The sequence below is a fragment of the Miniopterus natalensis genome, chromosome 4 (assembly GCF_054644295.1).
Source record: "Miniopterus natalensis isolate mMinNat1 chromosome 4, mMinNat1.hap1, whole genome shotgun sequence".
Taxonomy (NCBI): domain Eukaryota; kingdom Metazoa; phylum Chordata; class Mammalia; order Chiroptera; family Miniopteridae; genus Miniopterus; species Miniopterus natalensis.
In genome coordinates this window covers 63,354,368-63,496,395 of record NC_142084.1, presented here as the reverse complement: position 1 = coordinate 63,496,395, position 142,028 = coordinate 63,354,368, and the positions used below count along the sequence as shown (strand labels likewise).

Sequence of the window (142,028 nt, the reverse complement as noted above, 5' to 3'; positions counted from 1 at the left end):
CAGAGAGGAGAGGAGGAAGCACAGATTTCCTTCTTGGCTTCTGAGCTATGCTTTCCTTGGTGGAAATCCAAGGTCTGGATGAAAGTTTGAGAGAAAAGAGGTTTGCATTTTCAAAGCTTTGGACTTTCCTGGGCCTGTCCTGGAGACCTCAGACCTGGTGCCTCAGGGCCCCAGGATCACCTGGGTTGAGTGTGGACCAGACCCAGGGGTCAAGAGAAAGCCCAGGGTGGAGAGAGGGCTGTGGAATAACCGCAGTGTGGACAAAAAGGGGCCACATGCTAAACCTGACAAGCTCAGGGAAGGCCTGCATGGTGACCTTGCAAACTGCGGGACCTAAAGGATGGTCTGAAATTAAAACTTTTTAAACTAAAAGCAGCTTATGGTGGGTAGTCAAGTTGTAAGGCAGTATTTTTCCCTAACAAGGGTTAATCTTCACCTTAACTAAACCTGTCAGGTTGTCTTTGTGCATCTGAGATTATATACCCGATTAACAAACATACCTTTGCAAAACAAAGTAATTTCCCCTTTTTTGGGCCCTCAAAGCACAGAGCTGAGGCCACAAACCCCCTCATTATCGTTGTTATGGTGTTAATTGTCCACTATCCTGCACCCACCTAAGTAAAAGCAGTGAGTGTCTATTATTTTACTTTTTACCCAATCCCAGAGATTTCCCCACTTTCCTTTCTCCCACCTCCCTAATTTATCACCAATGGATTTCATGTAACCCACTTATGCCTCCTCTTTTGATTGTAACGTATAAAACAAAGTGAAAAACTGCCATTCTCTGGAGCATTATCTCAATCCGTTGAGATTCTGCTTCCCGGCATGGTGTCAACAGTTTGGTTCAAATAAACTCATAATAATTCTTTGCAGTTTTGAATGTTTCTTACCTTAACAACAGGGAGGTGATAGCAGGGAGGTGGTGACAGGCTTCAACTGTCCCACTCTTCCCAGTAGCCCATGTGAGCAAGAGAGAATAGCAAGAGTCAGAAGTGAGGGAGAAGCTGCAGAAAGCCTGTAGGTAGAAGGACCCTGGTGTCCCGACAGCTAATGAATGACCAACAGCAGTGCAGTGGGACAAGGACTCTCTGAATATACTGGCCATACTGGGAGATCCTCAAGGGCAGGATGCCTCCAGCTGTCCCCGCTCTCAGACACCACATGGCCACCTTGAACTTAGACCTGGCCCCAGGAAAAGTGAATTTATAGAATTATCTGTTGATTGAAGTTTGCTTTGTGCCACCTGGTGGAAAGAGGCTTGCATGCCTTTCCCCTGGGCTGCTGTAACAGATGACCACAAAATGGGTGGCTTAAAACAACAGAAATCTATTATTTCACATTCTGGAGGCCCAAAATCCAAAATCAAGGTGTTGGCAGGGCCAAGCTCCCTCTGAAGGCTGCAGGGAGGGGCCTTCCTGCCTCTTCCAGCTTCTAGGGGTGGCCAGCAGTCCTTGGCCTTCCTTGGCTTGTAGTCACACCATTTTAATTTCTGTGTCTGTCTTCATGTGGCCTCCCCTGTGTGACTGTCAAAATTTCTTTCTTCTTATAAGGACACCAGTCATTGGATTAGGGCCCACCCTATTTCAGCACGACCTCATTTTAACATCTGCAATAACCCATTTACAAATAAGGTTATGTTTTCAGGTTGTGCAGTGATAGGTGAAGGGAGCTGAGGTGGGTAGTGGGTTAGGACTTGAATGCATCGTTTTGGGGGACACAATTCTGGCTTCTACAAGACTCAAAAGAGAAATGAAGGAACTATTGCAACCCACTCAATCCTCCATGAAGCCTGATACCCTCATTTCTCAGAGAAGAAAACAGGCCCAGAGAGGTTACCTAATCTGCCCAAGTGTTGTTGGTGGAAGGAAAGGCACTGGGTGTTAGACCAGTGGGGGTCAAACCGGACCTAGGTTCAGCAACCTCGGTACTTGGGTTCTGGCTAGGAAAGAATTCAGAGCCAAGACCCAAACTATAAGGGAACGTTTATTTGGTAAGTCACAGGGATAGAAGAAGTAATTCCTAGAAGAAATGGGCTTAGGAAATAAGTTATAGAGGCAAAGGAAGGGGCCTTTGGAGCTTGGGAATGGTAGTGAGCCTAGGGGAAGGGGGGAAGAGCGGAAGGAGGGGAAAAGGCTTGGGCATGCTCCCAGGAGGGAGAGAGCACTGGGCCCTCCATCCTAAGGGTTTTTTTAAATCCTCATTAGAGGATATTTTTTCCATTGCTTTTCAGAGAGAGTGGAAGGGGGAGAGACACACACTCACATTGATTGCTTGCTTCCTGCATGAGCCCCGATCGGGGTCTGGGATCAAGCCTGCAACTGAGGTACGTGCCCTTGGCTGGACTTGAACCCGGGACCCTTCAGTCCGTGGGCCGACGCTCTAACCACTGAGCCAAGCTGGCTAGGGCAAATCTAAGGATTTTAAGGGTGGAGATTTTAGGGGATGTCCCAGGGGAAGATCTTAATAGAATATTCAGCAGTTTTCCAGGTGTGTCCTTTCAGGGTTGGGGTCTCCACTGATTGATTGGTTGGTGTCAGGGCAGGGAGTCATTATTCAATGTAGCTGGTCCTGAGGTCAGCCATGGGGTCGCTGGTCTGGTTTTGTTCTTTTCTGGGCCTGGGGCCAAAATATAACTGAGGCCTAGATGTTCTCCCTAGGGAGGGAAGTTCAGGGGATCCAAAGCACACAACCAGGGATTTGCTAGGGGAGGAAAGGCCACCCTGGGGGTGAGGTCCCACCCTACAATTGTCTGTTGCTACGCACCTGGGGCTTTCCACCCTGATGACCTTCTGTACCTAGCCCAGCTCTTGTCTGTCTAACTGCCTACCACACAAGGTCGCAGTTACTAAAGGCTAAGCTAGGGTTTGAACCCAGGTCATCTTGCTCCGGGATGTAGCCTTATAACCCTTACACTATAATGCTCACATCTAAATTAGAGTTCTGCCATTGAACTGCCTGCATAGTGGCATTAGGATGGACCACCACATAGACCCAAGCCTGGAAGAAGGCACATCCATTCCAGAAGAGGATGTTGGATCTCCTGGACTCGGCTCTCACTTTTGAAGAAATCCAGATGTATTAGCTGGTGTTACAGATCAAATTGCCCCCAAACTTGTTGGTCTGAAACAGTAAACCTTTATCTTCTCACAAGTTCTGGTGGGCAGGAATCTGGGGATGGCTTCGCTGGTTTAACTTTGGGTCACTGATGAGCAATGATCCAAATTCCAGCCTTTTTTTCCCCCTTTTCATAGCAAACACCTTCTGCCATCCAGAATTCAATGGAAAAATCTCTTATTAGGGAGGCCTCATCACCTTCTCATGTGCTCCTAATCCTGCTCACCACCCTGTGATATTTCTTTTATTTGATTCTTCCTTGTCTGTCCTGCTTATGCATTACTGGAAGGCCGGCTGAATGGGAGACACTTGCGTCCCTACATGTGCATTTCTTTGCGTGCTTATTTTCCTCAGATGCCTGTGTCTCAGATGGCTTCCAAGGTGGCTTCACGCCCTCCAGGGGGCCTACATACTTCTGACACTAATCCCCCTTAGGGCTGGGCGGGGTGGGCGTGCTGAGGTTGTCTTTTAACTGTCAAGCTAAGACTGTTTTAGGTCGTTGAAGGTTTCACAGCAAATTTGCAGTTGGCCAATTCCAATGGTGCCATGTGAATGAAGGCAGTGGCTTTATCCCAGTGAGACGCCTCCATGGCATGGAGAGGCTGTGGAACACCTTCTTGAGCATTGTTATTTCCCTTTATGAGATGAAGGGGGAGGGGGGAAGATAGTCTGTGCAAATTAGATGTAATCCCCTAGGCCAGCAATTATTTTTCTTGTTGTTAATCCTTACCTGAGGATATTTTTTCCATTTGCTTTTTAGAGAGAGTGGAAAGGGGGAGATGGAGGTTGGAGAGAGAGAGAGAGGAACATAGATGTAAGAGAGACTCGCCGACTGATTGCATGTGCCCAGATGGCAGCCGAGGTCAAACCTGTAACAGGTACATGCCCTTGACCGGGAATGGAAGCCACAGTCCTTCAGTTAGAGTAGGCTGATGCTCTAACCACTGAGCAACACCAGCCAGGCTAGGCCAGCGATTTGTAATTTTTTTTGTATATACCCTGATCGGGGGTCAAACTTGTAACCTTGGCATATCTGGATGATGCTCCAACCAACTCAGCTACCCAGCCAGGGCCCGGCTAGCGATTTTCAACAGGTGTGCCACAAGAATTTTTTAAAAAATATATTTCTTTATCGATTTCAGAGAGAGGAAGCGAGAGGGAGAGCGAGAAAAATCAGTGATGAGAGAGTCATTGATTGGCTGCCTCCTGTACCCCCCCTACTGGGCAGTGCACCCACAACCTGGGCATGTGCCCTGACCATCAGGAATCAAATGGTGATCTCCTGGATAATAGGTGGGTGCTCAACCGCTGAGCCATGCCGGCCGGGCATGCCATAAGAAATTTTTAAAAAAATATATCTTTATTGATTTCAGAGAGAGGAAGGGAGAGGGAGAGGGAGAGAGAGATAAAAACATCAATGATGAGAGAGTCATTGATCGGTGCCTCCTGCACGCCCCCAACTGGGAATGGAGCCTGCAGCCCAGGCATGTGGCCTGACCAGGAATTGAACCCCGATCGCCTGGATCTTAGGTCAATGCTCAACTGCTGAGCCAAGCCCGGCCGGGCAGAAATTTTTTTATTTTTTATTTATTTTTTAAATACTCACCTGTGGATATTTTTCCCCATTGCTTTTCAGAGAGAGTGGAGAGTGGAAGGGAGAGAGAAACATCAGTGTGAGAGAGACACATCGATTCCTTGCCTCCGGACCAGGGCCGGGGAATGGAGCCTGCAAATGAGGCGCCTGTGCCCTTGGCAGGAATGGAACCTGGGGACTTTCAGTCGGCGGGGGGACGCTCTAACCACTGAGCCAAACCGGCCAGGGCGGTCATGAGAATTTTTAAAACATGCAATACCAAACTAGTCAGGGGCACTGACCTTTTTTCCCTTAGGCTGTCAAAAAAATGTCAACAGCCAACACAACAATAGCTGTCCAATGTGAATGAATCAAAATTATACCTATTTTCCTGTCAGATCTGCAAAAAATATATTTTTGGGTGTGCTGCAGAATTTTCGTAATTAGTTTATGTGTGCCAAGAGATGAAAAAGGTTGAAACTTGCTGACTTGGGCTGGCTCTGAGTTGAACTTATGGTCTTTGGTACCCTCTTCTGGTGAAACTTTTTATTACAGATTTATTGAAGTATAATTACATAACGAGGTCATCCATTTTAAGCGCAGTTTGATGATTTTTAGTACGTTTGTCCAGTTGTACAACCATCACCAGAAACACGATTTTAGAAAATTCCATCGCTTCAGAAATATCCCTCTTGTCCTTTTTGAATCAGTTCTTTCCTCCCATCCCTATTTTTCTTTCTCTGTAGGTGAGCCTTTTCTAGAAATGTCATATGAATGGAATCACAAGATATGTGGCCTTCTATGCCTGACTGACTTCACTGTGAATAATTTTTTGATGTTCATGTGTGTTTTTTGCATGTGTGGGTACTACTTTTTTTTTAAAAAAACATATCTTTATTGATTTCAGAGAGAGGAAAGGAGAGGAAGATAGAAACATCAGCGATGAGAGAGTCATTGACCGGCTGCCTCCTGCACGCCCCCAACTGGGGGTCGAGCCCACAACCCAGGCATGTGCCCTGACCTGTGCCCTGACCAGGAATTGAACCTCGATCTCCTGGGTCCTAAGTCGATGCGCAACCGCTGAGCCACGCCTGGCTGGGCAGTGCTTGATGCCTTTTTATTGCCAACTAGTACTTCATTGCATTCACCTTCTGATGACATTTGGGTTGTTTCTAGTTTGGGGTGATCATGAATAAAGCTGTAATAAACATTTGTGTACAGCTCTGTGTATTGGAATTTGCTTTCATTTCTCTAGGTTAGATGCCTATGAGTTGAATCTTTAGGTATGGTACTGTATAATATGTCTATTTAGCTTTTTCAGAAGCTCCTGGGCCGTTTCCCAAAGTGGCTGCATCATCTTCTTTTCCCACCAGCAGTGTCTCCAGGACCCCAGGTGCTCCACATCCTCACAGTGGAATTACTTAAATTAGGGGATTCATGGTGGCAGTAACTAGGAACCTATTTTGGGGTTACTTTTAATTTTGATATTTATTTTTTTTAAGACTTTTTAATTTTTTTATTATTGATTTTTTAGAGAGAAGAGACACAGAGAGAAAAACACCAATTTGTTGTTCCACTTACTTATGCATTCATTGGTTGCTTCTTGTATATGCCCTGACCATATCCAGACAATGCTCTAACCAACTGAACTATCTGGTCAAGGAAATTTTGATATAATTTCAAACTTACAGAAGCAAACCAGTTTCCCCAATGTTAATATTTTGTCCCTTTTGATTTATCATTCTCTCTCTGTGTATATATGCATGTGCACATGTAAATTATGCATGCTTTTCCCCTTAAATTTGAGAGTTAATTGCATTCTGTGCCCCTTTATCCCAAGTCATTGGGTATTTCCTCAGAATATTGAGCTAGGAGGTTTTGAGAGTGACAGGTGGCCCTTTTGTGGTCATGCTTTTTCTCCACTGAAATAGTTCTTTATATATTCTGGATACGACTTTGTCAGTATATATTTTGCAAATATGTTTTCCTTGTTGTCATTTGTTTTTTTTCACAGTGGCTTTTAAAGAGCAAATATCAACAAATTTTAATGACCCACTCGATCTTTTCTTGGTGTGTATTTGTCACATTTTCTATCCTAGCAACGAAATCTTTGCCTAACCTAAGGTCACAAATAGTTTTTTCCTGTGTTTCTTCTAGATGTTTTATAGTCTTCAAGTCTATGATTAGCTCTGAATTGACTTTTGTACACTATAGTGTTATGAAATTATCAATTCTGAATAGACAGACATGTCCTGTAAGAATTTTCAATTCTCCCTAAATTGAGCCTGTTAATGCAATTTCAACCAGCTGGCCCAGCACATCCCACCTGCCACCATGCACCTGATCTTCTCCAGGTGCCTGAGATTGCAGCTCACAGCCAGAAGCTGCCCACAAAATTTTAGACCTGCCCCAGACCCAACTCATTCACCGTGGGCCAGCCCACCAGTACCACAAGCATCTTGCCTAGAAACTGGAAAAAGCTGGGGCTTGGTCCCCGGAAAGAGAGGAGTGAGAGTGGTTAGGGCAGGTTAGAGGCTTCCTGTATATGATGCCAATCAGACAGCTGTGCGGGGCTTGGGGGAGACAGCAGAAGGGACAGGCGCTTTCAGCCACTCCCATCACATTATGACATATTAAAATTTTTAGATATGCTATTTATTAATATGGTTAATTTTGGTTCCTCCCAACCAGAATCTAAACAGGATGAGGGCAAGAATTTGTCTGGTCAGCGAAGAGAACGGAGTGGGGGATATCGAAGATGCTTAATGAGAATGTATTTGAGGAATCCACACGCATTTTTCCAATGCACAAAAACAAAACACCCACAAATGTGACAATATAAACTAGGTCTCCATCCAGGACAGGATATCACTACGCATTTATAAGTAAGAAAAGCCACATGTAAGAAATGCACAAAATTTGATCCCATTTTTGGAAGAAATAAGAGATTCAAGGAAGAAACATTCCAACAGTTGGAATATTGTTTTATAGGAGTGTGTTAGCATGAAGAAAGTATTGGAGGAAATAAGCGTTTATTGCTTTTGTGGGCAGTTATTGTGTATTAGGGTGACAGGCGCTTTAGACTGGCATGGTGACCACGCCCCCAGCCTCACAGCTTGTCTCTTACCATAGCCACGCCCCAGGGCGGATCCCACATCAGCCACGCCCACAGCGCCCGCTTCTGACGGGCCCTAGAATGGAGGGTCCGGGCCTTGGGCTCATTAGGGTCCCAGCTCTGCTCAGCGATTGGAGGAGGTGGCTCGCTCCGCTTTGAGACTTCACCAATCCCAAAGCCAAGACCCCCTTCAATTTCCGCTCCCGGCAGCCCGAGGACCGGAAGCGCCGGTAAAGCTGCGGAGTGGTCACTCCCCGGTCATTCGCGCCAGATAAGACGTGCAGGTTGGCACTTCTCGGAGGGTGTGCCCCTAGTGTTGGCGCGGGCACTGTCCTACGGTGGAGGATGTCCTCTGGTCCCACCAGAGGCTGGCCGCGCGAAGGCCTAGGCGCTCAGCCGGTTGATGCCTGAGACGGGGAGAGCTGGTTGGCGGAGCGACCCCGGAGCCATGTTTGCGAGTTCATTTGCCACCCTGGCCAAGTGAACAGCCGGATCTCTCTGAGCTACAGCTTCCAAATCTGCAAAATGGGGTATCGCTTCCCCTCCAGTGGGCCGTGCGGGCCTGGGTGTGGCCCAGCCGCAGCTCTCTGGGGGTAGGAAAGTGGCGGCCCCGAGGACTTCGGGAGGTCTGGGATCCTCTGGCCTCTCTCCCCACCTCCCTCCAGGCCATCACAATCAAATTCTAAATATTGTCCAATATGTGTTAATATTCAGAACGTGACTCTCTTAAGTTGTCTTTTACAATTGATTGCCCAGTTGGTGACGTTGTGATGAGAGTGTGTGGCCTTTCTAATATTAATTCATCGATCTTCGTTAGGGTGTGTTACTGGGCTCAATTGCAGAGGCCGCTTGAGGTCGTCGAATAGTCAGCTCTCTTTCCTTACTAACAGAACCCCTGTTTTGTTCAGGGGAGTGATGTGCTCTGAGCGGCAGAAAACCAGGAGCACACAATAATGAACAAAAAGGTCGCCTCCTTCTCTTAATCGCATGCACTGACTGCCATGCCCCATGCACGGCAATGAGAGGTCAAGAGAAGTCTCCGAGGGCAGCGATAACCAGCATGTACTCCTCACCCTCTACCTTTTGCTGTCTCTCACCTCCCTTGCCTTTGATGCCTGCCTGGAATCCCCACCCAGTGCCTGAGCTGGAGAAGCCCCCTGTAGCCAGGAGGGTCACAACCACTAGCTGAAGGAAGGTCCAGGAACTCTAGCCAGTTTGGCTCAGTGGTTAGAGCGTCGGCCGTGGACTGAAGGGTCCTAGGTTCCATTCCGATTAAGGGCAGTACCTGGGTTGCAGTCTTGATCCCCGGCCCGGTCCGGGTGAATGTGGGAGACAACCAATTGATGTGTGTCTCTCACATCAATGTTTCTCTCTCTCCCCCTTCCACTCTCTGAAAAGCAATGAAAAAGATATCCTCAAGTAAGGATAAAAAAGGCCCAGGAGCTTGGGTCTGCAGTAGCACACTGAGTCAGCTGCTCCACTTCTGTGTGGGTAATTTTGAGCATCTTTATGTGAGGAAGAGAACCCTGTACTGGTTCAAGCCACTTTTTTTTTTTTTTTTTAACTTTTAACTTAAAAAATAGCTATAGTTTCACAGAGAGATCTTATGTACTCTTGCCCCAGCTTCCCCCAGTTGGTAGTACCTTGCAGAGCTTTAGTACAATGTCAAAACCAGGAGATTGAGCCCTGGCCAGTGTGGCTCAGTTGGTTGGGCATCGTCCCAGGCACAGAAAGGTTGCTGGTTAAATTCCCAGTCAGGGCACATGCCTGGGTTTTGGACTTGATCCCTAGTAGGGGATGTGCAGGAGGCAGCTGATTGACGTTTTGCTCTCACATCGATGTTTCTCCCTCTCCCTCTCTAAAAATCAATAAACTTAAAAAACCTCAAAACCGCCAACCCCCCCCCCCCAAAAAACAAACAAAACAGTAGATCAACATTGTACAATCCAAAGGTCGTATTCAGATTTTGGCAGTTTTACATGCATGCGTGTGTGTGTGTGTGTGTGTGTAGAGTGTTGTGCTATTTTAGGATGTAGATTCGTGCAACTGCCACCAAAACCTGTTCATTACCACAAAAATTCCTCCTGAAGCCACTGTTTTAAGGATGCTTGAAATCTCTGATGCATGTGATATGTGGTTATTATTTTAAAGTTAAATTTTCCATGTGGGGTTGTCATGGATGTGTATTTTCTAATAGTTGGTTTAAGAGTTTTATGTAAATCCATTAGATCAAGCTCTGAGAAAACTTGAAAAATACCCTTGGTAAAAAATTTTTCACTTCTGGAACTCTCAGTTACTCAGAGATTTGTGCCCCAATCTCCCATTTTGACTGAATTTTGTAGCTTCTCCTTTAATTTTACCTTTTTTGTTTTGTTTGTTTACAGTATTTTGAGGCAAAGTTACTAGGTGCATACAGATTTAGAAATTGTATATAGATCAACATCCAGAAGTCTTTGAAAGTATAATTTTTTGTTCAACCCATTTATTCATTCATTGGTTGCTTCCTATATGTGCCCTGACCAGAGATGGAACCTGAAACCTTGGCATATTGGGATGATGCTCTTGCCAACCGAACTACCTGGCCAGGGCAGGAAACCGTTGTTAAATTTGTTCTTCGAAACACTAATTTTATAAAAGTGATTAAAATGTTTTTGCAGATCTTAGAAAATGTTTTAATAATTATGTTCATAAGAAAAATGGTCATGATATTGGAATTTATATTTATACTCTATCCATTGCTGGAGGGTGTTTTTGAAATGAGCAGTCATAGGAGATTCTCTAGGTGTTCTGGACCAATTTAAATAGCATATTAAGAATTTTCATGTCCTTGCCCAACCGGCATGGCTCAGCGGTTGAGCATCAACCTATGAGGTTCGATTCCCAGTCAGGGCACATGCCTGGGTTTCGGGCTCAGTCCCCAGCAGGGGGCGTGCAGGAGGCAGCCGATGGATGACTCTCATCATTGATGTTTCTCTCTCTCCCCCTTTCCCTTCCTCTCTCTGAATCAACAGACATTATGTTTTTAAAAATATTTTTCAGGTCCAACCCAAATTATTGAAGCTTTTTAAGTTTTTTCTTAAACAGGTTAAAATAGGAATGCAATTACCTTAGGAATAGCACAGCCTTTTATATTTCAAAATTCTGTAGAGACGCTTAGTAAGGGATCTAAAAGACATTTCTTTGCAGTGTGAAAAGCACGCCTGACAATTCCAACATCTCACACAAGTGGCTGTGCTGAAACGTTCTGCGTGCAGTTTCGGGACACAGAGCCCCATTTCCCATGGGGGCAAAGGACCCTGGGCCCCGGGTTGCTGACCTTGGGGTTGCGGGGGAAGTAGGGGGTCTAAAGGGTCAAAAATCAAACCGGAACACGGCCCTCCCTTGCTGGAGGTGACGCCCCTATTGTTTTTGTTCTTAAAAACGGGGCACAGACCAATGGTAACTTTGTCGCCGGATGACCCTTGATCCCGCAGGTCCCCAGGCCCTCCTGTTCTGACCGGGTTCGGGACCAGGGGCGCTCCACAGAGAGACTGAGTCAGGACTTATGGTCCACGTGTAGGACTCGATGGGGGGCACGGAGCCGGGGCAGGGGCTGGACTGTCCAGTCAGAGTCATCGAGAAGAGCGCCTGGAATCCTAGTCCAGTGAGGCGCGGGGGCAGGTTTCAGAGACGCCCTGTTGGGGTGAGGGCCTCAGAGCGTCGTCGAATTAGGGCCGGAGGCGGGAGCGGGCCGCGTGGCTGTGGCTCGCTCTGACCTGCGTGGCCCGGGAGAGGACGCCTAGGAACCGTGTTGGGATGCTACTGGGAGGCGGCGAGCGCTTGGGGCCGGCCGGAGCCGAGACCCCGAGGGCGGGTCTGAAGCCTCATAATCGGCTGGAAGCGGCTGCGGGCCTGGGTTCCCGCGCACCAGCCCCAACCTCGGGGTCCCGAACCGAGTCTCCTTCCTCTGCCACGGAGTGGGGTCCTGGCGTCCTGTCGCCCCCCCCGCCCCCCGCCCCCGGGAGGTCCCACGAGTCCCAACGGGAGCATCTGCCCTCTGCCATGGGGTGAGGTCCCAGCGTCCTATCCTGCTGCGACGGGGGGGGGGGGGGGGGGGGGGCTACGGGTTCTGATAGGAGTGTTCACCCTCGGCCTAGGGGTAGGGTCCTGGCGTCCAGGAGCACGACAAGGTGGTTCACCCGAGCTGCGGACAGACAGACGCCGGTCGGCCCGGGGAGGAGCGGCGTCGGCTCGCAGCCCAAGTCTTGCGCGGAGAGCGCGGCTCAGCCGGGCCGGGCTAAATCCGAGCACAGGTCCTTCCGCCGGGGTCGCCCGTGCGACCACCGCCCGTTTCTCAGGCTCCCTGCGACTCGGACTGTGCCCAATGAGCGAAGACAGAGACGCGACCCAGAGCAAAATCGGGGGCACAGGGGCGGGGTCGAGGAACTGCCCAATCAAGACGGGAAGGGGGGGGTGTCTCAAAAACTGCCCAATCATGGCCTGGTGGTGTGACGGAGTTATGCCCAATTAGAATCCTTAGAAAGGGACAGCCTGGAGTTCCGCCCAATCACGCGTGGGTGCCTGCAGCGCTCGTCCAATCGGGGGGGGGGGGACCGTGAATTCACCGCCGGAGGCGGGCGCTCGCCTCCTGCGTTGCGGCCTCGGTCCCGCGGGGGCGCCCTCGCGGGTGTGCGCCTTCGGGCCCCGACGTCCCGTCGTGTGTCGGAGCCGCGGTGAGGGAGACGCCCTCAGGGCCCCGAGCACCGCCCCGAGATGGTGAGTGCGCCCAGCGGGCCGAGACCGGGATGCGCTGGAAGCGGCATGTGCCCCCCACTCCCCCAATCCTTCCGAGTGTCCTCTCTCGGTTGCGGGGTGGGCCCCGGCGTCTTGTCCCAGCTCCGAGTCTTTGCCGGAGCTGGAGGACTGAGGAAGGACCAGACGACAACCTTCGCGGGTGGTCAGGGGCTGGGGGCGGGGTGGCCGCGGGGTGGGAGGACCGGATCTGGACCTGACAGATAACGTCAAATCGGACTTGGTTCATAGACCTGTGCAGTAGGGACAAGGCTTGGATTTCAGAGCTGTGCCCGCGCCTCAGTCAGAAACGAGCTTTCCTTTTCTAATAAAAGAGAGGACATTTACTGTATCTGAGACATTTACTGTATCTGAGGGTGCGCAGGAAGGCGGTGTGACAGCAACCGGCCTCCCTGTGGTCGGCGCATTCTCAGCTCAGGTCAGCGGGGCCTTGTCTACATCTCAGAGCTTGTTCAGACGGGGTGGGGACAATGCCTGGGCCTGTCAGGAGGGCAGAAGGCTAGTGAAGCTTGGATAAAAGATGGGAAATTGGGATCACTTGGTCAAGTCTGTGAAATTTGAAAAATCCAAGCTTTTGTAAAGAGAGACTTTCATTCAAAAGAATTACTGCACAGGGTGAGAAGGGACCTGCACTCGAGGCAAGGGCTGTGCTGTAGGGAAAACTCTCCGACCATACCATCTGCAAATGTCTCAAGAGTTGGGCTTTCTGAGTTTTGCTTTTTTGAGAGGAACCAACAAAAGGAGGAAGGACCAGGTGTGGTTGGGATGGCAGGTCCCTGAGGCCAGTGTGTTCTCAGGAGGGGTGCCTCTGGGCTAAGGCTGAGTACAGGCCTAAGTTTAGGGGTTTGGGGTTAGGAGAGAAGATGAACCAAGGTCTGGCCAACAGCATTTGTTCTGCTTGGAGGACCAGTACAGCCAGTCATTTAGGACCCAGAGAACGGGGATGTGGGGCGTCTGCCTCTGGCTTTGTCATAGGTAAACATAGGAGACATCTGAGTCTTATCTAAGTCAGTGGTTCTTGCAATGTGCACTTTTCCAGAACAAATGGTTGGGGTGGTTCCTTTCGCCTTCCATGGTTGTTTCCAGGAGAACAGGGTGAGGAAGGATTGATTCCCCTGACACCTGTGAGCAGCCTCTTTTGGTGTCCGGCTCAGCACTAAGAGCTTTCCCTTATTCCCGCCTCAGGCTTCAGCGTATGTAAAATGACTGAATTCCTTTTGCCTCGTTTCTTCATGTTAGTGAGGGTAGTTAAGTGTCTCAGGTCTTTGTCCTGCTGACTCGTTATTCCCCCACTTAACCAGAGATGCCTCTGAGGAAAAGTGTCTCAGATACAGTAAATGTCCTCTCTTTTATTAGAATTGTGGGGAAGATGCACAGTTTCACATCTTCATGCAAGGTTGGTGGAGATATGGATTAAAAAGATTCATAAAAATCATAGTGACTCTTCCATTTAGGGTGCAGAGTTTGTGGCACTGTTTGATCCTGTCCTACTTCCTATTAATAGCTGATGTCAAAGATGAATGCAAATTTTGTGAATTGTGACTCGTGATGCTTGGTTTGGCATCATCCACAGAGGTGCTAGAGTTAAGTGTGATTTGTGCAAACTGAGTAAGACTGTGGAGGTCAGAATTAGGAAATGAACCTTTGGATTTTACTGCTGGAGGGAAATCGATGAATTTGGGAGTTAATTTGAGTCAGAACTTAATGCTTACCTCCTTGGTGAGTGTTGAGGCCCTGGAGAGGGCATTGTTCCCACAGTGAGGAGGGAGAGCAGGGTTCGTGGAAGGGAGAGAGAGAGAAACATCAATATGAGACACATCATTGGTTGCCTCCCACTTGTACCCTGACCCGGCTGGGGATTGAACCCGGGACCCTTCAGTCTGTGGGCTGAAGCTCTAACCATTGAGCAAACCAGCTAGGGCGAGCCTGGTAATGTTTTCAAGATTTATTGATTTTTGTGGTTTATTGATATTTGTGCCATGGATCAGTGCTGTATTTAGTTATTTTTTCATCCTTACCCAAGGATATGGTCTAACTGATTTTTTTGTTTGAGGTAGTTTATTTTTACTTTTTATTCTATTTTTTTTAATCTTATTTTTGTTTAAAATATTACAGATGTCCCTTTTTCTCCCCAATGACCCATTCCACCCCGTCCCATCCCCCTCCCCAGACCCCCTCCCCACCATTGTCCATGTCCTTGGGTTGTGTATATATGCATATAAATTCTTTGGTTACTCTCTCCCCCTCCACCCATCCGCTCTCCTCCATCCCTCTGACATTTGTCAGTCTCATCTATGCTTCCATGTCACTGAATCTATTCTGTTCATCACTTTATTAAGTTCTTTAGATTCCACATATAAGCGAGATCATGTGATGTTTGTCTTTCTCTGCCTGGCTTATTTCACTTAGCATAATTTTCTCCAGGTCCATCCATACTGTCCCAAAGGGTATGAGATCCTTCTTCTTTACAGCTGCATAGTATTCCATGGTGTAAATATCCCACAGCTGTTTTATCCACTCATCTACTGATGGGCACTTGGGCTGTTTCCAGATCTTAGCTATTGTAAACTCTGATTGATTTTTAGAGAGAGAGGAAGGGGGGGGAGAGAGAGAGGCAGAAACATGGATGTGAGAGAGATACATTGATTGGTTGCCTCCCACACTAGCCCCAACAGGGGACAGGGATCCAACCTACAACCCAGGTATGGACCCTTGAACGGGGAATTGAACCTGTGACCCTTTGGTGCATGGGCCGATGCTTTAACCACTGAACTACACCAGCCATGGCTAACTTTTAAGTATAAAAATACAGTCTAACTTAACGATAAAAAGTATAGTTGTTAGGTGAAATTTTTCCCATTACTTAACATGACCAATGCCATCATTATGAAGTTAGCTGAGCACCAGTTCACCTTTGGATGAGTGAGTTTTTATCACCTGAAAGTAATGTTCTTGCATTGACAAGTGGGTCCATTAAGTTATTTACTTCTTTGGATTATACAGCTTTTAACAAGCACATGGCAGATGACTATAAGTCACCTATGTTAGCACCTACCTCTTCGCTATATACAAGGTGTTCCCCCAAAATGTATACTCAACTTTGAATGCTTATAAAATTAGTATTTGTTAACATACAGTTCATTTTCAAAATTTAAAAGTATCTATAGAAATGAATAATTTTTATTGTCAATGCCTGTTTTCAAACTGATTACTGTTCTGATCCAGGCACTGCTGATAACTGGAAGCAATGGAATTGCAAACATCAAGAATCATTTCGTTTGGTATTTGTGTGCCCTCAATTTGTTGACTGTTGCCAGTTTTGTACCGTAAACTTTATCTTTTATGTATCCCCATTAAAAAAAAAATCTAGTGGCACTTTAGGATAAATTTTCTTTGTTCATAGCTTAGTCTGGCTTCACTCATTATTTCAGAGCAGTTAAATCTGAAAACGAGTGAAAATTAAGTGAGTTATCAGAGTTAGAGTGTGTACACATTTTTTTTGGGACACCCTATATATATATCACACCTGCATCCTCTTCCTGCTGCAGGGATAAATTGTCTTGCTGCTGCCAACGACTCTGCTTCTGTCTGTAAGTTTCCTTAATAAACTCTTTGTTTAATGCTGGAGTTGTCAGCCTCTTTCCTTGGTCTTGTGGCACATAGGTAATACATAATGCAGTGACATAATCCTTTATTATCATTATCAAGTAATATGTATATTATTGTATGTGCTATATGTTTATATGACTGGTGGCACAGTAAATTTGTTTACAGCAGCATCACTGCAAACACATGAGCAATGTGTCGTGCTACGATGATGGCAAAAATAGGAATTTTCCAGCTCCATTATAATCTTATGGGACCATTTTCATATATGCAGTCCATCCTTGACTGAAATGTTATTTGGCACATGACTGCACTGGTTTTGTGTTGATGTTAGTTTTTGCTTCTCTTGGTTGTGTAGACACATAGGAGTGGAATTGCTGTGTTTTGTGGTAACCATGTTCATCATTTTGAGGATCTGCCAGGCTGTCTTCCAAAGTGGCTTCACAACTTTACTTCTCACAAGCTATATATGAGGGTTCTGACTTTCTCACATCTTCACCAGCGCTTGTCTGTCTGTCTGTCTTTATAGCCATTCTAGTAGTGTGAACAGATATCTGCTTTAGTTTTGACTTGCATTTTCCTGATGACAATGTCTAGAATCTTTTATGTGCTTATTGCCATATGAATTTCTCCTTTAGAGAAATATCTACTCACATTCTTTGCCCATTATTTAATTCTATTATTTATCTTTATCTTGTTGCCTTTTTAAAAAATTGTGGTCCTATGAGTTTTTCATATGTATTTATGTGTTGTGTCAGGTATGTGATTAGCAAATCCCAGGTGCAACCCTAGTTGAAGTAGTATTGCCTTTTCTATACCTGATGTAGTTGTGGTTTTTCGTTTGTTTTTTTGAGATTTTGAGAACATATTTTTTTAAAATCTCAATTCTTAAAATAATTGTTTGCTTTTTATTTTATTGGTGTGATGTCATCCAATATTGCTCTAAAATACACATTAGGTAGTTTTTTTCTCTGTGTTAAAGTGACCTTTGACTCTATTACCATTAGATCCCTCAGTGATCCTCTTTGTGGGACCATTTTTTCTCAATTTCTGGGCACTCGGTTGTTTATTTGTAAGGCCCTGTTGATTTGAAAATTTCTTCAGGAACCAGGTTCCCCTCTTACCCAACAGGTGTACCAGGCCCCAGGCTTGGTCTGCACCTATGCCCATCACCTCATTGTGGGAGGGGTTGTGTCTCTGCCTCTGTCAGATATGAGGGGACTAGACCAGACTGCAGAACACTGTTGACTTCCAAGGTGAGAGCCGCTTAGATCAAGCAGCACTGGAAATCTCAGTGTTCATGAGTTTGACATTCTGGTTCCAGGTCTTGGAGCTGACAAATAACTTTTGAGCAAGCCAAGTATTCAATCCCACATTATCTGAATGATGATTTCATTTTCAGTCTTTAACATACTCAGAATCTGCTATGTCTCAGTAAAAGCCATTCTTTATAATTACGTGTGTATAAGTTTATATCACTTGTTCTTGTACTTTGCTTCAAGGTTCCAAGTACACTCAAGTACACTGAGTGTACTGCATTTGATTTGCTTGCTTATTGTCATTTCCCAAAAAAGCATGAGCTCAGGAGTCCTAGGAATCGAGTTCCGTTCTGGCCTCCCCCATCCTCCTGCACATGTTGGTGAAGAGGTGCCTTATTGAAATAGAATATGTGGGATGTTTCAGGACACGGTGGTCTTTGCGGATGTGGCTGTGTACTTCACTCAGGAAGAGTGGGCTTTGCTGGATGGTGCTCAGCGGAAGCTCTACAGAGAAGTGATGTTGGAGACCTTCAGGAACCTGGCCTCAGTGGGTAAGGATGGCTTTATCCCTTACTTAGTCTCTTAGGGAAAAAGTATTTCTTACAATTGTTCTTTTTTATTGGGTCCAACGAAGGGCAGTATGTTGAAAAAAAGACAGATGCAATCCAAGCCTTCATGGAACCTAACCAGAGTCAAATATCTTTTCATGATTAAAAAGTTTTATATATTAAATTGACTTTTTATTTCTCTTGAACAAAAGTCTGACGCTCCCTTACATTTATAAGTGTGAGCATAGTCTCAGGTCCACTGTGGGGCAGTGAGAACAGCTTTATGGTTTTCACCCTTGAGACAGTTACACTGTGATTAATACATATTTGACATGGTCTTGCTACAATCCACACTATACATTATCACTGGCTATGACGCCCAAGTATGGGCCCTTCTCATAGATTGTTTGTTGCCCTCCACCCTCCATCATGAGCATCTTTTCTCCAGGTGCAGGGCATCAGCTGAACACACCATCTATTTCTTAATGGCAACTGGGGACTGTAAATAAAGGCTTCATCTAGGGCCTCTGTATCTGAGAACTCCAGAGAACAACCACCCTCAGGAGGAATAGATTCTGGATAAGAGACTGATATTTGGACAAATCCATTAGAAACGACTCAATCTGTGTTTGAGAAGAGTGACATTTTACATTTACCTGGCATTCCTGTTGGATTTTTTATGCATCTTCACTCACTTGGGAAGGCTTTCTGTATCTCCTCTTATAAAGGGAGTATTTGTGTGCATGCATTTTGCCCTGTTCCTCCCTACTTTGCATTTTTTATAATATTTATCTTTATTTGGTCTTTATCATTTTTATAGTATTTCTTAGTGATCAGAAAGCCATTTTGACTTACTTTTTCTATTATTGCCAAAGTCCCAAATAGCAAAGGTCCTTAGAGTTTTTCTTTGCTTACACATTTGTTCTTCCTTATAAAATTTGCTTACATCTTTGGATCAGTATATGAAAATAAATCCATACATTGTTCTTTTTTTTATGTCAACATTTCTTTCCCAGGAGATTTAATTGAATTATGCTATCAGTTGTTACAGATTGTTTCACTCAAGTTAAAACCCGTGCATCATGTCCTGGGCAGGATACTTTGGAGAATGAAATATCCAGTGAAGGGAAAATACTAAGATTCACAAGAAATGATTCCTGGTCTGTTTTTAGAGACAACTGTACAGTTTATAACATTGCAGATCAGCACCAACCCCAAGAGAGGCATTTGAGGTGAGTGGCACAGGGGAACAAGAAATCTCAGCAGAGTGTTAGACCAACTTGAAATTAAAGAAAAAGTACGAACCTAGCTAATCAATAGTATACTCAGAGAATTTTCATGAGACACTATTTTCATTAATGTGATGTAGATATTGAATATCTGAAACAGAATTTAGATGGAAACAATGATCAGGAAACCCCTGGATGGCCCTATTTTAGCTCAGCTAGAGCAATAAGCTTGTTTCATGATGGAACAATGCAGGCAGTGTCAAAAACATACGCATGCATTGAAAATGGTAAATATGTGGTCAAAATAATCATTAGCATCAACACTAATCATTAATAAAGAAATAGCATGATCATTAATCACTAATAGTGTGCTTCTTGTTTTGAACAGAAGTCATTTTGTGGAGAATCTCTGTGAAACTAATGAACGTATTCAATGTGGAGACACCCTGAACCGGATCACAGATCTTCCTGTGCATGAGAGACATCTGACTGGAGTTAAACACTATGAATGCACTAAGTGTGGAAAAGTCTTCACAGATTGTTCTTTCCTTAACAATCAGCAAAAATCTCTCACTGGACACAAGCCTCATCAATGTGAGGAATGTGGACAAGTCTGCAGGTGTGTCTCGTGCCTAAGTTCTCAGGTGGAAATGGACCTTGTGGAGAAACCCTATCAACGTCCGGATACTGGGAGGGCATCTAAGAGATATGTGAAGAGTCTCAGTAATAAAAATTCTATTGAGTGTAAGAAATGTGGAAAAGCTTTCACTTGCCACTCATCCTTTCGGGGACATGTGAGAGGTCAGTGTGGACAGAAAATCCACGTGTGCAAAGTATGTGGGAAAGCCTTTATGTATTACTTTTACCTTACAAGACATGTGAGAACTCACACTGGAGAGAAATCCTATGAGTGTAAGGCATGTGGGAAAGCTTTCGGTAGTCTGAAATACTTTAGAAGACATGTGAGAACACACAGTGGAGTGAAACCCTATGTATGTAAGGAGTGTGGGAAGGTCTACAGGTATCTCACAAATCTGCAAGAACATGAAAGAACACACAGTGGGGAGAGACCCTACGTATGTCAGCACTGTGGGAAAACCTTTAGTCGTCACTCGTCCCTTCGAGGGCATGTGAGAACACACAGTGGAGTGAAACCCTATGAATGTCAGCAGTGTGGGAAAGCTTTCAGGTTTCCTGCAAACCTTCAAGTACATGTGAGGACACACACAGGGGAGAGACCCTGTGAATGCCAGCACTGTGGGAAAGCATTTAGATATGCTGCATCCCTACGAGTACATGTGAGGACACACACTGGGGAAAGACCCTATGAATGTCAGCAGTGTGGGAAAGCCTTCACTAGTCACTCTTATCTTCAAAAACATGTGAGAACACATAGTGGGGAGAAATCCTATGAATGTAAGGAGTGTGGGAAAGCTTTTAGGCAACTTCAACATTTTCAAGGTCACATGAGAATACACAGTGGAGTGAAACCCTATGAATGTAAAGAATGTGGGAAATCCTACAGTTTTCTCTCATCCCTTCGAATACATGTGAGAATGCACAGTGGGGAGAGACCCTTTGAGTGTCAGCAATGTGGGAAAGCCTTTAGTCGTCTCTGCTCCCTTCAAGGGCATATGAGATCACACACTGGGGTGAAACCCTATGAATGTAAGGAGTGTGGGAAAACCTTCAGGTATCCTGACAACCTGCGAGTACATGTGAGGACACATACTGGGGAGAAACCTGATGAATGTCAGCACTGTGGGAAAGCATTCAGGTATCCCACATCCCTGCGAAAACATGTGAGAACACACAGTGAAAAGAATACCTGAATGTCAGCAATGTGGGAAAGCCTTCACGTATCTTGAATATCTACAGCATATGTGAGGACACATGATGGACAGAAACTCTGAACACAAGGACTGTGGGATGCCTTCATTCTTCTTTAAAATTTTGTTTTAAATGAGAGCAAACACTGGAGAGAAACTGGATGGAAAGAATGTGGAAAAGCCATCAGATGTAGCATTTCACTTATTTTGTACATGAAAACTCAGAGCTGGACTGAAATCTTTTAATTATAAATATGGTATTGCCTTTGTAAATAGTTCATCCTTAACAATGATTTCCAGTGTTTAATTTCTTTTTCTTTTAATGTATCTTTATTGACTTCAGAGAGAGGACAGGAGAGGGAGAGAGAGAGAGAGAAGCATCAATGATGAGAGAGTCATTGAGTGGCTGCCTCCTGCATGCCCCCAACTGGAAATTGAGCCCGCAACCCAGGCATGTGCCCTGACTGGGAATTGAACCCTGATCTCCTGGATCCTAGGTTGATGCTCAACCGCTGAGCCACGCCCAGCCAGGCCAGTGTATTAATTGCTGGTTCATGTTGTTGATATGAAAACTTGAGATAATAAATATTTCTCTATGTTCCTTCATTTGTACTACACATATTATCTTGGATTTTAAATAACTGTATAGTTGTATAAAACTTGTTCATTTCCATTACAGTTACATTGGACATAGGGGTATTAAGTGGTTTTTGTTGTTTTTTTCATAATTGAGTGATTTTTGTGTCAAATTTACAGTTGGGGAAACCAAGGCTCAGAGAGACAGTGACTTGCCAAATATCATACAACAGTTAAGAGTTGCTAGGGCTTCTCTTTTTTTGTTTTTTATCCTTACTTGAGATTTTTTTCCATTGCTTTTCATAGAGATTGGAAGGGAGAGAGAAACATCAATGTGAGAGACAGATCAATTGATTGCCTCCCGCACATGCCCTGACCAGGGCCAGGGATTGAGCCTGCAACTGAGGTACATGCCCTTGGCCAGAATTGAACCTGGGACCCTTCAGTCTGCAGGCCAACGCTCTAGCCATTGAGCCAAACCAGTTCAGGCTTTTTTTTTTTTTTAATGGCAAACTTTATTTGTAAATTCTGAGTGGTAAACATCTCTCTTTTATATTTTTCTTTTTACATTCAATATTATTTTGTATTAGTTTCAGGTTTAACAACAGTGGTTAGATTAAGTGTTTGTTTTTATTTTTTATATTTTTAATGTGAAATGATATAATTTTAGATGAAAAGTGTTTTGATTCCTATTTTCCATTATGTTCCTACTATGTGACCATGATATGAGACCTCTGTTGTTTAAATTTGTTCTCTGGTCCACTGCTGCAGATACTGGAGTTTCTTGACTTGATATCTACCCTTCCTTATTATTGAAACTTATATCTTTCACATTTGCTGCTAATGGATACCACATCTGTGTTCCTCACAGAAGTCAGTAACTGTGGCAAGATTGCCTCTAATTATGTTCATAATTTGACCTTTGCTCAGCATCCTTGATCTTAATTGGAAATTGGACATGATGCCTTGAGTTACAAAAAGAGACCTCATGGTGTGATAAGAAAGCTGGTGTCTAGATGATTGCATGTATTGTGTTGTCAGCGGGTAAGGTGGGAAGCTATATCCCATCTTCCTTCTGTTTGGGTCATGAGAAGAGGAAGATGCATGATGTTTGGAAATGAAGAAGACATGGCTCTCAGATCTTCTCTACTGTCAGGAGACAGAGATGTGGGAACCTAGTGGACACATGCTTCTGACTTCTGGCCTTGCTCATCTGGAACAGCCCCAACCGAACACATGATTGATGTTTGTTTTCTCCTAGGCAACAGATTCCACAGACATTTCCAGGAGCTCCCCCATCATGGACCCTGTTTGTTTTTTGTTTTGTTTTTTAGGTTTACATAGATCCTTGCATTTTCCTATGGCTCTTTGATGTCCAGGCCACTTCTTAAGGCTATGGAACTTAGCAATCTCTCATCCTGTCACCTCCTTCATTTCCAATGCCTCTCCTAATAACATGATTTTTGTAGGAAGTATCTTGTTTCTCTACTGGTAGATCTTTTTCCTGCCTCAACCCTGGCATATCTAATGCTGGAGCCACAAATACAGGAGACTTACCTCCCAGGCTACATTGTTCAGAGGCTGCACTGACCTTGCCTTTCTTGTTTCTGGATACTTCCATGGTTGAAATAAACATTTGTGAATACATTTAACAGTTTGTGGAAGTTTTCTCTTATAGCTGAATGCTCTCTAAATAGTAAGTCCAGTGTGTTTAATTATGTTCAATTTTTATAGGTGATTACCAAGTGTTGGTTTCATTTTTTTATATGTAATTCAAACTGCGTTTTTTTCCAAATGTAGTTTTCTACATTATTTCTTAGCTATTATTTAGGTTTTCAAGTCTGTTGCATACTGGCACATATTATGTTTTATGTTTCATTGAGAGTATATGTTATAAGTTATTCTTGTCATTGTTACCATTTTTTCATATGTATTCTGGGATAATAGTACTAAATACATATAGCTTTTTAAGTTTTTTCTGTTTTTTCCTTAATTTTTATGCAGCTCCAACAGTGTGGGAGGGGAAGTGGACATATATATATCTTCCCTAGTTGTCTGTGGAGAACTTGAACAAAGTGTTCTAGGTTAGGTGAACACTTTAGTTGTAGTGGGAATGAGTTAGGAGATGGAACTTCAGTTTATAGTGCCTTGAGTAAACTCTAATTTCTAGAAATGCTCCTTCTAAATGTATGTTTTCAAATAGCTCTTAGAGGTTTAATGGAAAAATTGATACCAGAATGGAAACATATTCCAGTCTTATATCTTGTTGCTAGTAATTTTGCTGCATATCCACAGGATAATTCTTCCTATGATGGATGGTAAATGATTGATAATGCTACTGCCCAGTGATGGTTCCTTATATTATTTCCACTGGATGAAATAATGGGCCTTGCTTTTCTCTTTTCACTCAGCTCACTATTGTTCTATCAATCTTTCCTTAGAAGACAAAGCTTAGTTTGTGTCTCTGTGTCAGATGGCCTCCAGTGATACTTCTCTGGCCACGTGCATTCTGGAAGTATTGTGTTTTCACTTACCTGGCTGTGGGATCTAAGTCTCAGATGGAATGTAAGGTGAATAGTCCCTGAGGGACTTGAGAGAGGAAATGGTCAGTAAAGATACCTATGCTGCCTGGCTGGTGTGGCTCAGCGGTTGAGCATTGACCTAGGGTTCGATTCCCGGTCAGGGCACATGCCCAGGTGGCGGGCTCAATCCCCAGAAGGGGGCATGCAGCAGGCAGTCAATCAATGACTCTCTCATCATTGATGTTTCTGTCTCTCTCCCTCTTCCCTCATCTCTCTGAAATCAGTACAGATATTAAAAAAGAAAAAAAAAGAAAAAAGATACCTGTGGTCAGCCCTGGCTGATGTGGCTCAGTTGGTTGGAGCACTGTCCTGTGCACCAGAACGTGGTGGGTCCGCTTGCTGGTCAGGGCACATACCCGGGTTACAAGTTTGATCCCCAGTTGTGGCACATGTGGAGGCAACCAATCGATGTTTCTCTCTCTTTCCTTAAAATCAATGAGCATGTGCTTGGGTGAGGATTGAAAAAAAAGGAAACTATCTTGTATTAGTTTGGGATGCTGGTGACTTCTGAAAGGGCATTAGCCAGTAGGATGTGGGATAAGGGTAGCCTCACTGTTTTATATGGGTTATGATGTCACATATTTATTTTATAGTATTTTTATCAAATACATGTTTTATGCATTTTTCTGTATTTACATTTTACAGTAAAATGTTATGGTAGCAATTAATGTAATCACTGTAATACCTCATTTTAAAAAATCTATATCTCAATAGAGGGAGCAAAAGCATTTTGTATTATTCAACATTCATCCATGATCAATTTGTTGATTTAGGGATAGATGAAAACTTACAAAATTTTGTGAAGGCCCTCTTCAAAAATAATGTTTATGAAAGCCTGGTTAGTGTTGGGCCATGCACCAAAGGGTTGCGAGTTTGATTCCTTGTCACAGACTCCACCTGGGTTGTGGTTCGCTCCCCCCCCCCCCCAGGGATTCGGGCACATGCAGGAGGCAACCAGTTGATGTATCTCTCTCACATTGATGTATCTCTTTCTCCCTCTTCCCCCCCTCCCTCCTTCCCTTCCACTCTCTGAAAAGCAATGGAAAAAATATCCTCAGGTGAGGATTAACCAAAAATGTTTATGAAAGAACATATATATATATACATATATATTTAACATTTTCTTGTTCAATAAAATTACACACAAAACAAGAATATGCATTACTCCAGTCTCCTTCAGCAGCTGACTAGGCATCTGAGTCAGTGCCATAAGAAATAGGTATTAGGTTAGTAAAGGAAGAAAAAAAGTAACGTGTCTTGTTTCAGAGCTGAAATAATTGTGTCTAGAACTTCAAAAGTATAAGGGGGTAACCAGCAGAAAAAATGATGAACAGGTTTTTAGGATATCAGCTTAACATAAAAATAAAGAGAATGTAACGTAAAAATTGTAAAATTATACTGAATAACATCACAGCTGACTAAAATAAATGTAAAGATGGGGCATATTCTAACAGGGCAATGTCACCATGATGTCAATACTTAACCAATAGCTGTATCATTTTCATAAAATTCCTTTAATACTACAATCCAGTTTTTTTGGAACTTCATGATCTCCACTTCTAAATTTTATAAATAAGAACACATTCAATAATAGCCATGCTTTTCTAAGTAATGAGGTGAAGGGGCTTATCATAAGTTGATACAACATCGATAACTGTTATGTTGGTAGCATAATTATGAAAGTATAGAAGTACAATACAAGTATAATGACATAGGGATGGATCATTAGCACTTAAAATGGAAACTCAGTTACCTTAAACATCATGGCCTTTCACATTAAAATATTATCTAGGGCATGGCTGGGCATGGCTCAGTGGTTGAGCATCAACCTAGGATCCAGGAGATCGTGGTTTAATTCCTGGTCAGGACACATGCCCGGGTTGTGGGCTCGATCCCCAGCAGGGGGCATGCAGGAGGCAGCCGATCAATGACTCTCATCATTGGTGTTTCTCTCTCTCCCCACCTCTCTCTGAAATCAATAAAGACATTAAAAAAAAAAGAAAAAAAAAGAATGCAACCGGGGAACTAAATTTCCTGCACTTATCAGCATTAACTGTATCAAGGCGGATGCAAGAAACAGACCTACCAATAGGAAAACAAGATGCCTGCTACTACAGATATCATGTAATTAGCAGGTGAGAGATGAAGGGGATGACAGGATGAGAGGTCTCTAAGAGAAAAAGCCTGACAAAGAGGCCTGATGGACATCAAAGAGCTACAGGAAAATGCAAGGATCTGTGTGAACCTGAAAACCAATGAGGGTCCATGATGAGGGAACTCATGTGAAAGTCTGTGGAATCAGTTGCCTAAGAGGGAATTAACATTAAACATGTGTTCAGCTGCAACTGTCTCAGATGGGCAGAGCCAGAAATCAGAAGAAAATGCTGAAACTCAAGCCCGCTTGTTCCCAAGCACCTCTGTCTCCTGACGGTATAGAAGATCTGAGTCATGGCTTCCTCACTTCTACCTTCCAACCTCATGCATCTTCCTTAATGCGTGAACTTTAACTCAGAACCATAAACTGAAGGACTCTGGGATATAGTTTCCCATCGTATGCAAGATGACAACACATCAGTGTTGTAAAACCATCTGGACATGACTTTTTATTGTAATGCCACAAGATCTCTTAGTAACTCAATGTATCCTATTCAACTTCCAAACAATATCAAGGCCAATAAGCAGACGTAAAATTATAAACATGATCAGACAAGACTGTCCCCCCACCCCCCAAGATTTTACAGCAATTACTAATTTCTGTGAGAAACACAGATGTGGTATTCGCTGCCAACAAACAATGTCAAAGATACATGTTTCAATCATAAAGACTGAGGCAGAGAATACATATGGAGTCAGAAAATTCTAGTATGTGTAACAGTAGACCAGAAAAAAAATTTCAACAATACAGGTCTCATGTCATGATCGCATACTAGAAACACAGTAAAAGTATGTCAACTTTTCATGTAAAATTATGTCAAGTTACACATGAAAAGAATACCTAACTTGTCACCTATCAAAAAGACATTGCATTAAAAATGAGACTAATTATATATAATTTTACAATTACTTAAACAAAATATATGTAGCACAGAAGATAGGGGATATAGGAGCCTAGTCATTGAATCTTCAATCAAGAACATGAACTAGAACTGAAATAGGATCCCTATTAATGAAGAGGCACTTACGAAGGCAAGAGCATATTTATAAGTTATAAGATTACTTTCTTGCTGAGTTTCCACATACTAAATAATTAAGACACTGAGGATTTTGGCATATTCTTTCCATTCATAAGGTTTTACTTTGCAGCGTGTATTCTCACATGTTCTCAAAGGCGGGGGTGAGAACTGATCCTTTCCCACACTCCTTGTATACTAGGGTTTCTCCCCAGTGTGCATTCTTGCATGTACTCAAAGGGAGGCATGATGAGGCTTTCCCACATTCCTCTTATTCACAGGGTTTGTCTTGACTGTGCTTCCTCATGTGTCGCTGCAGTGATGATGAATAACTGAAAGCTCTCCCACACTCCTTACATTCATAGGGTTTCTCCCCAGTGTGTGTTCTCAGATGTACTCGAAGATGAGAGTGAGAACTGAAGGCTTTTCCACACTCCTTACATTCATAGGGTTTCTCCCCAGTGTGCATTCTCACATGTACTCGAAGATGGGAGTGACAACTGAAAGCTTTTCCACACTCCTTACATTCATAGGGTTTCTCCCCAGTGTGTGTTCTTACATGTTCTCGAAGGTGGGAGTGACAACTAAAAGCTTTCCCACACTCCTTACATTCATAAGGTTTCTCCCCAGTGTGCATTTTCACATGAGTTTGAAGAGATGAATAATAAATGTAGGCATTCCCACACTTCTTACATTTATAGGGTTTCTCCCCAGTGTGCATTCTTGCATGTACTTGAAGGGAGGCTTGACATCTAAAGGCTTTCCCACACTCCTTACATTCATAGGGTTTCTGTGTAGTGTGTGTTCTCTTGTGTTCTCGCATGTGGGTGGAAATCCTGAATCTTTTCCCACACTCCTTACATTCATAGGGTCTGTCCTCACTGTGTGTTCTCACATGATTTTTAAAAGAGCTTGGCTGACTGAAGGCTTTCCCACACTCCTTACATACATAGGGTTTCTCCCCACTGTGAATTCTACCATGTACTTGAAGGTTGCAGCGATAACCGAAGGCTTTCCCACATTCCTTACACACATAGGGTTTCTCTCCAGAGTGGATTCTTGCATGTTCTTGTAGGGATGACAACCGCCTGAAGGCTTTTCCACACTGCTTACATTCATAGGGTTTCTCCCCACTCTGTGTTTCCATATGTCTTTGAAAAGAGGGATAACAACTGAAAGCCTTGCCACAGTGCTTACACACAGTAGCTTTCTCTCCAGTTTGAATTCTCACATGTTTTCTCAGGGATGAGGGAAACCTGAAGACTTTGCCACACTGCTTACATTCATAGGATTTACCTCCACTGTGTGTCCTTACATTATCTTGAAGGGAAGAGGAACAACTTAAAGCTTTTCCGCATTTCTCACACTCAAAAAGAATTTTTTTACTGCTCAAGTTGTTCATGTATCTCTTAGGTACACCCCCAGTATCCTGACATTGGTAGGGTTTCTTTACAGGGTCTGTTTCCACCTGAGTACCTAGGTGTGCGACACACCTGCAGGCTTGCTGATGTTCCCCACATGGGTGAGGCTTGTGTCCAGTTTGAGATCTTTCCTGATGCTGAAGGAAAGAACATTCCAGGAAGACTTTTCCAGATGTAGTGCATTCACTGGGGTGAAGTCCAGTCAAATCTGTCTCATGCACAGAGAGATTTGTAATTCGGTTCAGTGTGTGTCCACATTGATTAGCTTCATTAGTTCCACAGAGACCCTCCTGCAAATGATTTCTGTTCAAAATATTAAATACATGATTAGAAATGAATGATAAGTGATTTCTCTATTAATAATTGGTTGGTGATGTAAATGATTATTCTGACTATATACTTGCTATTTATAATGGCTACGTTTTTTGGCAACATCTGCATTTTTACATCATGGAAAAAACTTAATGCTCTGGCTGAGGTAAAATTAAGCCAAAACTTTTAGTGTTTCTTACATCTGAAATTTCCTCATCATTGCTTCCAACCGAATTCTGTATAGATGCTAAGTATCTACATCGCATTAGAAAAATGTTGTGTGTGAAAATTCTCCCAGTACATAATTATTTGGTGAGATTATTATAGTTTTAAAAATGTAAAGTTAGTTTAACACTATGCAGATATTCCCCTTCCTCCTGTGAAAGTGCGACTCACCCAAAAGGCATCTCCTGGGTTAGACGCTGATCTCCACTGTTATTAAGCAGCTGGTTCTCACCAAAAACTGACCAAAAATCATTTCTTGTAAGTCTTACTGTTTTCTCTTCAGTGAGTATTTCATTGTCCAAAATATTCTTCTGAGAACTAGAGTCACTGGTTTTAACTTGAGTGTAACAATCTGCAATAATTGGTAAAATACTTTAATTTCATGGAAATGAAATGGTGGAATAAAGAAAACAGACAATATGTGTATTTTCATAAACTGATCCAAAATATAAATAACTTTTATACGGATGAATTTACATGCGAACAAAATACCCAAAACAAATTAAAAAAAACCAGTGGACCTCAGCTTGTGGGACTGTAGCAAAAACAGGTAAAATGTATTAAAATGGCAGCCTGTCCACTAAGAACTACTTCAAAAGAGATGGAGATTGATGTTCAGATGAATATTATTTTGAAGAATGCAGTAGAAAGGAAATGGGCAAAATGTACATGCCCAAATTCTCCCTTTACACGAGGAAGAACAGAAAGTCTACCCAAGAGGTTAAGGGTGGATGAAAAGTCCAAAAGAAAGGCCAGGTAAATGATAAATGTCATCCTTTTCAAACGGAGATTGGGTCACGTTCTGATGGACATGTCCAAATATCATTCCCTCATCTAGAATGTGTTCCTCCCACTGGTTCCTGCTCTCCTTGTGTTGGCAAAGGGGCCCTGGATGAAGCCTTTCTTCAGGATCCCGGCCACGCTGGGAGATGAAACAGTGCAGGGCCGCTGCCCTGCTTGTGCACAACTCCCCGTCAGGGAGGGTGGAGGGCAGCGCACATCCCTTGAGACGGGCTGACAGTATAATCTTCAGCGTCAGTGACATTCAGTGTGAGTTCAATGGCAGCAAAATTACCACATCAAATGTGCATTAACCACAGTGTAACTTTCTCAAGGGGAAAACAATAAAGCTGCTCTCATGGTCCCAAAGTGACACTGGAAATGATGCTCACACATAAAATTAGGGAGCCTCAGGCTTTTGATCAAGAGTAATAGATTAATACATGAAACTGTTATCGTGGAAAAGCTATTTGACTCTAGGTAAGGTCCATGAATGCTTGACCTGTGTCCTTTTTTCAACATATTTTCATTCTTTAGCCCCAATAGAAAATAAAAGTTGTAAGAAACATGGCTTCTCTAAAATCCAAGGGAAATAATGAAGTCATACTTACACACCGAGGCCAGGCTCCTGCAGGTCTCCAGCATCACATCTCTGTAGAGCTTCCTCTGAGAATGATCCAGCAAAGCCCACTCTTCTGGGGTGAAGTTCACAGCCACATCCGCAAAGACCACTGAGTTCTGAAACACCCCACAGATTCTATTTCAAAAGGTATCTCTTCACCAACGCGTGTGGGAAAACAAGGGAGGCTGACAGTAAGGGACTTCAGTTCGATTCCTGGACTCCTGAGCTCACACTCTCAGGGGAAACGACAACAGGCAAGCAAACCAAATGCAGTACATTCAGTGATGGTAAGTACTTGAAATCTGGAAGCAAAGTGCAACAACTAATATGGACCTATCCACAGACAGTTGAAAAGAATAATTTTGACTGAGATAGAGCAGATTCTGGGGTAAGCTAAAGACTAAATATGGAAATCATCATTGAGACAACATGGAAAGGGATACTTGGGTTGCTCAAAAGTTATTTCCTTGTCAGCTCCAAGACCTGGAATCAGAATGTGAGGATTTTGTGAACACTGAGATTTCCAGTGCTGCTTGACCTGAACAACTCTCACCTTGAGTGTAGACAGCGTTAAGGAGCCTGGTCTAGAGCCCTCCTATCTGACAGATGGAGACAAGACCCCTCCCAAAATGGGAGTGATATTGTGGGCACGGACACAGGCCAGGGCCCGGTGCCTGGCATATTTGTCCGGTAAGAGGTAAAAATAACTCACAAGTCCATCAACTGGTTTGGAAAAGCAAATGTGGGACATTCACACAACAGAATATTATATGGAACTAAGAGGAATGAAATACTGATTCATGCCACCAAATCAATGGCCCTTAAGGACATTACCAAGCTTCACAAAAGACCACAGATAGTATGAAATCATATGCATGATATGTAAAGAAGAAGCCCCTCTACAGAAAAAGAAAGTAGATGAATGAATTTCCAGGAACCAGACGTGGGGGTGGAGGGACTAAAGGAGGAGTGACTAACAGTAGACATAGGTTTTCTTTGGGGTGATAAAAATGGCTCAAATGGGGGGGTACAATTCTGTACATATACGAAATACTGGTGCATTTTATACTTTTAACTGGTGAACTTTATAGTTTTTTAAAAAACATTTCAATTAAAGCCATTTAAAAATAGGTTTAGAGAAACTAAAATATATGCCTTAAACTAAAGGCAATTTTATTCATAAACAACAGAACTTGGGCAAATAAACAAACTTGTGAAAAAGAAATAAAATCACAGATAATTCTTAGATTGAGCAGTTTGAGGAGATTTTACAAAGTACTTATGGGATAAGATTTTGTACACTAAATGTAAAGTGTATTGTGACGCTCCAATTTCTCTGTGGGGGACAGAATACCACACCTCCACAAAGTAATTCTCAGAACACCAAGAACTCAACTCAATTCTCACACTATTTACTGGGAGATGGTTTCAGGTGCAGCAGGTTGATGGCTCAGTCCTAAGAGGCTGCGCATCCACCCCAGCCCCACTTCAGAGGCCAGTCTCAAGCCCAAGTTGCCAGCTGTGCTTAGGACTGCCTGCCTGTAAAAGTGGAGGTTCTCACGACCCCCTCTCCTTGAATCTGATGAATCTGCTGGACAGGCTCATAGAACTCACCGCAACTCAGTACTCCCTAGACCACTGGTTTAGTGTAAAAGGTTGTAACTCAGAACAGCAGGTGGAAGCGATGCACAGGCAAGGTATGGGGGCTGGGGGTGGAGTTCCCATGCCCTCCCCTGCGCACCCCTCTCCTCACATCTGCACATGCTCACCAACCCCAGAAGCTCTCCAGACCCTCTCCTTTGGGGTTTTACGGAGGCTTCCGAATATAGCCATGATTGGTTAAATCTTGGGTCATTGATAATTTAACTCAATCTCCAGCCTCTCTCCTCTCCCTAAAAGTCAGGTGGTGGGACTGAAACTTCCAACCCTCTATCACATATTGGCTCTACTGGCAACCAGCCCCATTTTCAGGTGTTGTCTAAAAGTCACCTCATTAACATAACCAACGACACTTTTTACCTATCTCAACTCTTTGGAAATTCTAAGGGTTTTGTGAGAGTGACTCAAGAACTGTAGACCAGGTCCAAATACTTATGACAAATGTATTTTGGTCATTCAAATGACCCAATATAATTTCTTATATCACAGTATCACAGTAAACCCCAGGTCTTCTAACACAGATTTCTTACAGCAAAACAATCATAAAGTCAAAAGATACTGACACATTATCAGGATCTCACTCAGTCATTACTATCTAGTCCATCATCATATCACATGAACATGTCTCTCAGAGTGAAGGCACTGAGATTTGCAGGCTTCCATTTCATTCTGTCAGGTTCAAAAAGCAGCCGTGGTCTCAGCAGCACCCAGCCTTACACTTTTGGACACCTGCTATGACTAGGAGAGGACATCACTTCTTGCTCTGAGCCGCTTTGCAGGTATTAATGTAGTACTGGATTTCCCTCATTACCTAACCCATTTATTCATTCCTTGCCCTCAGCTCTGATATCTCCTTCTCTTTATTCATATCCAAATTCTTTCACCACTGAGGGACAATGACAAATCTGTATATGTAACTCACCATGAAACAGCACATTAAACCAGGCAATACTGGTGCTGAAACATTATACCACAGGCGGAGTCCTTACATATTTTCCTGCCTCTCTCTCTCCAGTGCCCTGGGAGGAGCAGATTCCAGGCCTGCTGGCCTTCACTAAAATATTTCTCTTGGGCAGCTGGCTTTTAAAATTCACACTCAGACAAACTCATATTAAACTAAGTGAGATGTGGTATATGTCAGGCATAGAGCATGCGTGACTGGTGAATTCTAATAATGAAGTTGGCTCCATTTTTTAATGTGACCTGTGGTCTGAATGGCAACAGGTCTCCTAGCCCGATCCTCTTCCCCACCTGGATAGAGGCTCTCCTAAAGCTCAGAACCTGCCCTGATCTCCCCAGATTGCCAACTACTTTCTTAGCTTCATGGTACACGTGGCATCACCTGACATCCAAGCCCATTTTGGGTGTGGGTCTGGGGCGGTTCCAGCCCCAAAAGGACAACCATAAATAGAAGGGAATGTGGCTCTGGGGGAGACACAAGAGTCCAGTGTGGGAACTTTTGGGAAGATAAGCTTAAGATATTTCAATGCCTAAGACATCCAATAATGTTAGAAACATCTGTCATACCAGAAAACCATGAAGCCACCCATGTGACCACTAGCAGTAGAATAAAAAAATGAAAATGTTATAGTCCCACCAGGGAACACTGCAGAGCAACAATATTTATTACCTGCCATTCCATGCAATAAAACAAAACCGAACCAAAGAAAGCTGACACACAATCGGACACACACGACGACGCTGTGTGCATTCAAAAGAAAACGTGCAGAAATAAAATACACTGACTTAGGGGTGCACACACGTACAATTCACCCAGAGAGGGGGGCTGTCTGTGGGAGTCATTTCAAGTGGGGTGTCTGGTGTGAGGGTTTTGTCCAGGACTTGGCTTCGCCATCCTTACATGTATGTTCACTCAGGTTGTGTAGGTAGCTGTGCAGTTGCTTGTGCATTTTCTACATGCACTGCCTTTTACAATTAAACACTACAAAATCAATTATAATTTGTCACAATACCACCTTAAAGGAACAATGTCACAACATCTGAATAAATGAAGAAAAATATTTATGCTAGTCCACATGCAGCCACATGAGAACCGGTAGCAGTTTAGGAATGGGTGGGAACCTGCAGAGCCTAAGGGACACATTGAACAGAAATGTTCATTAAAGAACATACAAATGATGGAAAGTAAGACTCTTTTCCCCAAAATGAGGTAAAAGAAGTAGACCCCTCACTTCATTCCTAGTAGAGATCCCATCTAGAGCCAGAGAAAACATAAGAATTATAGCAGAACAAAAGGGATTCCTGTATTCTGAGGTCAAAGTATTATTGTGGAGGATCCGCACAAAAAACAGAAGATAAGCAGATACTACAATTTTTAGTGAGCTTCCAGAAGTCAAAAGCAATATAAAAATAATACCACAATTGATTTTGTATTACTAGCAGCTGCAGTTAAAAGAAAATTTTTTAAGTAACCTAGACTATATTTGTGAACCAAAGTCACCCCAATAAATTCAATAGAAAAAAAAAGATAACCTAGACTACTAAAATGAATTCAAATGAGAACCTTCAATTTATTACAAATTTTCTTTTAGTTTTAAAGTATGTCTGTGATATAACAGGATACACACACACACACACACACACACACACACACACATATACATATATACACTGAACACTGCCCCTAAGGCACAGAGGTCCTTAGGATCCTTATAATTACCTAAGCCATAAAAGCACTAGGAGCATCTTTTGCCCCAGGAGGAAACAACACACATTTTAACACACAGGGGATGAGAAACGGTTATCCACAGGGGACAATGAATGTCCTTATTGACTTCATGTAAAATAACCAACTTGATGCAGATTTAAATAGTAGGACACTTTCAGACCAAGTTAGAGTCAAGTGTTCTCTGACTTCCCAGTACAGAGAGTTTTCTTATATAAGGAAAAACAGAGTAAGTGATAAAGGAAGAAAATGACAAACTCATTTCTATTAGCACGGACTCCATTCACCAGCACAAAATAAAGAGAGTGAAAGATAAGCCACATTCCAGAGAAAATGTGTGTAGTATCTGCACACGAGAAGATTCCTGCTCAGAATATCTAAGAAAATATTAGAAATCAATGAACATAGATAGAAATTAATAAAATGAGACCAGATGACTGAAAACTGTTTCACTGAAGATGAAACACCACAAGCTCAGAGTCAGTGGTGATTAGTAAAAACCGTATGTCACCACAAGATCCTGGGCCACACGTTAGATAAACAAAAGTTAACTTAGGTAACTTGAGTGGTGGCAATCACGCAGGGAAAAAAGGTATGGGGAGAGGGTATCAATTCATACCCTCCACCATTTCCTAGTAAATTCAACCTTATCCATAATCTACAACTCCACAATTTGTCTCTTAAGTGTACAATCTCAAGATGCAATTTCCACTTGGAGATGAAAACAAGAACGCCTGTTGTCTATTTATTGACTAGTCAAAAATACTTAAAAGAACCCAGGCCACACAGCAGTGGGATGGGTGAGTAAACTGGGTGATGGAACCTCAGGCACCAGCACCTGTGAAACAGAAGTGGGGGTGGGGCGTGAGAATCACAGAGAAGCCTCTATGTAAAAATAATGGTCTATTGATGTTAACATTCACTTGCTGGAAATTTAAGAGGCAAAAGCAAACAACACACTGCTTGGAGATGATTAAGAAATAGTAAAGATATAAAAAATAACATACTCAGAACAGCAGTCATCCTGGCAGCAGGAGCAAGATGAGACACGGCAGAAGCACATGGAAGATGGGGTAAGGCTGACAACTGCCCAGGGTCAAGCTATTCACGTAGGCAGTGAGTGTACTATTTGTATTATTATTATTAAATGTTAATGCAAAAATCAAACCAACGGTTTAGATACGGCCCCAAGGCATCCACAGTACACCTCAGGACAAGCCGCTCTAGCCCATGTGCAGTGAGTCTCCCCTTCCCAGGCTCTGTAGCTTCTCTGGGCACCAACAGCTCCTTCTGGGTGGTTCTGGGGGCTGGAGGCCACCTCTAGAGGGAGGTGCCCAGTAAGACCCCACTGCACCTCCGTTTATCTCCCATGCAGGACCAACTTTGGGAGCAGCTTGTACCCACCCAGGGGAAGCATCTGCTTCAAGCATCATGGGTCACTTAAATGAGAAAAAAACTGCTCCAGTGTGTGAATGAGACCCCACAGAACCACTGCTTTCACCTGTGTTCCAGGATAAACTGGCAGGGGGAAATTCTAGGACACTATTATGGATTTAAACAACTGGAAACTGCGTATCTCAGAAAACAAGTGCCAGTTCATTATTACTGTCATGATAACAAATTGTAAATCAACTAATCAGAACTGAAACACATGTCAGTTTCACCGGTCACACTTCCATTAATCTCTAAAGACCAGCTATTAACAGGAAGTGGGACAGGATCACAAACTCTGCACCCTGAATAGAAAAGTTACTAAAATTTTTATAAATATATATCTATATACATATTTAATCCTTACTCAAGGATATTTTTTCCACTGATTTTTTAAAGAGAGTGGAAGGGAGGGAGGGAGAATGGGCAAGAGAAATATTGATATGAGAGAGACACATGGATTGGTTGCCTTCCCCCCGAGCCCAGACCCAGACCAGGGCCAGGGATCAAACCTGCAACCCAGGTATATGCCCTTGACCGGGAATGGAATTCGAGACCCTTCAGTGAGAGGGCTGACACTCTAACCACTGAGCCACACTGGCCAGGGCTTTATGAACATTTTAATCCATATCTCTACTCACCTCACATGAAAGTGTGGAACTTTTTGCATTTCCCCAAACTAATAATGGAGGACAACATATTTTCTGTATTGAGACATATTTCCTTAGGGCATCTCCTGTTCAGCTGGGAATAACATAAATCAGCAAGACAGGCCATAGGCTTGAGATACCACCCTCACTTAGGTGAAAAAAAGAAAAGCAGACAAAAAACTTCAGTCATTTTATCTCTGTTGAACCCTGAGACTGTTATAACAGAAAGCTCTCAGTGCTCACTGAGCTGGACACCTGTGTTCTTGGAAACATTGATGGAGGTGAAAGGAAACCTTCATCCATTTGCTCTGGAACAGGACACACTGCAAGAACCCCTCCTCTCCTTGCTTACCCATGACAAAGCTGGACAGAGAAACCAACCAAATCCCCATTCTGTGTCATCATTGATTAGATGAACTGCTTATCACCACTAACCAAGCATAGCAAATGCTTGTTGGCCAGACGTGGTTCAGCTTCCCCTCTTCTGCCAGACCACTGAACTTTAACCCACCTTCACCCAGCCAGGGGAGGGCCCGTACTGAGAACACACTGACCTGAGGACCTGCCATCTCAACCACACCTGGCCTTTCCTAGTTCTGTGAACTCCTCTCTATAAAAGCAAAACTCTTTTCGTCCAGCTCTTGAGACACTTGCAGATCACCCGGACAGAGAGTTTACCCTACAGCACAGTCCTGCCCCAAATGCGACCGTCTCTTCTCTCCCACCCTTTGCAACAGCTCTTTTAAATTAAAGTCTCTCCTTAAAAAGCTTGGATTTTTCATATTCCACAGCCTTGTCCAAGTATTCCCAATTTCTCTTTAAATATATTGATTTCAGAGAGAGGAAGGGAGAGGGAGAGAGAGAGGTGAAACAGTAATGATGAGAGAGTCGTCATTGATCGGCTGCCTCCTGCACGCCTCCTATCAGGGATTGAGCCAGCAAACCGGGCCTGTGCCCTGACCGGGAATCAACTGAGATCTCCTGGATCCCAGGTCGATGCTCAACCGCTGAGTCACGCCCGGCCAGGCTTTTTCTTTTTTCTTTTTTTTTTTTTAAACAATTTCCCATTTTTGCTCAGCCTTCTGTCCTCCCCACGGTACCTCGAGTTTGGAGCCCTCCCCACACACATCCCCTTCGCCCCCACCTGAACAAGCACTGAGGTGCAGAGCAAGCCCCTGCCGCCCTCCGCTGAGAATTCGCTCAGTATGCGGAGGGGGGTCCCGCCACACCGCCGGCCTGCTCACCCTCCTCACCCAGAAAAGCACTTTTCTGTCTGATTTGAAATGCCGGCATAGCTCCACGAGAGGAGCCTCGTCCCGATCCTACAGGCTCCCCCATCAGCCCCTGTGCACCCAATCATGGTGGTCCGTCCTCCATCAGTCCCCCAACCCGGCCGCAGAGTTGGGGGAGAAACCCTGGGACCCCACATGGAGATGGGACTGAACGCCGGGAACCCAGCCGGCAGGGGAAAAAGAGACGAGGGTCGGACCCCGGGAGAGGGGCTAGGGGGAGCCAGCGGAGGGACGCGGGAGAGCATCCCCGCAGTCACTTCCAGCCGGCTGCGGCCGGTCGAACCAGCCCCTCCCGGTCTCGAACCCCAACCCCACGCACTCACCATCCCGAGGCGAAGCTCCAGGCTCCCGGGGTCCCCCTCGCAGCCCCTCCTCCCAGGCAGGTGAGACGGCGAGCCAGTCACGTGGAGCCGCGAGGGGTAGGTAGAAACAAACGCGACCGCTCGCGAGAGCGGACCACGGCAGACTACCCGGGCTGCGAATGCACCCGCCCCCTAGTCTGATTGGACGGTTCTCCAAAGCCCCGCTTTCTGATTAGTCCGTGGACTCTAAATAAACCGTGGACTCTGATTGGACAGGTCTCGGGAACGCACAGAACCCTGATTGGACGGAAGGCAAGACCACCCCGTGGACCTTTTGTGCGCAGTTTCTTAGCCCCGCCCAGTAATCGAGGTTGTACTCCAGCCCCACGCCGTCTTCCCTGACAGGTCAGTTACAGTCCCCGCGGGCCGAGTGATGCGCAGACGGGGATAAATCCTGCAGGAATGCCGATTCTGGGCGTCACTCCTTCCCTGCCACACCGTTCTTGGGGACGGTACAGGCCAGGGATTAGAAAGGTGTAGGAAAAAAACCCGCTCAGGGTGCGGCTGACCCTACCTCAACCCACAGGCCAGTGGCTCCTCCTGATTTGGGAAGTCCTGACTCAGTTTCCCCTGTGATCGCCCCGTGTCCGAAATGGAACAGGAGGAAAAAGGAGGGCCTGGTGAACTCCTGGGTCAGTGGTGGGCCAGTTGGCATGGTCACCATCAACCTGTTCCCTTAGGAATACTCTCCAGTGACCTCACCAGTGTAAGGAAGGGACCTCATTAGTTTGGACCTATCACCTTTGACATAGGGAGGCCCAGTCCTCCATCCGTGTCCCCACATTGGGGTTTAAGGTAAGCAATCCACTGCCCTTTGTGCGTAGTAGGACCCCTACCCCCGGCCTGGGCAGCACTCGGCTCAAGCACAGTCACGGATGTGAGATGTGAGAATTCTCAGGTGTGCATTTTGCTGCAAGGAAATTTGTCAGGTCAAGTTTCAGTCAGTCCCCAGAGAATTTTGAAATATAAAAGGCTGTATTTCCTTTTTCAGATTTCATAGTGACATTCCACGGCTTTGTGAATGTACAAAAACCAGTGAATTTTACACCTAAAAGTGTGGCCCTTAGGATATGTTAATTATATTTCCATTTAAAAAAAAAAAAATTTAAAGGCCAGAATAGCCATGATAACCTTACCTCATGGCCACCACCAAAATACTTTGTCTCAATGGATTTGCCTATTCTGGCTATTTTATATGATTTGAATGATACCCTATGTGGCCTTTTTTGTCTGGTTGTTTTCCCAAAGTAAAATATTAAAAATAAACAATGGAGAACTGCTTATGAAAGTATTTTTTAAGTACATTCTCTATAATTATGCTGCGTAATGCAAGTTCTTTCCTAAAGGGGTATTCAGATGATGTGGTGGATTGTATTATTGACTCAAAAATTTCAGTACCCTGTGAAACAACCTAACACTGTCTCATGGTAGGTAGCAAGATTGTAATTCTTCTCCTTTCCATTTTGAGCCATGTGACTTCCTTAAGTCAATGCTATGTGAGCAAATGTTATGAGAAAAAACCTGAAATGTGTTTGTGCATTTGGCTTCCCTTTATACCTTCCCTCCTTATCCATAATAAGGAACCTTCCCCAAGGTGCTATCAATCGAGCTTCAGCCCCAGAATGAACATACTTGGATCAGAGCCAGTTTGGCTTCCAGAATGGACCTGAAGACCCGTCACTTGGGTAACCTACCCAGGCCAACGGCCCAACCTGTGAGCATGAAATAAATGCTTATTAAAGCATGTAATAAACAAAATTGGACTCATAGTTATTTACACAGTTACAATAAATTTAAAAATTACACAATTGACAAGTTAATGCCAGGCAAAACATGCCATTTACTAAGTAGAAGTTATCTGTGCTCTGAGCGCTTCCTTTTCTGCTCTACTAGTGCTCTGGTGGGTCAGAGAAGGAAGAGAATTTACAAGACGGACAAAGGGTCAAAGGAACAGTTAGTGGGTGCTTGCATTTACTTATGCAAACAAGGCGATGTGAATTTAAATATCTGGAAACAAAACTTTATGAAATGATATGAAGATTGAGTAAATTCAAATTGAAATGGAAATTGCATTCACACTCTGCCACATAGTTTCACTTTAGTGAGCTACAGAAAAACTAACAAGACGGCATTGTGTTCACCACATTCCATTATATCCACTTCGGGGAGCCATTTTGGTGTCATCTGTTCCTTTCCTCTAACAATGATCACAGTCTAAAATATTTCATCATAGCCTGGCTGGGCGTGGCTCAGCAGTTGAGCATCAACCTAGGATCCAGGCGATCGGGGTTTGATTCCCGGTCAGGGCACATGCCCGGGTTGTGGGCTCGATCAATGACTCTCTCATCATTTGTTTCTGTCTCTCTCTATCTCCCTCTTTTCCTCTCTCTGAAATCAATAAAGATTTTTTTTTTTTTAATTTCATCATATAACAATTACCATTCAAGACCTCATCTGGTGGAATCACTGTTGGTTAGAAAACTAGAGTAAAAAAAATAAATGTATTTGGAAAGAAATTTAAATGTGAGGAAATCTGGAGAGGTCCAAATTATTGCCAGCATGTGCCATCCTGTTACTGTAGATGTAAACACTCTGAAATGTTGGAGCTCATGACAACCACTAAAAATAACTGAAGCTTTCTAACTTTTTACTATTTCATTAGAATTTAATATTAGAATAACTATGTGCATCTTAAAAGTTAAATACAAGTAAATCTGTGTGGGCTTACTATATATTTGGGTTTCAATAAACACCCTGGGGAAATAGTACAGGACTGCAATAAGACACATGGACAATCACAAACGCTCCTGCCAGGACAAAGGAACCACCACTCAAACACCTGAACTCTCCCAAACACACACACAGGGTGGCGTGACACAAACTTTATCACTGGGACATAAATGTGGGCAAACCCAGACACAGACAAACTCAAGACACACACAGATGATGTCTCCAGAGACACCGATATACCCCCAGAGACACACAGCCAGGCCACCCTACAACAGCTATCTGCTTAGGACTAACCAACACCATTTACTTATCTCTCCTCCTGGAATGGTGCTGTCACACTTCCTGAATTTGAACAGTACAAGAACCCTCTCTCCATCAGAACCACAGGAGGCGGACCTAAGCAAGTGTCAGGGGCCCAAAGTGGCCGGGATTATGACCCCTGCAGCTTTAGGATTCTTCCAGAAACATACTAATCACTTTGACCCTTTGTCTCTCTGCTCAGTGAGGGCAGCGATGGTGTCGATCTTGTTGACTAGCAGCCAACATGTCCTGCACTGGGGTCCCCTCAGCCTGCCAGTCTCCCATGTGCTAGCTCTGTCTGCCCAGAGCGGCCCCAAAGTCCTTGTGGAGATGGAGGGTGGCCACTTCAGGAACTTGGGCTACAGAGATGGCTCTTACAGGACCCGGAGGAGGACAGGAAGCTGTCCGAAGAGTGGTGGGGACCGAGCTTCCATATTTCCTTGTGCAGACTCTCCTCTGAGTCTCTGCCCTGCTGACCTACCCTGCACACTTCCACTGAGGCTGAGCTCCTAGGTATCTCCTGGGAATTTCTTAAAAGGCTAATGGGCGTCTGCGGAAACTGAGATCTCCATCTCCCACAGGCCACTGGAGTGGAGACTATGCAGAGCGCAGGGGTTAGAAGTGTGCACTGGCAGTGGCAGGGTGGCTCTGGAGACTTGGATGGGTCATGGGGAGAAAAAAAGGTTGTTGTAGAAGATGAAGTCATACTGGAGAAGTGTGGGCCCTAACCCAGTAATTACAAAAAGTATGCCATATGAAAACACAGGCATGCAACACAGAGAGAATACCGTGAAGATTAGAGTTAAGCTGCTACAAGCCAATGAACTACCAGAAGCTGGGAGAGAGATGGAAGAGATGCTTCCTTAGCACTTTCAGAGGAAGCTGATCCTGCCAACACCTTGATTTTGAACTTCAGAACTATGAGACAAAATTTTCTGTTGTCCCAAGCCACCCAGTTGATTTTCCTTGAAAATAAAATACACATTGTTTTTAAAGACACATAATTAAACTCATATGAAAGAATTGCATTTAGTTCTGTGTAACAGAAATCTCCCAAAAGCTAATAGATGAAGAAGGTATTTGTTCTCACAAAGCGCTGGGTCAGCACAAAGTCCCAAGTTGTTTTATCTTGGTACAACACTGTAGTTTTTGTGGTGGAGGCAGGATCAGAGAACCAATAAAAGTATTAAGACCAGTGTTTGCTATACAAATTGGACCTTATGAACTATGTTCACATCTAAAGAGGGTGAATCATAGCATTAGAGATCACTAACCATGAGTCTGAATTAGCGGTCTGGAGGATACCTTACAGTTTCTAGGATAATCCAAATTGTGAGTAAATTGTGAGTACCCGATCACACAAGTGTATGGATCCTTGATACTGAGCTCATGGAGATATCTGTGGAAGCCTATACCTCTGAGAATAATGGAAATAAACCACTTGTCATTTCTTTTGATGATAGTCTTGATTAGTAGAGCAAAGAAATCAGGGAAATGGGCTGAAAGCTGGTATCTAGAAGTCCCTACGCATCTTTCTATCACACTTTAAAGTGGTTCCAAAAACTTAGTAATGGCTTGTTCACTTCTGCCTTCCAAATCTCATGCCATGTTAGGCTACTGGTGAATTAGAACATGGAATCATAAAGGGAACAGATTCTGGAAAATGTAGTTCCCAACATTACCCATGTTGACATAGCAAAATCCAAAAGAACTATCTCAAACTATCTCATGGTCATATCATGTGTCTCTTATGTAAATGCCTGCTGTCCAATTCTCAATCACAAGCAAAACCAAACAGCGACGGGAAAAAGTTTAAAACAAATCACATCATTTCATAAGGCTCCTCTGGCAAAAAATAAAGACTCAATAAGAAAGGCAGAAAACATATAATGGGTGTATCAGTATCTGCCAACTAAGCCAGTAAGAAACATCCAATGACCCCTTAAAGGACATTTAAAGAAGAAATTAAAACATATATTGAACAAAATACTTACATATTGAAAATACAATTCAAATCACCTATGAGTCCACAAACTAAAGATAAAAGTTTTGTTTACTGAAATGTAAGAAAAAACACTACATGCAAATTTTCTTTACTATAGCTAAGAGTACTTGGAGAGTTATTTTTCAACTAAATGTTTATTTGCAAAAGAACTGGAAATACACTACCTATGGGTCCACTTTAATAATGAGGAACTCATAAAGGCAACACCGTATTTACAACTTTCACAAGATTTCTCTCCTGGTGTGGATTTTCTGAAGCATTGGGCATGAGTTCGCTTGCAGGACTTTCTGCGTTACACATGCAGTGTTTTTCTGCAGTGTGTGTTCTCACATGCCTACTTAAGGATGAGGAACAGCTGAAGGCTTTCCCGCACTGCTTACATTCATAAGGTTTCTCTCCAGTGTGCATTCTCATGTGTATTGGTAAAGATGATGGCCACTTGAAGACTTTCCCACATTCCTTACACTCATAAGGCTTCTCTGCAGTGTGTGTTCTTACATGCTGTTGCAAAAGTTCCGGCCAACTGAAAGCTTTCCCACATTGCTTGCATTCATAGAGTTTCTCGGCAGTGTGCCTTCTCATATGTTTTTGTAAGGATATGTGACAATAGAACACTTTCCCACATAGTTTGCATTCATACGATTTGTCTCCAGGATGCATTCTCACATGTTCTCGAAAACAAGCAGACAAATTGAAGGCTTTTCCGCATTGTTTACATTTATAGGGCTTCTCTTTAGTGTGTGTTCGCATATGTTTTCGTAAGGATATGGGCCAATTGAAAGTTTTTCCACATTGAGTGCATTCATAAGGTTTCTCTCCAGTGTGCACTCTCATATGTCCTTGAAAGGATGAGGGATGGCTGAATGCTTTCCCACATTGCTGACATTCATAGGGTTTCTCTCCACCGTGAGTCCTTTCATGCCTTCGGAATGACTGGGGGTAAATAAAGGTTTTCCCGCACTGTTTGCATTCATAGGGTTTCTCTCCAGTGTGAATCCTTTCATGCCTTCTAAAGGATTGGAGATAAATGAAGGCTTTCCCACACTGTTTACATTCATAGGGTTTCTCTCCAGTGTGTGATATCATGTGTCTTCGAAAAGCTGAGAAGTAACTGAAGGCTTCTCCACATTCCTTACATTTATGTGGTGTCTCCCCAGTGTGTGATATCATGTGTCTTCGAAAAGTTGAGGAATAGCTGAAGACTTCCCCACATTCCTTACATTTATAGGGCTTCTCTCCAGTGTGTGTTATCATGTGTCTTCGAAAAGTTGAGGAATAACTGAAGGCTTTCCCACACTCCTTACATTTATAGGGCTTCTCTCCAGTGTGCATTCTCACATGACTAGTAAGACTTGAAAAATCAATGAAGGCTTTCCCACATTGCTGACATTCATAGGTTTTCTCTGCAGTATGAATCCTTATATGCCGGTTGAGGGAAGAAGTACGAGGAAAGGTTTTTCCACATAAGTTACATGCATAGGGCCTCTCTCCTTTGTGGGTTCTCACATGCATTCTTAGGTGTGAACAACAACTGTAGGCCTGCCCACATTCCTGACACTGATATGGTTTGTGTTCAGTGTGAATAGCAATGTGACTCTTGAGGGATGAATGATGCATGAAGACTTTTGCATATGCACTGCATTCATACTGTTTTACTTCAGTAAGAGTTTTCTGGTACAGATTAAGATTTGAAATCTGACTGAAGCCTTCCCCACATTGATCATTACTTTCACAGAGTCTCTCCACCATATGGTTTCTGCTAAAAAATGAGAAACATGTATTAATAGTTTATTAATACTTAATTCTTAATATTTATTAATCTTAGGATTACATTCTTACTAATTTCAGTGAATGTGTTGTTTTCTACCCTATGTAACTAGTTTTAAAGTGGAATGAACTGAATGTATTGACCACAGCCATTATGAAAACAGTGTTTCTTAAACATGGGCTTTTCTCCTAATTCTTTTCAACTCTTTCTATCACTTATCTATGTCGCATTGAAATAAAGTGTTTTTGGGGGTGTGTTTTTTGGTGAAAATCTGTGAATAAACAAATCTGATCTAGGCTTATGTGGGTTCTTGGTTTGTTTGCTTTTTAAATTTCATAACATACTAAGATTCCTCCTGGAATGTAACTCACCTCGGATATCTCCCCTGGTTTGTGTGCTGATCTTCAAAGCTAAGTTCTTCCCATATTTTTCCTAAGATGGAAACCCAAGAATTTCTGGTGAACTTTGCTATTTTATCTTCCTGGGATATTTTATTCCCATAAATATCCTGCTGAGAAACTGACCCACTGGCCCTAAATTGAGTCTCATCATCTGCAAAGAAAGGAAACAAATCTTATAAGAAAAAAAAGGTACCTGTTAGCAAAAAAAGGCACTAAGGAGGTTAGCTGTGTCAGGACTTCATCAATAACAAATATAAGAGGTCAAAATGGTAAGCAATTTAATAAACAGTAAAATTCTCACAAAGTTACAAAAACAACCTTCACTGGGCCTCCTAAAAAGCCCTGGAACCCATATCCACTGACGACACTTTTACACACACACACACCTCAGTTTAATACATAGATTCTCATTCTCATGGAGGAACTATTAGATTCTAGCTCTATGACAGTTATGACTATGTCTTTCTTATTAATCAATGTCTTCCCTTTTCACATTCCAAATCTGGGAACAGTCTTGATATGCAAGAAATGCATGTTCTCTAAATGACTAAGTAAAGGAACAATGTCATTCTTACCCACAGAGGCTAAGTTTCTGAAGTTTTCCAGCATCACATCTCTGTAGAGCTCCTTCTGAGCAGGATCCAGCAAAGCCCACTCCTCCTGGGAGAAGTCCACAGCCACATCCTCAAAGACCACTGAGTCCTGAAACATCCAATATATGTGCAGGAGAATGGGTGAGACTCACAGGACTGAGCAATTGGACTCAATTTACAGGAAGTTCAAACAAGATTCTGTGGTCACCTAACATCTAGTCTATGACTGGTCATCAGAACCTCTTACTCCATGTGCACACTCAAGTCCTCAAGAGATTTAGAGCAGGGGTAGGGAACGTCCAGCCTGTGGGCGAAATCATTTGGCCCTGCCAAGGCCTCACCAAAGAGACGCAGTTCCAGTCATCACATAAGGGGTGAGTTAATTAAATGTTTGACCAAATATAGCAGGCTAATTTTTAAGTTGATAATTTTGTATGGCCCAATAATGATGTTATAAATATCCAAATGGCCCTTGGCAGAACAAAAGTTCCCCATCCCTGATTTAGAGCTTCACTAACATTATGAATTTACCTCTTCATTTTTACTGTGACCACACCAAGACTTATTCTTTAATCAAAGGGTTCAGATCACATTAGAGAAGTTAAAGAAATGCTATGCAAATTAAACAAATATTTGCACTTTATGACCCACCAATCCCACTTGACACAAACAACTTCAGCTCCTTCCCTACTGTGTACCACAAGGCTTTAAAAAATTAATTTTAATAATTTTATTTTTCAATTACAATTGACATACAATACTATATTAGTTTTAGAGGTACAACAGTGATTAGACATACATATAACTTATGAAGTGATAAGTACCCACCTGACAGCATACATAGTTATTACAATATTACAATTATTAATTATGTTCCCTATGTTGTACTTTATATTCCCATGACTATTTTATAACTACCAACTTGTACTTCTTAATCTCATCTCCTTTTCACCCAGCTCCCCAATCCCCTTCCCATCTGGCAACTATCAGTTTGTTCTCTGTATTTATGAGTCTGTTTGTTTTATTTTTTTTAGATTCCACATATGAGATCATATGGTATTTGTCTTTCTCTGTCTTATTTCACTTAGCATATTACCCCCTAGGTCCATCCATGTGGTCATAAATGGTACGATTTCATTATTTTTTTTATGGCCGAGTAATATTCCATTGTATATATTTGCCACATCTTTATCCATTCATCTGTTGATGGACACTTAGATTGCTTCCATATTTTGGCTATTGTAAACAAAAGCTGCAATAACATAGGTGTGCATATGTCTTTTTGAATTAGTGTTTTGGATTTCTCATAAGAGTACTCTTGCTGACCTTGAGGACAAGGTTAATAGTCCCTTTTGTTAAGGAGTTAACTAAAGTAAAAACATCCAATAGTAAACCTGCCCTTGATTAAAAAACACATAAAAGACTCACCAGTGCCTTCCTACAAAGGAAATACTTCCTCATCTCAAATTCCAGGAGAAAGCTGATTTCCCACAAATCATCCTAGAGGCTGCACTGCCAATGTCTCTCATTTTCATATCCCTCTCCCAATGGGCCCATGAGCGTGTCAGGCCAACCCCCTAAGTACAGGAAGCACTGAGCTGTGTGCTTCCTTTAAGCCCTGTTTTTTTTTGTGTGTGTGTTTTTGTTGTTTTTCTTTAAAGAATATCAACCCACTGACATCCATGAGCAGGAAACAGAGAAAATACTCAGTCAATTCTGCTGTCAGAACTTACCTATTCAACAGAGTTAACAGCGTAGTAGGACTATCCCTGTTATTGGTACAGGGAATGACAGGAGAGTCCAAAGTCAGCTGAATTGATATTAGGACAGTTACCTGTAGTGTTTCCTCTATTAAAGTCCCCTTACCCATTGTGTAGAAGAAGAGTTGACATCTCAGGCCTGAACTTTCTATCCTTGGAAACAACTAAGGCATGGCTGGCCTTGGCTGGTTTCTGGGACGTTGGACTTGGGAGGTATCACACCACCCAAACTGATATTCCTCACACTGTCCAAACTGACTGTGCAGACAACAGTGCTGATGCTGAACACCTACTTTCCTCTGGGAGTCTGGTGTTTGGAGACATGCTAAGCAGACAATGCTCACATCAACTGTCAGTAAAAATCCCGGGCACTGGGTCTAATGAGCCTCCCTGGTAGACAACATTTTATATGTTGTCATAACTCATTGCTGGGTACACTCCATGTGACTCCACTGGGAAAGGCCTCTTAATAGCTCGCCCCTGGTTTCCTGCGGCTTTCTCCCCACACGTCTTTGCCCTTTGCTGATTTGTCCATGCCCTTTTGTTATAACGAATCATAGTGAGGAATGCAACTATATGCTAGGCTGGGAGACTCCTACTAACAGGGTTTGGGGGTGGTCTTTGAGACACGAGAAGTAGATTTTCTAGAATACCTCAACCCACTGAAATATGGTGAAAGCACTGTCTGGGGAGAGGAAGGACAAAGAGGGAGGGGTGGTGGTACTCCCGTGCCTGGGTGACTACGGAGCTGTCCGTGGTATGAAAGGGCAGCTGAGCTGTTGTTTGATGGGAAGTTGATAGATATTAAAAATGACAGATCTGACTGCAGGAGGGCTGGCTCATTAGGTAGATAGGCTGCTTCTGGCCCCACTGACTACGCGGAGGAAAAAACAACAAAAAATAACAAAGGCAGCCCTGGTGGGGCCTTTGACTTTTGTTCTCTTCCCTAGCAAGAGAAAAAAACAACCCCTGAGTTCCCCAAAAGTGCTAAAAGTTTGCATTGCATCAGGAGAGAAAAAAAAGTTAAATCACTTCCCAAGGTTGGAGCAAAACTAAGGAGAAAGGGAGGAGGGAAAAACTCGGCCAGCTGGGGCGTTGCAGCCTCCTGACCCACCCTTGCATTCTGGCCAGGACCTTCCCTGGCAGCTGTTTTTTCATCCTGGTAAATGCTGAATTTATAACTAGGGCCTTGTTATGGGTTGAACTGTTTCCACCCCAAAAAGGATATGTTGAAATACTAATCCCTGGTACCTGTGAATGTGATTTTACTTGGAAAAAGGGTCTTTGCAGGTGTAATCAAGTTACAATGAGGCCATTAAAATGGGACCAAATCCAATTCGACCAGTGTCCTAATAAAGAGAGGAAAATGCCATATGTGGAACAGAGAAGCACAGGGAAAATGGCCACCTGAAGAGGGACACAGAAGTTGAAACTGTGCTGCCACAAGCAAGGAATGCCTGGGTCTCCTAGAAGCTGTGACAGACAAGGAATGTGCCCAGGACTAGGGTTCTGAGGGAGCACAGTCTTGTCAACACCTTGATTTCGGACTTCCAGCCTCCAGAACTATGAGAGAACAAAATTTTAAGCCGCCCACACTGTGGTCACTTGCTATGGCAGCCCTAAGAAATTAATACAGGGTGTGAGTGAATTTGCAATGAAAATAAAGGGGGAGGAGATATTTACTTAAAATTTTTCTTCCTGCATTTGCATGTATGATAAAAATGGGTGCAAATGGTATATCCTTATAATTTTATCAGTGCTAGTGGGATCATCCAAATCCATACAAAGAAAAAAGTGTTAGTGAGACACAACTTCTTTGCTTTTTGCCACTGGTACATGGATTGAAATTGAAACTCTAAGTATCAGAAACAAGATTAGGTGTCCACAACTGATGACTATTTGCTATGATTTTTACCTAGGTTCAAAAAAGAGAGAAACAAAATGAAAAGACAGGCAACCTCTAAATGCGAGGTAGACTTTCAGAATTTTGAGTAAAAGTTTCCTGTTTGCCTGGTCGGCTTGGCTCAGCGGTTGGGCATAGACCTATGATCGAGGGATTGTGGTTCGATTCTGGTCAGGACACATGCCTGGGTTTCGAACTCAATCCCCAGCAGGGCCATGCAGGAGGCAGCCTATCAATGACTCTCATCATTGGTGTTTCTATCTCTCTCCACCTCTCCCTTTCTCTCTCTGAAATCAATAAAAACATATTTTTTAAAAAGTTTCGTTTGCTGAAGAGATCTCACAAAAACCTATTTCTGATTATCTGTAGAGGCTGACAACTGTCTAGCAGTGGGTCAATTTGGACTCTAAGACAGACAAAACAAAAAGGGCTTAGGACAGTCTCATTTGCTATTTGCACTTGGGACACAGCTGTCTGCCCCTGCAGCGTCTCAGCTTTGCTACTGAGAAGAAAAAGCCCTAGTGTTTGATGGCATTTTGAATCCACATAGCTTGCATTTATGCTTCCTGGACTTGACTGTGAGCTAAAACCCAACAGTATCCATGATGGGCTGTTTCAGCCTCAGTACCTACTGTGCTGGCCTGAAAGCAGGGAATGTGGAAGATTTAAAACAGCTCTCTGTGAGACCCTAAACTGTGAAAACCTCATGGATGCAAGCACGTCTGGCGGGGTCACTTACAGTTGTCCACGAAGAAGGCCTTGTTCTACCCGGCCAGCTGTGGCTCAGCAGTTGAGCCAGGAGATCGTGGATTGATTCCCGGTCAGGGCACAGCCCAGGTTGCGGACTCGATCCCCAGTCAGGGGCGTGCAGCAGGCAGCCGATCAATGACGACTCTCTCATCATTGATGTCTCTATCTCTCTCTCCCCCTCTCCCTTCCTTTCTCTGAAATCAATAAAATATATTTAAAAAAAAAAAAAAAAAAAGGCCTTTGTTCTCCAATGGGACCATCTGAAATCAAGCTGCTCATTTCATAACGGTCAGCTTCCACACTGACAGATCACCTCCAGATGTCATCTGCACTAGTGAGGTGCATGAACTTCTGTCATGGATAAACAAAACTGTCTGAAACTGACCACCTCAGGCAGTCCCTTGAAACAAGGACTGGACTGAATCATTAGGTCTGCACTGGGAACTCCGAGGCCACAGTGGGGGCCTTGTTCACCTGGCTTTCTGACAAATGCATATTCTGCTTGGGGTGCCCGGACTACTGTAAACTCTGCATTTCCAGGGGACCAAGTGTGCCCTCTAGGACTGTACTTCTCAGGTGTGTCCTATCAGGACACTGTCTTATCTGTGGATAAGGCACTCCAGTGAGCTTCAATTTACTGGCCAGAGTTTGTGTTGTGTGGGAATTGATACCTGAGGCAAGGTAACAACAACAAAACAACAAAATATAGATATTTGAGGAAGAAGACCCTAACCCCACTGGCTTTCTAAGAGCTTTATGGTTAATAGGATTTACTTGAACTGGCTAAGTACAGGACACCTAAAGGGCATAACCAAAATCAATACTGCAGGTGTTTCTCACCCTACTATACAGGATCCTACTAATAATTTGCTATAAAGATGCCTTGTCCAAGGGCCAAGGAAACAGACTGTGCAGAAGCGTTAGCTGAACAAGCCTGAGAGCCGTTATCCTCAGAAAGTTCTGCTTGCAAGATTGGCCCTTGGCTGGCATATGGGAACATGGATGTGGGGAGAGTTCCCAGCACCATGATACAAGTAGCTCCCTCTGTCTTTTTATGCAAACAATAAGGCTTCTGCCAAAAACCTGCTCTCCTTCTAGGAGGCTGAATTCTTGGTTCGTGCCAGGAAAAAGGTGTTTACATGACCAGCCCCCAATAAAAACCCTGTAATTGAGTCTCTCATTAACTTCCCTGGTAAGCATTTCAAATGGGCTGTCACACCTGGCTGCTTTGTGATGTCACTAGAGGGGACCCTGTACCTGTTCTTCTTAGTACTTGGCCTTAGGCACCTTTCTTCTGGGCTGCCTCTGCTTTATTCTTGCACTGCAATAAATCACAGCCATGAGCATGACTACAGATTGAGTCCTGGGAGTCCTCCTAGCCCTCATGAATGGAATTAGTGCCCTTATAACAGAGACCCAAGTGAGCTTCCTGGACCCTTCCACCATGTGACACAGTGAAGAGACTGCTGTCTATGAACCAGGAAGCTGGCCTTCAACAAACACCAAATCTGTCAGAACCTTGACCTTGGATTTCCCAGCCTCCAGAACTGTGACAAATAAATGTTTGCTGTTTATAAACCTGTCTGTGGTATTTTTGTTATAGCAGCCCCAGCTGACTAAGACAAACTCCCAACACACCCAGCTTGAAACCCTCAAATACTCTAACAATCTACAGTATTCATCTTCAAAAAGTGCCATTGAGCACCCCTTATATGCAAAAAGCTTTGCAAAGAGCTTTATACACATACATTAGCTCATATAGTCTTATAATAACTCTGTAAAGCAGACATTATTAAAACTGGTTCATAATAGAGGAAACGCAGAAGAGTCCATGAACAACATCATGCAAACTCCTACCACTTGCACGTCTTTCACATACACCTTACAGTTTTTTGTTATTGTGACTGTTATTTCCCAGTGTGATAAGGAAATAAGCTAGATTTTCCCCAGCACTATGGAAAAGAGCCAAGAGAAGCATCCTATTCCATGCTTACATCCTTATGCTCCTCCCCTGGCAAAGCCCTGTATCTTGTAAAAGACGGCTTTGTTTGAAGATCTTACCTCTGGCTCCTTCATTTAGTAAAACTGATTTAGGTGACAGTGACGGGGTCCTAGTACTTGCAAGCACTAGGGCTACAGCACTGAACAACAAAATTCTGAACCATGTGGATCTTAAATTCTTTTGGAAGAAAACAATAAATGAGCAAATCAAATGTAAGTATCAAGGAAAATGTGGTACAGTGAGGGGATCAGGAGGGAGATATATATCTTTACGTGTGTATTTGTGTATGTGTGTATATATCAATATTGATATGGATAAATATGAATGACTGGTTGTAAGGCAGAGTAAAGGACAATAAAATAACTCTTTGAAAATAACACTGCAAACTGATACCTAAATTGCTTTAAATATATAAATATATAAATATATAAATATATAAATATATATATATATATTGGTTACACATATCAGAGTGAGGGGGCCTGCCATTGGGGTTCATTTCAACTGGGGTATTTGGTGTGAAAGCTTGTTCTACATTTAGGGCTGAATTTCATTTCACAGATGATTATTTTTTAATATTTCTGTCAACTGTACATAAGTCATATGCATTTTCCTAAACTGATGTTATATTATACAACATAAAACTCTAAAATCAGTATGTATGATTTGTCTGTAATCATTTTAGGAATTGCTGAAAACTATTTTATTATATTCAGCAGTCATACATCTTACCATTGAAGAATATATGGTAATATGAATAACCTGATAAAGAAAAACTGCTAATAAAACATTTAAAAAAATAACAAAAACATATAAATGGTATGATGTTGTTTTATCCAAAAAATTAGGGACAAATCAAGTATGCTCAGGAACCCCCTCATGGTCAACATACTAGAAAGTCAATCCAGACTCAGCAGAGCACAAATGTACATGAAGTAAAAAAGAAAAAAAACCTTGTCTTTATGCCCACCTCTATCAATTGTATGTTTACGACACCATAAGAACAAAAAATTAATCACAGAATAAGATTTTTTAACAAGAATCCACTACAAAGATTCAATATAAAAACACATTTCATTACCTTTTCAATTAACAGCAAGTTGGAAAATTCATTTTAAAATGACAACACATACTATGGTAAAAAACAAATTTAATTAGTACTAAACAAGTCTAAAGAAGGCTATAAAAAGAACCAAATGGAAAAATTTTAAAACATAATGAAATAAAAGGAACTAAATGGAAAGAGGGCACATGTTCTCAAAATAGAGCACTAGGTGTTAGCAAAATATCAACCCTCTGAAAAAAAGATCTAAAGTCTTCATTAAAATTCCATTAAATCCCCAAACCAGATTTTTTTAAGGACTTGAAAAATACTAATTTTCAAATCTAACAGGAAGAACAAATATCCAAAAAGAGCCAAAGTATTCTAAAGAACAAGTCAGGGGCCTGCCTATCACAAAGCAAGGATTTTAAAGCCTAGTCATCCTGACATGATGGAATTAGTAGAGAAATGGACAATTATATCCATGGAAAGGAACAACTTGAAGTGGGTCCTTGTCTATTAATTTACAACAGGGCAGCCATTGCAGAACAATGACAGAAATTATTTAACAAAGATGCTTTACTCCCACCTCGTCCATATACAATATCAATTTATTGTAGATTAAAGCAAAGTACATTACAGATAATAGCAAACAACAGTTTTACCTACTGTCACAAATTCTTCACTCTGCCAAGGAAAATAACTGATATTTCGGTGAATCTCTATAATTCACCAATTCACCTACTACACTCTGTGGAAATGTATTCATTTCTCTACTGCTATATTAGAAAAGAGGTTTTCTGTTTCTCTGACAGTCTTTTCCCAAGTAGGACTTTCAAGGTTAAGCCCTGGAATTCCATTTCTTATCATTCAAAGGAACAGAAGAAGGTTTAACAAATGGAATGAAAGACACTTTCTTCCCCCTCCTCCCACTCCGAAATTCACCTCTTAGGAAATATTTTAACTTTTCTGTTCTATTAATTAAAAGTACTGAAGAACAAGGCCCCAATAAGTGAATATGTACATCTTTTCAAGGCGACAAACCCAGGAAGGGGCAGTGGCTTTGCAGGTGACTAATCCACCTCACTGGATGGGCTTCCCCAGTTTTCTGGGTTAGTTTCTCTCCCTTCAGGGGCCCGACTCATTTCCGTCTTTTTCTCCTCAATACCAGAGTCCTGTCAGCTGACAACTGCGTCCCTCCAGGAAATAAAAACTGGGGTCGGGGTCAGTTAGGGAGCGAGCACCTACCAGGAGATTCGTCCCAATTCGGGGCCCCAGGCAGGTCTCCCCAGACTCCCCGCCCATGCGCAGGCAGTCGGCTGGGAGGAGCCGACCAGGGGCTGATATTCCCCGCCCCCCGGGTGGATGCAGCACTGTGCATCCCAGTCACCCCACGCCGCGGTCCTAAGACCCCGCACCTAGCACAGGGGCCGGCCAGGACGCCAGGACTCCACTCCGCGCCGACGGAGGAGACTCGGGCTGGAACCCCGGGACGCGCGGGGAGACCCAGCTCGCGGCCGCTTCCAGCGGATTCCGGCCGGTTCGAACCAGCCCCTCCGAGTCTCGGGCCGGCCCTGCGCACTCACCATCTCCCGGCTCTCAAGGCGTCCTCCCGGCGCCCAGGGAGGTGTGAGCTGCCGGGACCAGACACCTGGGGCTGCGCGGGGCAGGTGCGCACCGACGCCGCGATCTGCCGAGAGCGACGTCCACGCTCTCTCCCTTCCACGGAACCTCTGATTGGACGTTGTTCGGGATCCGATGCCTTGAGTGGACGGTGTTTCGGGCACGCCCACGCTCTTGGGCCTCTGACTGGACAGTTCCCGAGACCCGCCCCCTGGACCTCTGATTGGACAGTCCTCCGGGCCCCGCCCCCGCATTCCCAATTGTTCCCTGTGCACCACCCCTGTCTGTCTGATTGGACAGTTCTCTCAGGCCCCGCCCCCTACATACTGAGTGACGGGCTGTCGGGACACCCCTGGCTGGCCACTGCTCAGGATGTTGGCTCCGGGCAGAACCCTCTCTGGGCGTCGGGCATCTGTCCACAGCTCCGCAGCTCCACAGCCGCGTCCAAGTCCTCCCCCTGGACGGGCAAGTTCTGACTCAGTTTCTTCTCAGAGCGCCCTCGGTCCGGAGCCTGGACAGAACTAGAGGGTCTCGTGATCTGGGCTCTGCCCAGGGCGAAGCACCGTTGATCTGTGCCCTTTGTTTAAAAACAAAGACACTCTACGGTGCCGTCTCCGGGTGCACTGCAGGGTTCCCTTAGGTTTTTACTTGTGACCTTTGACACCAGGAAGACCTGCCCTTTGCCCTCACAATGGGGCTTAAGGTCAGCAACCCGAGGCCCAGGTTCCTTTGCCCCCAAAGTAGAAAGTGGGACCTTGCAGCCTCAACTTGCACACAGGGCTCCTGTCAGCACAGCCATAGGTGAGATGTTAGAATTCTCAGTGTGCATTTATGCTGCAAGGAAATTTCTGTCAGATCAGGTTTTCAGTGTATTCCAAGAGAATTTCGAAAATGAAACTGCTCTGATACTGCACAACAGTACCAAATGTCACTAAACTCTATGCTTAAAAATGGTTAAGACGGTAAACTATATTATGTGTATTTTACCACAATTTTTTAAGTTTTACTTTCTTAAAAGGCTATGATATCCCTAAGGAATTTGAATTCCTGTTTTAATTGCTATAAAACAACAGCAAAAAAGCTTATATAAATTTGGGATAGACCTGAAAACTATTAATACACTTAATAGATGGAGGTATGCTCCTGCTAGAAAACATTCTCTCCTTTGAGATTAAGTGGTTATCCAAACTCTGATATCACTTGTCATTTTATTTACAGAATTTAAAAAATTCCTCTTTTATGGTTTCCAGAAAGGTTTTATATGATTTTATAAAAATTAGTGCTCAGAGGATTAACACATAGCCCAAGTACCCAAGGGTCTCAGATTCAATTCCTAGTCAAGGATATGTACCTGGCTTGCAGGTTCGATCCCGGGCTGTCAGGGAGCATGCGGGAGGCAACCAATCAATATGTCTCTCACATCCGATGCTTCTCGCTCTCTCCTTGCCCCTCCCTCTCCTTCCACTCCTCTAAAAAATCAATGGGAAAAATATCCTCAGGTAAGGATTAACAACAACAACAACAAAAAAGCTTTAAGTTGCCCTGGCTGGGTAGCTCAGTTGGATGGAGCGCTGGCCTAATAAAACAAGGATGAAGGTTCCATACCAGGTCAGGGCACATACAAGAAGCAACCAATGAATGCATAAATAAGTGGAACAACAAATCGATGACTCTCTCTCTCTCTCTCTGTCTCTCTCTCTGTCTCTCTCTCTCTCTCTCTCTCTCTCTCAAAACAATAAATACAAAGTTAAAAAATTTTTTTAAAGCTTTGAGTTAAAAATAAACTACTCATTGTATTTATAAACTATTAAAAATAAAATATGATTATATGCATTTTTGTTTAATATGCATTACTAATTATTGCCAAGTTTCAACAAATCAGCATGGAATTTAGAGGTCGGCCTTCAGATTCGCCCTGGCATGGACCTCTAGCATTCATGTCTGCTTGCCATAATGTTAGGGGCAGAAATAGAATAGTGGGGACTAGCTATAGTTATAAGAAATATTAATCATGCTCTGTTGACTGTGATTGTTCTGATTAGAGAAAGCACATTCTGACCTGGCTGAGAGTTGTTTGCCCCGGGACATGAGAGTTAACATTGGAATGCAGTCCATTCTCCTGCTTGGAGAACTGCCTATAATCATGGAAAGATTAACAACGTTGTTGCCGAAACAATGGAGTCCTGGAGGTGCCGGCCTTTTGTAACCCCCAGCCCGCACTGCGTGTACCCTGTAACTATTATACCTTGCCTACTGCCCCATGCCTGTAATTCCTACTTTCCCATGTAATCTTTGTCCTTCTACCCAATATAAGCAGCTGGCTTATTGGGGGGTGGAGGAGAGGGATAGAGCAGATTTTTGTGGATGACCTGCTGCTCTTCCATATTGCCGGCATTATTCGAACAAATGCTCATGTATGATTCAACACTGTCTGTGCTTAATTGGCTCAAGTAGTGACAGGCAGCCCAGACCCACTCACTGTCTGGTTTCAATAATATGTTCAGAGATTTATTCTAGGAGCACCACTCTTAAAAAACATGTCAATTCATTTATTAAGGTGAAAAATGAGGCTGGTTTCTGAATTCTTTTTTTTTTTTTTAATGTCTTTATTGATTTAAGAGAGAGGAGGGGAAAGGGAGAGAGATAGAAACATCAATGATGAGAGAGTCACTGATCAGCTGCTTCCTTCATGCCCCCCACTGGAGACCGAGCCTGCAACCCGAGCATGTGCCCTGACCAGGAATCAAACCACAATCACCTGGATCTTAGGTCGATGCTCAACCGCTGAGCCACACCAGTCAGTCTGGTCTCTGAATTCTTGACAAAACATTCATTGCCACAAGAGAAGAGAGTAACAATTATGGCAATATGAGGGGAAAGGAGTGTGATTAAAGGTATTTGAACCATGCTAGAATGTTATTCCTGCACAGAGAAAACAAAGCCAGTTTCAAACATGCAAGGAAGGAGAGGGCAAGGACAGAACAAATCCCCTCTCCCTCCTCCAGCTTTCCACCCTCCCTCCAAGTCTCCCATTAGCAGAGCTTAATGGGAAGTCACTGGCAATATAGAAACGTGTCTTGCAGCATTTCCACCACATATCACAAAGCAAAGTATGAAAGGGTAAGTGTGACCAGCAGGATAACAGTCCTCTAAAGGTCTGCACATCCTAGTCACCAGAAACTATGACTATGTCACCTCCCATTGCAAAAGGGACTTTGCAGATGGGATTGGGTTAAGAACCCTAAGATGGAGATGACCCTGGATTCCTTGGGTGACCCAGATATCATCACATGCAGCCTTATAAGAGGGAGGCAGGAAAGTCAGAGTTAGGGATGTGGTGCCTCTAGAAGCTGGAAAAGGCCAGAAATGATTCTCCCTAGAGCCTTCAGAAAGAATGTAGCCCTACTCACACCTTGATTTTAGTCTCTAACCTCCAGAACTGTTATACATATAAATAAATTGGTTGTTTTAAGTCATTAAATATGTGGTAATCTGTTACAGTGATAACAAGAAACATACAGTGGGTTTGAATCAGAGAAACTGTAACCTAGTAAGTGGCACAAATATTTCCTATTCCCAATCTCATCTTTCATGAGACAACTGTGAACATTCCATATGCTCTTTCAACATGGCTCTGCTCCTACTACAACGCATCTTGGAATGATCTGACATTTTTCAGAGAACAACACCTTTGTGTCTTTGTGTCTGAAATACAGCACTTTTTGTATTTTTTTTCTCTTTAAAAAAAATAGCACTTTTTGGATAGATGATATTCTGAAATTTTATCCCAAACCATAAGTATCCATTTGAAAAATATTAGGAGAGTTGATTTTTGCATTCCTCACAAAGGCATATATTAAAGATAACTGCAACACAGTGAGAAGGAAGACACTTTAAAATATTTTATGAGAATTTTCAATCATATAAATATGCAGGGGATAACATTTTGAATACTCATGTATCTACTGTTAAACTGTTTGAAATCCACCAGTTCACTATACTCTGTCAGATTTCTTGAAGGAATAAAAACATTATAGATGGAATTAAAATGCCCTATCACCTCCAGGATCCTATTCCTCTCTATCACCTCCCAGGGAAACCATATTCACAAACATGATGTTTATTACTGCCATGCCATACACATGGATCCATAAAATATATATAACATTACTGTCCCTATATTCAGATTTTATAAATATGTTATTACCCTATATAAGCTCTGTAATTTGACTTCTTATCCTTCAAAAACTGCTTAATGTTAAATCACAATATATAAGTTTAATGTAATGTTTAATGTAATAAAATGAAATTCCAAAAGAAATTAAAGCAGACAATACATTTTCCAAATTATCAGAAAATAAATACATGCCTCCAATACAAATAATACAGTAAAAAATAAAGAGAAAAAGAAACTTCAAAAGTAAGAAAAATGACATAAAATATGTTCACAGAATTAAAGCTAAAAACATTTATCCCACCAAAAGAAAAGGATCCTAAAACAAAATCCATCTGTATGTTAAAGAGAGAGATATAGGGGATTTAAAAAGTTGAAATTCAAAGGAAGTGAAAAATATTATAAGAAATAAAGATTAATTTTTAAAAAATAAGCTTTTATTGATTTCAGAGCAAGGAAGGGAGAGAGAGATAGAAACATCAATGATGAGAGAATCATTGATTGGCTGCCTCCTTACACCCCCTACTGGGGATCAAGCATGTGCCCTGACTGGGAACTGAAGGACATTTAAACATCCAGAAGTTTAAAAAAATGTATCCTCTCAAAATACTTTTTAGTCAGAGAAATCAAAACAAAACAAAATATTTTAAAAATAATCATAAAACCACATGTGAAAACAGCTAAACTTAAGCTCTCCTCTGGTTAAATTCCTCATCTTAATTGCTCTAGTTGTGGACTTTGGGCAAGTTACTTTATTTCTGTTTCCCCTTCTGTATCATTGGGATAGGAAGAGCTACTATCTCACAGGTTGTTGAGAAGATTAAGTGAAGAAACACATACAAGTGCTGGAGTGGTACCAGGAATACAGTAATCACCAATAAATGTGAATAATGGTGATGATGATGATGTGCATCAGTACTCTTAGTCTCTACCCTGGCAAGTACACCTCACAGTTGGGACTTCTCCCAGGCCACCAAAGGTCATCCCACCTTTCCATGTCCCAAGTCCTTCTGCACCATATCCCCATCATCTTGGTATTCACAATCCTCCCTAACTGATCAATGAAACTGAATATCCCTTAGTGTAATTTGATTTTTAATTATTGTCAAAATGATTCCAGCAATAGCAAATGAAATAGCAAAAGGCAAAAAAAATCACACATAATCACATAACTCTGACCAGTAAACTCTGTTCATTTCTGCACATTTCTGTCCAGCCTTTGCCCACGTATTATATATATTTCAACTTTTCCAGATAGAACTACATATACTATTTTGCACCCTCTTTTTCACATTGCACCCCAAACACTTTCTGTCTTAACACACACTCTGCATTACCATAGTAGTGCATGGGGCAAGTCAGGACCTTGCTAAATGACCAACAGCATTGGGATAATCAAGTAAAATAGTGAAAGATTATTGAAACAAAAATATTGACAGCTGAGCCCTGGCTGGGTGGCTTAGTTGGTTGGAGCATTGTCTCATGCAACGAAAGGTTGTGGGTTCAAATCAGGGCACATACCTAGGTTGTGGGTTTGATCCCCACTCAGGGCGCATACAAATAGGGAGGCAATAAATCAATGTTTCTCTCTCACATTGGTGTTTCTCTCTCTCCCCTCTCACTAAAAAAATCAATAAAAAATCATGTCCTTGGGTGGGGATTAAAAAAAATTTAAAAATGACAACTGAAAGAAAAGTTGAAACAGAATACCTTTTGATTTAACAACTCAATGAATATGATCATTCTTACCAAAATCCCATTCCATGTTAGTATTCCCATTTATTGATCTTTTCCAAGAAGGTGGAACTCATTGGGCATAGCTCAGTGGCAATTTCCCTCATTAAAAGACCCCTCTAAGATCTAGATCTCAGGGCTTTCATTTAAGAATGTGGCATAAGCCTACTTCTTTTCAAGTAGGACATCAGAAGGACAATGTCTAGCCATATTTATTTGATAGAGTGCTAAAAAGTATTTTACAAGTCAGCAAGCAAGCTCTAAAATGAAATAAAGTGGCTGCTCTTATAGAAAGCTTTCCCACAATCAATGATTTTATAGGTTTTTTGACTAGTGTGAGTTTTCTGGTGTGTAATAAGGGAAGAACTCTGGCTGAATGCCTTTCCACACTTGTTACAGCTATACGGTTTCTCTCCAGTGTGAGTTCTCTTGTGCCTAACCAGGGAGGATCTCTGGCTAAAGGCTCTTCCACACTGATTACATTCATAGGGGTTCTCACCAGTGTGAGTTCGCTGGTGCTGATTAAGTGATGAGCGATCGCTGAAGGCCTTCCCACATTCATTACATTCATAGGACTTCTCACCAGTATGTGTTCGCTTGTGCAAGATCAGGTAAGAACTCTGGCAGAAGGATTTTCCACAGTCTTTGCATTTATATGGCCTTTCCCCTGTGTGAATCCTCTGATGTTGCGTAAGAGATGAAATCCTGTTGAAGGCTTTTGCACACTCACTGCATGCATAGGGCTTCTCTCCAGTATGAGTTCTCAAAAGTCGAGTGAGGGTTGAGCTGTGTGCAAAGGTTCTCTCACATTCCTGACATTTGTATGGTCTCTCTCCTGTGTGAATTCTCTGATGTTCACTCAGGGAATGCCTCTGGTTAAACACTTTCCCACAATGGAAGCATTCATAGGGTTTCTTCACAGTATTAATTTTATGTATTGTAAGAGTCATATTATGATTAAATGATTTTCCACTTTCTGCATATGTGGACGTTTGAGCTCTTTTGTGTTTCATAAGGGGACAATTTTGGCTGAGGTCTTTCTCACATTCATTACATTCACAGGGTCTCTCAACTGTACATCTCACCTGATGATGGTTTAAGAATGGATTAGCTACCAAACACTCAATATCTAGGTCAGTCAGGGAAGTGTTTTCCTTGTGATTAAACAAGGTCTGTGCTCAAATTACAGTTTTCCCCAAATTCATACCAGGCAGTAGCCTTCTTTAGAGCAAATGCCTTTAACTGGATGTATGCCACTTGCTTCAAAAGCCTCTGGGGGTCTTCATGGTTCTCCTCAAGTTGACCACATCCCCAGTCTTCTCTGGGGAGCTTTATAATATTCATACCACAATGCGGTTCTTCCCCTAAAACCACCTTCTTGTAAATTGACTCTTGGCTTTTCAGTTCAGTCTCCCAATCTGAAATTAACTGAGGAGAAAATAAAAGAATAAAACTTCTAACTTAAGAATGGTGGAACAGAAGGACTTCCAACATATACAAGGCACATGTGGATTCATGTTCAAGAATCAGCTGTCAATATGGGGGAAGGATAAGAAAACAAGATGGATCAGTAAGCTGGTGTGCTGAGGACAGGATGCAGTGTAAAAAGTTTGAAAAATAGTGGAAAATGGAGAAAATGTAAATGTAGAAGGAATTGCTCTACAAAAAAAGGGGAAATAAGAATGATGGAGAGAAAGAATTATCAAGAAATGAGAAAGGAAAGAGATGTAACTAGAAGCACAGGTAGAATGGCTTCACGAAGGGAACTGGATGTTCTTTTGTCTGTACCCAAGAAGGGGAGAAGGTAGTATGTGAAAGTAGAACTTTGCTGGAGAATGAACTGAAGGTATCTGAGAAAGTGCCACCAAGGGCCTAGGCCTTCTCCTTATACAATTAGGGCCTCTGTGGAGAGATCTCTGACCTATAGTCCTCAACACACTGCCTCTATCCCAATGGCTCATGTCTGCCTGGTTCTCACCTAAACAGGAGGCTTGGGAAATTCTTTCCCCCCTCCCCATCAACTGGCTTCTCCTTGCTCCAAGTGGAAAGACACCTGTAGCTGAAAGAATGAACACTCTGTCCATAGGAAAAGACTGGTGTCTTGAGAGGTTTGTGCTGGGGGAAAATGTACCATCCTCAATGGCTGTATCAGTACCTTAGTTCTTCAAGGCTTCTGAAAAGACAAGAGCATGCTGGAGAAGTACCACGCTCAACCAGCTAAAAATTTTATCTTCAAATTAAAAAATTGTGGATCTTAATTTTCCCCAAAGACATATAAGTGGCCAACAAGCCCATGAAAAGACGCTCATCATCATTAGTCACTAGGGAAATGCAAATCAAAACCACAATAAAACACCAAAAATACAATCTAATTAAAAAATGGGAAGAGGACCTGAGTAGACATATAAAGAGGATATACAGATGGCCAATAGACATATAAAAAGATGCTCAACATCACTAATCATCAGGGAAATGCAAATCAAAACCACAATGAGATATCAACTCACACCTGTCAGAATGGCTCTTATCAACAAATAACGAGTGTTAGGGAGTATATGGAGAAAAGGGAACCTTCATGCACTGTTGGTGGGGTTGCACTGGTGCAGCCACTATGGAAAACAGTACAGAGGTTCCTCTGAAAATTAAAAATAGAACTACCATATGACCCAGCAATTCCACTTCTGGGTAGTTATCTGAAGAAATCCAAAACGCTAACACTAATTCAAAAAGACACATGCACCCCTATGTTCATTGCAGCATTATTTACAACAACCAAGGTATGGAAGCAACCTAAGTGTCCATCAATAGACAATTGGATAAATATGAGGTACATATATACAATGAAAGAGTACATAGCCATAAATAAATAAAAAGACTGAAATCGTTCCATTTGCAACAACATAGATGGACTGTGGGGAGCCGCTGTGGCCCCAGGCACAGAGGAGCTGCCTGGGTGAGCTGCAGATGTGCTCCCCTGCTTCCGGGGAGATGTGGATGAGCTGCTGTGGCCCCAGGCACAGAGGAGCTGCCTGGGTAAGCTGCCGATGTGCTCTCCTGCTCCCTGACCCAGACCTTGAGGCACCAAGGCAATACTAATTTAGCTTGCAGCCTTAAGTTCCAAAAAAGCTTATCAGGATATTGGTCCCGGCCTGAAGGGTTAAAGGACAGTCAAGCCACATACCAAGCCAAGGACTCAATCCTCCCTGCAAGTTCCCATTAGAAGCTGAAACAAAGATAGGTACCGACGTCAGAGCTCCTGCAAGAGGCAGGGTGTTTACTCTGAGATAGCATTCAACGGCCTTGAAGGAACTACTCAAGGGGTAGGAATGTGGAGCAGGGTGCTATTCAGCAAAATTAACAGTGTCTGTATAAATTGAGCTGGGAAAATAAACTCGGGGCTGGCAGCTGGCAACAGGAATGAGCTGCAGCCCTCCCGATCCCATCTTTTTTGTGTCTGTCTTTTCTCCATCCTCACCCCTTCCTCAGGACCGTTCGACTCTGCCGGCGGGCTCCGGCAATGGACCTTTAGGGTATTATGCTAAATGAAATAAGTCAGACAGAGAAAGACAAATCTGATTAGATTTCATGTATCTGTGGAATCTGAAGAACAAAATAAACAAACAAAACAGAAACAAACTCCTAGATACAGAGAATGAACTGATGATTGCCAGATGGGAGAGGGGTTGAAGGACTGGGTGAAAAAGATGAAGGCATTAAGAAGTAAAAACTGGCAGTTAAAAAATAGTCATGGGGATATAAAAGTACAGCCTAGAGAATATAGTCAATAATAACTATGTATGGTGTTAGGTGGGTACTAAAATTAACAGGGGATCACTTTATAAGTTATATAAATGTCTAAGCACTATACATCTGAAATTAATACAATATTGAATGTCAACTGTAGTTTAAATATTTAAATTTTTTTAAACCCACAGTCAGATACCACTTCATACCTATTAGGATGGCTATAATTTTTTAAAGAAAAGTAAAACAGAAAATAAGTATTGGAGAGGATGTGGAGAAATTGGAACCCACATACATTGCTAGTAGGAATGTGAAATGGGGCAGCTGTTGTGGAAAAACATCTTGGGTTTCCTCAAAAAGCTAAACATAGCCCTGGCTGGTGCGGTTCAGTTGGTTGGAGCATCATTCCACACACCAAAAGATGGTGGGTTCAATTCCTGATCAGGGCATATACCCAGGTTGTGGTTTTGATCCCATTGGGGTGTGTGCGGGAGGCAACCAATCAGTATTTCTTTCTCACATCGATGTTTCTCTCTCTCCCTTCCTTCCTCTCTCTAAAATAAATTAAAATTCTGCTACTTTACTGAATTCATTTATCAGTTCTAGAAGTTTTAATGGGATATTTAGGGTTTTCTACATACGGTATCATTTCATCTGCAAATAATGACAGTTTTACTCCTTTCTTCCCAATTTGGATGCCTTTTATTTTTTTCTTCTTGTCTGATTGCTGTGCCTAGGACTTCCAGTACTATGTTGAATAAGAGTGGTGAAAGCAGACATCCTTGTCTTGTTCCTGATCTTAAGGGGAACACTTGTAGTTTTTTCCCATTGAATATGATGTTGGCTTTGGGTTTGTCATATATGGCCTTTATTACATTGAGGTATGTTCCCTCTATTCCCACTTTGCTGAGAGTTTTTAACATAAATGGGTGCTGGATTTTATCAAATGCTTTTTCTGCATCTGTTGATATGATCATGTGGTTTTTATCCTTCATTTTGTTTATGTGATGTGTCACATTTATTGTTTTGCAGATATTATACCAACCTTGCATCCAAAAATAAATCCCACTTTGCCACAGTGTATGACCTTTTTAACGTATTGCTGGATTTGATTTGCTAATATTTTGTTGAGGATTTTAGCATCTATGTTCACCAGAGATATTGGCCTATAATTTTCTTTCTTTGTCATGTCTTTTCCTGGTTTTGGAATTAGGGTAACACTGGCCTTGTAAAATGAGCTTGGGAGTCTTCCCTACTCTTGAAATTTTTGGAATAGTTTGAGAATAGGTGTTAATTCTTCTTTGAATGTTTGGTAAAATTCACCTGTAAAGCCATCTGGTCCAGGGTTTTTATTTGTTGGGAGTTTTTTCATTACTGCATCAATTTCACTAGTTGTGATCCATCTATTCAGATTCTCTGATTCTTCCTGATTTAATTTTGGAGATTGTATGTTTCTAGGAAATTATCCATTTTGTTCAGATTGTCCAATTTGTTGGCATATAGTTGTTCATATTTTCTTACAATCCTTAGTATTTCATTGGTGTCAGTTGTTGCTTCTCTTTCATTTCTGATTTTATTTATTTGGGGTCTCTCTCTTTTTTTCTTAATGAGTCTGGTTAAAGGTTTGTCAATCTTGTTGATCTTTTTAAAGAACAAGCTCTTGGTTTCATTGATCTTTTGTATTGTTGGTTTTTTTAGACTCTATTTTGTTTATTTCTTCTCTGATCTTTATTATTTCCTTCCTTCTGCTCACTGTAGGCTTGCTTTGTTGTTGTTGTTTTTCAAGTTCCTTTAAGTGTAAAGTTAGATTGAGTTTTTTCTTGTTTCTTGAGATAGGCTTGTAGTGCTATGAATTTCCCTCTTTAGGACTGCTTTCCCTGTGCCCCACAGATTTGGGTTGTTCTGTTCTCATTTTCATTTGTTTCAAGGTATCTTTTGATTTCTTCCTTGATCTCATTGTTAACCCATTCATTGTTTAGTAACATGCTATTTAGTCTCCATGTCTTTGTGTGTTTTTCAGTTTTCTTTTTGTGATTGATTTCAAGTTTCATAGTATTATGGTCAGAGAAAATGCTTGATATAATTTCAATCTTCTTAAATTTATTGAGACTTGTTTTGTGTTCTAACATGTGGTCTATACTAGAAAACGTTCCATGGGCACTTGAAAAGAATGTATATTCTGCTGAATTGGGGTGAAATGCTCTGAAGATGTCAATTAAATCCATTTGATCTAGTGTGTCATTTAAGGCCGCCATCTCCTTATTGATTTTCTGTCTGGAAGATCTATCCATTGAAGTCAATAGGGTGTTAAAATCCCCCACTATAACTGTATTACTGTCAATCTCTCCCTTTATGTCCATCAAGATTTGCTTTACATATGTAGGGGCTCCTATGTTGGCTACATAAATGTTTACAAGGGTTATGTCCTCCTGTTGGATTGCTCCCTTTATCATTATGTAGTGTCCTTCTCTGTCTCTTACTATAGCCTTTGTTTTAAAGTCTATTTTGTCAGATATAATTATTGCTATCACAGCTTTTTTTCTTTCCATTTGCATGAAATATATTTTTCCATCCTTTTCCTTTTAGTCTGTGTGCATCTTTTGTTCTGAGGTGGGTCTCTTGAAGACAGAATATACATGGGTCTTGTTCTCGTATCCATTCAGCTACCTTATGTCCTTTGATTGGAGTATTTAAGCCAATTACATTTAAAGTCATTATTAGCAGGATACAAAATAAATATCCCGAAATCAGTTGCATTTTTATATACCAATAGTGAACTATCAGAAAGGGAAACTAAAAATAAAAATCCCATTCACAATTGCTTCAAAAAGAATAAAATATCTAGGAATAAATTTAACCAAGGATGTAAAAGATGTAAAAGATACTCAGAAAATTATAAGACACTGAAGAAGGAAACTGAAGAAGATGCAAATAAGTGGAAGCATATACCATGTTCATGGATAGGGAGAATTTACATCATTAAAATATCCATCCTATCCAAAGCAAACTACAGGTTCAATGCAAATCTTATCAAGATACCAATGGCATATTTCACAGTACTAGAACAAATATTCCAAAAATTTTTGTGGAACCACAAAAGACTCTGAAAAGCAATAGCAATCTTGAGAAAGAAGTACAAAGTTGGAGGAATCACACTACCTGATATCAAACTATACTACAAGTTCATAGTAATCAAAACAGCATGGTACTGGCATAAAACAGACATATAGATCAATGGGACAGAATAGTGAGTCCAGAAATAAACCCACACATTTATGGTCAGTTAATATTTGACTAAGGAGGCAAAAACATACACTGTGTTAAAGACAGTCTATTCAATAAATGGTGATGGGAAAATTGGACAGATATGTTAAAAAAAATGAAACTAGACCACCTTCTTACACCACACACAGAATAAACTCAAAATGGATTAAAAGTTTATATGTTAGACTCAAAACCATAAAAATCCTAGAAGAAAACATAGGCAGTAAAGTCTCAGACATTTCTCATAGCAATATTTTTTCTGATATATCTCCTTGGGCAAGGGAAACAAAAGAAAAAGAAACAAATGGGACTATATTGAACTAAAAACTTTTTGCACAGCAAAAGAAATCATCAACAAAATGAAAAGACAACTCACTGGATGAGAGAACATATTCACCAATACATCTGGTAAGGGGTTAATATCCAAAACTTATAAAGAACTCATACAACTCAACACCAAAAAAGACAAACAATCCAATTAAAAAATGGGCAAAAGACCTGAATAGACACTTCTCCCAAGAGGACGTACAAATGACCAATAGACATATGAAAAGATGCTCAGCATCACGAATCATCACAGAAATGCAAATTAAAACCACAATGAGATATCACCTCACGACTATCAGAATGGCTATCATCAATAAATCAACAAACAACAAGTGTTGGTAAGGGTGTGGAGAAAAGGGAATCCACAGTGGCTGCACCAGTCTGCATTCCCCCATTGGTGGGAATGCAGACTGGTGCAGCCACTGTGGAAAGCAGTATGGAGGTACCTAAAAAAATTAAAAATGGAACTGCCCTATGACCCAGCAATTCCACTTCTGAGAATTTATCCAAAGAAACCCAAAACATTAAATCAAAAGAATATATGAATCCCTATGTTCACTGCAGCATTATTTACAATAGCCACGATATGGAAGCAGCCCAAGTGTCCATTGGTAGATGAGTGGATAAAACAGCTATGGTACATTTACACAATGAAATACTACTTGGCTGTATAAAGGAAGAAAATTTTACACTTTGCAACTGCATAAGTGAAATAAGCCAGTCAGAGAAAGACAAGTACCATGTGATTTCACTCATATGTGGAATCTAATGAACAAACTGAACTAACAAGCAAAATAGAGACAGACCCATAGATGGAGAGCAGGCTGACAGTTGGGGGGGTGAGGGGGGTAGTGTTGGGGTGGTGGTGAAGGGATTGAGCAAAAAAGAAAAAAAAAGCAAGAAAGAAAAATAATAAATACAATCAGTTGTTTTTAAAAAAGTTAAACATAAAGTTATCATATGCCCCAGCAATTCTACTTATGGGTATGGACACAAAAGAATTGAAAGCAGGAACTCAAAGAAGTATTTGCACCTCCAGACTCACAATAGTCAAAAGATAGAAGCAACCCAAGTGTCCATCAACAGATGAACAGATAAACAAAATGTGGTTCATTCATACAAGGGAATATTATTCTGCCTTAAAAAGGAAGGAAATCCTGATACCTGCTACAGGTGGATGAACCTTGAGGACATTATGCTCAGTGAAATAAGCCAGACACAAAAGGGCAAATACTGTGTGATTCCACTCATAGGAGGTCCCTAGAGGAGTCAGATCCGTAGAGGCAGGAAGTAGATGGTGGGTGTCAGGTACTGGGGGAGGGGGAAAGGGAGTTAGTGTTTAATGGGTATGGGGTATCTGTTTGAGGTGATGGAAACAGTGCTGATGGTTATACAACATTGTGAATGTAATTATTGCAACTAAATTGTACTCTTAAAAACGATTAAAAAGGCACATTTTTACATATATTTTACATATAGGTTACATATATTTTACCACAAAAATGGTTTTTTAACTTATGGCTCTTCACTTGAGCAGAAAAAGTACAAATACCTTGACTCTGTACTCAAGAGGAATCAGAGACATTATCAACGCCTAAGCTAAGCTATGAATTTCAACAGCAACTCTGGCTGTAATGTACAACGGGTCCTCGTAACATTGATGAGATGCTGTAGGAACTTAACTCTGGTTTATATCAATTAGCCTATGTAAAACTGGTTTTGTCATTTTGCCACAGTTCCAAGGACATATTGATGACAGTAAATGAGGACTTACAGTACTGAAGAAGTCAGGTTATTGTGTTGGTAGATGCTAAATAAGTGTGACCTGCTGAGCAAGGAAATAACGCTGTCCTTACCCAGTGAGGCCAGGTTCCTGCAGGTCTCCAGCATCACCTCTCTGTAGAGCTTCCTCTGAGCACCATCCAGCAACTCCCATTCCTCCTGGGAGAAGTCCATGGCCACATCTTGGAAGGTCACTGGTTCCTAAAAGATCACATCAGATCTGCTCAAGAAGCAACAGCCTCACCCATGTTTACAGGAGGGGGGCTGAGGATGGTGGCACCAGGGAGTCAGATGCAGCAGGGTGCAAAGTCCAGAAGTCAGACTCTGTCTACTAGCATCTTGTGGGTGGTGGTCTTTGCCTTACAATCACAGGGACGTACAGACCTTGGGCCCACTGTTAACACAGCAAGGATGACCAACACACAGGTCTGAGGGAAACATTTGCCCATTTCTTATAGAACTGGTGATTCTAAATCTGTAAGTATGCCATTTCCCCATGAGAATCTTACCCGGCTTATTCTAAAAATCTGTAGGTCTGTGACTATGCCACACCATGGGTAGGGGACAATTAGGTATATTACTGGCCTTCCCAGGAAATGGCCTCCTCATCTGCCCAATGGGCAGAACCATTTCACCCTCACAAGGCTGTAGTGAGGGCTAATTAGTTCATGCTGGTGAGGCATCTGTTATTGATAAAGTCAGAGAACCTAGAAACCATACCTAGCAATCCTGTGCGACCAAATGGACCCTTATTCCAAACTTGAGCTTGGCAGAGACAGGTTCTCTCTGCTGCCGCGCTTGGAGTTGCACGTTACAAGACACAGAGGGAGCAAGAAGTGGGATTTTTGCTACCCCGCCACTGACTCACTGAAATATGGTGGGAGCATTGTTCGGGAAAAGGAGGGGTAAAGAGGGAGAGTATGGCCAATATTTGGGGCCTGGCTGGCTTTTGTGGTATCGGTGATATGAATCGACAGCTGGGCGCTGTCTCCAAAGGTAAAAATTACCTACGGAATTTGAAAATGAGAGATCCACCTCCAGGAAGGTGGGTATGTTAGATCCCCTGGTTGTTCTGGCCATTCTGGGCTGAAGTGGGAGGATTTAAAAAAAAAAAAAAAGCACAGTTCTGGTGATGTCTTTGGTTTTTTTCTCTCCTCCAGGTGGGAGGAGAAAGGGCTCAAACACTCCCAAAGGTGAACTTTGAAGTAGACCCAAAATATTCAACATTTCTCTTGCTCATTCACCGGCAGGAGGAAAAAGAGTTAAATTAGATCCCAGGTGGCAACACATTTTATATAAATTAGAAAAAAAGCAGCCCGTTCTCAGGCCAGCTGCAGCTGCAACCTCCCCCACTGGCCTCATTCCAGCTGGCCTCATTTCTTCCCAGGCGCTTTAGTGTTAACCCTAAAGTCACTCACTGCAAGGGTTTGAGTCAATTTGCAAGTAAATAAAAAGGAAAAAAGTTATAATGGTTTGTGGCTATTGGATACGATGTATAATAAAATTACTATGAAATATTATAGTTTTATATTTATTACATATGTTTATATTATAATATAGATTATAATGATATAAATATGTATTATTTCCTAATAGATCATACCATTCGGGGAGATAGAAAAAAAAAAGTGTTAGCGGGACACAACTTCTTTGTTGTTTGCTGCCCAGTGGGCAGGTTAAAATGTAAACTCTTTAAATATTAAAACAAAGTGACTATCATTCATGATTTTTACTAGGATTCATACCTATCGGAGTCTCAGACAATATGAAAAGACAGTCTCTGGATTTGGCATTTTAAAGACACAGATCTGAGCTGCAAATAAGCTCCTATGAATTCAGATGTGTGATAACTGGAGGCAGATTTCCTGTGCCAGCTTGAGTGGGTCCATGTGGGCCCTGAGACAGACAAGAAGGGCCTGCTGTCTGGCTTTGCAAGCCTCTCTGCTTTGCTGCTGCTGAAAGACACGCGTGGGCTCTGTTGGGAATCCTGAAGTCACAGAGCCTGACCACCTGTACCAGCTCCAAGCTAGAACCTGACAGTGTCCCATGGACTGCTTCAGCCTCAGGGCCAAGCTGACCTGACAGCGGGTACGGGCACGATGACCAGGACTTTGACTCAGGGACAGTGCAGATCTAGGACAACACTCCAGGAGTCCCTATGAGAACGTCCTGGATGCTAGCTGGATCATCTGGGTCACTCACAAACTTTCGCAGAGAAGGGCTTGCTCACCAAGGGGACCACCTGAAACTCTGCTTTTAATCAGCTCTGTATTTCTCTTTTTCTTTAAATTTTTTATTGAATTTATTGGGGTGACATGGTTAATAAAATTATATACATTTCAGGAGTACAATTCTATAATACATCATCTGTATATTGTATTGTGTATTTACTACCGCACGGCCAGTCTCCTTCCATCACCATTTATCCCCCCTTTCCCTTCTTCTACCACCCCACCCGTCTTTCCCTCTGATAATCACCATATTGTTGTTTGTGTCTATGAGTTTCTTTTGCTTAATTACTTCACCTTTTCACCCAGACCCCCAACCCCCTCCCCTCTGACAGCTCTGTATTTCTGCTGAGGAGACCAATTGAGTTCCTGAACTTGTTCCTGAACTTGTGGCGGCCACTCAAAGCTGCAGGGGAGGGGAGGGGAGGGGAAGGGAGGGGACCCTGTCCACCCACTCCTGAGAGATCTGTCCCAACTGCCTGAGAGCTGCTATTCCCCCTTACCCTTCCAATAGACATGCCTTAGTAAGGCAGTTTCACTATTAAACGCAGCTGTCCCCAGCCCTTAAAAGTCTTATTCAGCCTTTAAAAGGAAGGACATTCTGAGACCCTGGTCTGGTATCCTCATATGCCAAGGTCATGGGCTCAGTCCTCAGTCAGGGCACAAATAAGAATCAACTAATGATGTATGAATGGGAGGAACAGCCCTGGCCAGTTTGGCTCAGTGGATAGAGCCTCAGCCCGTACACTGAAGGTCCTGGGTTCGATTTCCAGTTAAGGGCACATGCCTGGGTTGCCGGTTCAATCCCCGGCCCCAGGTGGGACTCCTGCGGGAGGCAACCAATCGATGTGTCTCTCTCACATTGATGTTTCTCTCTCTCTCCTCCTCCCTCCCTCCCTCCCTTCCACTCTCTCTAAAAATCAATGGAAAAAAATATCCTCAGGTGAGGATTAACCAAAAAACATATATATAGAACAGCAAATCAATGTTTTTCTCTCTCTTTCTCTTGCTCTCTCCCCCTTCCTCTCTCTCTCAAGTCAATAAAAAATAAAAATAAAAAGGACATTCTGATACCTGCTGGTATGATGTAGATGAACCTTGAGGATACCATGCTGAGTGAAATAAGCCAAACACAAAAGGACAAATACTGTGTGACTGCATTCATGGGAGGTCCCTAGAGAAGTTGGATCCATAGAGACAAAAAGTAGATGGTGGGAGCCAGGGCCTAGGGGTAGGGAGGGGGAGCCAGCATTAAATTCGGACAGAGTTTCAGTTTGGAAAGATGAGAAAGTTTAGGAGATGGCTGGTGGTGATGGCTGCAGAACAGTGTGAATGTGCTGGAAGCCACTGAATTGTACACTTAACAATGTTATATGTATTTCACCACAATTAAACATTTTTTTAAGTAAAGATGATGGTGCTTTCCTGGGCAGCCTTCCCTGCTCTTTGGGGAAAGGTGCCAGATCTTCAGGTTTTAGAGATGCTCCCAGCCCTAGGGACGAAGCACAGGTCTCTTGTAGGGAAAGGTGTTGCTGGATATAGTTCATGTCATTCCTTGTGCTGACAAGCATGAGAACCTGGGCCCAGACACTCATGGGAATTCTCTCTCCTTTTCTACATAGCAAGGGGGCTCCCTTCTCTAACAAGGACCTTATTTCTGGTATATATGTTCCCTCTGGACACACTGGATGCTTTTTAGGATAAGAGGAAGTTTACACTCACCTGGGGCCAGGGGAGCAGGCACCCAGCAGCCATCTTCTCCTCTTGGCAAAAGTGCAGGTTTATGGGCAAAACTGCAGGAGGGGAAAGATACGGTGAAAACCACAAATAGGCCTGTCCCCAAACCCCAGAACCTGTGCTGACCCTCTGTGCAGTCAAAAATCAGTGTAAACTTTTGACTCCCCAAAAACTTAACAACTAATAGCCGACTGTTGGCCAGAAGCCTTACTGATTAAATCAATTAACACATATTTTGTATGCTATATGTATTCTGTACTGTCTTCTACAATAAAGTAAGCTACAGGAAATAAAGTGTTATTAAGAAAATCATAAGAAAAAATACGCTGAAAGTACTGTATTTATTTTTTAAAACCCATGTATAATGGACCCCACACAGTTCAAACCTGCGTTGAGAGTCAACTGGACAGTCACATTCTGAGGTTCTGGGTGGATGTGAACTTGGGAGGACACCATCCCACCCAGTATGACCTCCTGGACCCACATTCTGGAAGGCTCCGTTCTGAACCTCACAGATGCCCCCACCCCTTGCATGTCTCAGCTCCTCTCTCCCTTCCTGGCTTTTCCCTCATCTCCTCTTCTGCCAAATAGCAGCAGGCAGCATTCAGTTGGGCCTATCCCTCATTACGTATGAGAAACAGGGACACGTGGCCCTGAAAGTCCATGGGAAATTCAAAGCTCCCCACATATTTGCAGGATTCCCTTCCCTTTCGGGGAAAGAGCTGATTCTGGCACCTATGCTCAGTGACAGGGCTCTCTCCTTGAGCAGACTTGAGTTGGGCCCAATTTTAGAAAGAATTCTGCTAAGGTGGCTAATCGAGAACCTCCACCCTCCATATCTGATCACTCTTGATACCCAATAGGGTTCTTCACCCCTCAGCCACCCAGGCAATGTTGGATCACCCCACCAGAATCCCCCTGATGTTTCCTCTTAGCAGGTTTCCATCCACTGACCCCACCTGCTGTAAGTCCCCACTTGTCACACTGTATGTGAAGTTGGGCCCAGGTCTACACTAAGCTTTCTTCTCCCCGTTGCAGGAGCTCCTGATCTGAATCTGTCTCTACTGCTGTGATGTGTGTCCAGCTCTGGTTTTCTTTGACAAAACCCTGAGACAGTCCTGCTTTGTCCTCACTTGCCACGTGCTCTCAGTAACATCCTCTCAGTGAAGTCCATTGTAAATGGCAAACCCTCCCACCGACTCCTGAGTAATAGATAGGGGCTGTGTACTGAACATCTCCCACGGGTGTGATCCGTATTCACAGATGAAACCTTCAAAAATCACCCCCCCCAGAAAAAGATAAAGGCCACGGCACACCCCAGCAAGAATTCCTGCAGACAAGACCCATGGATGAGAGGACACGGGGAGAAAGTGGCCATCTACAAGGCAAGAAGAGAAGCCTCAGTGGACACCAACCCTGCTGACACCTTGGTCTCTGACTTTCGGCCTTCGGAATATGAGAATAAATGCCTATTGTTCTAAGCCACCCAGTCTGCAGTGCTTTGTTCCAGCTGCCCTAGGAAAGCCATAAAAACACCAAAGTCGAGTAAAGCTGAGGATCCTTGCCCTCCCCTTTGCCTCGTTGTCAAAGGGCTTCACGCAGGGGATTCTTTGAAGCTGGGGTTGGAGGGATTTACAACCCTGCCCCCACACTGCAAGGGGTTCCCTCTTTGCTCTTGAGACTTGAAATCGCAGTTCATGGCAGTGGGTCCAGGACCTCCAGCCCCTTCCTAGCATTTCCAGACCAACTCTCTCTCACCCTCTCATGGCTCATTGGACCCTCCTCCCTCGTGGTTGATGTCAGCGACCCCTCATTCACTGAGGCCTGTGGCGCCTGGCTCATGATCTTCCCTTCCTGTCCCTCTTGCCTTCCTTTTTCCTTTCTTTCTTTTTTAAAGGGGAATCTAATCATTATATATATATATATAAATCCTCACCCAAGGAAACGTTTTTATTGATTTTAGAGAGCAAGGGAAGAGAAAGAGAGAAACCTGGATCGAACCCACAACCTAGGTATGTGCCCTAACCCTGAAGCAACCACAACCTTTTCGGTACAGGGACAATGCTCCAACCAAAGGAGCTACCCAGCGGGGAGGGGGGACTCACAATCTCCCCTTTCAATGTTCAAACAACCGAGATTCACCCTTTCTCCACAAGAAAGGTCCAATGAGGACTTTCTCGCAGGGAAGGGTAGAGCTGGGGAGCTGGTCGTCAGCTTTAGAGGAGGAAGGGCCAGCTGCAGGCACGCACGGACATAAGTGAAGCGGACACCAGATAGCACTAGAATCACAGTGCTGAGTTGTAAAACAGGATCTGCCCTTTGCAATGTGGGCATTTGGAGCAGGGTCACTCTCTGTGGGGAACTGTCCTGGGCAGTGTGGGGTGTTGAGCAGCATCCCTGACCCCCATCCACTCAATGCCAGGAGCACCCCCCAGTCATGACAACCACAGATGTCCCCAGACATGGACGGCCCAGTGTCCCTTGGGGGTTAGGGTCACCCTCACTTGCAAACATCTGGTCTCGCCCAAGGAGCCTGAGAGCCTAACTTCGAGAGTCTGGGCGTCCCGGTCCCTCTCTGCCTGTAAAAGCGAATGGGTTTCCCCCACTTCCCTTAACGTTCGGCCTCTGGGAATTCCCCTCACTTCCTAACAGAGTTTGCCCCCACGGGCCTGTCACTCAGGGTCTTTTTCTCAGGGTAAAGGCCAGACTTTGCCATTCTGGGTGCTGGGTGGCCTTGGACAAGCTGACCGGCCTCTCTGGCTTTCCTTTCTGTCGCCACCAGAGTGACAGGTGGTGCAAACCCCAAGGGGGGCACCCAAGGACACGCCTCCGGCCTCACCCCTGTCCACCAAAAGCTCTGCACAGGGCCAGGGTCGGCCACCTATGGCTGCACGGCGCGGGTGTGGGTGTCACGGCTTGCGGCCCCAGGCGCGAGCGCAGGTGGCACTTAGAGCGCAGCGATCAGGCGCCACCGGATCCGCAGGTTCCCCCCCTTCCCCCCCGGAGGAGATGCTCCACGCAGCCTGTTCTGGGTACCCCCCACTACTCCTCTCCCCGGCCCCGGCGGAGGCCCCCTTCCCCCCAGCCCTGTCAGGCCCCCAGTTAACTCACGCCGCCGCCGGCACCCCGAAACGCGCGCCCAGGCACTGCGCCTGCGCACCACAAGGCCCCACTCTACAAGTCCCGGAGGCTCGGGGCTCGGCTCTGGGTGTCTGTCCCTCTGGGAGCAGTGAATTGAGGCACAGCGACCTCTCCCGGGCAGCGATATCTACGCCTGCGGCTGCGCGCACACACTGGCCCCAAGCTCATGCACCTGTGCTTAGATAAGGGCGAAAACTAAATATATGTATTTTCTTTATTTTTTTTGCATTGATTTGAGAAAGGCAGACAGACATGGATATGAGAGAGAAACATCCATTGGCTGCCTCCCGAATGCCACCAGGGATCAAACCCGCAAACTGAGCACATGCCCTGAAGGGGAATGGAACCCGCCACCCTTCTGCTCTAAGGGGGAGGCTCCAACCAACCCAGCCACACCCTCCAGGGCAAACCGCAATATATTTAGCACGGTGCCTGAGACATAAAGGTTTGCCATTAAAATTATTACTATTCTTACAATTTATTTTAAAATTATTAAAAATACAATCCATATCAGAAAATTGTTTTAATGGTAATATTAATATATTAGTTAATATTCTATTAAAATAATCAAACTACCATAATTGGTGTATTAGTATGTTATAGATTAATAACATATTCTTACTATATGATAATATATAAAATGTAATCATCTAATAAGATAAAATAATTTATTGATAAACTATATAAATTTATAATAAATTACATATTATAATTGAGCTAAACCATGATGTGTTCTCTCTCACTATATGTCTCTCTCACTGTCTCTACAGGGCTGGGCAAAAGGAGGTTTACAGTTGTGAGTACACAAGTTTATTCGTGTTATTATTGTATTATATATTTTTATTATAACTGTAAACCTACTTTTGCCCACCCCTGTGTATACAGTGCTGTGTATGCAGTAGCCCAAGCCCTGTATTGCATGTTCTCTTTAGAGAAGAAATGGGGTCCCCCTGGAAACTGGGAGAAGCTGATAGTGCTTTCTCCATTACAACAGATGATCTCTTGGCACTCGAGATGGTGCTTGATATAATTATAAACATGATTGTTATTTTGTCCTATGATCAACAGGTGCTCAGGCAAAATGGATTAGGACCCTTTCTCAGTTACCTCTTGTTGCAAGCCCAGAGTGGGAATCTTGTCCTCAAGGGGCTCTGGTTAAAATAGAACAAACATCAGGCAAAAGTCTCAGAAGGTTGGATAAATTTGTGTACCATGTGGCACAAGCCAACAATAATGTGTGTTGTAGGCCGAATGTGTGTTCCCCCCAAATTCAAAAATTGAATCCTAATCTCCAATGTGATAGTGTTAGAAGGTGGCGTTTGGGGGAGGTGATTAGATCGTGAGGATGGAACCCATGTGATGAGATTAATGCCTTTATAAAAAGGACTCAAGAGCTCCCTCTCCCATTCCACCAGGTGAGGACACAGTAAGAAGTCAGCTGTCAGCAACATGGAAGGTTCCCACCAGAACCTAACCACGCTGGCTCCCTGATTTCAGACTTCCAGCCTCCAGAACTATGAGAAACAAATTGTGTTAAGCTGCCCAGTCTATGGTAATTTGTTTTAACAGCCCAAAGAGACTACGATGATGTGTTAAATGATTTTCCAACACAACCTTTTCAGTTTGACTTTTCCAGTCTCAGCTCATGATGTGGAAGATGTATGGTGCTGCCCAGATTCCTCCTTCAGGACCTATTCCTCCTGCTGGAAATGCTGCTGACAGTCCTCAGCTCTCAGCCTTGCTCAAATAAAAATAATAGTAGTGTCGCACAGCTGGGCGTGGCTCAGTGGTTGAGCATCGACCTAGGATCCAGGCGATCAGGGTTCAATTCCCGGTCAGGGCACATGCCCAGGTTGTGGGCCCGATCCCTAGTCGGGGGCTTGCAGGAGGCTGCCGATCAATGACTCTCTCATCAATGATGTTTCTATCTCTCTCTCCTTCTCCTTTCCTCTCTCTGAAATCAATAAAGATATTTAAAAATAATAATAATAGCAGTGTCAAAAAGATACATTGCAGCTTTAGTTACAATTGCCAAGATAAGGGAGCAAACTAAGTATCCATCAGTAGATGATTGGATAAAGAATAAGTAGCATAGTTGTAGCTGGTTTGGCTCAGTGGTTAGAGTGTCAACCTTCAGACTGAAAGGTCCTGGGTTTGATTCTAGCCAAGGGCATGTATCTTGGCTGCAGGCTTGATCCTGTGCCACATGCAGGAGACAACCAATCCATGTGTCTCTTTCACACCAACATTTCTTTCTCTCTTCCCCTTTCACTCTCTAGCATGGAAAAATATCCTCAGATGAAGATTAAATTAAATAAAAAGGTTTAAATTTAAAAAAAGAATATGTAGCACATATAAACAATAGAATATTACTTGGCCATAATAAAGAATGAAATCTTACCATTTGCAACAACATGGATGGGCCTAGAGGGTATCATACTAAGTGGAGTCAGACAAAGACAAACACCATATGATTTTGATTTTGCTTATACATGGAATATAAAGAAAATAAGCAAGACAGCAACAGACTTATAGAGAATAAACTTATGGTTGCCAGATGGGTGTGTTGGGAGACTGGGTAAAAAAGGTGAAGAGATTAAGAAGTACAAATAGGCAGTTACGAAATAGTCATGGAGATCTAAAGTACAGCATAGGGAATATAGTCAATAACATTGTAATAACTATGGTGCCAAGTGGGTGACTTAGGGGGATCACTTTGTAGGTTACATAAATGTCTAATCACTATGATGTACACAGCACTTGAAACTAATATAATATTAAATGTCAACTGTAATTGAAAAAAATTTTATTTCAAAAAAATAAAAAAAATAATAGTGTATTGAGGGTTTCATAATAAATGTAAAAGGCATGACAATAGCCTAAAGGCTAGAAGGGGAGACATGGAAATGTAAGGTTCTTATACTATATTCAGAGTCCTATAATATCATGTGAAGGTAGACTGTGACAAGTTACATGTATACTATAATCCCTAATGTAGCTAACAAATTAGATACCAAAACAGCTGTAGCTAAGAAATCAACAAAGAAATAGAATCATAAAAAATACTCAGTTACTCCAAAGGCAGGCAGAAAAAGAGGTAAACTAGAGTAAATAGAAAATATGCAGCATTTTTTCATGTCTCTTGGCCATCTGTATGTCCTCTTTGGAGAAGTGTCTATTCAGGTCTTTTGCCCATTTCTTAATTGGATTGTTCGTCTTCCTCTTGCTGAGTAATATGAGTTCTTTGTACACTTTGGAAATTAGCCCCTTATCAGATACATCCTTGGCCAATATGTTCTCCCAAACCGTGGGGTTCCTTTGTATTTTGAGGCTGTTTTCTTTTACTGTGCAGAAGCTTTTTAGTTTGATGTAATCCCGTATGTTTATTTTTTCTTTTATTTCTCTTGCCCTAGGAGATGTATCAGTGAAAATTCCACTATGTGGGATGTCTGTGACTTTACTGCCTATGTTTTCTTCCACATTTTTTTGGTTTCGAGACTTACATTTAAGTCTTTTATCCATTTCGAGTTTATTTTTGTGTATGGTGAAAGTTGGTGGTCTAGTTTCATTTTTTTGCATGTAGCTGTCCAATTTTCCCAGCACCATTTATTGAAGAGATTGTCTTTACTCCATTGTATGCTCTTACATCCTTTGTCAAATATTAACTGATGATAATGACTTGCGTCTATTTCTGGGGTCTCTGTTCTGTTCCATTTATGTATATGTCTGGTGTTGTACTATTACGAGGCTGTTTTGATTACAATGGCTTTGTAGTACAGATTGATAATCATCAGAGAGATGCAAATTAAAACCACAATGAGGTATCATTTCACACCTGTCAGAATGGCTCCATCAACAAATCAACAAATGACATGTGGAAAAAGGGGAACCCTGGTACACTGCTGGTGGGAATGCAGACTGGTGCAGCCACTGTAGAAAACAGCATGGAGGTTCCTCAGAAAATTAAAAATGGAGCTGCCTTTTGACCCTTAGGAATATATCCTAACAATCCTGAAACACTGAACCGAAAGAATATATGCACCCCTATGTTCATAGCAGCACAATATACAATAGCTAAGATCTGGAAACAGCCCAGGTGCCCATCAGTAGATGAGTGGATAAAAAAGCTGTGGGACATTCACACCATGGAATACTACGCAGCTGTAAAGAAAGGTCTCTTACCCTTTAGGACAGTATGGATGGACCTGGAGAAAATTACGCTAAGCGAAGTAAGCCAGGCAGAGAAAGGCAAACATCACATGATCTCACTTATATGTGGAATCTAAAGAACTTAATAAACTGAACAGAAATGATTCAATGACATGGAAGCATGGATCAGACTGACGAATCTCAGAGGGATGGAAGGGGGAGGGTGAGTGGAGGGGGAGAGATTAAACAAAGAACTTATATGCATGTATGCACAACCCAAGGACACGGACAATGGCTTGGAGAGGGACTGGGGAGGGGGCTGGGGTGGGGTGGGATGGGTCAATGGGGAGAAAAAGGGACATCTGTAATATTTTGAACAAAAATAAAAAATAATTTAAAAAAACCATATATATATATATATATATATATATATATATATATATATATATATATATATATACAGCAATACAATAGATTCAAATTCAAACTTAACCCTATTAAAAAATCACATTAGCACTGGCCAGTGTAGCTCCTTTGGTTGGGTGTTGTCCCCTGAACCAGCAGGTTGCCGGTTCAATTCCCAATCAAGGGCATATGTCCAGGTTTCTGGATCAGTCCTCAGTAGGGGACATGCAGGAAGCAGTTGATGTTGCACACTCTCATTGATGTTTCTCTTTCCCTCTCCCTTCCTTACTCTCTAAAAAAAATATATATATATATAAATACACACACACACACACACACACACATATATCAATCACTCGCCCTAGCCGGTTTGGCTCAGTGGCTGGAGTGTCAGCCCAAGGACTGAAGGGTCCTGGGTTTGATTTCAGCCAAGGGCACATACCTCAGTTGCAGGCTCCATCCTTGCCACCCCCCTGGTCAGGGAACATGTGGGAGGCAACCAATCAATGTTTCTCTCTCTCTCTCTTCCCCTTCCGCTCTCTGAAAAGCAATGGAAAAAATATCCTCAGGTGAGGATTTAAAAAAAAAAAAATCAATAAACTATTCTTTTAATTTTTTCTTTATTTTTTAATCCTCACTGGAGGATACTTCTCCACTGCTTTTCAGAGTAGAAGGGAGGGAGAGAGAAACATCGATGTGAGAAAGACACATTGGTTGCCTCCTGCATGATCCCCAACAGGGGTCGGGGATCTAGCCTGCAACTGGTATGTGCCCTTGGCTAAAAGTGAACCTAAGACCTTCAGTCTGCAGGCCAATGCTCTAACCACTGAGCAAAACTGGCTAGGGCAATAAACTTTTTTTTTTAATTTCAGAGAGAGAGGAACAGAAAGAGAGAAACATCGATGAGAGTCATTGATCAGCTGCCTCCTGCACGCCCCCTAGTGGGGATCAAGCCCGCAACCCCCTGGGAATCCAACTGTGACCTCCTGGTTCATAAGTTGAAGCTGAACCACTGAGCCACACCAGCAGGACTTTTTTTTTTTTTTGGTCAGATTAGCAAAAAAAATTTTGGTGTGCAGAATTTTAGTAATTAGTTTATATGTGCCATGAGATGAAAAAGGTTGAAAAGCGCTGCTCCAAGGGATCAGGTACTATGTCTACTGGCCTCTCATCTCTGCCCCCGTCCATGCCAGTCCTGCCTGAGCCACAGGCTTCATGTCCACTCTCAGCTTTGATCCTTCAGCAAGAGTCTCTCCAGCCCTGTCACATTCAGGATGCTGTTGGCCTCAAGCAGCTTCAACTTCTCTCACCCCTGAAGGGGGCAGGTGGTGCCAGTGGGACGCTGTGGGACTCTTATTAACAGGTGTGCCAACACTTAGGGTTTGCGCATGATGTTTGATACTCACCCTCCCTGTGGGGTTGTCTCAGTGGGGCCAGCTCAGGATTAGGGCCAGTGTCCACTCCATCCAAGTGTCCTCATCAAACAGTGCTTGCCAAAGCTAGCAACCTGGCAAGAGATGGACATACAGGGCCTTCCTGGTGAGAACGGCTCTGTCCCTGGCAGACGCTAACAGCTGGACTGAGTGGCAAGTAGGACAGGGCACACCTGCCTTCAGTCCTCAAAGTCATGAGGATAAGAAAGATACCAGCTCGGCTTCCAGCAGTTGTGTCCTAATCAGGAACTAGCTCCTGTCAAATAGCAATCCCACAGACTTTGGCCACCAAGCCAGAAAAGCAGCCTAGCATGGGACTTAGCACGGGACTTACCACGGGCCAAGGGCAGGCAGCCTCAGCTCCACATCAGCCAGTGCTGCACAGGGACAGGGAATTTTCCCAGAATCATGCTAGGTGAGAGGTTGGCAGGAAGAACACCTCTTGGTGAGTGATCCTGGCACCCCAGCTACACACTCCCCTCTCCTCTGCTGCACTCACTCCAACAGCTCAGCGGTATCTCAGTGACCCACACGGGTCATAATGTGGAACACACCAGAACATTCCAGTGCAGAAAGAACAGCCTTCAACTGTCTGTGTCCCCAGCCTGAGGGCTGATTGCCAAGTTCAGGGCTTAATGGGAACACCAGAACTCATCACAAGTGTGAAAACCAATGTTCCACTATTCTGTGGCAGAAAGGACAGGCGTCAGAGAACAGGCCAGCACTCTTTTTCCTTTTTTTTTAATGGCTGAATTTCAAAGAACCCATCCCTTACCTAGGACAAATTCCCAGGAAGGGGCTATATTAGTGCAACAAAGGAAGCCTTGACTGGACACAAGAGCTCCCCAGACATCTTAAGGACAAGCTCTCCTCAGCCTAGGCTGGCCACCAAGTGCGGGTCATGGACACTGGCTGTGAGAAATGACCAGCGAGAATGGCCCCTCTCTCACCCTGCCCCACCCTCCCCAGGATGCCGAGCTGGAGGCCACCATCTCCCACCCCGTTTCCAGGGTGGGAGCTAAGGCACCAGGGCAGCGGGAGCTGGAGCCCCCATCCAGGGCTGGCAGGATCCCTGGGCAGATCAGCAGGCCAGCAGCTCGCTGCCCTCCACCTGTAGGCCTTTGCTCAGGAGGAAGGCATCCTGCTTGGGGTCACGACCCAGGAAGAGCTTCAGCATGATGCTGGCATCCTCAGAGCCACCTGGTCTCAGGATGCAGCTTCTATAGTCCAAGCCGACCTGCAGAGGGGAAGAGGGGTGGGGCTGGTTAAGGGCCCTCAAATATCCCTTCCTGGTTCCCAGTGGGCCTATGGGTGCCTACATCAGCATCACAAGGGAGCACGTGCTGAGACTTCAATGGGGATCTCAGAGCGAGTGTGCAAGTGTGTGTACATGTGTGCATGAAAATGCCTGTGTGCAAGACTGCATGTGCACATGAACGTGCATGCAGGAACCTCGTCCTTCAGGACAAGGGTGGCTGAGCCTCTGCTGTGACTAAACAAAAGGATGGAAAATTGGCCAAGCCCCTAGCCCCAGAGGGTCTCAGGTGGAGCCCTGAAGGGCTAAAGGAGGGCCCAACTCTGCCCCAGGATCCTGCTCTATAGGGGCTGGCTGCACAAGCACTCAGGCCTGAGGCCAAGGACAACTGTTCTTGGTCCTAGGCAGTGGGGGGCATCATTCAAAATCTTCCCCTCACCTTGCCATTGAGGACGCCCTCCTGCTTGAAGCGCGTGTGGAACATGTCCATGGAGTACACCTCGCTCCACAGGTAGCCATAGTACTGTGCGTCATAGCCGCCCGCCAAGTGGCCGAAGGTCGCAGGCATGTTGGTCCCTGGGCAGACACATGAGGCTATTGCTATGCCCTGGCCTGATCCCTGACTCCCCATCATGAGAGGGGGCTTCAAAGCAGCCACATGAGACATACTACCCCCCACCCAGAAGGGGGAAACTGCCCTGACACTTCCAGAAAGCAGAGGCCAGGTGATTTGGCCAAAGGAACTCAATCAACCTTTGCTGCGGAGCTGCTGAAGTGCAGAGGGCTCACCTGGAGCATGTTCAACAATGCTAGCTGCCACAGCGTCAGGGTTCAACGTGGGGAGACCCTGAGGTAAGTCAAGGCTCTCTCACACAATAGAGAACATGCCTTGAATGAAACACTTTTGAAGGGTTTTTTAAATGCTCATGAAACAGTAAACCAATGCAACACTATACATTAAATCTCAATTACCTTTATGTATGTACAAGTACACACATACACTTGGAAGATACACATCAAAACCTTAACTACTGTCATCCCCAGGGTATAAAATGACTTTTCTGTACCTCCCAGGTTTTTCACAGAGCAATGTGTGGGAGGTCACCCCAAGGAAGCGCATGAAGGCGCTGTGGAGATGGAAGGGACACATAGTCAGTGAGGAAAGATAAAGCCACCCACACCAACTGTCCATCAGGCTCCACAGCTGGAGCCAACCAAGGACCTAGGAATGCAAAGCAGAAGTGAGACCATGAGCCCCCTGCTTCTCTCAGGTCAGCCAAACTTATAATCTGTCCCAACTCTCTTCATGTGGCACTAGGTCTTTTTTGACCCAGAGAATAGACCCCTAACCTCTAAGGTGGGCCGGGCTCACAAGCAGCTACCTGGTGTGGCTGGGACCCCAAGGATCTCCTGGCAGAGGCGGGCATACTCCTCAGCTGGGTCTGCGGCCTTCTGTGTGTGCAGGGCCTGGTCTACCTTGGCCAAGACAATCTGGCGCAGGTTGAAGAGACCTAGTCAGGAGGAAGGAGATGGGAGGCTGGCACTATGCTCTCCCCAATGCTCCAGTCAGGGTGGTCCAGAAATCTCCACAGGCATACTGGGGAGTCACAGGCTGCAGCATGGGCATCAAGGACTCCCCTCTTTCAGACCTCAAGGACTGAAGGATGGGGACTAGAGGTGGTCCCAGGGCTGGTGGGGGCCTCACAGAGGTGAGGTGTGGTGGGGCACACCTGTGTTGGCCTGCCGGGACTTGATGAGCTTCTCCAGCAGCTCCTGGGGGATGGCGCTGCCTGTCCTGTAGTGCTGCGACATCCTGAGCAGTGGCTCCTTCTCCCACACCCAGTTCTCCAGCATCTGCGAAGGCGCCTCCACAAAGTCACGCTCCACATGCGTCCCACTGAACATGGCAAACTCTGCCTGTGGAGACAGGGCAAAGAGCCCAGGAATGCTGTACCCTGCTCGGCCAGCTCCCACCCACCCGGCCTTATCTGGGCGCACAGGTACCTGGTACCCTAAGCACACCTCGGTGAGTGGATAACATCCTAGGCATGGGTCCTTCCTTCCCCAGACTATGATGCCTGGCCGAGGATGGGGACAACTGAGTTTCCCTGGGGAGCTGCTGGCTGATCTGTCTCAGACAGGGACACACAGGGAGATAAAGAGCACGCATGGCCCTGCTGGTCACCCAGGTTCTGTTTCCCACCCATGAAGTGAACGCTTTCAAAAAGCCTGTACCCCAAAAATGCCAAGGCCTGGAAACAGTGGAATCTGATGACAGATGTTGGAAGGTGCACTGTATTTTGTCCACTTTTGTGTCTGAAATTTTTCCTGAAAAATACCACTTGATCCACTGCAGCCAAAACCTAGGTCTGGCAGCTAACTGGCCAAACAAGCTGCTGAGTGATTTAAGGCAGCCCTGTCCTGGCCCAAGATGAAGCAGGGAATCCAGAAGAGGACACATGGCTGGTCGTTCTTATTCAGATTCCATATTTGTGAACTGTGACTCACTAAGCTTTATAGCCCCCAAATCAACACACCACGGCATTTGCATGGTCATTCAACACTGCCTTCTGGTTTCAGCTGACTGTAATGCACCCTTTTCACAGTCTACTGAGTGCCCTGTTTGTTGCACATTTCTGGTTTTGTGGGTGATTTCAATGTTCAAAATGGCCCTCAAATGTGGTGCTGGCTAGTGACCTTGAGTAAAAGAAGGCTGAGGGCCCAGAATACCCAGGTGAGTCCTTTCTCTGCCACTGAGTGCCTATTTGGGGAAGTTACTTCAACTTCCTAAGCCTCTGTGTCTCCATCCAGAGGGGACAGCACCCCTGGACCTCCTCACTGGGCTCAGTGAGTGTTCAGTGAGCCAGGCTCTGTGTCTGGGTCCTGCAGCCTGTGCTCTGGCTGTTATCGCTGGCTTTCACAGGGTCCTGCAATATTTCTTAATGTGAGCTAACAGGTGAGGAGGCTGGCATGCACACCATTCTAGGCATGTTACATCTGTAATTATCTTCACTAATCTAACAACTCTCTGAGAGCTATTATGGACTGATTGTGTCCCCCCAAAATTCATACACTGGAGTCCTAACCCCCAGGACCTCAGAATATGACTATATTTGGAGATGGGATCTTTAAGAGGTGATTAATGAGGTCACTAGGGTGAGCCCTGATCCAATACAACTGTGTCTTATAAGAAACAGAGATCAGGACACAGACACACACAGAGGGACAACCATATGAGAACATGTGAAAAAGATAGCATCTACACACCAAGGAGAGAGACCTCAGAGAAACCAACCCTGACAACATATTGACCTCAGACTTCTAGCCTCCAGCACCAGGACAACATACATTTCTGTTGTTTAAGCCACCCCTGTGGGGCTTTGTGATAGAAACTGATACAAGAGGGTATTACCATATCCATAGTAATGTCACATGAAGAATCCAACATGGAGAAAACTGCCTCCAGGCCCACTAATCACCAGGTGTAGGTGGGCACCCCTGCCCTTCCAACCCCCATCCAGACCCTGGCCCCTTGCCCACCTGAGAGCAGAGCTGGTGCATCACATGCCCAAACTCATGGAAGTAGGTCTCCACCTCATCATGCTGCAGCAGGGAGGGGGCGTCTGGGGTGGGCTTGGTGAAGTTGGCCACCATGGCCGCAATGGCGATCTGGCGGCTCCCATCCTGACGCAGACAGCCTGGCTGCAGGCCAAAGCAGGCTGCGTGCCCATACTTGCCTTCCCTGGAGAGTGTTGGGGGAGAAGGGGGGGCGGGCAGGGTCAGGCCTGGCTGGGGCTGTCTGCTCTGCTTGCTGACTGGCCAAGGGGTAGTGACCCCAGGCCGTTCCCCAATTCTGCCACTCCTTGACCCTGTATCCCTCAATCAACCCATCTGCCAGCTGAGGCTAATAGACACACTGAAGGGCTCTCAGCAAAGGAGTGAGCACCCACATCCCAAATGGTATGAACACTCCCTCCACCCTCCCGCCCCAGCTTACACGCACCGGGGGTAGAGGTCCAAGTAGAATTTCCCGATGACTGTTCCTGAGGCCGTGTCCCTTACTGAGTATAGCTTCACATCTTCGTGCCACACTGTTGTGTGCTCCTCCAGGTCAAAGGTCAGCCCCAGCAACTCCTGGTAGATGCCCAGCAGCCCCCTGGTGACCACCTGCATAGGGAAGTACTCCTTGAGCAGGTTCTGGTCCACATTGTAGCACGTCTCCTCCACCTGGTTCATGTAGTAGCGCATGTCCCAGGCATTGATCCGCCCATCGAAGTCCAGGCCCCGCTTCTCACACTCGGCCTTCTTCAGCTCCAGGATCACTGCCCGCTCCTGCTCCCCAAGGGGCTTTAGCTTCTGGGCCAGCTCGTCTGGGGGTACAGAGGGGAAAGACAAGACTACCTCCCTGCAGCAGGCACACCAAAGCTACCCATGCTCACCCCCGCCACAGCCAACTCCCAACACGCTGACCTTAGCTTTCTCTAGCTGTCTGGGCCCTGGTGCCCCACGTGGGAAGGATGGGCCTGAGACAAAAAACTGACGGAGGCCAGCGCCATATCACCTCACAGCAGCCCCAGGAGAGGTCATAGGTCTCATTTCACAACAGCCACATGTGAGTTGCTTGTCCAGAGCCTCACACCCAGAAGGGCGGGGCTGGGCCAGTTACAGGCCCTGCCTTGGAGCCCCAATGCTCATTTGTTAGATTAGGATCTCTCAGGTCAAATATAGGGGTCAGAGGAGTCATCAGGACGCCCACCTCAGGGCGGACAGAATAGAGCTCTCAAAAGCACCATCTTGTCACCATCAAGAACAGCACACGGGAGTGGAGGAAGGCCAGTTACCTAGGAAAGTGGCCACTGTCTGGCTGGTCTTGGCCATGTTCATCTCCAGGACGTAGTCAGCATGCGTGCTGAAGCCCAGCAGGCTGGATTTCTGGGCCCGCAGGGTCACCAGCTCTCTGAGGATGGCACAGTTCTCCTGGAACCAACAAGTGAGCAGGCCTGTGGGTGCCACTCCCACCACGTGGGGATCCCAGGCCAGTATCTTGCTACCCTAATGGGTCTCAGCAGCTGCAGGGCTTCTCAGGCCCCTGGTTGGCACAGCTCTGCAACATCTACTTTCCCTCCCCCCTCCTGCCCTTGACCTAGATCTCTACACACTTGGCTATAAGCCCTCAGATCCCTTTTGGAAACAAAAGGGTGTGAACAGTGAAGGGTTCTGAAGCTGAGTGGAATGCAGTGTTGAGACTGGGGCTCTCCAGGATGGCCTCCAGGGGGGCACTGCGCACTGGGATGCCCCCATTGAGCAAGGCCTGGTCCAGGGCTCAAGGCCGCACCACATCTCTACTGGGACCTCAGAGCAGCCGACCCAGCCAACCAAACTCATGGGGCCAACACAAAATGAAACCTGTCTGATTCATTTGCAAGGAAAGACAGAGGTGCATTCAGAACAGAACACTCCTGCTGGCACGACTGGTCCACAGGAAAACAAATTATGACTGGGAAGTTGAGTGGAGAGCTTTCAGTCACATGAGGGGACTCAAGGCTGGTGGCCAGCAGTGCCAGGCAGCATGCCATATCCCCTGGGGCCTGGAACTCTGCCTGCCCCCAGTTCTTCCTCTCAGGTCAAGTCTGGGGGACAGGATGGGAATGAAGACAAGAGGGTGCCAACCCCTATCCAGTCCTGAGCAGCCAACAGGTCTGTGGCTCAAGCTCTTGACATTCTAAATTCACTGCTGACCTGGATAAAGCAGCACACCCCCATCAGAACTGCAACTCTTGACTCTAGGACAAGACAAGACACCTCCATTTCTAAAGGCCGTCAGTGACCACCTGTGTGTGCACTGCCTCCTCCAGGGCTACATCTCAGATTCTGTTGTGGAAACCCAAGTTATCTTCAGACTAAAGTGGTCTGTCTTCAGTCCAGAAAGTGGAGAACAGAAGATTTTGCCACATGCACTTCCTGTTGCCCTGTGACCTCCAGCTTGTGGCTCCTTTGTGCAGGCCACATGAGCACCAGTGACGTCACAGCAGGGAGCATGAAGGGATCCCCTCCCACCACCCCATCTGTTTGAGAGGCTAAACAGGAGTTGTTCGGAGGCCACACTGGAGTGTGGACACAAACACAAGCGCCCATGTGGGAATGGACATAGTGCTGAGGCGACACCCAGGGCCATGGCCAGAAGCCCAGGCCCCACACAAGCTGCTGAATAGCAGAGAGCAAAGCCAAGTGTTTGAGTTTGGGAAATGAAAAAGCCACTTAAAGCTAAAGCAGAGGCATGGGAGACAGCTGAAGAAAAGAGGACGTCGGGATTTATGTGGAAGCAGATGCACAACAGGAGCAGCATAAGTTTGGGACAGACGCTCTAACTCCTGCTCTGTGTGACCCTGGGACAGAGCCAGACCCAGTGGGATGATCTACAGGCACCACCAAGTTCACTGAGGGCCTCCCCGGTCCCAGGACCTAGCCCAGTAGACAATGGGTGATTCTTTGCAGGCACAGCCACTGAGACAACTCACACCGGCACTGAGCAGACAGACCAGCACTGCCAGGTTCCAGACAAGAATTTCGAGGACAGACCCCTCAGGCGGATTCCCCACAGCCAGACCCTGGCACCATCTTCTCACCTCCTTGCACCGACAATTGAAGGCTTCCTCCACTTTCCTTCTCGTCTCAGGTACGTGGCATTTCTTCAGGAGGGGAAAATAGTGAGGGTACTTGAGGGTGACTTTGAATTTCTCATCCTCAGTCTTTTCCAGAGAGTTCAGGAAGTCCTCAGGAAGCCCTCCTATGAACCAAATTAGGGGGGCTTTTAAAGGCCAGTACACAGACAAGGTGGGAAGGGGTGGGCTAGGAACGGGAGCCAGAAGGGAGCACCAGGCTCGGTCTCCCCTCCACATTCTGGGATTCTGGCTGCTCATCCCCCAGCCTGAACCCCAAAGTGAAGATATCAAGGACTTGCCCACCTCAGAAATCTGCTACCATACGCATCAGGACTCCCTTGAGGAAGAAAAGCTAGAGTCAGCTGGACCCTTGGACAGGGTGGGCTTCCCAGGGCTGCAGTCTCCTCCTGTGTCCTTTCTCAATAAATGACACCAAATGAACAGAAACTACCTGGCAGCCCTGACTATTGGACAGCAACCCCCATCCCAGAGGACCACACTGCTGCTACAGCCTCCCACCTGGTCCCCTGCTCCTGACCTGTTCTTCCATGACATAGATCTGCCCTTTGGACTGGGCACCTTCAGGCTCCCACCTCACGGGGAAAGGATGGAATGAGCCTAGAACATCTTGTGCCAAAAAGAAGGTGCTCAAAGACTAACAGGGACATGGCAAGCTTGAATTAGCCCCTTGAAGTCAAACTGGGACAGTCTGAGCATCAATGTCAGTAGTGACAGCGGTAGACTATAACCCATTGAATAAAATAGGATTATAGTGCACACTATATAGATAAATCAATAAATAAGTGGGGGGAAGGAAAAGCTCTGACTTATGAGAAAACCAACTAACAAATGAACAAAGATTGATGGAGTTAGAAAGTCACCCACAGGGTCTACGGCCATACCACCCTGAACGCGCCTGATCTCGTCTGATCTCAGAAGTTAAGGGTTGGGCCTGGTTAGTATTTGGATGGGAGAAAGTCACCGATGGATGCTATAACCAGTGAGTGGAAATGTGATAAGCAGAGGTCTCAAAGCTTCTCTTGAGAAATTGCTGATTATGAAGGGAAAACTGGTAATGTTATAATGGTGACACCTGGCAGACAATCACCTAATCAAGTGATTAAGATTCAGGAAAAAAAAAAAAGGAGAGATACATCATCTACATTTTTGTAAAATAACACCAAGTATCTCTTTTGCAACCAGAAAAAAACAAGTGCCACAATTTTGCTCAACCAGACCTGCAGCAGCGCCAGACCTTGCCAGACTCGCCAGACATGTCCCAGCCACTGTTACTGCCCCCATCCAGCAAGACACGGTCTCTGAGGCTAGGCTGGGCAAACAATAATCTGCTCCACGTGCTGGGATTCCAGCTGCCCACACAGGAGGCCAGTCTGACACAGCGAGGCCCTTGGGCTGGACAAACAGACAGCAAAGCAGTCCCATGGACAGTGAGGTTGAGCAGATTGGTTTGCTGAATTCCAAAGACCTGGGATGCCCCCTTGGCCAGGAAACACAGCAGCTGTTCTTAAATGTCAGGAGCCACATAATGGAACTTGCTGCCTGGGACACAATGAATAAGGGGGAATGAATAAGAATGAGGGGTGGCAGGGTATAGGGCTGATCAGTCTGTAAGCACTTGTTCCAAAAAACACATGTCCATGGGTCTCTGTGTAGTGCAGCCACCTTCAATGAGAACCGTGAGTCCTGGCCACCTTCAAGGCAAAGGCTATTGGACTCAGAGCTGGATCATACGTAACATGACCCCACATTGCACTACACACAACTAGTTAGAATACACAGCCTCATCAGAGCCCCTCACAGGATGCAGCACAGCCACTGGCCTGGTTTTAAAAACTGTCAATGTTGGGAAAGATGGGAAAAAGTCTGCAAAAGGCTGAGGAACTGTTCGACAGGAAAGGAGCCTGGCAAGACACAAAAACTAACTGGATCCCGATGGGAGAGAGAGAAAACCCTGGAGAGAGCTGATGTGGGGAAGCCCATCTGCACTCTCCACAAAACTGTTCTCTGTTCTGTTTCCTGAGTGCGAGACCTACACCAATGATGCAGGAGAATGTCCCTATTTCTGCTGAAGTGTCACGAGGCTGACAAGTAACTCTCCAAGGTTCAGAAACAATACACATACAAGTATCAACAGGAAGGAGGGGAAGCAGACCACTAGCAGAAGGTGAGGATAGGTGAAGTGCGCAGGGCTTTCCACAGCACCATTCTTATAATTTTCGCATAGGTGAGAAACTTTTCAAAACAAAACATTCAGGGAAAGAGAAGTAGAGAAAAGAGTAAAAACTAGAAAGGACACCTAAGCCCCAACACTTCAAAATTTCCATGTACAGCCAGGCTTGGGAACCACTAACTCAGTCTATCCCCTTCATTTTGTAAGATTTTAAAAAATAAAAATAATAATGAAGGGTAGGGTGTGGATCTCAGAGGTGACCTCCCAAATGACTCACTGGCAAGGCCGAGTCTGCTACCCGCTGCTCCCACATCCTTGCCCAGGCTCCTGCCACTGCCTCAAGACATCTCCCATCAGGGTCAGAATCTCAATAGACAGAACACAGCCATCTCCAAGGAAGGATCTAGAACCTTAGTTTCCAAAACACCGAATGCTCTGGAATGGTCAGACAAATGCCTCGACCTCCAAGGGAGGAGGCAGTGGCCCTGGAGGGTCTCCCCAAGACCATGACCCTGAGACTGTGGCTGTCAACATGGCTACCTTTCCCACACAGCCCACCACGTACCCAACTCCTCTCGTGTAAATGGCAGGAAGGTCGTGTCCTCATTCAGGTTCTTATTGAAGTCAATGCACAGGAGACTCAGCTTCTTCTTTATGCCTTTGATTTTCTGAAGGAGAGAAGAGTCGTAAAGGGGAGCACCACCCTTAAGATACCCCCAGGGTTGGGGCTCCCCCTGACAGGAAAAGAGGCAGATAAGGTAGGAAAAACAAGGGGTTTTTGGAACAAGCACCTGTCTGCTGTGCTGAGGAACCTTGTGACCCAAGGACTCAAGGGGTGTCCTTATCTATTTGGGTTCCTGGCCAAAAGCATTCTGGACCCACCGTGCTACTGAGGAATTATCCCCAGAGTCTGCAGCTTAAGCTTTTGGACATCTAAACAGAGTTCAATGTTCATCTTTTCAGGGTCCATCTGGTTTTTAGAAACAGTTAAAAATCGACCCATCTGGATGAGGGAGTGACACAGGGGCACAAAGTAAGTGCCTGGGCCCAGGGTGTGAGTCCTTTGGAAACCCCAGCGCTGCCTGGTATGGGAGAAGAGGGAACAAGGGTAAAGGCAGACACCACACTTATCAACCACAGGACTGGGAGCAAGTGTCGCCCTCTCGGCCTCAGTTCCTAGCTGGAAGACAGGGGACACCTGAAATGTGTATTTGGACTTGGCCTCGTTCCTGACACATGGCTCCTAAAACCCTTGGCATTTGCTAAGTGAAAAAGCAAGTGAAAAAGGTCCAGGGGCACAAAAGTGACAGGAGCCCCTTGCAACCACAGCTGAGTTTATGTTAATGAGCCCACTTTCGAAAAGCCCCAGAACCACAGGATGGGTCGAACTTTAGTCCTACCTCATTCCTCACCTTCTGGGAGGGGAGAGGGGCTGGAGGTTGGAGGTTGAAATCAGTCCCCAAGGGTGAATGATTTAATCAATCATGCTTATGTAATGAACCCTCCCAAAAGGATGGGGCTCAGAAAGCTTCCCGGGTTGGTGAACACATGTAGATGTGAGAAGCATACCTAGGGAAGGCATGGAAGCTCCAAGCCTCTTCCCCTTACCTTGGCCTGTGCACTTCTTCCATCTGCTATTCCTGAGTTATGACCTTTTACACTAAACCAGTGATCTTGTGAGTAATGGGTTCCTCTGAGTTCTGCAAGCCGCTTTAGGAAATTAATTGAATCTAAGGAGGAGGCAATGGGAACCTCCAATTTACAGCACAGGTAACAACTTGGAGTCTGAAATAGGGGCAGTCCTGTGGGGTTGAGCCCTGAACGTCTGGGACCTGATGCCCTTTCCTGGTAGACAGTGTCAGGACAGAGTTAAAGTGTAAGGCACCCAGCTGGTGTCAGAAAGTTCCTTCATGTGAGATCCTCACACATCTGGTGTCAGGAGTGAAGCCGTGCTGTAGCACTGTACTGAGGGTGGAGGAGTAAGTTTTTCCTTAATACTATCGCAGCAAACTCATGGGGATAACTGGATAAGGTGGGACGCAGGGAGGTACCTGATTCATCCTGCACTCTCCTTTGCTGAGGGAGCCCTGTCATCCTGGGGAAGCCCCTCATGATGCTGGAGAACTGAGAGCAGATCAGGTGCAAAGAGAGAGCTGCTTTAGACAGACCTCCCACCACAGAGTTCAGGCAGCAGCAGATGGCATCAGGCCAGAGGCCGGGCCCTCAGATGGGCACAGGAAGGCATGGGCCCCCCTGCCCTCAGAGCTGGTACTCACTTCTTGAGTTTCCTCTGGCAGGTGGAGCCCATTCCTTCGGCCAAGCTTGATCAGTCGTTCCAGGTACCGCAGTGCCTCTGGCCTCAGTGAGTCCTTTTGAACTTTTTCCTAGAATAAGAAAATCAAATTTCTGTTTACAGTGAAAAAATCATGAATAGCGCCAAAGGCTGGGAGGCAGCGAAGAGACCGGTTCACTCAGATGTTGCTGAGGTTAGGTAAAATAGTGCAGCCACTCTGGAAAGCAGTTTGGTGGTTTCTTGAAAAAAGAGGCATACAATGACCATATGACTCAGCAACTGCCCTCCTGGGCATTTAACCCAGAGAATGAAGCCATAAGTCCACAAAGAACCTGCACCCAGAAGCTCACTTACTGGCATAGCACAAACTGAGACCAGCCAGAAGGCTTGCACAAGTGAGCACTCCCACAGGAATAAGGTGAGGGGACAATACCCCACTTGTGGAATTAACTTGGGTTCTGCAAAATGTTACCTTAGGAAAATCAGACATAGTGTAGATGAGATCCCTTTGAATAATTTCTCACAACTGCATGTGAGCCTACAATTGTCTCAATAAGAATTTCAATTAAAAAACCAAAACAGTTGTGCATCCCCAGGCCTGTGCCTGCACACGCACCAAACCACATGGGAATGTCTTCCTGATCCTGAGGCCGACATGTCGGCACAATCGAAGGGAAATGGATAAGCGGGATGGAGAGCATCTGTAGTCATCTCTATGAACCCTCTGCCATCATCAGCAAAGGTTCCCATTCCTGCTGAGAGGTACACAGGCTGGAGATAGAACCCACATTCGTGCTGCGTCACCCAGCACACATCGCTCAACCCTGCTCACCTCACGAGGGAAACAGGACATTATCTCTGAGAAACACCCAACAAGGTCAGAAAAGTGCAATGACATGGTGGATATGGGAAAGATGTAACAAGTCCTAGGTTGTCTGTCATTTTTTAAATGCTTTTTTAAATTCTGGCAAAATAAACATAAAATTTACTACCTTAACCACTTTCAAATGCACAGCTCAGTGGCATTAAGTCCATTCACACTGCTATGCAGCCATCCCTACCATCCATCTCCAAAACTCTTTTCAGCTTTCTGCCTTTTAAAGTTTGGGGAGCAAAATGGTCCAGTTGGAACAGGTGTCAGCCCACTGGTGCCCCTGGAGAGACGGGCCTGCTCCCGGATTTCTACCTGCTGTGTGCCTGGTGGTGTGTCCTCACAGCATCCTCACCTGCAGCCAGACGATCCTCTGGTACACATCCTGCCTCATGCTCATCTCCACATCAAACTCAGACAGCTTCTTGTCTGCCTCTGTGCTGGCTGTGCGAATGTCCTTGGATGGAGAAACATGCTGGGGGAAGTCAAGGATATTCCTCTGAACTAAAATGGGGAGACAATGAGACAACTGTGAAAATGGATACTGGGTAGAAACCAGCAAGTGCTAGACCTCACATCCCAGGCACAGAACTCATCCCTGTATGTTGATTTGTTCAGTGAACGTTCTCCACACTGGGCTGGGCACCGGAATAGAGAAATGAGCACTGTCACCCATGTCCCTAGGACCTCAAAGTTCAAATAGACACAAATTTAGCTCATGATACTCCAAGCCAAGGAGGATTATAACAGGGAAGTATGACAAGACCAGGAGAGGCTGAAGGGACTCCATTCTAGAAAAAGAACCATGGCTGCTGATGGCTCTTTTATTTATTTTACTTATTTATTGATTTTGAGAGAGAGGGAAGGAGAGGGAGGAGGGGGAAGGGAGATGGAGGGGGGAGGGGGAGAAAGAGACATCAATTTGTTGTTCCACTTATTTATGGTTGATTCTTTATTTTTATTGATTCAGGGTGGGGGGAAAGGAACACTGATCTGTTATCCCACCTATCCACACAGTCACCATTGATTCTCTCTCTTTTTTTTTTTTTTACCGGTTGATTCTTATATGTGCCCTGATCAGAGATCAAACCCGCAACCTTGGCGTATTGGGATGACACTCTAACCAACTGAGCTACCTGGTCAGGGCCCTGATGAATTTATTTTAAATTCACAAATGATTTTATAATTTACATACCACATTCACACTTTGTTAAATAAAGAAGGGAGTAGCTATAAAATCATAAATTTTAATACAGACTCACGTGACCCAGCAATTCCATCCCTACATATTCACCCACAAGAAATGAAAACATAGGCCTGGCCGGGCGTGGCTCAGCGGTTGAGCATCAACCTAGGATCCAGGAGATTGAGGTTTGATTCCTGGTCAGGGCACATGTCCAGGTTGCGGGCTTGATCCCCAGTTGGGGGGCCATGCAGGAGGCAGCCAATCAATGACTCTCTCATCATTGATGTTTCTGTCTCTCCCTCTCCCTCCCTCTCTCTGAAATCAATAAAGACATATTTAAAAAAAAAAAAATGAAAACACAGGTCCATACAGAAACCTATGCACACATGCTCACAGCATCAGGATTCGTAATAACCACATAGTGAAAATAACCCAAATGCCCAATGACAGATGAATGGATAAACAAACGTGATCTATCCACACAGAGGAATATTCCTCAGCCAGGAAAAGGACTGAAGCACTGACACTCACTACAACATGGATGGACACAACGCTCAGTGAGAGGAGCCAGGCACAAAAGGCCACATATTGTGTAACCTCATTTATGTGAAATGTCCAAAACAGACAAATCCGGAGACAAAGTGGATTCTCGGTTGCTGGGAGAGGGGAAAGGGGCTTCTTTTGGGGGAGGTGACAAAAATATTCTAGAACTAGATAATGGTGATAGTTGGACAACACTGCAAATATATTAAAAACCACTGGGATATATGCTGTAAATGGGTGGAAAAATAGCACACACTTTGCATTGGGGAGACCTGAATTCAAATCACAGCTTGGTCACTTCCATTGTCTGGGCCTATGAAATGGCACCTGGTCTGGGTGCATCTCACTGCACCATGAAGACCTCTGAGGGTGGGATAAGGACTGACCTGCTCAGCTGACTTGTATCAAACAGTGGGACCCTGGGTAGGCCTGATGCCAGCTGCCCAAAAGAGAACAGTGAAAAAAAAGGACAGAGCCAGCCTCTGGGTTTGGGATTTATAGACTGACATGCACTGAGTGTAACATCAAAACAGTGCAGAGTGAGGGATTAATCTAGGCAGCCGGCACAGGAAGGTGGGGCCAGGGAAGGGGTTCCTGTGATCACAGATCAGTCTGACATCCATTAAAGCAGAGGGTGAGAACTCCAGGCTAAGAGGGAAGTGAGCAAGTGCAAAGCCATGTGGCTAGGCAGACAGCCCAGGGAGAGTGAGGAGGGCTGAAAGTGCACGGCTGAAGGCCACAACCAGGACTCTGGCCTCCAAGAGCACCACAAGTCAATTTTGGTTTTCCTTAAAATTACTCTGGCTACTGAATGGAGAACAGGGTAGAGTGACACCTGATAAGTGGGAATTACCATCCTTCAACCGTTGAGTGCCTCCTGTGAGAGAGAAGAGGGGGAAACTGAGGCCCATCTGCCCAAAGTGGGGAAGGGGAGGCAGAGGCAAGATGCAGAACCCTCACCTCTCGGCCCACCTCTCTTTGCCAGAACACCAGCAAAGCTGACACAGTGAGGCCTCAGGGATACATGAGGATCCTGTAGCAGGGATTCTCAATAGTTCCCCAAAAAAATGACTTTTGCTAGAGATTTGGGGTCAGGGGGTTTCCTGGCTCAGGATGCTTCACCTCGAGACTTCCCTTGATTTTTTGTCCCCATGCTGTCATCCTCTACAAAGGGGCTCCAGGAAGCAGATGCCATATCTATTTAACTGAGCACCTCACTCCTCCCAAAGGAAATAGGCAGACCCCAAAGAGGAGAGAAAAGCCAGCTGGGGGGGGGGGGGTGGCATCAGGTTACACAAAGTGCAGGGGGAGGCCTCGGGAGAAGAAAAGTAAGAGGGCCAAGTTCAGTTCTCAGTTCAGTTCTCAAGAGAGAAAACAAATACCCCCTAGGACTAGGAAAGGAGTGAGAAGGGCTCCAATTTCAAGGCAGGCACCTGAGCTGGATCTCAGAGAGGGGTGCTGTTGTCCCCTCTGGGCCCTCAGATGACATGCTTGTGAGGACCGACTGTCCCAGGTGGCAAAGTGGAGCAGGGCGCTCATGGGAATGGACCACACCTGCTGGGTACCTTTACCCTCGCCAGCACGTTTACCCACCATGACCCCAGGGGATGGGTGGCCCCTCCCCAGGGTAAGGGTCCAGGAGCTCCCTGCCCAGATCCTGACCTGGACCTACCTGTGTAGGACACCTCCACATCAGCCAGGGCCTTGAGCGTACTCTCGTAGGACACATCCTCGAACTTCAGAGAGCCCACCTGGTCATACACGCGCTTGGTCTGCTCCATGAGCTCTGTCGTGAGCTCTGCTATTTGTTGGGCACTCAGGTCCCATCTCAGGTAGTTCACCACAGAGCAGGGGGCTGCCATATCCAGGGCATCTCCTACACAGGCTACACAGAGGACAAAACTCCATACCAAGCATCTGCTTCACATCCAGAATTCTAGAATTAGGGTCAGAGTAACTAGGTGGGAGAGAGGGGAATGAGGAACAGGAGAGGACCACTGTGTCTCTGCAGATGAGCAAGGCCCAAAGGTTTTGTGGGGATGCACAGGTTAACCAGTCCTCTAGAGCACATGATTCTGCTCCCCAGGGGACAATGGATGATGTCTGGGGACATTTGTGGTCACCAGGACTGGAAATGCTACTGCATCAAGTGGGTAGGGGCCAGGGATGCTGCTCAACACCCCACAGTGCTCAGGATGGTCCCCTCACAGAGTGACCTGGCCCCAAACATCAAGTGTGGTGAGGTGGACATTTGGTATACACCTGCATTTCACTCAAAGAATAATTTAATTACAAGGTGAAACTCCCAACCTCCCTGGATGTAAAATGTGACATTTGCACTGTATTACCTTTCTAAAGTAGGGGGAAAATCCTGATTATTGAAATATCCCTAGCCCTGAGAGCTTTTGGATAAGTGACTGTGGTCTGTACTAATAGAAGTCACTTGACAACTTCCGTGTAAGGTTCAGAGTGTAAGATGTTTTGCCCTCTTTCCCTCTGAATTCTGACAGTTCTGCACTCTGCATCCCATTTGCCTGTTTTATGGGTGGGAATCCTGAGATTTGGAGCATTCAAGTCTCCTGCCACAATGATCCCACAGCCAACAAGTGGCAGAGGTGGGGTTCATACCCAAAGTCTGATTCCACTCCCACACTGTGAACTGGTATACTGTACTCGCCCCACCTTTGTAAATCTGCACATCTGGTTGTCAGGACTTCCTGTCCCCTTCCCAGGGCTCCACCTTGCAAACCTTTCATCAAGTTCAAACCTCTCATCAAAGTCTACACCTGCCTGATTTTGCACAGCCCATGAGCTAAAAGTGATTTCACATGGGAGGTAGTAGTATGTGGCAGCCAAGTCTAAACCATGTGCCCCTTATAGAGCAGTTTGCTGACCCCTGATCTACATTGTCCACACACTACTGGGTCCTATACAGTAGGTTTTGCCAGCTGATTTTGCCAACTGCTATGCCCAGCCACACTGGCCTTCAGTCTCCAGGGCTTTCCTGCAGCTTGTCTTCTCTGCCCTGAGGCCCTGCCCTGCCAGTCTTCCCTTCCACATTCCTTTCTCAAGGAGGCCCTGCCATGGCATTCCTATAGCACCTGTAGGTCTGGAATGGCTACACCTGTCCCAAATTACTTGTTGAGTTAATGAACAGGGTGGGTGTGGAATGTGTCATAAACAAGAAGGGGCTGCTCCAGGAAACACCCAGCTTTGTGCCTCATTTTCCCCTTCTGGCCAGCCAGGAGTTGAGCAGGGCCAAAGTGGTCCTGGACTCCCCATCTTGTGAACACTGGGGACCTTTGAAAGGTGTGCTAGCTCGGACCTGTATTGGTATCTTTGGGGTAGGGTTTTTGAACAGCACTATTAACATTGGGGGCTGGGTCATTCTATGGGGTAGGGCCGTCCTGGGGATTCTGGGGTGCTGAGCAGCATCCCTGGTCCCCAATCCGTTCGATGCCAGGAACATTCCCAGTCATGACAACCATAGATGTCCCCATTGCCCAGGGTCTCCGAGGGTGGTACAATCATCCTAGCTGAGGACCACTGATATACACTAAGAAGGAAAAAGCTTTTAAGTCAGCACAGGTCAGATTTTCTAGCCAAAAGACTGCTGCGAACTTCGGGGAAATCTTTCTATTTGCAGAGTATTTTAAATTTCAGAAGTGCCAAAAAGGGACTGTAGGTCTGTATTAATTTGGTGGTAAAGAAGGGCTCTAGGAGCTCAGGAAAGGTGGGAGATCCATGTGAGCTGGAAGTGTCAGAAAAACTTCCTGGAGGAGCTAGAATTTGAAAAAATTCAAATGCACATGCATTCATTCATTCCATAAATATTTACTGATTACCATCTATGTAACCGGTCCCCAAGCTAACAATCCTCCAGCAAACAAGGCAGACAACATTCTCTGCCTTCCTGAGTCCTCCATAACCCTAGTTGTAATTATTATCATTAATACAATTATCAACATCACCATCATAATGAACTGGCGAAAGAATTGGGGAAGGATAGACGGACGGGCAAGGGAAAATTCCGGGAGGCACTACACAACCTGGGCGATTTTCTAAAATACAGTAAACAAGTCACATCGCTCCCAATGAAAACCTGTCCATAGCACCCATTTGCCCTTAAAATAAAAGCTGTCCTCTAGCCAAAATGACGTATTACTCTCCCAAATAAGTTACCCCTGTTCCTGCCTCCCGGCTTTTGCCCTCACGGTCACAGCCAACTTGGATGTTCCTCTGAGGTCTTGGCAGAGAGAGGCTTGTCCCCATCGAGTACAGGCTGAAATGCCACCTCCTCCCAGAAGCCCTCCAGGATGCCCTCTCTAAAAAGTGCCACCAGCCCCGGCACTGACCACTCTCTAAAGCCCTCGCTAGCTTCTTTGCTTGCTGAACGTCTGTCTCCCGCTCTGGAACAGCATCTAGGACTCATAGTCTCTCCCAGAGTCCACCTCAGAACCCGACCCGTCCTTAGCAGAAGGCACATGAAGTTGGCTGAATGAGTGAGGCGCTCGAAAAGCTGGTTCATTCATTCTGCCACCGAGGAGACGAGGACCCCTCTCCAAGGCCCTAGTCACTAGAGGGTCACTGGGCTCCGCTCTAAGGCCCAAGTCAAGACCCCCAAAGGCACGAGGGTGCAGGAGGCGCCCAGGTCCCGCGAGCGGGGCCGCACCGAAAGGTGGCTGGTACCTGCTGGGGGCTTCATGGCGGGCCGGTGTCTACCGCCGGCCTCCTTCTCCACCTGATCCGCGTGGGGCCGCCTCAGCTGCCGGGGCCAACCAACTCCGTCCGCTCAGTGGACGCCACCGTCACCACTAAGGCACCCACCGCCCGCGCGCCCACTGAACGCTGGGAGGGCGCGTGCTCCCGGGGGTAGGGCGCACGCGCGCCTCAGCTCCACCCACAGTCCGAGCCCCTCTCGGCTCCTTCCACCCACACTGCGCACGCGCGAGCCACTGGGGCGAAAGAGACAGAGCGAGGCAGCTGGCGCGTCTGAACGTTTGCGGCTCTCTGCCAGTACTTTGCCTGGGCTTCTAAGTCCCCGGGTTAATTTGTACCTGCCTCCTTTCTACCTTAAAAAAAAAGAAAAAGAGAAACGTAAGTAATTAAGTACCACCAAGGAAGCCTCAATAAACGGATCCAGAACTTCTAACAATAGGTGTTTTGGAAGAGTGCAAGTAACCTGACCTATATCTAGTGCTGCCGGTTAAAACAAAATCTTGAACCGCCTAAGGCACCCAGAAAGAAAATTTTACTAGAATTAAACTTGCAAAAAACTCCCACCTCTTTTATTTCTGCAGAAGAAATTAAAATAATCCATGGCGTTAAATATGCGTGCGTTTTAAATAGGATAAAAATGAATCGGAAGAACCCTTCTGGCAACTTTTAACATTAGTGGAGGGCAGTTCTGAGTCATCCTAGGGAATTTCTCATCACTCTGTATTAAGCACACCAAGTTTAATTCTACTTTAGTCTTCATTTTCACTGTTCGCTGTACCTGGAGTGTTTTTCCTCATCCTCCAAACCCGCATTTAAAAAGAGGCCCTCCTTAACCATCCCAGCCAACTTATCTCCCCAGTCACGATCACAACACCCCATATTTCTTCATAGTCCTTCCCATTAAGTGAAATTCATTAATTTATGAATTCATTAGTTTACTATTTTATAATTCGTCTACCCCAATACAAAATAATGAGAGCAAACACTTTGCTGGTCTTTACAGTTAGTTTGCAATAAATACTTGTTGACCACTAGGCACCTACTGTGAACAATTTCTGTATTCCTTTACGTAGTATGGATTGAATGAACGAAAGAATGCGTTTGCTGGTGAGTGGGTGAATGAGTAGGTGAATAAAGGAACTAAGATAATGGATAACAGTTGTTCCCATTCACAGAGCGCCGATGACGGCTCTGGGCACCAAAGACCCAAATGCAGCTGCACCACGTGGCCGGCTATGCACCATGTGACCGGCTCCACCTACCAGCAAGGAATCAGTCACTGTCCTACCGTGCACCGTTCTAGAGGACAAGTCCATTTTGATTCGGTCGCAGAGGTCAGCTGCCCTAAGGACCAGCTCGTTCCCGCCTCTAAATTGCGTCACTTCCCCCACTTCTGCCTGGACAATTGATGCGCCTGCGCAGAATGAAAGCCGACGGGAGAGGGTTCCTTCCGCGCAGGCGTCCAGACTGGGGGGCGGGGCCGGGCGACGCCGCGGTGCGCAGGCGCAGCCGTCGGTGGGTCGGGGTTCGGCCGCTTGAGAGGTGAGTCGGGGGTTTGGCGCTGAGCGGACTGGCTTCGGGTTCGCGGCTAGGGGCTTCCGGAGCTACAGGACCCTTAAGGGGAGGTCGGTCTGGAGTTGGAGTCACCGCGCGATCGGCGTGGTGCTGTGAATGGGCAGTACAGAGGGGAAACTGAGGCCGGGCGTCGTGGGACTCGCCCTCACCGGCCCTGGCTTCCCTCCCCTGGACCCCGGGCATGGTAATGCTGGTTCGCAGGTCCGTGGGTGGAAAGTGGGAAGTAAAAGCGCCCCGCACGTAGTAATCGCTCGCTAGGTGTCCGCTGCTGTACGGAAAAACGGTCCCTTTAAATCGGGCGGGGCGGGGGGCCTCTTTGCTCTCTCAGCGCCGCTGCTCTCCAGGTGGATAACGTTGGACAGCCTCTTGATTTCTCAGAGCCTCAGTTTTCTCCTCTGTGAAACGGGCATTGTCACAGCCCCTGCCTCACGGGCGGGGGGCTTGGGGAGGATTCAAGCCACAGGGCCCAGTGCAAAATGAGAGCTCAAAGGAGCCAACAGTTTCTCTTATTTTACACTTAGGGTCTTCTGCATATTGTGCTAGAAGTTGGAGAAATCTGGGCTTGAGGAACCCGCTGCACCACCTTTCTCCCAGGCTGTGTAAGCTTGGGCAAGTCGCTTCCCCTCTTTGAGCAGCACGTCTCTTATAGGGGCTGTAGAAGTATACGTCTCCTAGGGTCTATGTGAGAACATTCTTTAATCAAGTTCCTAGTACTTGCTCACTAGAGAATGACTGGTTTTGTTATTGGGTGTCAGAACATGGGTGTGCAAAGTGTGTCCCTGAGTGATGTTCCTGTTTATTTCTATCCCTGATTATTTGTTTAGTCTGTTTTTCCTCTCCCTAGACCAGTGATTTTGTACACCCCCCTGGGGGGGGGGCACTGGGAGATGGGGACATTTGTGGTTGTCACAACTGGAGTGCTCTTGGCATCAAGTGGTTGTGGGGCCAGGGATGCTCCTCAATCCCCCCTCCCCCCAGTGCCTAGGATGGTTCCCCAGAGAAAGATCGGCCCCAAATGTCAGCAGTTAAACCCTTCCCTAGACCAGTGAGTGATTCTTTACCACTGAGACCTCTGCATTGGTGGGGGGAGTGAACCCGAAGAAATCATGTGCAAGGTTTTGTGTGTTGCACCCATTTTTGTAGGGAGCAGGAAAGGTACTTTGGAGTTAAACTCTCAAGTCGGACTAGCTGGGTTCAAAACTGATTTGTGTCTTCTTGGCTTGATGACCTTGAGTGGTGATGCCCTTATCTTTCTAAGCCTCAATTTTTCCTTCTATAGAATGGGGATTAGGTGAAACAACTCAGGATCTCAGCAAACTAATGAGGGAGCCAAATCCAGCTGAGGTCTGTTTTTGTAAATAAAGTTTTGTGGAAACAGCCACGCCCAATGGCATACACATTATGTGGCTGCTTTTGCACTATAATAGCAGTGTTGAGTCGTTGCCACAGGGATCCTGTGGCCTGTGAAGCTGAAGAAATTCTGGCCTTTTTCAGAAAATGTTTGCTGACCACTGAAATAAGCCATTATATATACAGCACTTAGCTCAGGGCCCAGAAAGTCCTTGGCATTCCAAGGATTGCACCTGAGGTTTATAATTCAATCTTGACCTGGAAGGCTGTGTGACTCTAAATGAGGTTAATCTCTGCCCCAGGTCTAGAGCTGTAGTCTTACTTGATCTTATGTTTTTTTCACCACGACCCTACTCGGGCCAAGGTGGGAAATACTCAGTGAGGGTTGAAGGAATAAAGGAGGTTATAGGCAGGTAGGCAAGACCAAAGGTCTTCTGATGAGGAAACTGAGACCCAAAGAGAATAGCCTCCCCAAGGAACCTGGTGGTGCTGCTCTGAATTTGACAGTGACCTCACATTTTCCTGAGTCCGTATGGATCATGTGCCTCCAAGAGCTGGGGTTAAAAGGAAGATGATCTGTCCAGTGGCTCACAGTCTGCTGGCTGACGACAGGCCAGGAAAGAGCCTGTAGGAGATGCTATACCAGAGGTGGGAATAGAGCTTGGGCTTTGCTGGGAAAAGAAGGTGTCCAGCTCTGTCTGAGGAGGTGACCTTGCAGCTTGGTGTCAAAGGGAGAATAAGAGTTTCCCTGGTGGATCAGAGGAAAGGTGAATAGTGGATCTGAGTGGAGCACAGAGGGTTTGGAGCCCAGCAGGTGACACGCCGGTGCTTAGGTGCTAGACGCACACACTTGTTATGTTTCAGGGAGCTTTCGAGGGTTTGTAAGTGTGCAGGACAACCTGGTGGCATTTTAGAAGAAAACAGGGCTGTGCTTTGGGGGGTGAACCCCAGTTCTAGCTTTGGGGCAGCCTTTCTTGGGTACCTACAGTGTCCTAGGGTGGGTGGGAGGAGCACCCACAGAAGAGATGGGCCATCCTTCAAAAAGTGGATACTTCTTCCTAGGGTATGCGGGGTAGGTCACTCATTTTAGTAAAGTATATCATTTTTTCCTTTTATTGGTCAGTCTTGGGCAGGGAAATAAAAGGAATAGAAGTTTTTTGTTTTTTAATGATAAAATGAAAAAGTGGATTGAGAGCTAGAAGGGATTCTGAAGGTGCCAAAAAGGAACTGTCTCTGGGACCCCTTTCCACACCCTGGGGCAGCACCTGCCCACCCTCACCAGGCTTATTCCCGTACCATATGCCCTGGTGATGCTTTCTGGGAGCTCACACAGGCCATACTGTTAAGAGAGAGTAGGCCTTTGAGAATGTTGTCCAGCAGCCAAAGACCTACAAGTTGTGATTGTTCCAAAGACGCAGAGTGCCTAGTAGCCATCAAGCAAAAGTGCTGTCCCTGTGTCAGGCTGGGTCCTGCTCTGTGAGGAGCAGAAGTTTGTTCATCTTAAAGCTTTGTGTTTAAGTCAGATGCTCACACTGTTTCCTGTCCTCCCTGTTCAGTGAGGTGAGAGGAGAAGCAGCAGTTTTTAGGGACCACCTGTGTCAAACACTGTGCCCAGTCTTCTGCTGTGGACCTACAATCCCTTTTCTGCACTTCCGAAACCCAGATACCCAGCACACGGAAGATTTCCCAAAGTTAGTAGCAAAATCATTTGGTCAGAAAGTTTAACTTGTGCTGACCTAGAGTCTTTTCTTTTTTCCACTAGTGTCTAGCAATGATTTTGAGCTGGGAGTGGTTTGGCCATGTCTGGGGACATCTGTGGTTGTCACTGCTTGGGAGGTGCTCGTGGAATCAAGTTAGTGGGGGCAAAGGATGCTGCCCAACCCCCCACAGTACCCAGGACAACCCCACAAAGAGAATGAACTAGCCCCCATGTCAGCAGTGCTGAAGGGGAGAAACCCTGCGCTAATTATTTGGGAAAATAGTGAATTTCATTCCTGCTCACTCTAGACACCAGTATAAATCCCCGATGGTCAGACAGTGTAAACCAGGATGACCCCAGCATCTGTGTGTCACCTCCTCTCTCCTCTCTCTCAGGCTGTGCATTTAAATGTGTGCAGCCTTGCCCTGCCTGGTTTGGCTCAGTGGTTAGAGCATCGGCCTGCAGACTGAAGGGTCCTGGGTTCGATTCCAATTGAGGGCACATACTTCGGTTGCAGGCTTGGTCCCGCTCAGGGTGTGAGTGGGAGGCAACCAATTGATGTGTCTCTCTTACATCTATGTTTCTCTTTCTCTCTCCCTTCCACTCTCTTTGAAAAGCAATGGAAAAAATATCCTTGTGTGTGGATTAATAAATAAATAAATGTGTGCAGCCTCCTAGGACCTCAGTAGTCAAATGGTTATGGAACACAGTCTCCTGAGATCAGTGGAATCCCCTGACCCAGGGGGTCTTGCCTGGGATAATCCTGCCCCCACCCCCAGCTCCAAGGGAACTTTAGATGGATTCCAGGGATGCTATTAAACATCCTATAGTGCACTGGAAAGTTCCTCACACAGAAAATGTTCCATATGTCAATAGTGCCTGGGCGGAGAAACCCTGCATTAGGGCACTGAATTCTCAACAGCTTGTGAAAATACCTGTTACCTCATTTTGTAGAAGAGGAAACTGAGGGCATCAACTGGGACTCTTTCAGATGTGACACAGGGACAGGGAAGGCAACATGCAGCTGGCCTTAGGGAGAAATGGCTTTACCTAAGACATTGTGACTCCAGATCTTATCCTCCAGGGAAAAGAGATGTCCTGTCTAGCCCATCATCCAGACACTGGCCCAGGGCATGCTCCAGGGGCCCTGACTTGTTGACACTCTGGTGTATGGGAGGAAATCACATCAATAGACCAGGAGAAGCCTCTCAGAGGTAGGCAGCGGGAGTTGCCTTAAATTAGTTCAGTGGGGGCAGGAGGTGGGGAACAGGGACCTGGGATCTCAGAGGTTTATATTCTGAGAGGAGGACCTTTGAAACAGAGTTTTTTAATTATAGTAAAATAGACATAAAATTTACCATTTTAACTATTTTTTTGTTCATTTTGTTGTTAATCCTCACCAAAGGATATTTTTTTCCATTGATTTCTAGAGAGAGTGGAAGGGAGAGATGGAGGGTGGAGGAGAGAGAGAGAGAAAAACATCGATGTGAAAGAGACACATTGAATCGTTGCCTTCCTTCACATGCCCCCACTGGGGCTGGGATCAAACCTGCAACCCAGGTACACGCCCTTGACCGGGAATAGAACCTGTGATCCTTCGGTGCACTGGCCAATGCTCTAACCTCTGAGCCACACCAGGCAGGCCTTTTTTTTTTTTTCCAATCCTCATTTTTTTTCCAAAATGGAGGATATTTTTTCCATTGCTTTTCAGAGAGAGTGGAAGGGAGGCAGGGAGGGAGGAGCAGGGAGAACATCCATGTGAGAGATACATTGACTGGTTGCCTACCTGCACGCACCCCAACCACACACCGCAACCGGGGGCAGGGAGTGAACCTGGGGCCCTTTGGTGCACAGACCGAGGCTCTAACTACTGAGCACACCGGCCAGGTTTTAAGTAACAATTCAGTGGTAGTTAAGCACATTCACGTTGTGCAACCATCCCCACCATCTATCTCCAGAACTCTCTCATCTTCCCAAACTGAAATTCTGTCCCCATTCAACACTAACTCCCTTCCTCCAGCTCATCACCCACCATTTACTTTGTCTCTGATTTGCAATTGATTTTAGAGAAAGAGATACACTGACTTGGTTGTTCCACTTATTTATGCATTCATTGGTTGATTCTTGTATGTGCCCTGACTGGGGATTGAACCCGTAACCTTAGCATATCGGGACAATGCTCTAACTAACGGAGCTATCCAGCCAGGGCCTGTCTCTGTGAATTTGAATCCTCTAAAGAGCTCGTATGAGTGGAATCACACAGTATTTGTTCTTCTGTCTGGCTTATGTCGCTGAGCATTATGTCCAGAAGGCTCATCCATGTTGTAACAGGTGTCAGAACTTCCTTTTTAAAGTTGAATAATATTCCATGGTGTGGATGGACCACATTGTGTTGATCCACATTCATCCATCAATGGACATTGGAGCCTGTCCACCTTTCAGCTACTGTGAGTCATGCTGCTACCTGTCAAGAATATGTGTAAAACAAACATTTTTTATGTTCTTGACAGCATGTCTGTCTCCTAGGGTTTGGAGGCTGGCAGATGGCCAGTTTGCTCTCAGGACCCTCCAGCTGGGGAGCATGAGTCACTTTTTGGGACCTCACTGTCTTCAAAACAAGCAGGTTGTGGTTGATCTTCATGGGCCCCTGTGTATTGTCCCCAAGATCCTCTGAATCTGGGACTGGCCATTTGTCCCCCAGGCTCCGGCACACCCTGATCGCAGACCTGGTTCCAGGGATGCTTTTGGGCCAAAGGCACTTGCTTGGTAAAAGCTCATTGTGTCCAGAAATAGAGGGGGAAACTCACAACCATCCCCCGAGAGCTTTCCAGGGATGTCTGTAACTCCTGTCCAACTGTACAGAACATAGCTATTTGAAGTTCGTCTCCATTTTAGAAACTGAAACATAATTCACATACCATAAAAACCAGTAGATTTTAGTATATTCACAGAGTTGTACAACTATCACCATGAGTTCCAGAGCATTCCATCACCATTGAAAGCAGCCAAATCCCCATTAGCAGCCACTCCACAGTCCCCCTGACAACCATAAACTCACTTCCTTTCTCTGGATTTGCCTGTTTGGGGCATTTCACGTAAATGGAATCACACACAGTATGGCCTTTTGTGTATGACTCCTCTCTTTTAAGAAGTTGTTGTTGATGGATGTGGTTTTCCATGAACCAGAGTCAGAGAGCTTGGAACATGGCCAGCATCACACGCCTTGACTGCCCTTGCACCACAACTTTTAGGCGCCAAATGCTAGCATCAGCTCAGTTTGCTGTCAGCCAGCTTGTAAAGCCTGGAGGTTAATGACTCACTCTTCTGATCTCTGGCCAGTAATGGGTTAATAATGTGGTCAGGAGGCCCACTCCTTGATTTCTTGAGGGCACAGGCTGTTTACCCCACTGGAGATGTTTCAGGGGGACCAAGATGCTTCACACCATGACTCCCAGCCATGCTGAGTGGATATGAGGGGCTTTGGGCAGCATGTAGGTCTCCATCTGCTCCTGTATCCTCTCTAACTGGGAGCAACGATGCACCTCAAAGGTTGCTGTATGGCGGAAGTGAGGTGTTCTGTGTAAAGTGCCAGACAAATCACAGGAGCTCAGGTAGCAGGCTCCTCACACATTTCTATTCTAACCTCGGCACTAGGGACATCAGGGCCTGGTTCCTGTCTGTGGTGGGCCATCCTGGGCACTGGGGGGGGGTTGAGCAGCATCCCTGGCCCCACCCACTCAGTGCCAGGAGCACCCCCAGTTGTGACAACCACAAATCTCTCTAGACTCAGCCCAGGCAGTACAGCACATTGCAGAGGAACCCAGGAGGGCCTTTCAGTCTGCTCGGGCCAATCCATGATGCCTGTGTCATCCCTTGTGTGCCTTGGAAACTTGGGTTTCACAGACCTGCAGGGCTCCAGCCCATGTTAGGCAGCCCTCTTGAGTCCTCGGGGAGCCCCAGCCTGCTCCCATCCAGCCAGTGAAAGGGTGAGGACCACTAGGCCCAGGGCTTTGTTGCTCTCCTGTGAAAGCAAGGAGGAGGAACTTCGAGGGGTGCTCTAAGTACCCACATGCACAAGAGCAGGAGCTCTGAGCCTCCTTGCTTCAGTGTCTCATCTGTGAAACGGGATTGTTAACTTTTTACCTCACAGATAAAAGTGGCCATTGTGCTTGGGTGGGGGACACATCTTCTGCAGAGTCCTGCCTAGAGCAGGACCTGTGAGTGTGTGGAAGAGTGCCTACCTAAACAGCCCGGTCCTCATGCTTTTGCCTGGGGTCTACAGATCCTGAAAACCCCTGGACATCATTTCTTCCCGTCTCAAGATGGATAACAAGAAGCGCCTGGCCTATGCCATCATCCGCTTCCTACATGACCAGCTGCGGCACGGGGGGCTCTCATCTGATGCCCAGGAGAGTTTGGAAGGTACACCTCCTTCGGCCCTGGGAATGGAGTCCCCTGTCCCCACCACCTTCTCCCGCTCCTGCTCCTCTTCTTTCCCTCTTCCCCTTCCTTCATCGATGCCAAGAACCACTACAGGGTAGGTATGATAGGCCAGCATATTTGCCCAGCCGTGGACACTGGTCATGTCCTTGTGTCACAGGCAAGGCCACCGAGCCCTAAGCAGGCACAGAACTGAGCTCTCCAGCCTCCTAGCCCAGTGCCCTTCCCTCACCACAGGGGCCACCCCTCTATTGCAGAGTGTCCCTGGCATCTGGACCCCCATGTCACATTCCAGGCTGGGCTCAGCTCCAAGCCTCCCAGCCAGATGGCCCCAGCATAGTGACCTCACAGAGAGCCCTGATGTCACCCACCTGAACCCCACTGGGCAAGGACAGCATCTTCCCCCACACTTCCTTGCTGTTAGGGCTCAAGGGCATATCTACCCATCCTGAGTTTCCCACAGCTCTGAGCTAACCAGGAAGACTCCAAACCAGGGCTCAAGGGGCACACATTGCATTGTGCTCCGGGGTCTCTACCAACCCTCCTGAAGAAAACTAGGCACGAGCCCTGCCTCCTGAGCCCCAATTGTAAACTTGGGTACATTCAGAAGAAAATACCTTTGTGTTCCTTGTAGTTGCAATCCAGTGCCTGGAGACCGCTTTTGGGGTGACAGTGGAAGACAGTGACCTTGCACTCTCTCAGACTCTTCCAGAAATATTTGAAGCTGCCGCAAGCAAGGTAAGCTTTGGGGCTGCCCCCATCACAGCCCAAAACAGTGAGAGCAGCATGGGTAGATAACAGCTCTAAAGCACGTCCCTCCTGGGTGAGGGAAGTAGGGCACCAGCATTGCGGGCACTGGGCCTGAGTTCCTCTCTCTCAGACCTCAGAGGCCCCTGATGGGGGAGGGAGGCTCAAGGTGCTGGGTTTGGAGGAGGAAGAGGACAGTAGGACTGCCATCTTTGCTTTGGGGCCAGGAGATGCCACAGAACCTGAGGAGCCCCGAGCGAACTCCACCTTCAGAGGAGGACTCAGCCGAGGCAGAGCGCCTCAAAACCGAAGGTGAGAGAAGGGTTCTCCATCCCCCTTGGGCACCTTGCCCACCTGGACTCCAGGGGCTGCAAGAGGGTGAGGTAGGTTGGTCCCTGGCTTTGAAGCCAAGGGAGGGTTGCTCTTGAGCAATAGACAGCAAACCAGCCTTTGGAGATAGGGTGGAGATGGCTTTTAAGAACACAGATGTATGTGGAGAAATTGTAGTTTCACACATAACAGGTGAGAATGTAAGTGGTGCAGCTGCTATGGAAATAGTCTGACAGCTTCCCAAATAGTTAAGCATAGAGTGATCACATGACCCAGCAAATACACACGTCCACAAAGATGCTTGTACACAAATGCTCATAGGAGCACAATTCATAGTAACCAAGAAGTGTAAACCACCCAGATGTCAGTCTGCTGGGGAACAGATACATACAAGGTGGCCTATCCACGCACTGGAATGTTACTCAGCCATGAAAAGTAGTGAGGCACTGACCGTGCTACAACATGGATGGACCTTGAACACATGAAGCTCAGTGAGAGAAGCCAGACACAAAAGGCCACACAGTGTGTGAGTCTATTTATATGAAATGTCCAGAACAGGTAAATCCACAGACAGAGGAAGTGGGTTCATGGTTATCAGGCTAGGAGGGGTGAATTGACTACTGATGAGGACAGAGTTACTTTTTGGGGTGATGGATGTTCTGAAATTAGATGGAGGTTCTGGTTGCACAACTCTGAATATACTAAGAAAACACTTAATTGTACACTTTTAAAGGGTGAATTTCGTGGTATGTGGATTACATCTCATTGAAACTGGGCTCTATTTCTAAAAGAAGATGCAGAAGTGACAGTATTTGAGACTTACGTGCCCAAGCACCACAACCAAAGCAGTAACAGCTACCATCACCAAGTGCTGGCTCAGGCCAGCCCTTGCAAGATATTCAATGCAATCCACACCCCCAAGCCTACGCCTGAGTGTTTGTATCCTGCCCCCTGAAATCTCAGGCCTTCAGTTAGGAGCTGAGAGAGCTGAGAATGACACCTCAGACCCCTTAGGTCTCTTGTGAACAGCCAGTGTACATTTTTTTTCTTTCTCTCTAGGAAATGAGCAGATGAAAGTTGAGAACTTTGAGGCTGCCGTGCACTTCTACGGGAAAGCTATCGAGCTCAATCCCGCAAACGCTGTCTATTTCTGTAACAGGTACCTGCCAGGCCTGCTCAGGGGCCAGGTCAGCCAATCTCACTTCCTGGTGAATTGGACAGGCTATTGTACTATAGGTTACTGATTGCCCCACCACAATCCCAAATAACCATAGTGTTAGGCAGTCAGCGAGCTGTCCATCAGTTGATGGTGATGTTAAAATTAGGTGTTACCATTCTCTACTCAGATGTGGAGTGAAGAAAATAACCCAAAATTTGGATAACGTCATGCATATGCTCACGGCAGCATTGACAATAGTGAGGAACTGCATCTGGCCTGTACTTTTTCTTTTTCCTTGTTTTTATTTTTATTTATTTTAATATATATATTGATTTCAGAGAGAGGAAGGGAGAGGGAGAGAGAGAGATAGAAACATCAATGATGAGAGTCATTTACCAGCTGCCTCCTGCATGCCCCTTACTGGGAATCGAGCCTGCAACCTGGGCATGTACCCTGACCGGGAATCAAACTGCAATCTCCTGAATCATGGGGTCAGTCCTCAACCCCTGAGCCACACTGACTGGTTGGCCTGTGCTTTCAAAGGAAAAGTCAAATTAGCTGTCACATAGCTTCACTCTACAGAACATTGTGCTAATGAGAGGGACTGAGTGGAAAGCAGGAGGTAGCGTCGCACAATCAGTGTAGAAGCCATGGAAACACATAGTGTATAGAAGATACCAGAAGCATGCATGCCAAGGGTTGTCCACATCATCTCAGGGTAGAAGTGCCTTTGTTTTGATTTCTTTTTTTTTTTAAATTTTTTTGGGGGGGAGGTAATTCTAGATATACAGAAAAGTTGCAGAGGGCATGCAGACTTATTTGGCAACATAAGATGGGCATGAGCTCCCCCCAAAAGAAAGAGCCTGCACCGCAGAGCCCTGTGACTGTGGGTTCAGAACCAGGTCCTTTCACTGCCTGTCTGTTGTGCAGCATGGGGCCACACCCCTCTGCCTCCCTCGGCCTTAGTTTCCCCTGGCAAGTGGGGCATCACCCTTTCCACAGCCCCCCAGCACAGGTGCCTAGCAGATGGATGTCCATGTCAAAGCCCGCACACCCCTTTGCAACCCCATATCCACCTTACCTTACAGATGGGGAAACCAAGGCCCATCCCCAAATGGCTCATCCTAGGTGGCCAACAAGGTACATAATTCTGAATGCCCTGCTTTATTTCCTCAGAGCCGCAGCCTACAGCAAACTGGGGAATTACGCAGGGGCCGTGCAGGACTGTGAGCGGGCCATCTGCATAGACCCGTCCTACAGCAAAGCATATGGGAGGATGGGGTGAGTGCCTGGGTAGGTGCCCCTTGTGAGGCCGGGAGGATCCAACCCATCTCTCTGTCTGGGCCTGAACTGCCCCTCCCCCTGCATCCACCACATTCCTCCTCTGATTGTGTGGAGGGTATTCCATTCTAATAACCTACTCTCCAACTCCAGCTGTGGGTCCAGCCATTCAATTCAGTCCTGACTTCACCTACTGATCAGATCCCACCAGTTCAGGGATCAGCTCCATAAGACCACCCCCACTCAGACACCAATCACAAGTCCAAGTTGTCACCTGGGTTTCTGACTCACCAGCTATAATATGGGTTGCCCATTACCCCCTTCTCAGGATTAATAATCCCCTGGAATGACACAGAATTCAGGAAAACACTTTACCTACATTTACCAGTTTGTTAGGATTCAGATGGAACAGCTAGATAGAGGCACACGGTAAAATCCAGCATGGTCCTGGATTTTGGGTGCCAGAGCCTCTGTCACTGTGGAGTTGGGGGTATACTACCTCCTGGAACCTGGATGTGGTCACCCTCTTTAGGTGTGATCAGAAGGGGCTCCTTATGAATAATACACACCTATGACTCTGGGAATTTCAGGGATTTTAGGAACTCTGCCAGGAGCAGGGTCAAGGACCTACCATATAAATTTCTTTATCTGACCATCCCTGTCCCCTTGGTACTCCATCCTTTGGGCCGTGAAAGCCCTTGGTATTGGGCACCACCACTAGGACACTCACACCTGTGCATTTGAGTTGTCCCATGTTCATCCTCTTAGCCCTTCCTCTGACCCCCTCGTGTGTCCTCCACTGGAGCCCAGACTGGCCAAGGAATGATGACATAAACATGGAGATAGTTTGAGGTGTGGGGGCCAAGGGAGGAGCTAGAAGCTCCCAGGGCCTCTCCCCTTCATCCCCAGCATCTCTCCCCCCAGGCTGGCGCTCTCCAGTTTGAACAAGCACACGGAGGCTGTGGCCTACTATAAGAAGGCCCTGGAGCTGGACCCTGACAACGAAACATATAAGTCCAACCTCAAGATAGCGGAACTGAAGCTGAGAGAGGCACCCAGTCCTGTGAGTTCCCCCAGGAACAAGAGGTGTGATTCTGTCAGGGAGGCAGAGCACAGGGCAGGCCAGGCTTGACCTGTGTGCAAAGAATGTACTGTTAGGGGACCTGGCATTTGTTTAAGCAGGTATGAGATATACATACAGAAATGCCTGTTAGGAAGGAAGATGTTTTTATTTTCACAGATCCCCAGAAACAGGAGGGTACAAGCTGCAGGGTTGCATGGGGAAGCACCAGGGTCAATCATGAGGCAACGAGAGGGGCGAAATGTGGACCAGAGCCTTTGTTATGATTTCATGGGAAGAAAAGGGTGATGTGGGGGAAGCAGGCTTGCGATTTACTAGTTTGAATAATTCCAGGGAACTCTGGGCTAGGGGCTGGCCCCAACTGTCTGGCACCTGGCTCTGGGGTGACTGTGGCAGGAGGATAGTTGCCCGAGTGTGAGAATCCCATAGAGGAGAGGGTAGGAGTGGACACTGGGCTGACTGACTTGCATTTGAAAGGTGCATTCCTAGGTGAGTTGTGGACTGTGTCTAGGAATTGGTCACCTTGGGGACGGCCTGTTCCTCTAGGGTCTGCCAGGCCCCAGGTGTCAGAGCATCAGAAAGTGAAAGATGTGGTCAACACAGTGAGTGCTTTTCCCAGTGATGGACACCGGGGCTCCTGCTTTTTTACAAAGTACCCCTAGCCATATGGCCTAGCTGCTCAGGCTGAGAGCGCATTTATTTGAGTTTAACCTCTTAGAACTTCAGTTGGGCCCCACATGGGGTCTTATCTCTCAGTTCCTGAGACCAGTATCATGGCCCTGTGTCCTAATGCCACTAACCAGTGCTTTCCTCATCCCCGCAGACAGGAGGTGTCGGCAGCTTTGACATCGCGGGCCTGCTGAACAACCCCAGCTTCATGAGCATGGTAACTGCCCTCATCTCCCTCCCAGCAGCATCCTTGCCCACCACCTGGGCCTGCCACATCACTGCCTGCCATAGACCAGGGCCACTGATGTGGCACTGTGGGCACTGGGGCTGGGACCACCCTGGGGTGGGGGCCTGCCTGGGCGCTGTGGGATTTTGAGCAGTATCCCTGGCCCTACCTACTCCATGCCAGGAGTACCCCCAGTTATGACAGCCAAAGATGTTTCAGTTATTATGTGTCCCCTGTGGACAGCATGGCCCCAAGTGAGACCCCCAGTATTGAGCACAAAGGACAAATCATCCTACCTCTCCTGGCTGAATAACCTGGGAAAGCTACCTCCCCTCTGCCCCAGCCTGGTGTTCTCACAGGGAGACAGTGATAGTGATATGGCCATGCCTGCAGATGCAAATGGGACACCAGAGCACTAGGTGCCTCCAACATGAAGTGCCACTAAAGACTTAAGTCTGGAGGCACTTCTGTCCCTTGAGAGCAGGCTCCTAGCTGTGACCTGTAGGCTGATCCCTACATACACGTGTCCATTTCTGGGTAATCTTGCTCAACCTGAGGCCGCACTGCTGACCTACAGAGCCTAAGGGTGGAGGGTCTCAAACTGTCAAGAACAGGAAAATCTGGAACCCACTGGCAGAGAGAGATCCTCAGTACATCAAGGAGCATCTCACCTCCTAAATCGGCAGAGGTTGCACTTTCGTCATAAGCCTACACCGCAGCCAAAGCTGGGGTCTCTGCTGATGGACAGGGATGAGTGGGTACCAGCTCTCCAAAGGGCACCCTGGCTTGAGGACTCAGCCTTGTAATAGTCACTCCTTTTGACCCCGCCTACCCAGCCACCGCTGGTTTGTGTACTTTTACTGGCACAGCTCCGCTTGTGCGGCTTTTGGCAAATCTGATTGGTTGAGGCAGAGACTGGCCCCAAAGACAACAGTACTTAACCTATGGCTCTTTACAGAAAGTTAGGCAGCCCGTGAGCAATGGTCTGGCAGGCAGCTCTTCAGTTCCTACCCTTCACTCCCTGACCTGGGTTCTAAGGAAATGTCCTCAGTGGAGAAGTGAAGGCACGAAAGTGCCCAGTGCAGTGTTCTTTACTGATAGAGCAAAACTGGGGACTGCCTGGCTCTCCTAATATCTTCAGTGACCCAAAAAAAGAGATCTAAAATACATCCATCCAGTGAAACCTAAGGTGCCAGTGAAGAAATGTTAGGTGTCCTGGAGTCTCCTGAAATAAAGGTCCCAGACAGGATCAAAGTGGTAAAACTGGTGAAACGTGAGTCTCAGCGCATGGAGGAAGAAACGGTGTAGGGAAGGGGTGGTGAGAGCAAGCACCTGGGGTGACATACTTGCTATGCTGGGGCAAGAGAGCCCAAGGTGCTTGAGAGGGAATGTTCTCAATCAGAACTTGTTGGTAGCTGTCCTCTGATGATCGGTTCTTTTCTTCAGGCATCAAACCTGATGAACAACCCCCAGGTTCAGCAGCTGTAAGTGACAGCCCTTCTCCCCTGGGTCTTGTGCTTAAATCTGTTTCTGTTGTGGTAAAACACATAAGATTTATTGTTCTAACCATTTAATTTACAACTCAGTGGCATTAAGTGCATTTACAGTGTCATGCAGCTATCAAATCCATCTAGTTCCAGAATATTCCACCACCTCAAAAAGAAGCCCCATCGTCATTGTAGTCACTCCCCCCCCTCCAGCCCCTGGCAACAACTAACCCACATCCTATTTGTGACTTTAGTCTGTTCTGAACAATTCACTTAAATGAAATCACACACCGTAGGACCTGTTGTGTCACAGACATTTCTCAGTGTCACTTGGGGGCTAGAATTGCCCAGTTGAGAATCAATGTCATTAGAACAAAAAGCTGTTCCTGGGAAAGCTGATGGAATTCACAGGGGCTACCATCAGGGAGAAGGGTGGGCCAAGGGTGGGTTTCAGTCAGGGGATCTGCCAGATGGTGACAGAGAACATCTCTTGCTAGCAGAAGCTAAGGGCTGAGTGGAGCCACTGTGGGACTGGGTGGGCTGGGCCATCCTGTGCGAGTCATAGGCTCTCTTCTTGCAGCATGTCTGGGATGATTTCCGGCAGCCACAACCCCCTGGGGACTCCTGGCACCAGCCCCTCACAGAATGACCTGGCCAGTCTCATCCAGGCGTGAGTAGACCTGCATAATGGGGACACAGTGGGCAGGCAGGGGCACTCCACATGGGAAAATGGAAGTGTCAGCACTGCCCAGCTAGTAGCCACACTGCCCTTGGGGGTCACACATGGGGACTCATGATGAATGCCCGGGGGGCATTTCCATATGATCCTCCAAGGAGCAGGCCAGTATCCTGGCTGGACTGAGCCTCGCATTTCTCTCACAGGGGCCAGCAGTTTGCTCAGCAGATGCAACAGCAGAACCCAGAGCTGATTGAGCAGCTTCGAAGTCAGATCAGAAGTCGAACACCCAGTGCCAGCAACGATGACCAGCAGGAATGACCGCCCACGTGAGTCCCCTCAGGCTGAAGGGTGGTGAGGGGGTGCAGGCCCCCTTCCAGGTGTTTCCACCAAATTTTTTTCCTCCCCCTCCCAACTCCCACCGAGAGACTTGGGCTGAAATCCCAAAGCTCCTGGAAGGGCTGGTGCCTGAGTGTCTACAGGTGATGAGTGTGCAGAAAAGTGTTGGCAGAGTGCTTTTTTGTGCACCCACAGAAAGTGTCCTGGTGGCCCCAATGGATGTGAGATGAGGTCGCCTGGGCAGGGGAAGGACAGACCTATATCTGCCTCTCCTTCACATGATTTTGGGGTATTGTGTTATTTTGTTTTGCTATGAGCAAATGTTACATGAACAATTGCTTAAAAATACACTTGGAGGGTCCCTGGAGGCCTTGGCTGGCTTGTTTAGCTGTCCCCCAAGCCCCTGACCTCCACCCTGTCTATCTCCAGGGATTCTGCTCCCTGGATACAGGTCACAGGCGGCTTTCCTTCCCAAGACATTCACATCCTGCTGTGTGGTGTCACCTCTTTATTTTGTTATCATCAACCTCACATTTTTCTTTTAACCATGATTTTTTATAGAAAAATGTAAAGAAAAAAACACAGAAAAGCAAAATAACTTTAATCTTTCCATGCAGAGCAACTAGTGTTAATATTTGGGGTACTTTTTCTTTTTTTCTCTTTTTTTTTTTTTTGCCTTAAATTTAAGAAATTTAAGAAAAAACATAGCTCAGGTCAGTTTTGTAATTGTTATTTGTTGGAACTTTATCCCCAAACTACCTTCACTGACATTTTCACGTCTGGGCCCCAGAACCACCTGTGATGATGGCCATGCTGTTTCTGTGCTTACACAGCAGCCACAAGCCACACAGAGGTGCACTGAATTTAGATTTCATCAGCTTCAGTAGTGCCATCTCGAATCTGGGCACCTGCCTGACTGACCACCTATGTGTCTTTTCCTTCCAGCCATTCCAGTGCCATCGGGTTCTTCCCGGCTTACTGGAGCCTCCACACATTCTGCCATTTTCTCCCATCGGATTGCCAGAGAGGGAAGAAGAAAAAGAAATTGGACCTGCATGAGACGGATTTTTATGCTTTTTATTTTTTCCCTTCACCCTCACCTCCCGTTTTGTACTCCCTCATGGCTCCCAGACCCTTCTCAAAACAGAGCCAGCAAGCTGTGAATGCAGACCAGCACCGATCTCCAAAAACCCAGTCACTAAAGTATTTTCTAGAATATTCCGGAGTGGGGATGGTCCTCGGGGTGCTCTCCAAGAAGCTACCGGTTTTATGTCCAGCCACATCCGAAGCCTCTTTTTGAGTCAACCTTGGCTGCTCAGACGAGCTCACTGCCAGCCACGGTCTGGACACCAGTGTCCACCGGGCCCTCAGACCACAGGTTTTTGCATGAGGAACTTTAGTTGCAGATTCCTAAAGACATTTTCATTTCCCTGCGCCTATTGGGAGTGGGACTGTCTCGGTGTGCCTAGGGCAGCTTTGGGGACAATCGAACGTTTTGATAGATGTGCTTTTCACCCCTTTCGATCCTCCTTCCCCAGTACTCACACCTGACAGACCTCGAGGGGCGTGATCATTACCTTCAGGCCTGGTCCCCAAGCCATCCTTGCCTGCCTTTGTGTCTGGCCCATGGACTCCCAGCGGGCTCCCCTTCCTGTTCTGGGGCCCCTGGGGCCACCCTCCTCAGCCTGCAATTGTCGAGCAGGCAAGAGCTGCCTCCAGGGAGGGTAAACACACAAGCCAGAGCCAGGTAGCCTGCCTAAGATGCAAGGCCACCATGGACATCCCTGCGTCCCCTGCTTGGGCGGGGGATTTAGGGGCTATCTGTTGAGTCCCCCTGTGCTGACAGCAGTGTTGGAGTCTCCCTCGTGGTCTGCAAGATCGACCCGGTGCCGTGTGTAATAGGAAACTAGTAGGAAGAATGGCCACCACCAGCCACCTGCAGTGGTCACTTGGGTGGTAAGGTGGCCCTAACTCTTTAAGTGCTAGCCATGGTGACAAAATAACGTGTGGGGAATAAATAGACATCGTGACCTCTGCCCGTCTCTGCATTGACACCTCGGCGCCACCCCTGCCCCAAGTTTCCAGAACCCCCCAGCCTAGAGTTTCCACACCACCCAGGATACTGAATAACATCACTACCTGACACGACTAAGCTCTTCTTGTGCCAGGGGTCACAGATGGCTCCAGAAACAGCAAACCTCTGGGCTGTCCCATGTTCTTCCCTCACCTTTGACCACAGTCACACTCCCACACCCACTATGTAAATGGTGACCTTATGGGTTAAGCTAGACTCCTAGGTTCTGAGGGACAGAGCAGTAAGGTTATTGTGTGCATTGCTTTTCTAGTATGTTCTTAAAGCCCATAAATTCACCATTCTGTAACCCAAAGACCCTCCTGTAACTTCCAGGGGAGATACGTCTTAGGCAGGAAGGAGCCCAGTAAACTTCAGGCTTGGCTTGGCCCCAGTTCTAGGGTTCGTCCCCAAACCTTTGTGGATATAGAAAGCACTTCATAGTCATTACAAAAACTGCGTGGACTCTCAGTTCATTACATGGTGGGCACCATCATACCCATTTCACAGGTGAAGAAATGGAGCTTTGACTCCTGAGCTTACCCAGCCCTGAATGGCAAACCTGGTGCAGCGCAGCCCCCAATTGTGCTAGGAGTGGCTGGCTGAGGACCCCAACTTTGTGTGAGAGCTGCCTGCTCCAGCAACAGATGAAGAAATGAGATCTTCAGGCTCAGCGGTGGTCGGTCCTCCCACAAATCAGGAAAAAAATGACAAAATATGGACTGAGAGCCGCCCCAGGAAGCACTCAGCCTGGTACGGAGAGTGCATGGGGAGGGGCAAGAGTGAGGCCTGTGCCTGTCTTCACCAGGGATGATTCTGTCCCAGAATCACTATTGTCATGACTGGGGGTGCTCCTGGCATCAAGTGGGTGGAGGCCAGGGGTGCTGCTCAGAACCCTGCAGTGCCCAGGAGAGCCTCCCCCCCACAGAATCATCTGGCCCCAATGTCCATGGTGCTGAGGGGAGACCCTGCACTAGAACAATGCGTATCAATGTGTGACAACCCCTGGCCCAGGAACATCAGCAGCTGGGAACTTGGTAGAAATGCAAATTCTTGGCCTCCCACCTCCAGACCTACTGGATCAAAAATGAGGTGAGTCCCAGTCATCTGTGTTTTAACAAATATTCCTGATGATTCTGATGCCCACCAATGTTCGAGAACCATTGGTTGGGTCTGTGCATTCCGAATTTAGCCAGCTGCCTTTGGGTTCTGCATTTTGAACTATTAAAATAATGCCTTTATTGATTTCAGAGAGAGGAAGGGAGAGAGAGAGAAACATCAATGATGAGAGTTATTGATCGGCTGCCTCTTGCACACCCCCTACTGGAGATTGAGCCTGCAACCCGGGTATGTGCTCTGACCAGGAATCAAAACTCCATGCTCAAAGGCTGAGCTACGCCGGCCGAGTTGGGTTCTGCATTTTAAATGGGCAGCCCAGATGATTCTGACCTGCATATTTGGAGATCCCCACCCACTTTGAGAAACCATGGTGGGAACGTGAAAATGAGCTGTACATTCCAGAAGCATCTACATGTGTCTTAGGTCTTCCCAATCTCTGCTCCTTCCCTCCCCTCCTGTGTGCATTGCTGGGAGACCCTGCACAGCTGCTTCCAATTTACCCCAAACTTGGCCTAGCTGTTCAGGAAAGCCCCAGAAACTTTGTGGTTTGGAACCACTAGCTGAGAGCAGAAGAGGAAAAAACTATCAACACCTCATCCTGTAAGCCAGTGACTTGAGACGTGTGTCATGATAATTACTGCTCCATCCCACACAAGTTAGAAATAGGATATTTCTGAATATTCCTGTCAGAGGTGCATTGAGCAAAAAAGAAAAAAAAAAAGGCAAATAATGGATTTGGCATAAATCGTGACTTGGAAAAGGCCTCCAGGAGTAGGATGAGCCTAAGATGTAAGGCAGGGGCTGCTGCCATAGATGGTGTTATGAAGGCTCTGTCCTTTCCCATCTCCACACATTTAGTGTGTCATTGCTGCGGGCTAGATGGTAAAACCCCACCCAGATTACATCCCAGGAAGCAACGAGAAAGAAACGAAGTGTATCTCACGGAAACAGGATTCTCAACTGGGGGCAGTTTTGCTCCCCAGAGGACACTAGGCCGTGTCTGGATCATCTGTGGTTGTCACAACTGGGGTGTTCCTGACTTTGAGTGGGTGGGGGCCAGGGATGCTGCTCAGCACCCCACAGTGCCCAGGACGGCCCCCACAGAGATGACCCAGCCCTAGTGTCAGCAGTGCCAAGGCTGAAACCCCCAACCTCTGGTACTGCCAGCACACAGGCCCTACCTAAATAAATTTGTCAAACCAATATCCCAAACCATTTTGCCACCAGCAAAAATAATTTGTTCACTGGCTCTAGAGTGCCCTTGTAACTTTGCAGCATAGATTTCACCCCAACCCAGGTAACTTGAAAACCCAAAACTGATGGCTTCACCACCCCACTCCCTCTTGCAAACTATTGATTTCAAAGTTGGAGCAAAGGTGGAGCCCAGTGTGGCCCTCCTAGACGAGAGGCTGAGGCCACCAGGTGGCGCGCCAGCTCCGCAGCCTCGCTGCCGCCTCCGTCCCTGGAAAGGGACCAGAAAGTACGACGCCACATCTGATCATGAAACTACCTAGGTCTGGGCCTAAATAAAAATGGCTCGGTTCTGGAGATTAACGTCGTGATTTTAGAGCTGGTTTTCCTTTCAGAAGTATAAGTCCTTGCAGCCGGGGACATCTGCTAGGCTCTCTACTGTGATGGGGTCACCATCCTAAGTTGCCTGATGCATTACAGCATCAAATATGAATCCTTTCAGTGGTGAGGTTGGAGGATGCAAATCACAAATTCTGCTCAGCCCATAGCTGTTCCCAGGTCTCTGTAAGCTCTGGTAGACTGGAAGAGTCCATTCTGTATTCTCTCTCTTTTATTATTGTACTCCTTAAATTTATCACAGTGTAACATACACAGACAAAGTGCACTCATTATAAGCAAAGGGCTTGAATTTCCACAAGGGAACGTGCCCATGTCATTGGCACCCAGACCAAGGACAGAACCTGACCAGCCCCCTGTCATGCCCTCTCCAGTCATTACTACCCCAAAGGGTAACACTGCCCCAGAGTTCAATGCTGTGGGTTAGTTTTGCCTGTTTTTGAAATGTATACAATGGAATCTATGAAAGTTAAAAGTATAAAGATTATAGAAGAAAATATAAAGTATGATTTGGGATAGGCAAACTTTCTTAAAGAGAACACAAATCACTGTGATGGTTAATTTTATATGTCCACTTGGCTAGGTTACATTATCCAGGTATTTGGTAATACACCAGTCTAGATGTTGCCAGAAAGGTGTATTTTAGATGAAACTAACATTTAAATAAGTCAACTTTGAGTAGAGCAGATTAGCTTCTATAATACAGGTGTGCTGCATCTAATCTGTTGAAGGCTTTAAGAGAAAAGACTGAGCTCCCCATAAAGAAGAGAGAATTCTTCATCCAGACTCAAACTGCAACATCAACTCTTCCCTGGGTCTTCAGCCTGTTGGCCTGCCCTGCATACTTCAGATTTGCCAGCCCCCACGACCACATGAACCAATTCCTTAAAATAAATCTACCTATCATCTATCTATTTCCCCTATTCTGTTTCTCTGGAGATCCTGACTAATAAAAGCTGTAACCATAATGTTTAAAAAAATCAACAAATTGAACTGCATTAAAAGTGAAGGAAAGGGGGCTTAGGGGAGGTAGGAGAGGGTGAAGGGGGGATAAATGGTGACAGGAGACTTAGCTTGGAGTGGTGAACAAACAATACAATATACAGATGATTTATTATAGAATTGTATACCTGAAACCTATATAATTTTATTAACCAATGTCACCCCAATAAATTCAATTTTTAAAATATGAGGGGAAAGGTGAGCTATTGAGTGGGTGAAGACATTTGCAAAATATATTTGACAAAACTATAAATTACTCCTATATGTCAATGGGAAAAAGAGAAATGACCCAATTTTTTCAATGGTAAAAACACTTAGGCATTTGTTAAAAACAGAACATGCAATTGGCCAGTGAGCATATGAAAAGGGGCTCAATTTCACTAGGCATCAGAAAAATACTAATTAAAACCATAACGTGAGACGACTACACAAGAATGACTGAAATGAAAAACAAGTGCTGTTTATTACAAAAGTGCATCAGGGTCCCCGGGACCACCCCCAGGTGCAGGAATTCACCAGGAGGCCCCAGAACTCAGCAGATGGTTGAGCCAAGGGAAAGGGTACATGGAGCAGGGCCAGAGACAGGGTGCAAGCTTCCTGAGTCCTCTCTGAGTGGAGTCACCAGAGCACACTTAATTGTCCCAAAATGAGAATGTGACAGCATGTGGGAGGTGTGGTCCCCAGGGGGCTCATAGAAACCGTATGAGCGTTCTCCCCGGGGGCCAGTTACTCAGGCCCTTCCATGTGGCACGTAGGAGATCCCAGATTCCAGGAGGCGAGAGCAAGAGCTCAGCATGAACCACATGCTTGCACAGGCCGTGTAGGGACAGGGAGCCCTCAGAGTCCAGTTTCAGACACCAGCAAGGGTCAGCCTTGCAAGCCGCCCTTTCCAAAGATAGAAATCTCAGGCCTGCCATGTTAATTCTTTTGTGCACCTAAGGGGAAAAGCCAGCTTGTGCATTGAGTTCTAACACTGAGTGTTGGCATACCCCAGGACCCTGGAGGTACAATTCCACCTCTGGATGTACGCCCAACAGCCACGTGTATGGACAGCCACCCAAAGGCAGGCAGAGGAATAGTCAGAGCAGCGCTGTTAGCAGCAGCTAACAGCAGAAACTAATGGGCAACCGCAGCAGAATGGTGGCTGCTTGGGAGTTGGGGGTGGAAAGAGGCAGGAGGAAATTTTGGGGGGTGCAGGTTATTGCACTATTTTGACTGTGAGGGTGATTTCACAGATATACACATATGTCAATACTTATCAAATTGTATACTTCATATATGTGTAGTTTATTGTATGTCAATGATAACCCAATAAAGCTGCTACGATGGTTTTATTTCATATTTCTATGTTTATCTGTATGGATCAAGCATCTTTTCTTCTATGTACTCACCTCTTGTATTTGTTCTGTGAATTGTCTGTTCATCTCCCTTCCCATTTTTATTTTAGGATGTTTGTTCTCTATCAAGTGCTCTGTGTCATCTATTACCAACATTTCCTCCTGGTCTGTCACTTGTCTCTATTTTTTTAAAATTTGGTATTAGAGAGAAAGAGGAAGGAAGGAGAGAGAGAGGAAGCTGGAGAGAGAGAGGGGGGGGGGAGGGGGGGAGAGAGAGGGAGGGAGAGAGAGAGACATATAGGTTTGTTGTTCCTCTTAGTTGTGCATTCATTGGCTGCTTCTCGTATATGCCCTGACCAGAGATGGAACCCACAGCCTTAGCTCATTGGGGCTATGCTCTAACCAACTGACTACCCGCCCAGGGCTGTCACTTGTCTCTTAAGCCCATTCACTGTCTTTCACTATGGAAAAATTTTAAAATATTCAACAGAGTCAACTTTGCTGGTATTTTTTTCTCTCATACCTGCCCATACACAAGTCTTGGAGCCTAAGACTCTTTCAAAAATATGTTCCCAGTGAGTAAAACCCCAGCACTTACACAGCTCCTTCTCCGAGCAGCCTCATTCTCTAATCATGAAAAAAATATTGCACATCCTAATTCTTCTATAGGAAGGAGGCATCCTGTGGACATTTACCTGGTGTGCTATTACTACAAGTGATTGTTTTTGTTGTTGTGAATTATGGAAACCAGAAAAAAAGTCGAGGCGCTTTGTGTCTAACGTGCTTATTATAAAGCAGGCAGAAAGTGGCATTCAATATTAAAAACTCACAGACATCTCATACTTTCCCACTGCAAAACCAAACTCAGTCTTTTGACACCTCCAGTTCTCTGCACCTCCTCCAGTCTTTCCTATTTTACTGAACAACGCAGGCTGTCATCCCTGACACCTCCTCCCCGCACAACCCACCCAGGCAAACCAGTGCCAAGTCCTGTCAATTCACCCTCCAAGATAGTTCTCAAATTCATCCACCCCCTCCATCATCCCTGCCAATGCCTTCGTCTAAACTAGCTTCCATTCTTGCCCAGCTGGTTCTTAACGAGTCTCCCTGCTTCCACTCTGGCTCCCCTACAATTCAGTCTTTCTTTATGCAGGAGTCAGAATAACCTTAAAACATAAGTTGAATCATGACCCTCACCAGTTTAAAAGCTTTTTATGAATCACCTTGCATTTATGGTAAGCTCTAAATTCCTTGGCATGATCTATAGGACAGTCCCTAATCTCTCATATCTCCATTGCTCACTAATATTCAACCAGCCAGCTTTGCAGTTCCTCAAATACTGCAAACTCTTCTATTTTTGGGTCAAATATCCTCTCTGCCCCCCCCCCCCACACACACACCTCTTACCACTTTTCACTTGGTTAATTCCCACACAGAACCCTCTCTCTCTTTTTGTCTTCATGGCACTAGGTGCAACCTATAGTTTGCAACCTTTATGTATGTGTATTATTTATCTTTTGCTTCATAACAAATTATCCCAAAACTGAGTGACTTGCAGCAACAACATTTATTATTTCACAGTTTCTGTGGGTCAGGAATCCAGATGCACTTAGCTGGTCCTTGGCTTCCAGATCTCTCAAAGGCTTCAGTCAAGGTATCTGCTGGGCAGCAGCCATCTGAAGGCTCAACCAGAGCAGGATCCCCTTCCCAATCACTCACGGGGGTGTTGGCAGGATTCAGTTCCTTACAGGCTCTCACTGACTGTTGGTAGGAGGTCACTCTCAGTTCCTTGCCACATGGGCCTCTCCAGCACCTCAGCTTGCTTCATCAAAGCATGGAAGCTGAAAAGGCAATAGAGAGACTCTTGGTATCAAAATAGAAATCATGACATTCCTTATTTGCCATTTTCTGTTTATTAGAATTTAGTCACCAGATGCAGCCCACACTCCAGAAGAAGGAATAACACCAGAGCATGAGCACAAGAATGTGGGGTTGTTTGGAATCATCTTAGAAGTCTGCCTACTTCAGTATGTTATTATTTCATCAATACTTATCTCTCCCACTAGACTGTGAACTGTGAGTGCATGGACTTTGGTGTTTTTTACCCCATTTTATTAATTGTTTCTGGTAATAGAAACAAGACTTTAATAATATTGAGTCTGACCTTTACTATTGTCAACTCACGGTCATTGGCACTAGTTCAATGCCAACAGGAAGCCCAAGTTTGGGGTGTGGTGAAGAAGGAAACTATTAAGTACAAATAATTTTTTTAAATTGTGGTGAAATGGTAACATTAAATTGAACATTTTAACCATTTTTAAGCATACAGCTCAGTGGCATTAAGTGACATTCACAATATCATGCAACCATCCCTACCCTCTTATCTTCCCAAACTGAAACTCTGTCCCCATTAAATAGTAACCCTCCTCACCCTCTCCCAGGCCCTGGCACCCACTGTCTACTTGCTATCTCTATGGATCTGACTCCTCTATGAGTGGAATCATACGGTATTTGCCCTTCTGTGTCTGACCTATTTCACTGAGCATAATGTCCTCAAGTTTCATCCAGGTTATAACGTTCTCTATATTATTCTTAGCATCTCTCCCCTTGGCTGGTTCGTGGTTGGCTGACAATAAGATTTTAGTTAATAAATAAATACAGTCCTTTCCTTCATAAGTCTGGTTACTTTTATAGGGAAATAAAGCAAGATCCCCCCCCCATGGTCCCTTCTCCCCATTAAAAAATATCAATAGTCAATTTGCAGTCTTCATCTGACTTGATCTATTGGCAGCATTGACACAATAACCAAATGATTCCATTAAAATATGTTGGACCTCCCCTGGCTGCTGTGGCTCAGTTGGTTGAGCCTAGTCCCATGCACTGAGAGGTTGCCGGTTCGATTTCTGGTGAGGGCACAAGCTGGGGTTGTGGGATCGATTCCCCAGTAGGGGGCATGCAGGAGGCGGCCACTTATTTCTCCCTCTCCCTTCGTCTCTCTCTAAAAATGAACAAAAGTGTATCTCTGTTTTCATATACGTGTTGGGTCTGTCACATCTCTGACCAAAACCCTGCAGTGACTCCCCATTTCCCTCAAAGTCCTTTCAATGCCCTCTAAGGCCTCCCTTTATCTCCAAGTACACTTCCCCACCTTGCTGTGTTTTGGCCACACTGGTATTCTTGTACACTCCTGCTCCAGGAGTATATGTCTATTTGGAATGCTTGCCTCCATCTATCCACTTTACTAATGTCTCCACGTTCAAGTTTTTGCTCAAATATCTCTTTCCCGATGAAGTCTTTTAGGGCACTTTATTTACTTTTCAAGATATACATCATCACCATCATCATCATTGTTATTTTAATCCTCACCTGAAGATATTTTTTCCATTGCTTTTCAGAGAGAGTGGAAGGGGGGAGGGAGAGAGAGAGAGAGAGAGAGAGAGAGAGAGAGAGAGAGAGAGAGATGTGAGAGACACACATCGATCGGTTGCACGCTGGGTGAGGATCAAGCCTGAAACCAAGGTATCTACCCTTTGCCGCAATCGAACCCAGGACCCTTCAGTCTGTAGGGCCGATGCTCTAACCACTGAGCAAAACTGGCTAAGCCCGCATTTTATTTTAAATAGAAACCCACCACCCTTACTAGGCTCTATCATTCCAGAGCACTTGTCACCTTCTAACATAATTCCATTATTTATTTTGTTTATTCATTATTTTCCGTGTCTTCAACTAGAAGGTAAGCTCCCAAAGGGAGATCTTCGTTTTGCTCACAGATGTTCTCCTAGAAAAAGTCCTGGCACATAGTAGGCAGAGATGTTGAACAGATAAATCTGCTTCTTAGACCAACGAGAAGGGCATCGGCAGCAAGGACGCTCAGAGAGGACAGTCCCTGGTAGAAAATCGTTTCCTGTCGATGCTCAAGGCTCAATCGGAGCGGGATTCAGCACCAAGTGCCCCTGGACAGCTCTGGGAGCCAAACCCTGCCGGAACTGTTCTACTGGGGTCGGAGTTTCCCACCGGAGCCACACGGTGCCTGTACCTACCGCTGTTGCCGGAGGGAACTACTTTTCCCTGCCCGTAGGAATCTCCCAGGATGAGTGGTAGCCACAACAGCCAATGAAGGGGCGGTCTAGGCCCGCGGTGCTTGGGAAGACCAATAGGCAGGGGCGTAGGCGGGGCGTGGGCTGCGGCGCGCTGACCCAGGCCTCCGCCTGGAGGGCCACTGTGGGGTCTAGACCGCGCTACGGTTGAGCGGCGGGAGGCGCCGGCGGGCAGGCGAGGGTCCTCGCGGAGGTACGTGCGGGCTGGGGCCGGGGCCAGGTCGGGGTCTGGGGATCGGGCTGGGGTGGGGCCGGGGCCTGGCGGACACTGTTGCTGGTTAGCCCAGGCCCGGACGAGGCGTCCGCCCTGGCTTCACCTTTATCGGCGAGATCTTTGTGATTTACGTCCAGTTCCACCAGGACAGTGCGAGTTGTCCCCTCTCGGGAAGGGCCATGTAAGCCTTGTCCTCTGCGGGGCGCCCGTACCTTGTGGGCACACAGAAGGCCCCAAATAAGTGCTAAATAAATGAATGAGCCCATCCCGTCCTCCACTCAGCCCTGGATTTGGGAGCGTGAAGGCTACTCCTTACCCCCACTCCACAGACTGGGTCGTAGGGACACCCAGCAAATATCTGATGGGCGCCTACTGTGTACCTGGCCTTGGGCTAGGAAAAACAGAGTCGCTGCCCCTGTAGATGTCGCAGGCTAGAGCCAGTGAGGACATTCCGGAACTTAAGTTGTGTAGCTCTCTGTAGTACATATAATGCCAGGAAAATATCGGGAGGGGGTGGAAAAGACCTCTAACTGGTGGCATCTGAGCTGAGACCTGAAGAGCTCACCGAAGTGGGGGTTTGCCCAGTGAGAACTGGGAGGTTGGGAGAAAAACATGAGGACAGGGGAGCAGCCAAGGTCCTGCATACTAACTGATATTTTCGGGTCCAGGGTGAAAACTGCTCCACTTGGGCTCATTGATTCATGTAAAGACGTTCACATGCTTCAGCACATCCATTTGTTCAGCCAGCAGCTATTGAGTCTGTGTTGTTCGCCAGGCCTCTGGGTAGGTACAAGGGATACAGTTTAGGGTAGAGGTTGGCCAGGGGAGGCCCTTCTGTGGGGTCCGGGAGGCAGTGACCTGAAAGACAAGATGTCATCGGAATATCGGGGAGGGAAATGTTCCAGGCCGAGAGAACAACCTGTGCAAAAGCCCTGAGGTGGGAACGGGCTTGATACATTTAGGGACCACAAAGGCCAGAGTGGGGTGAGGTGAAGCAGGAGCTGATGGCCCAGGAACCTTTGCCTCAGGGTGAAGCATTTGGATTTTATGTGAAGTCAGTGGGGAACCAGTGGAACACCACCACCTGGTAGAACATTCTGCAACAATGGAAACATTCTCTGTCTGTGCTATCCAATATGGTGTTTACTAGACACATGGTTACTGAGCACTTGAAGTACAGGTAGTTCAACTGAGGGGCTGAATTTTACATTTTCTTTAATTTTAATGTGAACAGACACATGTGGCTAGTGACTACTGTACTGAATGTCACCACCATGGAGAATTTTCTGCAGGAGGCAGGGATATGTGCCAGGGGGGAAAGGGGGAGAATGGGCTTGGTCACTAGATCCGGTCAGATAAATCCAACAGCTGATGTGATTGCCTCTGGTGTTTACAGTGGCTGGACTGAGGCATGAGCCCCTGGTAGCACGACGTGGGACGGGAGTGTGCATCCACACATGGTTTGGCCCTGCGGTGACTGCAGCAGCCCAGGCTGTCACCATGGTGAAGTTGTTAGTGGTCAAAATTCTTTGCATGGTGGGTGTGTTCTTCTTCATGCTGCTGGGTTCCCTGCTCCCCGTGAAGATCATCGAGACAGATTTTGAGAAGGCCCACCGCTCAAAAAAGATCCTCTCACTCTGCAACACCTTCGGAGGTGGAGTCTTTCTGGCCACCTGCTTCAATGCTTTACTGCCCGCTGTGAGGGAAAAGGTAAGGGCTCCCTGGGTGGTCTCGGCAGCCCTTGGCACTTTATGCCTAAGAGTCTCTGATGCTCTTTCAACTCTGACCCTGAATTTGGTGGGGGCCTTGACATACAAAGGTGATGGAAAGTAGAAAATGAATTTGCTGTGTGACCGTGAGTTGGTTGCTTTTCCTCTCTGAGCCTTACCTGGTAAACAAGGGTTTTAAACTAGACCTGGGGTTCCCAGCTGGTGAGGTCATTAGTGATTATCTAACCAGACCACCTATACCTGATAGTATACACTTTGTCCTGAGCAGTTGTGGCCTCTCTTCAGTTCTTGTATCAGTCAACTATTGCTGTATAACAAGTGATAACAAGCTTAACATCTTAAGACAACACGCATTTATTATCTCAGTTTCTGTGGGTCAAGGGTTGGACACTGCTTAGCTGGGTCATCTGCTCCAGGTTCTCAGGAGGCAACAATCGAGGTGTCCACTGGGCTGTGGTCTCATCTCAAGGTTCAACTAGGGATGGGTCAGCTTCTAAGCTCATGTAGTTGTAAGGCAGACTCAGCCACCTCCTGGTTGTCAGACTAGGGCCTAGTTTCTTCCTGACTGTTGGCTGAGAGCCACTCTCAGTCCCTTGCCCCATGTACCTCCCCAACATGGCTGCTTGCTTCATGCTCAGGCTGCAACCTGTGCCTGGATTTCTGACATTCAGATCTGTAGGATGATGCTTTCGTGTTGCTTTATACTGCTAAGCTTATGTTCCTTCATTACACAGCACAGGATAGTCATACAGTTGGCATTGATGAGGTTAAATCAGAGTCTCATCTGATGGCTTCTGTACCCCCAATGCCACTTTCAAAACCACCCCATTCCCTGCATTCCCACTGTGTCATCCCTTTTCACCCTCCTACCTCAGGCCTGGCTGCTGCAATGCCTTGCTCTTCTCTGTCCATCTTCAGTGCATGTGGCCCTCTCCGGGTCCTCCCAAAACCACTCCTATGCTGCATCCCTGCCCACAGGCTTCCCACACCTCAGTAGCTCCGGTCCCTCCCAGCCTCAGCCAGCAGCACCCACAGGAAGAATAGTGCCACAAGATGTGGCCTTTGTGTGCCTTTTCCAATCCATGTTTATGGGGGTAGTTTGTGTTTCTCGTGAGCTGGTGTTTCCCCCAGTGAGGCACATTCAGGCCTTCATGAGACATTTAGCAAGTGAATGAAATGGCTTCTCTACAGAAATATAGCCTTCTGCTGCAGTAGGGGTTCCCATCCAGGGGTGACTCTGCCCATAAGGCACATTGGGCCATGTCTAGGCACATCTGTGGTTGTCATGATTGGAGGTGCTCCTGGCTTCAAGTGAATGGGTGTCAGGAATGCTGCTTAACACCCCACAGTGCCCAGGATGGCCCCCATAGAGAATGATCCTGCTCCAATATCAACACCTCCCCCAATAAGTCATGACAACCAAAATGTCTCCAGATATTACGCCTCTCCCTTGAGAGCAGGATCGCCCTAGTTGAGAATTCTGTGTGTGAATGTGCATGCACAGTCACAGGTTGTAATGAAGGTTGTGATGGGAAAGAAGAGATCGGGGCAGTAAGCGGAGTTTGGGGCACCTAGTTTAGGTAGAGTACTTGGAAATTATATGTAAGCCAAACCCAAAGCATGAGTATCCATCAGCTGTGAATAAAACTGAAGGAGGTACCTTTTGGACAGAGCTGGTGGCACAACCCCAAGGCTGGACAGAGCTTGGTGTGTGCAAACATCCTTACCAATCCAGGGAAAATTAACCTCATCTTTGAGGAGCCCACAGACAAGCTTGCTGGACAGTGTCCAGAGCAACACTGTCCAGTGTTGCAGCTGCTTGCCATTCCTGGCTAGTCAAGTTTCAGTGAATTAAAACGAAGTACAATTCAACATGCCAGCCCTCAGCTGCAACAGCCATGTTTCAAGTCCTCATACATGGCTGGTAGCTCCCATATTGGACAGCACAGATAGAAAATGTGTCTATTATCCACAACATTCTATTGAATGGTGCTGACTCAAGGGATCTGATGGGTGGCTGAATGTGCTGGCAAGCCTTTACCCAGGAGGCTGGAGTGATGGGAAGACCCTGGAAACAGAGCCCCACCTGGGTTATATGGAGGCAAACACCATGCAGGTATCAGGGCCAGAAAGACTAGTTTATATCACAGTGGTGAAGCCCAGAAGTCCTAATAAATCAAGGTGTCAGCAGGGCTGGGTCCTTCCTAGGCCATGAGGGAGAATCTGTTCCATGTTCTCTCCCAGCTTCTGGTGGTGACCGGTAATCCTTGGCTTACAGACACGTCACCCCAGTCTCTGGCTCCATCTTCACATGGCCATCTGCCTGTGTGTCTCCTTATCTCCTTTTCTATCTCAAAAGGACACCTATCGTTGGATTAAGGGCCCACCCTAACCCAGGATAACCTCAACTCAAGATCTTTATCTTATATATGAGTTTCTTGGGGTGGCCAAAACAAAACACCACATATTGGGTGACTCAAACATTTATTCTCTGCCAGTGCTAGAGGCTGTAAATCTGAGCTCAAGGTACTGGCAGGGCTGGGTCCTTCTCAGGCCTCCCTTTTTTTGCCTCTCCGTGGTCCTGGTGTCTCTTCCTCTTCTTGGAAGGACACCAATTTTATTGGACTAGGCCCCACCCTAATGGCCTCATTTTAACTGAGTCACCTCTTTAAAGATTCTCTTAATATGGTTAGTTTTAAGGTACTAGGGGCTCAGAGAATTGAATATATGACTTTTTATTTTGGGGGGAGGACACAATTCAGACCTTAATACTTATATCTATAAAGACCCTTCCAAATAAGGCCACATTCTGAGTTTCTGAGTAGACATGTCTTTGGGGGCCACAATTCAGCTCACTTTGGTGAGGCCTCATGACTCCCTTTATAGTAGAGTTTTTGTTTAATCCATCAAGGATGAGCCCATCACTCTCTCCCCTTTTACTTAACTTCTCTTATTTATTGGGTATTTCTGTGCTTTGCTAATTGAATAGTGGTGTCTGATAAACCCTGTTGCATTGGGTTCCTGCCTCTGAAGTCCTCTCACCTCTCTCTCTCCCTCCCTCCTCCCTCCCTCCCTCTCTCATGTCCTCCACTCCAGCTCCAGAAAGTTCTGAGTCTTGGGCACATCAACACCGACTACCCACTGGCAGAGACCATTATGATGCTAGGCTTCTTCATGACCATTTTCCTGGAGCAGCTTGTCCTGACCTTCCGCAAGGAGAAGCCATCCTTCATCGATCTGGAGACCTTCAATGCTGGCTCGGATGCCGGCAGTGACTCAGAGTACGAGAGCCCCTTCATGGGGGCAGCACGGGGCCACGCACTCTACATGGAGCCCCACACCCACAGCCACCGGCTGAGTGTCCAAGAGCTGTCTCGCTCCAGCCCCCTGCGCCTCCTTAGCCTGGTCTTCGCACTGTCGGCTCATTCCATCTTTGAGGGCCTGGCCCTGGGCCTACTGGAGGAGGGGGAGAAGGTGGTAAGCCTGTTTGTGGGTGTGGCCATCCACGAGACACTGGTAGCTGTGGCTCTGGGCATCAACATGGCCCGGAGCTCCATGCCCCTGAGGGAAGCGGCCAAGCTGGCCGTCACCGTGAGTGCCATGATCCCCCTGGGCATCAGTGTTGGCCTGGGCATCAAGAGTGCGCAGGGCGTGCCCAGCAGTGTGGCTTCAGTGCTGCTGCAGGGCCTGGTGGGTGGCACCTTTCTCTTTGTCACCTTCTTTGAGATCCTGGGGAAGGAACTGGAGGAGAAGAATGACCGCCTGCTCAAAGTCCTCTTCCTGGTGCTGGGTTACACCGTGCTGGCCGGCATGGTCTTCCTCAAGTGGTGAATGTCCTATTGCCGTCGTTATCCACCTTGGTCACCCCACCCTGCTGGAGCCCTCATGGAGCCCTGGGGTGGAAACCGGCCACATCCCCCGGCCCCCCTCCCCCCATCGGGGAGCTCAGGCCCCGGGCCACTACCTGTGCACAGAGAGGCTACCCAAGACCAGACTGCACCCTAGATTCTACACCCTGAGCCTTGGGGCAACGCTACTACTTGTAAAATACTTCTCTTAAAGGTATTTACCAAAGCTGTGTGGCCATATCAACCTGGGCATGGGGGTCTGGCAACTCTCATGGGAGGCAGGGCTGGGCATCCACATGGGATCAAGCCAAGACCCTCCCCTCCCTGCACACCCCAACTGTGGACCAAGACAGGAACTGTTGGAGGTTCTGAGGCCTCTGTCCTTTGCCCTCAACTGGCTCTGTTGCTAACAGAGGAGGCCACCAGCATGGAGTGTCCCTTCTGCAGTTAGGGCAGCTCTGTGCCTCCTGCCACCTGAGGCTTTGCCACCACAGGGACAGACAGGGTCCTGGGTACCTCAAGACTACTGTCTCCTCTGCTATCTGGTGGTGTCCCCCTCTATGGGGAGGTTGCCCTCCGGAGGGGTGGGACTGCTGGGCCAGGGAGAGCATATGGGTTTCCTGAAGGAACAGACCCATGGCCTGAGAAAGGTGCAGGCAGAGCTGGGAGACAGCTTGGCCATTGCTTCACAGTTCCATGTGTGCCCGGGGTCTCCGAAGCAAGACAGATCCTGCAGGTTGTGGGGCAGGAGCCACAAGAATCGATTCCCCCCACCAGACACAAAGGAAGCCAGTCCCAGATGGTGCAGGAGAGCAGAGACTAACAGCCGAGTGGCTGGTGCAAACCTTTGGTGCCATGGCAACCTCTCATTAGCCTCTATTGTTGTCCTGGCAACCTGGGGCATGCCTGGGGAGTGGGAGTAGGGTGAGCCTTTCCTGGGAGATTGGCTTGGCCTGGCTTGGAGGTGTGGTGGGAGGATGCTTGGGCCTGGCTACCTGGGCTGGGTTCTGCCCAGCCTCAGCTTCTCCCAGCTGTCATGGCTGCTAGGGCCTGCTTGTTACACCATTCCTACTTCCTGACTCAGGAGGCCCAGGGCCCAGGTGTGCACCTCTCTGAAATCTCAAATGTCTTTCCTGTGCCCACCAATGCCAGGAAGAGCTGCAATAGGGCCATTTAAGCTTCCAACAAAGACAGGTCCCTCTTCCCATTTCTCTGGACTCAGTGAGGCCTCTAGTCATCACACCAGCCAGGTTGGGAACTCCAGGAGCATCTAGTTGCTTATCCAAGGGTGGACTCCCCAGGAGCTGGCCTGCCCACTAAGCACAAGCTACGGGAAGGTATGACCTTTGCCACAGCCCCAGCCTCCTCCTCTGTTGTTATAAGAGTTGGAGAGCCAGGGACATGTTTGAGGCCCCCTACTTTCACACTATTGGCTCCCACCCTGTTGCTGTCAGAGCCCATTTCTAGGAACTATCTGAAACTTCCAGGGACCCGTTTCCCAACCCCTCATCGCCTGGCCCTGACCCCAAGCCAGAAAAATGACCCCATAAGTATGGGAACATCATCCTCTTTATAGCACCCCCCTCACTCCACCCAGGAACCAGAAGGTTCCAGATGGGTGGGTCACCATGGAGCCACTAGATTCTGGAGTCTTCCTTCAGCTGGGGGGATGGAACTGGGCAGGGGATGGGGCTGTAGGCATTGGGATCTCCCATATAGGAAGGCTCAGGAGATCCTGTCCCCCTGAATCCAGTGGGAACCCTACATAGGAGCAGAGCAGTCTGTTCCAGTTGTCCTCAGCTTCTTGCCCCCATCACCAAAAGTGCACACAGCAGGGTCCCTGCCCTCCTGCCATCCATCAGCTTCCTGGGGTAGCCCTGGAGATACCACAGCCTGTCCTCCAAACAGTTCCCATGGCCCTGTCCCCAGGGGGAGGCTCCAAGACCGTGCCCCTCTGCCCTGAGCAAGCTTCCAGACTAGTAGGCCCAGGAAGGGCATCGCCACACCAGCAAGGAGGGAAAGACCTGAGTGTCCTTTGCCCGCCCTTCAGTTAGACATCACTGTCCTAGGTCCTGTCATCCTTGTTTCCTGAGCATGCCTGTGCCTGTCCTGCCTTCGTTCACTGGGTTGTGGCCACTCCCAGCTGCCCCTTTCCCTAGGGTCCTACCAGCCCCAGCAAATGTGCTTCTAGGCCCACTGGTTACACAGACCCTGAGAGGTTTGGGGGCAGGGATGTAGGAAAGGACGAAGCCTGCCCCACTAGCCCCTGAAGGCTACCCTTCCTGCCTACAGCGGTCAAAGGAGCAGGTTCAGCCCTGGGATCTAATTCCCTGAGCCATCTTGAGTCTGCCAGCTGCATGAGTGATGGCGTCTCTCGGCCAGTTTGGGTCAGCTTTCCCCACTTTGGCCAAGGATCAGAATGTCTCCACAGTGGGGTAAGAAAAGCAGTTGGCCCATCTGGCAGAGGCTAAAGAAACATTTCTGAGGTCCGCCTGTGGATGGTGGCCAAATCTTTCCAGGGTCTTCTGAGGCCAACTCTACTGCCCATCATCTCTGACAAGGGAGCACTGCCGTGTGGTGACAGGAGCTTTGGCTTGAATAAGACTGCAGGTGGTTTATAACTTGAGGCCCTGGACCAGCACTCACCTCAAAACAGGACATTGGCCATAAAAGGCTTCATCTATCTCTATGCAACTTTTGATATCAAGGAGATGTCACATGTCCCTTAGATTCCTCCTCAGGCATCTTAGTAAACTCTGGTTCTCAGTCTAAATGATTCTGCCCCCTGGGGACACTGGGCAATGTCTGAGAACATTGGTTGTCACAGCAGGGTGCTCCTGGCATTGAGTAGGGAGCCAGGGATGCTGCTCAGCACCCCACAGTGCCCAGTACAGCCCCACCCCAGAGAGTGAAGCAGCCAGGGCCCAGGGCCCTCCACAGTCTGCGCCACATACGGGCTCAGTACAGGCAACAGCTGGATGGAGTCAACCGGGTTTCCCTGCTTGATCTGGAAACAAAAGAGAAGAAAATTAGAAGGTGGCATCTAAACCTCATGGATTGAATCAACCATAATAACAGTGTATTGGGGCTTCTGTTGTCTGCTGTTTGTGTTTCTTGTGAAGTTATTATCGTGGGGCAGGGAAGGGAGAGCACCAATTCATGGGCCTGTCTGCATCTTTAGGGCCCCAAAAGCAGGCAACAAATGGGATGGTGTTTCCTAGCATATGGTGCCTTCAGACTTGCCCTGGCCACCAATATGAACCCTCAGGCCCGCTGAGAAGAAAGGGGCATGCACCCCACCTGTCCCAGCACATGCTCTCTCTGAGCTGTCTGCCAGCTTCAACACAGAGCCAGTGACCAACCAATCTGACTTTCCCAAGGCAAGGTCAGAGGGACGCTGCTACAAGGTGTGTGAGTGGTTCTGTGAAGACACTAGAACTCTTTCCTGGGCTATCAGGGTGCTGAGGCCAAATTGGATTGGAGCAGGGATACCCTCTCTGTTCCTGCCACCCCCTAGGCCTGCCTCCACAACTGCCTGGGCAAGAAGAGCTGACCTGGCAGGCCTTGGTGTTCTGGCTGAGGGCTGAAGTGGTTGCTGCATGCCCAGCCTGGCAGGAGACAACTGGGTTGGGCAGCTTGGCAGTTCAGAGCCCCTGGTTTCTGGGTGCATGGGAAACACTGCTGAGGAGCTGCATTTTGAGGAAAATACACAGCCACCATGGTTGACAGGCCCTCTCCGTTGAGGAAGTGGATGGGCCCTTTCAGCTAGTTCAGGTTCAGCAACTTGGGCCCAACAAGCTGGCCCTCAGAGCAGGGTCCTCCCCTCGACACTAGGGCACCAAGTCCTTCTCCGGGGGAGGGGGCTGTCTGAATATGGGTATTGAGCAGCATCCCGAGCCCCCACCCTTGTGCCAGAAGCACTCCCAGTGTGATAATTGCAGATGTCCCCAGACTGCCCAGTGTCCCCTGGGGACAAGATCACCCTGGGTGAGATCCAGGGAAGGCAGCTCACATTCTAGGGAGGTAGACATGCTATCTCAGCATGTGATCAATATCAGGGAGTGATAAAAGCCCCAAAGACAAAAAAGCAAGGTGAAGGGAGATGGCAACAATTTTAGCAGTTTGGTCAGGGAGGAAACCTGTGAGGGCCATGTGTGAGTCACAAGATGGGGGAAAGCTTTTCCAGCAGGGGGAGCAGCCTGTGCAAAGGTCCTAAGGTATTTCTGCAGATTACAGTCCTTTTTTTTCTGATTGACTAAAATAGCCCTGTCTCTCTCTCAAAAGACTCAAGCGTTAAAGGGATTCACCCTGCTGGTGGTGAAGTCTTCGGTAACCCCATTCCTCGGAGGTGGTGATCACAGCACAGTCCATAGGCTGAATAGCTACTCAGGTTGCCTCCAGGGGCCAGGCAGGTGGC

At 46.0% G+C, this 142,028-nt stretch overlaps 7 protein-coding genes across 13 annotated transcripts; 3 read left to right on the top strand and 4 right to left on the bottom strand.

Moving 5' to 3' along the window:
* The first annotated feature begins 17,076 nt into the window (after positions 1 to 17,076).
* On the top strand, positions 17,077 to 21,686 carry ZNF77 (zinc finger protein 77). Its single transcript, XM_016209781.2, has 3 exons — positions 17,077 to 18,009; positions 19,049 to 19,238; positions 19,624 to 21,686. Exons 1-3 carry the CDS (start codon positions 17,874 to 17,876, stop codon positions 21,065 to 21,067), a joined length of 1,770 nt encoding a protein of 589 aa, XP_016065267.2. The 5' UTR covers positions 17,077 to 17,873; the 3' UTR covers positions 21,068 to 21,686.
* Positions 21,687 to 27,188: 5,502 nt separating this feature from the next.
* Positions 27,189 to 38,923, bottom strand: LOC107534614 (uncharacterized). The gene is made up of 4 exons (XM_016209782.2): positions 38,794 to 38,923; positions 30,742 to 30,868; positions 29,522 to 29,702; positions 27,189 to 29,116 (listed from the first exon to the last, which is right to left on the bottom strand). The coding sequence occupies exons 1-4, from the start codon at positions 38,794 to 38,796 to the stop codon at positions 27,664 to 27,666; spliced, it is 1,764 nt and encodes a 587-aa protein (XP_016065268.2). The 5' UTR covers positions 38,797 to 38,923; the 3' UTR covers positions 27,189 to 27,663.
* Positions 38,924 to 43,733: 4,810 nt separating this feature from the next.
* Positions 43,734 to 55,815, bottom strand: LOC107534612 (uncharacterized). Of its 5 annotated transcripts, none has more exons than XM_016209778.2 (4): positions 55,673 to 55,815; positions 46,612 to 46,738; positions 46,007 to 46,187; positions 43,734 to 45,626 (listed from the first exon to the last, which is right to left on the bottom strand). In XM_016209778.2, exons 1-4 carry the CDS (start codon positions 55,673 to 55,675, stop codon positions 44,060 to 44,062), a joined length of 1,878 nt encoding a protein of 625 aa, XP_016065264.2. In that variant the 5' UTR covers positions 55,676 to 55,815; the 3' UTR covers positions 43,734 to 44,059. The 5 variants fall into 5 exon arrangements, with proteins under 5 accessions (XP_016065264.2, XP_016065266.2, XP_087672754.1 ...); XM_016209780.2 differs by lacking the exon at positions 55,673 to 55,815 and adding an exon at positions 55,505 to 55,594; XM_087816628.1 differs by lacking the exons at positions 46,007 to 46,187; positions 55,673 to 55,815 and adding an exon at positions 55,505 to 55,594.
* Positions 55,816 to 60,653: 4,838 nt separating this feature from the next.
* Positions 60,654 to 74,729, bottom strand: ZNF554 (zinc finger protein 554). The gene is given in 6 exon segments (XM_087816629.1): positions 60,654 to 62,769; positions 62,771 to 63,045; positions 63,602 to 63,736; positions 63,738 to 63,790; positions 70,809 to 70,935; positions 74,685 to 74,729. Coding segments are annotated over 6 exon segments (1,515 nt in total). The 5' UTR covers positions 74,718 to 74,729; the 3' UTR covers positions 60,654 to 61,877.
* An 8,874-nt stretch (positions 74,730 to 83,603) lies between these two features.
* THOP1 (thimet oligopeptidase 1) lies at positions 83,604 to 104,909 on the bottom strand. Of its 2 annotated transcripts, none has more exons than XM_016209773.2 (13): positions 104,810 to 104,909; positions 100,501 to 100,713; positions 97,455 to 97,603; positions 96,212 to 96,319; positions 94,501 to 94,603; positions 91,709 to 91,869; positions 89,924 to 90,059; positions 89,086 to 89,452; positions 88,623 to 88,824; positions 86,813 to 86,999; positions 86,465 to 86,593; positions 85,522 to 85,658; positions 83,604 to 85,064 (listed from the first exon to the last, which is right to left on the bottom strand). In XM_016209773.2, exons 2-13 carry the CDS (start codon positions 100,688 to 100,690, stop codon positions 84,909 to 84,911), a joined length of 2,025 nt encoding a protein of 674 aa, XP_016065259.1. In that variant the 5' UTR covers positions 100,691 to 100,713; positions 104,810 to 104,909; the 3' UTR covers positions 83,604 to 84,908. The 2 variants fall into 2 exon arrangements, with proteins under 2 accessions (XP_016065259.1, XP_016065258.1); XM_016209772.2 differs by lacking the exon at positions 104,810 to 104,909 and adding an exon at positions 103,518 to 103,644.
* Positions 104,910 to 105,043: 134 nt separating this feature from the next.
* Positions 105,044 to 122,641, top strand: SGTA (small glutamine rich tetratricopeptide repeat co-chaperone alpha). Of its 2 annotated transcripts, none has more exons than XM_016209770.2 (12): positions 105,044 to 105,089; positions 112,454 to 112,593; positions 113,246 to 113,349; positions 113,586 to 113,670; positions 114,748 to 114,847; positions 116,024 to 116,128; positions 117,053 to 117,191; positions 118,033 to 118,095; positions 119,551 to 119,588; positions 120,172 to 120,261; positions 120,474 to 120,596; positions 121,552 to 122,641. In XM_016209770.2, the coding sequence occupies exons 2-11, from the start codon at positions 112,494 to 112,496 to the stop codon at positions 120,586 to 120,588; spliced, it is 939 nt and encodes a 312-aa protein (XP_016065256.1). In that variant the 5' UTR covers positions 105,044 to 105,089; positions 112,454 to 112,493; the 3' UTR covers positions 120,589 to 120,596; positions 121,552 to 122,641. The 2 variants fall into 2 exon arrangements, with proteins under 2 accessions (XP_016065256.1, XP_016065257.1); XM_016209771.2 differs by lacking the exon at positions 105,044 to 105,089 and adding an exon at positions 105,173 to 105,306.
* Positions 122,642 to 131,974: 9,333 nt separating this feature from the next.
* On the top strand, positions 131,975 to 137,837 carry SLC39A3 (solute carrier family 39 member 3). The gene is made up of 4 exons (XM_016209696.2): positions 131,975 to 132,012; positions 132,702 to 132,816; positions 133,430 to 133,743; positions 136,860 to 137,837. Exons 3-4 carry the CDS (start codon positions 133,534 to 133,536, stop codon positions 137,592 to 137,594), a joined length of 945 nt encoding a protein of 314 aa, XP_016065182.2. The 5' UTR covers positions 131,975 to 132,012; positions 132,702 to 132,816; positions 133,430 to 133,533; the 3' UTR covers positions 137,595 to 137,837.
* Positions 137,838 to 142,028: the final 4,191 nt, after the last annotated feature.

Excerpts from the sequence above, each read along its gene's own strand:
- LOC107534614 (XM_016209782.2), bottom strand. Across the intron at positions 29,703-30,741 it reads CAGGAGCCTGGCCTCGGTGT|ATTGTTACACTCAAGTTAAA; the intron begins GTAAGTATGACT and ends CAATTATTGCAG. Across the intron at positions 29,117-29,521 it reads ACCCAGGAGATGCCTTTTGG|AAATCATTTGCAGGAGGGTC; the intron begins GTGAGTCGCACT and ends TATTTTGAACAG.
- THOP1 (XM_016209772.2), bottom strand. Across the intron at positions 88,825-89,085 it reads TACTTGGACCTCTACCCCCG|GGAAGGCAAGTATGGGCACG; the intron begins GTGCGTGTAAGC and ends AACACTCTCCAG. Across the intron at positions 86,594-86,812 it reads GTCCCGGCAGGCCAACACAG|GTCTCTTCAACCTGCGCCAG; the intron begins GTGTGCCCCACC and ends CCTCCTGACTAG.
- LOC107534612 (XM_016209774.2), bottom strand. The coding sequence starts at position 46,747 with ATGTTTCAGGACTCAGTGGTCTTTGAGGATGTGGCTGTGGACTTCTCC. Across the intron at positions 46,188-46,611 it reads CAGAAACTTAGCCTCTGTGG|ATGATGAGACTCAATTTAGG; the intron begins GTAAGAATGACA and ends CTTTCTTTGCAG. Across the intron at positions 45,627-46,006 it reads AACCAGGGGAGATATCCGAG|CAGAAACCATATGGTGGAGA; the intron begins GTGAGTTACATT and ends CTCATTTTTTAG.
- SGTA (XM_016209770.2), top strand. The coding sequence starts at position 112,494 with ATGGATAACAAGAAGCGCCTGGCCTATGCCATCATCCGCTTCCTACAT. Across the intron at positions 112,594-113,245 it reads TGCCCAGGAGAGTTTGGAAG|TTGCAATCCAGTGCCTGGAG; the intron begins GTACACCTCCTT and ends TGTTCCTTGTAG. Across the intron at positions 119,589-120,171 it reads AACCCCCAGGTTCAGCAGCT|CATGTCTGGGATGATTTCCG; the intron begins GTAAGTGACAGC and ends CTCTTCTTGCAG.
- SLC39A3 (XM_016209696.2), top strand. The coding sequence starts at position 133,534 with ATGGTGAAGTTGTTAGTGGTCAAAATTCTTTGCATGGTGGGTGTGTTC. Across the intron at positions 133,744-136,859 it reads TGCCCGCTGTGAGGGAAAAG|CTCCAGAAAGTTCTGAGTCT; the intron begins GTAAGGGCTCCC and ends CCTCCACTCCAG.
- ZNF77 (XM_016209781.2), top strand. The coding sequence starts at position 17,874 with ATGTTTCAGGACACGGTGGTCTTTGCGGATGTGGCTGTGTACTTCACT. Across the intron at positions 18,010-19,048 it reads CAGGAACCTGGCCTCAGTGG|TTGTTACAGATTGTTTCACT; the intron begins GTAAGGATGGCT and ends TTATGCTATCAG. Across the intron at positions 19,239-19,623 it reads CCCCAAGAGAGGCATTTGAG|AAGTCATTTTGTGGAGAATC; the intron begins GTGAGTGGCACA and ends TGTTTTGAACAG.